At 39.5% G+C, this 123,355-nt stretch overlaps 1 protein-coding gene across 3 annotated transcripts; it reads right to left on the bottom strand.

Annotated features, from left to right (window-relative positions):
- Positions 1-941: 941 nt before the first annotated feature.
- On the bottom strand, positions 942-117,202 carry VCAN (versican). 3 transcript variants are annotated; one of them, XM_074856023.1, is made up of 15 exons: positions 117,098-117,202; positions 108,165-108,240; positions 98,974-99,345; positions 87,309-87,483; positions 87,067-87,194; positions 73,738-74,031; positions 58,405-61,641; positions 32,590-38,106; positions 30,332-30,445; positions 27,826-27,939; positions 20,727-20,885; positions 19,883-19,965; positions 4,934-5,078; positions 3,599-3,781; positions 942-3,131 (listed from the first exon to the last, which is right to left on the bottom strand). In XM_074856023.1, exons 2-15 carry the CDS (start codon positions 108,232-108,234, stop codon positions 3,001-3,003), a joined length of 10,722 nt encoding a protein of 3,573 aa, XP_074712124.1. In that variant the 5' UTR covers positions 108,235-108,240; positions 117,098-117,202; the 3' UTR covers positions 942-3,000. The 3 variants fall into 3 exon arrangements, with proteins under 3 accessions (XP_074712124.1, XP_074712123.1, XP_074712122.1); XM_074856022.1 differs by lacking the exon at positions 117,098-117,202 and adding an exon at positions 116,156-116,328; XM_074856021.1 differs by lacking the exon at positions 117,098-117,202 and adding an exon at positions 115,164-116,328.
- Between the last annotated feature and the right edge of the window lie 6,153 nt (positions 117,203-123,355).

A 123,355-nucleotide genomic window follows, 5' to 3' on the forward strand; every position in this document is an offset into this window, starting at 1 on the left:
CAGCAGATACAGGGTAACTTTGAAAAATAAGTTAAAAAAAATTCTGATTTAGCTTAGAAGGCAAGAAAGCAGAGATAAGAAATGCTCACTATAAAAATCCGTATTTAAATCTGTAGTTTTGTCTTCTATCCCTCTACTCCAACCCCAACACTCTTCCACATACTGGAGTTAGAGATGCTTTGTGTAAAGAAATCATGGCACTCATTGTGGTAACGCCCTGGCTTCACAGCAGACCTGATTTTGTGATGTGGGTGCATTTTGCAGGGGGGTGTTATGGAACATATTGGAACATATTAGGAAAAGTCTCCAGAGCTGAATAAAATTCCATTCTCTGTCTAAATAAACAAGCATGGGTAACAGGTTTGGTTTTTTTGTTTTTTTTTTTTTTTTTTTTTTTTTTAATAAGGAATGTTGTCAGTCCTATTTTATTATGCGTAATAGAAGGAGGTGAAAAAAATCAATATAAGCACTGTATCTAACCTATTTAAAACTACAATCACAATGTTATCTGAATGCCTTACAACATTGTTTAAATCCAACAAGTAGACAAGAAAACAACAAATCTATGCAGGGTTTTTTATACATATGGTGAGAAAGTTTGCAAAGTGTTAAAATATTTTGTCCATCCTGTATGTTTCTGGTACAAGGAAGTGATGTGTAGAATACTGTATATTTATGAACAGAGCCTTGACTTATACAAGCAATAATCTACTTCAAAACATACAATGTATATCTCAAAATATCCCCTAAAGCTGCTCATATAAAGTCAAATCCAGCACCTACTAAAGTTCAGCCAGCTGATTCTCTTTGACTCCATTGGGCACTTGACTAAGCCCGTGATAACTGTGAAGTACCTGACAGTCTAGTTGTATTCATATGAAAAAAATCACATTGCATAGATTTAAACAGGAAGACATGCAATAACAAGACAAGTCACAGTATAGCAAAACCTTGTTTCTTTGGTGAAACAGAAGCAGATATAAAAGTTACAAAGATTTTAGACTTTCATTCACAAAAAAACAGACATTCACATTATACACTATACAAGATAATAATATAAATAGAGAAAAGTATTATGTGCATTGTTTGGGGGCGAGGGGTGGGGATTGAACCAGCCAACACAGTGACGCACTGCCACGTTGAACGCAGGAAGAATGGGTACTCTTGATGGAGCAGTCACTGCAAATTTCTTAAGAGAAGTTGTCTGGAACTCTAATTACTGTTCCGGAGGAGCTATGGCAAGGTAACTTCATGGGCAGCTCTGCCTAGTACAAACTCTTACATGTTGACTGGGTTTCAATTCTTTTCCTTTCCCTTTCAACTTTTAGCATCATATCCCCACACTAACACAAAGGCGTAAACCTCCCATCTGTGTTTTTATTTGTAATGTTGTTTTAAAAGGTATATCATAGGGAACTTAATGTACTTTATTTTCACTGGGGTTTTTTGTGGTGGGTTTTTTTGTTGTGGTTATTTTTTTTTTTTCCTCTGTGCCCAAAGGTGTGCAAGGCACTTTGCAGAAATAACAGTCCTTTCTGTGGAGAGGTCATTTCAAACATTACCTTCTACACTTACTATACACATCCAGGTCAGTCACCGAGCTGACCAGGGTAAGAAATCATAATAGAAAACTCCTACGTACACACTGCACCAACTACAACCTATAATCTCTTTGTGCACACACTTCTTTCTAGAAAGCCAAGATTCTGATTCTTCTGTAAGTTACACAGTTCTCACCCATCTAACTGCAAACAAATGATCCTGTTTAGCAGGAATTTTGTTCTCCAGGGAAATAGCAGTTGAACTGAAAGATGGTTCCAAAAGTGGAGCTCAGGGGCTAATACTGCACTGGCGAGCTCTTTTAATCTTCTTTGCATGGGTAAAATAACATCCAATAAATTAAATCAGTATGGCTTACTTCATTTATTTATGTACGCTTCACAGCTGCAGCATTCATACACAAACATTCATTACTTTATAAAAAGATTAAAAAATGGTTATATATACAAAATTATTTACTTTTTTGATTTTTGTTTGTTTTTTACAAAAAAAATCCCCCAAACACCAGGTCTATCTCCATTTTAGAATGCAGAGACCTGTAATATAGACCTTGTGGTTAATGTTGTGAAAGTAATTTTTTTTTCTTTTTTTTTCTTCTTTTTGTTTGCTTTTCAAAAAAGTGGCCCTGGTTGATAAAGTTAATGTATTAGCACTTGGATTTTTACAGGCCCTCCTCGTCATACTCAACTCCTCCATGCAGTCCTTTCTCATGAATGGTGAAGCTGGAATGGAGAGCAGAAAAAAAGTTCCACATTGCAGTCCCTAGTTCATGTTTCATGCCACTTTTATGTGCTCTGTCTAAACTTTGCATCACATGGACACAAACTGTACCTTGGATGGGAATTGGCCAGAGTTCCCATTAAAAAAAAAAAAAAAAAAAAAAAAGTCATGTAACTTGTGTGTTTATCTTCACCTGATAATAGCAAATTTCAGTCAGTGAAGTTATTTCAACCATTTCCAGCCTAGGTAAACAACATAAAAACAACGTCATAAATGACTGAAGACCTCTGAGGCCGTTCTAACCATAAATATGCCTGAAATTAGTGTGACTTTTCATTTTATATACAGGATTTTAAAAACAACACACAATTAAACAACATTAAAATCATCTTATTTACATTTTCATTGGTGCTAAAATTGAGCTGTTTAAATATTGCAGAAGGCTGGTATATATCATAAAATGGTCCACACCGATGGCATATAGAAAACTAATAATCTTTATAGGCTGGAAATGGTTTCCTTTTATCCCCATAAGCACTTCTTTTTTTTTTTTTTTTTTTTAAATTTTCTGATAAACACCATATTTTTGCAAAATGCATTGTGAATACCGCAGTCCATAGTTTCAAAACAATTTGATAATACTCCTATAAGTGATAGAAAAGGCACAGAAAGTTATGACTTTGGCTGAAATGGTGGAAATCCCCATTCACCATTTAGCTCTCAGCGCCTTGAGTCCTGCCATGTTCTGATCCAGCGATGATAGTGTTTTGATGAATTTAATGACGTTCCCTTTCCTGATGAAGAATGTTTATAGTAGTATTTCTTAGAGTAAGTCCTTTGGTATGTGGACGCTGTAATAAGAAGGAAGAAAAAAAGGAAATTAATTTAAAATTATTTAACTATGAATGAGCTGGCTACACTTCACATTACAGTTCCCTTTATTCTTGATTAATCAGAGAGTTAACAAATGATTAACTGCTACTATTACCGTGTTATAGACAGAAGCATCTCTTACACACAGATAAACCACTGCTGCAGAAAGAATTGTTAGTGTTATTAAGAACCTGTTGATTTCAGGGGCTTTGTAAGAGTGTTGTTTACTTTAAAAGAATCTTAGTGGCTTCTGTACAAAACAGAAGAGGAACATTTTCATTAGTTTTGGAGGCCTGCCTTTTTTCCTACAGATGGAGTAAGAAGTATTGCTGTTATAAATTGTCATACCAGATTTTCACTTCTCAACATATATGCTGATTCCTTATTAATTTTAAACTAGTTTATTGTTTCTGATCCAACACTGTTTTGCTTTCAAAGAACTCACGATTCATGCAAGTAATTTTAGGCATATCCCATCTTCCATTCCCTTGACACCGGATGGTTGGAATATGACGCTGGATGAAACCATCTTTGCAGTGATATCTAATAAGGGAGTTGATCTCATAACGAGGTTTCATCTTCCCAAAGGTCTTTGCATTTTCCACAACAGGAGGCTGACCACAAGCAACTGAAAGGAAGAGAGAACATAACCCAAAACATCAGTTTGTAAATGCACTTCTGAATATGGTACTGTCATCTCGACCCTGGCTAAGGGATGATGTCAAGGGACCTCAGTTAGACTCCCAAGAGGCACATCCAAATAAGGACAGGGAGATCAATCTTTTCTGTAGTTCTCCTGTCTTGTAGACCAAATACAATAATGATTAAAATTGGAAAACAGCAGGTAGTATTGTTAGTGTCACCTTTTTGGTTTAAATTTCTGATGTAAATTTGAGCCAAAAAGGTTGTCATACTCACAGAAAGAAGTGATTTTTACTGGAAAGCTGCAAAACCTGAAAACCAGTGAAGTTATTACAAGCATTTAAGAAAAAAGTCTCATTTTCAATACTTTTCAGGTCTTCCTCAACAATAGACTATTTAAAAGCACTTAAAACTGATAGATTCATCACGGCCCAGAGAACATGTTAACGAAAAGTTGTAAATGGTAATTGGGAACGATGGAGCACACACGAGATTTTGTCTGCTTCTTTACTTTCCCAGTCTGAAGAGGCAGAGGCAATACCTAAAAATATTGCTATACAGCTCCTGGTAACAGGTTTCCTGTAAGTATCAGCTCCAACAGTGTATAAACCAAATGTGCTTTCCAGATTCCAGTGGTGCCATTAAACTAGGTGGTTTTGGAAAAGAGTAAGACAAAGGTCAGCATTACTTGGTGGATGAAAAGTATGCTCAGCTGAAGCTGAAAAGCTAACCACATACCAGTGGTTAGGCTGCCTGCTCCGACTGCCTACTACTAATATTGTGCTGCCCACATACTTCAAGGTGATGCCATCCCAGGAAAAAAGAGCTGGTAATATTTGCATGGTATGCAAGTGAAGCAGGCCTGCCAGGTAACTGAATGCCTCTTTTGCTGAGATCTGTACCTAAGAAATTTGCCTGGTTTTAACCAAGAGTTTCAACTGCGTAAACGTTTGTGCCTGACTCAAGAACAGATTAAGTAGAGGTGTAATATGTGGATACAGACAAAGGATGATTTTGTGAGGCTAACTCAGTTGAAGGCTCACTGTACTGGTCACCAAAAATCAGCTAGAATTTGTCATTTTAACTTTATAAATCTGGGGCTTAGAGAATTATGCTGTTGTTACTGGAAAGTTTGTACCTGTTCCTTTCTTGCAGGTATAAGTAAGGTGATAATTGCATGGCACATCATTCCACTGCCCATTCTCATGCCATATTATAACAACACAGTCTTCTCCAGCAGAAAAGAAGCTGTCTGGCTGGTTTGGTCGCCAGTTCTCATATTGCTGCAGAAAAGAGGAGCAAAACCATTATTTCCAGTGCCAGAGTATGTTTACATTCCATTTTACAGAAGAACACATAATATTACCTTTGCTGAAGAGCAATCGCAATTGTTTGATTCAGGCTGTTAAGCATGAACTAAACAAAGCTAGATTTATAATATCCTCCCACTCTATTAACAGATTATCTCAGTGGGAAAAAAATATTCTGATCTAACTTCTCACGTACTGTAAACTGATGTCAGAAGAACGAAACAAAGTGACACAATTCAGTGCAAGCAAAATCTGATCCTAACTGTGTTGAAACACACTCTTTCCTACATAGACAGACATGAAGTGGAATGGCGGGAAATGCAGTAAATGGCCCATAACCCTTGTTAGTCCACATCTACTAAATGGCAAATTACAGGCTAGCTTCTCAGACTCAAATTATTTATTCTCTGACCTCATTTAATAAAGTCATTCAATGGGATGATGTGCAGAATTAGGTGCAAAATAAGTAAAGTTGTCAGAATGTGCCCCCAGATCATTGCAGATTGATATTTCCATTAATGAGGCCTAGGTGGCAGACTGAGCATATACAGCAGCCTTTCAGCTTTAGAAATGATGATCCAAATTCTGCCCTCTGTAGAAAAACTAACTCTAGATATCTATGAATACATATGAATAAATCCAGAAACTGGCATGCTAGGTTTAGAAGTAGAAATCTTATTGTCGATATGTGACCAAAAAAAAAAAAAAAAAAAAAATTGAACCTTCAATTAACTGAATACAAATCTTTACTGGGACACACATCTGGCATATTGATTTGGGCAGGCTCTGTTCTTTGGGGTCCAAGCTGGCTACATGCATGTCTGCACTTATTTAGCTACACAGCTCTGCAGCTTTCAGCTCTGTATCTGCCTAAAGATACGTGCCTACCAAGAGCTGCGGATGCTGGCTGCTGCCAGGTTGTGCACAGCTCCGTGCATGGGCTACACCTGCATTTATTCCTCTGTAGAATGTGCTCTTTCAAGCAGGGGTAAGCTCATCATTGCACAATGTAATTTTTGGATGAAAATTAGGGAGGATTGAGCCTGTTTTTTCAATCAATAAGCTGGAAAAATAGAAACAAAGGGACCATCGCACCAATTAAAAATCTACGCACTAGTCCTTGATAAGGGACATATAGCCTACTGTCCTTGCAGTTAGCAGAGGTGGGATAACCTTTATCCCATGTCTTGTTTCATCTTGATCCCAAATGAAGCACCGTAATTTGGGATTTGCATAATGTTATATCAAAGAAAGTGAGAGAAGATTTGGGAAACTATACTTAGTCATTTTCTTTGGGATTTCTGGTGTGTCACTCCAAGAAGAATTTAATGAAGGATAAAAATAGATATCTGAAAGAACTGGAATTCACATAAATGCCAGACATTAACCAGGCAGCTAGCCCCTTGTATGGTCAAAATGACAGAGTTTCTACAGTGCTTATATTTTCCTCAGTGATTACATCTTTCTGTCTAGAGCTGGCCCATATAAATGTCATAAGAGTTTAGCTTTCTATTTTCTTAACTTTATGAAATTACCACTATTTACTGCCTGGGCGAACACATTTTAGAAGTAAAGTTAACATACCCCACACAAGTAATATTTACCTTACAATGAATCAAACTATGAAAAAACTGAGTTAAATACTTAACCTTTTCCTACAATGTGTCATCTTAACCATCACAGGTTTTAATTATCCAAGCAATTTAACAATCATGGTCTAAATAAATTTGTTCTGCACTGAATTTATTACCTCCAATAAAACATCCCCCTTTTTATGTGAAACTAATTTAATTCCATCTCTACATTTCAGTGTTTAATAGTCCTAAACTACAATATACACTAACTCATTTTCTTAAGTCCAGAATTCAGCATTTCACATTAGCTTATAAATCAGAGTATGAGTTTTGCAAGCACAGTAGCCAAATATCACACATATGAGTCAAATGGGATCTGTGGTGTGGGGGCTTCCTGCAACACCCTGTGCAAAAAAGAAAAGCAAGCTCTCTGCATATCTCCTGAGCCAGCAGGTAGGAAAACTGGAGGAAGGAATATGCCCAGGCATGGTGTGTATTAATGTAACTTAAAAGTGGTCCAAGACCCTTTTTCCAAAAGGGTATTTTGGAACAGCCACTGCGCCAAAGACCTTTTTACAGCAGAGCGGGTTAAGGATGCAGGAATCTGATCAGAAAAGGTCAAGCTACCACAACACAGAAGGCTACTGCCTGCTAAACCAGAAATAGCTGAGCGCACAGACACATTGAAGGGTTAGGCTTGCCAATGGTGTTGCCCCAAACACCTGCTCCATCTCCTCTACATGGGCGGCTGTGATGCACCTTCAGGAGCACCACAAAGTCGAAGGCATTGAAGGAAAATTGGTGCACGTTTCACTCATGCTGCAGGGAAGCCTGCCTGAGTGTTGTGGAGGAGGGGTAAACAGAAGGAAGTGATCACCTCTCATTTTCTCCTCTAAATGTCTTACTACATAACCCAAATGAAAAGTAAGATTTGCTAACGGAAGTCTGCATAAGTGTGTGCATGGTTGGTTACACTGCTCAGGTGATGGGCAGCAACTTCTTAAACTGAGGCAGTCCAGTCGCTTTCAAGAATATGCCCAGACATATGGACACAGAAAAATTAAAGGAAACAGACAGGTTAGTGGTAGAAAAGTTTGATCGATAGCATCCTGATGGCAAAGGAAAGACTTCAACAAGCTTTGCAGCTGTTTCTTGTGGAAATGATACTAGAGAGTTGTTTGCTTCCATAGGGATCAGAGTGTGGGAATGAACGATATTTAATGGCTATTGGGGGCGTGTGAGCTGAAGGTGCTCAGCAGCTTGCCAGCTCCCACCCTAAGCACATAGACTACATATGTTCTTACTTGCCTTACCATAATGACTCCAAAATTTGTGTTTGCTTTGCTGGCAGGGCTGCAGCATAATGGCAAAGGATTATATCTGGGCCCTGTGGTTTATTCAAGAATGTTTGATATCCTCCAGCGTGACTTGCTGTTACCTCACATCTGATATCATCATTGCACGGATTTATTTTGGCTGAATAACTCTGATTTTGCATGAGTTTAGTGCCAGAATTGCTTAGCAGAGGAAGTTCCAGACTGCTGAATTGCTTTCTTAGGTCTCCACCCAGCTCTTCTGTAGTTTTTCAATTCCTTATTTAGCCACTGATAATGGGATAATGATACAAAAAGATTCTCACAGTTTGAGTGGAATAAGCTGCTAGACAAATAAACTAATATTTTGCTTTCCTCTTATGGATTACATTTTTGCATGACCATGAGCGTGATTCTGGTTTTCAGTTACAGTAGTGTAAATCAGGGGTGACTGCACTATCCCCAGTAAACTTACATCAGCAAAAAATTAATGGGAAAAACCAAAGCCTGTAAGTCACATACTGATTTGTACTGCTTATTTCCAAAGGTATCCCTTACAGTCTCTCATACCAAGCATGCTAAGCCTCCCCTACCCTTGCAAGAAGTGCAGTAAGCATCTAAGATACTCAGGTCATTATTATTCTGTTGGGAAACAGTGTTCAAAATATTCCGAACATGATGCCCTTTTTGAAGTGGCTATGTCATTTAAGATCCTTGTATTTCAATGCATCACTGTCTTTTAGATAAAGATACTGTACAAAAAGAAAAAAAAAAAAAAAAAGGTTAACCTCATTCCTTGGCAACATGTATCATTCAGGTTTGTTTGTTTTTTAAGATCACATCCAAAAAAGATCAGCCATATTCACAGACGAGCCAAAAACTCCTGGCGTCATTCCAGCCACCCTGCTGCTAGGTTATGTCTTCATGTAAACTGTTATTGTCTCAGCAGACCAATGAAACCTCACTAAGGAACACTGTGTTTGAATTGATAAAGCTCAAAGATATCCTTTTGCCAACAACCAAGCTTTGGTCAACACCTTCAGCAATACTCTTAGCTGCATCATTCGTAAGAGATGACTTATGTTTCTGAAAACCTAAATAGGTTCAAATGCTAAGTTAATACAGGGAAGAAAAGCTGCTACAACCCTTTTAGTCCCCATCAGAAATGCTTACACTGGGTGATGGCACAGAGGGACCTAAAAATTATTACTACCCTGGTTTTTAAGCAACATTACCATAACACGTGTGAAGTTTTCCCCTGGATTAAAATGTAAAACACTTCCAGACTATAAATTTTAGGACATATAATCTTAATTATGTACATGACTCGAAATGTACTTCAGAGGAGGTTTGGCCCACTACACTTTTATCCCCCAGCCGTAAAGCATGCTTTGCTGAGGTGGCTGTGGAGACTGAAGCTGGGGATGCAGGGGAGTGAAGGCTGGCAGCACACACCTCAGGCTCAGGCAGCAGCCTCTCTGCAAAGCTCTTAACATGCATGAAGGCAAGACACTTGGGTTTTTTTAATCAAAAAAATGGGGTTTCTATTTAATCAGATAACTGCAGGACCTAGCCTTTGGGATAGGATTTTGGTTCCTGTACATCCATTTGGTCCTTCGGGAGCCTCACGACTCATCTGTCTTGATTTCATTTCAGGCTGAAAACTGGAGCTGCTATTATGCTCTTTATGCCTGTAATTATACCATAATAATTAATTAATCTTTCTTGTACAGGTTTTTCTGTTGAAACCAAAGCCTGCACTGACACGTTGGATTTACTTGTTCTAGCTTTCTCTGCTAAAGAGCACTGAAAATCTTCCTGCAGAAAGAGGGTGGATGGTCCATGGGTTAGAGCTGCATCTGAGACAGGGTTCAGTTCTTCAGGCTTCCTACGTGGCATTAGACAATGCACTTGGCTGGCTGATTCCCAGTCTGTCAAACAGTGACTGTATTCTCTTGCCTCACAGGAGGAGCTTGGTTACAAAAGCCCATGAAAAGATTTTATTAAGTTCCACATTTTTGGGGATGATTTCCTTATATGGCTTAGAATTAACTCCCAGCCATAATCTGCCAGTTGGGTGACAGGCTGACTTTTCACATAAATTAAATCTAAGAAAGCCAGGATTATAGCAAGAGCTGTAAAGAATCTAACTTTATTAGCTAGTGACTACTTTTTCTCATTCAGAAGGCTGCTAATTAAACTGAATGAGCATAGCTTTCCCGTCATGAACAAGATTCTACCATGTGGGAGATTTGTTATTTAAATTTTCAGATAAACAGCCTTATTTGAGGTACTCGCTTCCTTATTAATGAGTAACCCATTCAGCTCTTCAGTTTGCACTGCCAAGGTGAATCCACAAGTAAGCAGTATCTCAGCTTTGTGACACTCGTTTGGAAATTTCAGCCATTCCGTTATCTCCAAAAGGCACACCAAGTGGCTGAGATCAATCTCTTGGATTTTGCAGTCCAAAATAGCCAACAAGGAGTGTGCTTAATGAAGCACAAGAAAATAAAATGCTCATGCAAACAAAACTGTACTGCTTGATCTCATTGTGTAAAGGCCAATAATCTTTTGTACATAACTAAAGCTAGGAAATAATTTACTTGAAATACATCTATTTAGATTCACAGGGTTAATGCTTTTCCTTCTGGGAAAAGGAAATATGTTTTCAGCATGTTTAAATAAGCTTAAAGTACAAATCTGTCTTGGCACTTTTTGGCACTTGTAATTTCCAATGTGATTTTTATTTTCTTTCATTCTGGCTGCTTCCCTATCTGATTGCTTCTTAATGAAAGACTAACGAGGCAAATAAAAACAATGAAAGAAACAGGGACTGGCTGACTGATATTCTCTGTGCCATTTCATCTTAAAGTGAAGCAACATGTTCTGCCTGGTATTTATCACTAAAAAAGCTGAAACCATCACTGCAAAGCTTACTGGTCGTTATCCTTTTTTCCCCCCCATAACTGTTAAGAACAGGAATGCACTTTTTCCACACTAGCAGATTCTTAGAAATCTTTATCAGGAAAGCCCCTGAACAAGTCCCTTGCTGTGGAGGTTCTGTTATAATTGGATAGCTTAACTAAAAATTACACCTCACTTTCAGTAAGTCCTGGCAATTACCCAGTTTTATAGGTTGGTTGAACTACAAGATCAGCCCAAGGTTACAATGAGTATATGGATCAGTTCAGAAAACCCTCATTTGTGACTCATGTTGTTATACAGCACTGATTCTGTTATATGAGACACTCATGGGAAGTTTGAAAGGGATCACATTTCCTTTTGATAGAAAAAAAATCAACAGATTACTGTGAAGATTTGGCAATGTCTGAAATACTTCCATTAAGTTCACCTAATATTAAAATGCATTTATACATTGGGAAAGACAAGAAACGACCATATAGCATAGGCTCAGTTTCACTTAATTTCACCCCAGTCCTGCAAAGGATTTTTCTGTTTAATTTTGTGAATGGGAGCAGTCTGACCGAACTCACCAAAAGCATTCATGAGCTTAAAAACTCCATTCAGTGAGTGCTTAAGCATATACCTTTCTTTAAAGACATAGGTGGTGCCCCAAACTCTGTCAGGTAGATCACATCCACAATTCAGACACACGCTAAAATAACACGCTTAAGGAGGGACCAAGATAAGTGTGTTGGTAAATCTTTGCTGGGAGAAACTCTAGTCAATTTGAAGACAACTGCTGTATTTAAACTTATCTACAAGTACACACATAAATCACATGTCATGATCCTGATATTTTTTAGATCATAGTTGAATGGCTTCCCTCAAGCCCTTAATCTAAGCTTTATTTGCATGGGATTTAGGAAACTGGCAGGATTTGCATCAGGCAGGCACCCAACACTCCCCATTGCAGACTCACACTGTGAGCAAGACAAACTCCCAGAAGGAGCTTTGCTAAGAACCTTTGCAAAAGATTTCACTTGAAAGGGTTTTTTGGTAACAGAGCAGTGGAATGTATTGAAAAACTCTTTGATTTCCTATGCAACAGCTTGCAAAAAAAAAGGACTCTGCATAACATACACTCATGTATATCCATGAATATCCACAAGCACTGATTGCAGATTGAATAAGCAGTAAGATCTATGCAAAAATAAATAATTTGGGGAAGAAATCCAAGGAATATAAATGAAACAAGTAAAAAAGGCTAGCTGATGAAGCTGAAACATCAAAGAACTATCAATCCTATCTTTAGGAGAGAGCTAATCGTGTGGTGGAGCAGATGACTAGCTCTTTGACTTTTTTTTGAAACGATACCATAGCACGACAATTTTTCCATGAAAGCAGAAACTGCTAAGTATGGCAAAAAACTCCCACTAGATGGCAATGTCTACTCACGACTGAGTCCAGATACTGCCTCTGAGTCCTTTCAAAATAATAATTATTCAGAAAAGATATCTCTTTTATTAACTCTTTAAAAGCAAATTGAAGCCAGTGGATAGAACTCTATTGACTTTTATCTGCTCTGTACCAACTCTTCTTAGAGTAGTAACTTTCATCATGGTTCACACACTGTATAGTTCAATTTTGTGGGTATATTGTGTGTGCTGGGCTTTCAGAAGTCACCTTAGTACAGAGACTGAAAACTGAGTAGCAAAGAGCTGGTGAAATTCTCTTGCTAATGGGCAGATGTTTTACTGTGGAAGAAAAGTATGGTAGGGTGCTAAATGTTGGTTGGTATAATACATGTTCTTTGGGAGTCACGCTAACATAATTATATATTATCAACATGATGCATGTTGATTGCGTGGGGTGTAACTTACTCTTTTTGTGCGCAACTGCCAGGAGAGCCACTGAAAAAAGGAAAATCCTGCACTTTGTCATTTATATCAACAATTACTGCAGGTTTGAAGCTGTCCAAGAGTTTTAGCCCAGAGCCAACCATAACGAGGCTCTGAAGTAACTGCTGACCCCCCTGCTAAAAATGAGACAAAAACCCACTTTGTCCAAGAGGCCCTCCTTACTGCCTACGACATACTGAACTAAAAATATACCTGTCATTAATAACATTATATAGTTCTCCTCCATTTAAATGCAGGTCAAATGAGCATCTTAAAAAGAGGCTGTAATGACTGACTGCAGCACAAAACCAAAACATTTGGTAGATTTAAAATCTCCTTCTCCAAGGATCCTGTGGGACATGGGCACAATGAGCTTTTTGTTTGCAGCTGACTACAGTACTTTTTAGTTTGTTTGCTTTATTTAACCCTGAGAGGCAGGCTCCTTCCCTACAATAGTCCATGCCTTTTGAAGGTTTTTGTGTTCAATAAAGTTACTCTTTCTGAGAGGGGTGCAGTTACAGATTCGCTCAAGTTAAACCATTCTGATTCACTGACCAATAAAGGAAGGAAAAGAGAGGGCTTTCTTTGTGCCAGAATTAAACTTCTGTTTTGTTTTGTGTTTTTTTTTTTTTTTTTAAATGTAGCTACCTAACACTGACAACCTGAGGTTCAGCACTGCAAAACACAAAGCGTAAATGCTCCTATGCCGAAGGGAAGAAAAAGTAACGTAGAGTCTCTGGATAGTTTTAAAAGTGGCAATATGCCCCATTACTTTCCTAGCTGGCAGCATTCTTCAAGTGACAGACAATCTGGCCACAGACACTAGCCAGCTCCTTATTACAGCACTAATCTTATGTAATGGGAGTGAGCTCACCGCCCTACAAAGCACTAATTATCAACAGCATTTTCCAAAGGATATGAATAACTCCCCTTGTGAGATGGAGGCCCAAGGCACAACCCCAAGTAGCTATATGCGCTTAATCCATAACATGAATAGCTCCAAAGGACTCCTTTACCGCTGTGCCTGCTCACAAGGGTCCTTAGCAGTGAAACGCCAGTAATCCAAATACAATGGAGAAGCTGCCAAAAGCAACACCAGATTTTTTCTATTTGGATGGGTGTGCTTTACAGCTGTAAAAGTTACTATTCACAGAACTAAGTGAATTATTTAAATTCAATTTCCCTAAGATATTTTCAAATGTCACATTGTGTTCACTCTTCCTTTGATCAAGCCACTTATTAAATGTCTGCACTGATAATTTAAGTTTTGCTATTTTGTAGTTGTATTACATCAAATTTAAAGTACACAAAGATCCAAGTAGACATGGATCAAGGACAAATTCCTCTTTTCACATAGTTGTGTGAGTATTTAGGCCTTGCTGTCTTCTGTATCACTGTGATTTTCCCAAATGTATCCGTTGTTGTTACGTATAATTGTGGGATGAAGATTGCCCATGATTCATCCTTAAAGAGTTGTTCACTATCACAGAAATGCTGGGAGAAAAGTCTACAGAAAAGTGCAAGAATAGTTTTGATTCTGTAACTTTTTAAAACCAAAGTCTTATGTATAGACATTTTCATTCCTGTGTAGAATGTAGATCAGAGGAAAACTAATGCTTTCCCACACCAAATGCCAACAGAACAGCCCTATAACTACACTGCAGTAGAAGAAATACAGAGCTGACAAAACATGCTCTTTAAAATACTATATTATTTTCTTCTGCCTCTTGCATCTGTCAATGTAATCATACCTGAAATGTCTTGAGCAGAAATTGGCTTGATTTTCAGGACGTAATGAAGTTCTAAAAATGTTGGGGTGCTGTGAGTTCTCTGAATACACTTCAGTACCTGCTTTCACTACCTTCACCTCTGAGACAAATTATCTGAAGTTAGGGACTGGGCAGATAAACCAAAGTTTGCAGTTTACAAATTCCCTTCCTTACAGGCCTACATGATCTCAGATGTTGCTGGTATTTCCAGCCCATGCTCATGGCAGTGCCCCCTAAGCTCCAACTCTCACTGGACTTGTACCACAAGTGAGGATCTAGGTTTCCTGAAAAAGCATTCACTTTTTAAGTTGTACTAACACAGCTGCAATCAACTCTTTTCCCTTGATATAAAAAGGGAATTGTTGCTGCTGCCAAAGTGTTTTTCATGTGGCCCTCCAGCTCCAGAACATGAATCCACCTCTCCCAACCACCGGAAACAATGAAAAGTTACTTCTTTCAAACACAGAAAAAAAAAAAAAAAAAAGGAAAAAAAGAGAGAGCAGGAACACATTGTAGATGACAAAAGATTGCTTCCTGCCATACGGATACAGTACAGCAAATCAGAACAAATTAGATTCATACGGGTGGCCAGCAATGGATTCCACAGTTTAGTATAATTATAGCTTATTTTGTTCTGCATATTGGACAAGGTAGTCTAAGCTTAGCCAAGGAGCTCCTTTGAAGATGTGCTCTGACCTTAGCCAAGAAGCTCTCAATTTGTTTTTACAAGAAATCGCAAAAAAGACAAATACAAGCACATTGGCCTGGTTAATAAAATCTAGTATAATGAAATATCAGTTACCTGGAAAGTAATTTGTTTATGGAAAAGTAATACCTGGACTGACAATTAAACTTTAGGGCATGAGAGGTACAACCCAACTACTTTATTCATGTCATTTTTCACTTTTCAAGTCCAGTTTGTGTTTGGGATGTAGTGGGTACAACATTCTGAAAATGCATCTTTTACCAGAAGATGGTGAGGATCTATCCATATAACCTAATCCATTGCATAAGATTATGCCATTTTGCCTGAAAGGCAGGAAACCGCTGAGCAGTTTTAAAATAAAAAACACTTTATAATTAAGAAATAAACCTGCTAAAATCCCCTAAAAGCACACAGATAACTATGCATCAAACACTTCAGTGAGGTAGATCAAAAAGCCTCCTCAAGTCCTCTTTGCAAGAACAGAGCCTACCGTACTATGATTTAAGAGTATGCCCATTTCTATTTTGTTAAGATAATTTTCCTTGTCTTAAAAGATCTTGTTATAGAAAACACATAGACTCAATACAGATATTGCCAAATGTCATGTGGACCAAAAGTTTTTAAATACTATTCCTTGCTTTCTCATTAAATCTGATTGTACTTGGTTTGTTACTCAAGACACCAATATTTTCCCCGAAGAACTCTGAGAATCAGAACGTGTATTTACAAGATCACTCCTCACTTAATCCAAGACTTGCAAGTTACATAAATTCTGGTTGATACATAAAAAAACCATGCACAGGAATAAAGGGGCTTTTTTGACTGCTGCTGGTTTTGATGAATTGCTAACAGCCAGTATTTTCTATAGGGGTTAACAAATAGAATGCCAAGATATGAAAAGTGGCTGACTATCGTTAGTCCGCTACTAGACACCTAAATAAGTGCCCCTATTTTCAGTGGGCCCTGAGCCTGTCAAAAGTACTCTAGGTTCAGTATAGTTTTCCCAGAAAGACCCTTAATTCTATATGCTCATTTGTTAAAAATCTTGGTTACGTTGTCCCACAAGCCTTAAAAACCAGACAAACCTCCCATGCCACTGAAGGGGCATGAACTGATCTCATCTGGACACTGCACAGAAATCTGATTGGCCCTTGCTTATTTGATTGGCAAAACGCTCATCCACTGATTCATGACGTAAGGGAAATTTCCGCAATCTGATCTGAGACTTTAAGCTTTCTGACATTACTAGGCCAACGACACAGATGAGTTTATCATCCTCATCTCACATGAATTGAAACAAAATGTGATCAAAAAAACCTCCCCCTCTATTCTGGGAGTCAGTGGAAAAGAGAGAGGACAAGATTTATATGCCAGTGCTGCATCTGACTATGAAGTCCATAAAAGATAGCTAAGGTGGGCATACATATTCAGTAGCTCCCTGTAATTAGAAATAATGTGCAGTGCACTTGGAACTATGTTTGTTCGTTTTCACTAAGGAGCTCATGTATGTGCTTTGTCCAACTATCATATTTAATAGTGGCTGGCACTTAGCTTCAGTTTTAAAAATCTGGAAAAAAACAACTTGGCATGAGCTGAAAATGTTAAAAAATGACTGATTTCCTTCCATTGAACTCATTGGTTGAAATACATTTTGGGTGCAATGAAAAAAAAAAAAAAAAAAGGTATTTGATCCCTTTTCCAGAAATTGTTAATAAAATACATGCCAACACCTGGCAAAAGAGTTCCTTTCAACATACTGAATATTTAAGTTGTGGATTTCCTTATGTCCATGGAAAATCAGTACCAAAGTAATCCAAACCTTGTTCCATAATCTCCAATGGTAGTGCCTGTGCTTCAGTGATTCCCAATTCCAGGGTTGTTCTCTTTTTTGTTTAGAAAGAAAACTCAGGTAAAAGAGAAATCACTAAAATGTATGACAGTTATCTCATCTGGGCAGTATTGGGTCAACTGCAGCACTGGGCCAACAATTCCATCCACAACACGTCTTGTTGTTGCTGTTGTTGTTCTTTTGATCTTTCTTTTAAGTCTACCAAGCATCAGGACTCTTTTTTTAAAAAAAATCCAAAACCTAATAAAATCATGTAATTTTCAGATTAAGTCAAGCTTCTATTGTCAGAAAATTCAAGCAAATATCAAGATAAAGATGAATGTACATCCCTTAACAGATGCACAGTCTATCTAAGAGCTGGAGTGACTTTTTTGATAGCATCTCTATGAAAACTCTTATATCAGGGCAATCCTCAGCACAAATTTTCTTCTGTATCAGAAGTGTTGAATAGAATTGCAGATAGATAATACTCTCTTGGAGAAGCATGGGGCTGGGCAGCAAATGTAGAAAGAGCTGAACTACAGACTCACCCTGATATGCAAAGCACAAGAAGGCTATTTAGATTTTAGCTATATGCAAGAGCTACCTCTAATCTCAGAAATTCAAGTTAGAACCTGAGTGTTGATGTAATAATGCTGATTTTTATGATCACAAATTATATTAATTCATTTAATTTTATCATGACTACTGTTCACCTGCAAATACATAAATGATGTAATTTGTTGACCTACACAGTATTCAAATTCATTGGAATTTTAAGACATCATCAGGGAAATACATTTGAGGTATATATTTAATTATGCTATTGTTCCTATAGAAGTTCCTAGAGAAGTAGTAAATCACTGTAACCAGAAGAGTAGTTAGAAAGTATGAAAAATAAGTTAAAAACTAGGAAAAAGGAGCAAATGAGGAAGCTGCTCAGAACCATGCTATCCAGAAACCATATGGAATAAGTTATGAGGGAAAGCTATTGAAGCAATGAACATAAATGATTTCAAGAGACACCTAAATTGTTTCTGAAGGAGGAGACAGAGGGAAGTTGTTAAAAAGAAAAGAAAAATACAGTGGAAAAAAGATCAATCAAATGAAAAATATGGTGGACAGATGGTCTTATGCTGTTCCTGGAATATCTTAATTTCTTAAAACTAAAAATTAAAGCAAAAATGTAATAACAAATTTGCCCAGTAGCCTGACTTAAAAAATAGAATCTTGGCCCTAATTTTAATTTTCTTGAATTTATCATTCAATGACATATAAAATTTGTCTTTGGAATATATGAGCGTGTATCCTGTTTTACACTTCCCAGTGTAGGGATGGCTGCCCCTTCAGGCACTAGGTTTATGCTCAAATATATCTCACCTACTTTAGATCCCTTAGTGAAGTGTAGGCTCCTTGACCAACCACTGTAGACAGCCCAGACCACTCCTGAGCTCCAACTAAACCCAAACCACCCTTAGAGGGTACCGTCAACGAGGTGTAAAAAGCCCCATCAAGAGACAGAGAATGAACTCATCAAGAATGAGTAGAGTTCAAGGTTGTGGTCCGTCTTGTGCTCCCAAACTTACATGAGGAGAGGCAAGAGAAAATGATGAAATGAAACTATTCTGCTTACATCCTGCAAGACTTCATGGCTCCAAGCACAAATGGGTGCATTGTTACCACCACAAGATGGACTGAGCAATCAGTCAGGCAACAAAAAGTTTCATCATCTTTTTCTTGCCCCCTGTGCTGCCACCTGCCACACACGGTAGTTTTCACAAGAAATTGCTTATTTACAAGTCATTTTAGAGGACTTTAAACCTCTGGTAATTTACACGAAATGGTAATAAACGAAGCCTGCTTTGCCCCAGGTGTCTTCTACATAAGTTGTAGCCACATGGTATGCAGCAATGATCATTGCGTGCATGTGTGAGTGCGTGCATATGTGTGTCCAGATGCTTTGTGTTTGAAGATGAATTCACAACTGGAGAGGAGAACAATAAGCATAACCAGTTTGGGGATTTTTTTATGTAATGTTCTTCAATGGGTGTTAAACAGTAATAAATCACCTATCCCTTCTACAAAAGAAACTGTTTTGAATTGGGAAGAGCTCAATCATTTCCTGTATCCATCAGCTCTTTGATTTAGGTTAGTTAAAGGTGGGTAGAGAGTGTTCTCCCTCTCCTTCTGCTGATTTTCTTTCTTGTTTTAAGGCAATAAGAGGTATCAACAACATCTTAAAATTTTATGGACAGATTATTGGTTACAGACCTCCTGAAATACCTAAGGATGGCTGCTTTTCCTTCCTAGCTGTAGAGCTGCCACATAGACTAAAACAACCTCCAACGATACTGGTGAGGCTCCTTTATGTACTCTCACAGGCCCACAGAACTCAAGAGCTTGAATGCCATATCCTCGTCTGAAAAATGCCTTCTGCTCCTTATACAGAAGGGAGAGGAGAATTGACATATGTGTCCTAATATAAGACCAGAAAAGCACAAACCAGCTCTAGCAGAGACTCTTAAACTACAGTCCCAGACTTTTTGTTTTCCTGTTTGGAAGCTTTGAGAGCTCCCCACATATACACTAATAAGAACTAAGAATAAGATTTTAGAACTATACCACAAAATAGTAGTTAACCGGAAACAAGAGTTTGCTGGCTGTGTCCTTGTGTGCATATTTAGCAACTGCATTTTTTCATGCAGTTTACCTCACTGTTGGTGGGAATTTGATAAGCCACCACAAAAAGAAATGAATGAGTGATTTAATTTCAAAGGCATCTTACCAGTGGGCTACCATCAGTCCAGCGGAAATCACGCTCAAACATCTTGTCATTGAGGCCAATCCACTGGTAGTCATGCCCAATACCTAAGGAACCAGAAGGATATTTTTATTAACTTTCCCATAAATGGAAGAGATTTCACCAAAGAAAATAAAAAGAATTTGCACAAAATGAATCAGACATCCTGTTCTTAAGATTCTTCTACTCATTATGCAAACAACTATTTACAGGCTGTTTTTCAGCTTTTCAATTTTAATTTGGAATGTCTGTAAAAATGCAGATTCTCATCTAAGTTTTAAACGATCCTGTCTCTTCCCTCCTGATGACGTTTCCCAAAGAAAAGTTTCCTACCTGAGTGTATCTGAGGGGCAGGAAAAAAAAAAAAAAAAAAAAAAAAATAATAAAAGCATGTATTTTAATCCACATTTTTCAAGTTTTGGTTAGGCCGTGACCAGTGTTGTCTAGATTTTGCGGCACAGCATACAGTAACTATTTCTTTATGCCTACCTAATACAATATATGGTGGTATGGTCATTGATGTCTGGTGCACAAAAAATCTAAAGCCTGCAGAAAGGAATGTTTCATCAATTTCCAATGCCAAAACAATACTTCCTCTTCTCTTCCTCAGAAATAAAGTATTTTCTATGTAACAAATAATAACTTAATAGTGATAGGGAACTTACACTGACTGCAAATGTAAACATGAAGAACACAAAGTGTGCCTTTTAAACATTCTAAAACTGTATCTTAAGATGGAGATGTAAAAGCTGAGTGATCAGGAGAATATTTCACTCACTCTGAACCCTCAGTGCCTGCTTTTCTTTAGAGGAAACCTAGCAGTACATACGGTTCACAAAGATCTGCTCCTCATGAGACAAGATGCTTGTCAAGTGTGCTCCCTGGAGACGGCATTCCCGTTCAGCCGTGTCCCATGTACGCCGATGGGCAAAGTACTTGTAGCACTGTCCTTGAAACTTGTGCCAGCCATAATCACAGGTCTCTGTGTCTGTGACAAACAAATAAATCACATCTCTGTCAAAGGACGTGAAACACAGGCACGTTTCACGCAAGTGGATGGATTTTCTGCAGAGCAAAGGTTCAAGAAGATACCCACTCATCAAGCAGTACAAACACAAACAATCAACACATCATCCTTGAGATCTCATTACATTCTCAGGTAGTTCTGTTTACCCACTTTCAGTACCAAGCTGCAAGAATATTACTTATGTAAGGAGTATAATTGCAACTAGCAACTTTGTGAGCTTCCACTGGTCAAATTTTGTTGTATCTGGGCAATCTCAGGAGGACATCTTCAGTCCATAACTATGGACTAATAAAATGCCTGGATGTTGGACTTCAGTTAGTCTACCTTTCATCTGAGTTTTCTGAGTCTGAATATGGGAATGGGAATTTTTACTTGCAAGGGCAAATAGTTCTTTGAGTGACTGTACTAAATTACCTTGGTTTGGAAGAAACTGATAACTAAAAATAATAGGAAGGAAAGTGTTTGTGTTTGTTCAGTCCACAGATGCAAAGCTGTGGTATTATCTTTCTGAACTTACCCCTCCAAACCCTCCTCCAAAACCCATCTTCCTTGACAAAGTCTAACTTAATAAGCTTTAAGCATCAGTTTCTAAGGAAGGCTGTAAAGCTGAAATACAAAGTAATGAAATTCACATTGTCTATGCTTGTATGAGGGATGGTACTGATAAGAATGCATAATAGACAGAAGTTCACATCAGCCAGTATATCCTGTCATCTAAAAATAAACATGAGCCTTGGAACAGTAACAATCCATGGATTTGACGTTAATTATTTTGTCAAGGTTAGGCAGCTGTAAACAGAAGAGATGGCAAGAAACAACAAAGTTCCAGTTCCAAGTTTGCTTCTGCACCAACACTGCAAAAATCAGTATTAATGAGATGGGCATAACAAATATGATGCCTGAATGTGTTGTGCTTGATGATGAGAAGAACTTGTCACTGAGAAGAGAGAGTTTTAGGGAGGAATGAGAGAAACAATAGGGAAAACTCAGACTGGTTTGAGTTATGGCAGGTGAAATAGCATCTTAGAGGACACTTCAGCACAAGATTACAGCTTGTTTCAACTACAGCCAGTTCAAGCTATCTAAGTACATGATGACTCACCTTGAAGGGCCTCAGCTACAGGATGTTGAAGAACGGAAATACAAAGCTTGGCCTTCCCTACTCCACCCACCAAAGAGGAATTCGCTGCTTCCCACCAAGTTTTATCCATCCCCAAACAAAACTGTGTCTGAAAGCAACTGTCTGGCCTTTCCAGAGATACAGATATCTTCTGGGTATGAAATTGGATTCCTTATTTTCACTAAGTCAATATAGTCAATAGTCAATAACATGCTTTGGCCAAAGGGACTCTTTTTGCATTAGTACAGAAAATGACAAATATTACAGAATATGTCAATGACATATGACTGCAAATTCTTTAACTATAATATTTCTTAGGTTTGAGCAGCTACCAACTGAAAGACAATTGTAGAATAATTTTTTCACAACGCAAGACTAGTTCTTAATTCATAGCAGGAAGAGGTCATTCACATTCTGAAGCACCAAAGTGTCTATTTTTAAAAAAAAAATTTATGTCTCCCAAGATAAAAACTAGATTTTACATGTACATAAATAGATTTAGAAGTGCAATATATCACTTTAGAGGCTTACCAGAATTTCTCTTACAATTCCTGGCAACACTAATAACATAGCAGTCATTGTCTTAGGAGTTTGGTATCAAAATTGTTTTCTAAAAGTCATCAGTGCAGACATAAATGTACCAAATACAAAGGCATAACAGAGCTTAAACTGATTATCTCTCTTCTATTTTCAACAAGTTAAGCTGTAGAAAACTGCTTGTGCCTTGAGTAAACCCAGATATGAAAAAGGAATGTAATCTATACTACCAACTTGTTAGCTTTTTATCTTTTCCCTCTTTGTATTCTGTATGAGGTGCAAGCTGCCGATAGAGCTTTAATCTCTGGCATCTAGGCCATTTTAAAGTTTAGTCTGCCTTTGACTTTCTAGCACATATGTTTAACCACACTATGCTGACTAACAGTGCTATGTCCTTTGTGAAGGCACTTAAGATTTTATTATTCATCTTGTTCAGGGACTCCCTTGTCCCACAGGAAAGAAGTCAGATAATAACAAGCAGCATTGCATGCTGAGAAAATCATGGCCAGAGAGCATTTCTAACTATTAATAAGCATTTCTAACTAATATTCTAGCCTATTCTAACCAAGCTTTCCCTGGCTTCTACTAGGGAAGAAGTGCACGATTTGAGAGAAGATCTGCTGAAAGGCACATGGGGGAGGCAAAGAGGTTTGAAAACACAAAATCTAGAAGAATGGGTTCACAGAATGAGGTATGATGGCCTAAGCATGAATTGTAAATAACAAATTTTTCATCTTAAGATATGCCAAACGGTGACATAGGTACTCTTAGTTGAAATGTATGCACTGCAGTGCACATACAACTCCTCCCTCCTATCCAAAATAGCATGCTGTTTTCCAAAAGAGAAAAGTCAAATTTCTTCTGCACCTGTCTGTAGCCCAAATCTACAAAGACAGAAAAAGACAGAGCTGATGGCTATAAAATACATAGGACTTTTAGAAGGGGAAGAGAGGACTGAGAGGATTTTTTTTTTTTTTTTGAGAGGAGAGGTGGATGAGAAGAAGGGAAAAAGGAATGGGGGAAAGGTGAGTCAAGAGGCTAGCGGATGAAAAATGCAAACCAGGCAATAAAAATGTGGAAACTGTTTCATCTCCACAGTGCTTTGTCCCAAGTGTGTGTATCTTGCTACATTAACAAAGCTGAAAGGGTGACATAAAGGTAAGGGCTCCATATGGTTATAACTTTTTAATGCCTTTACTGAACCAGTAAAGTCTAATTGCAGGTGGCTGTAAATTTTCTGACCCGATCACATGTAAGCAAAATAGGTGCAAGCACTTACTGAATACAATACTCCATGTTCATTGTATACTTATCCAAGAAGGTAATGACAGCTTTTCTCAACCTTATTCCAGAACCTGATGGAAAGACTGAAACCCTACTTGATATATTTATGATGTTTTAAAAGTTGTCTCACTAGTCTTAAGATTTATGACAATTTACAGGCTTTTTCAGTGATGTGTGCAAGGAGTTACTTACACAGCTTCTGTTCTCTGTAACAGCAATTGTATATATATAATAACATCTCTAAACACTGCATTAAAAAAAAAAAAAGGTTCTCTGTAGGTTTAATACTTAGATAGGTACTGTTTTTTCAACAGCTGCATTAAGCTGCTGACAATAGGTCCCTTGTCTTTAAAGACATTCCATAAGAGGCTTAAAGAACATAAAGACTGAAACACAGATACTAGAACATAATGAGAGTCTTACTCAGCTGTGAATTTTATCTGTGACTGTCTGCCTTCAGCTAATGAACAAATGCCTGAGACCCATTAGCCCACACATCTTGAGGAGAAACCATTTCTCTGGTAAATATTCAAAATAATCTGTTCTCAGCTGAAAGACATCAGCTAGAGACCATCTGTTTTCAGAAAGTATCTTTGCACTGAGCCCTTCTCAAATACTTCCATCCCCAGCTACCAAGCCCTCGGAACAAAGTGGATTAAATGAGACCAGCATAATCACAGACATTTGAACAATGAACTTGGGTTATAAAAAAACATTGTTCCTGATATGATGATTAAGAAAACCCAGTTGTTTTGTTTTCAGAACCTGGACGACAGCAGCTGGTTGTATTATCCCAAGGAAGCATGTCCTGTAACAAACACATATGTGCCATTTTGGCACACAGGTCCATGCATGCAGCTGCGTTTGGTAAACAGGCTAGCCTAGGTGTGCCTGCAGAGATCCCGCAGAGGAGGAAGCCAAACTTAAGTTTAAAACACAAACACCGTTCCTTGAAAGCAGGTAGTCACCAGGTGGAAAAGCAAAAGGACAAAAAGAAAAGGAAACTCTAGTCAGCCAAGGAAGGAAGACGAAAATCTAAACAAGTGCACGTCCAATTCTCATAAAAAACATTCTTGAGATTGGGGTTCAAATTTCAAGTCTCTACCATTTGTTGTTTCCCATGTAACTATCCATGAAGTAAGGTGCTCCCCACCACAAATACAGATGGCCAGATAATGCAACAACAGCCGCAGGCTTTCATACACCCCAGTGGTCCCTCGGCACTATTATCTACAGTTGGTTCCACAAGCCTGGTGTGAGACAGGGTATCAACCAAACCTCTTCTCCTCTTTCCCCAAACATGGAGCCTGCAAAGCAACGCTTCAGGAAGCAAAACTGGGAGGATCTGATCTCTGGGCTCATTTATCTGGACACTGAGATCTTTCATAAGGGCTTTTCACAGAGGGATGGCAATGGAAAGACTGATGGCTCCCCCAGAGTAAGACTCACATCAAGATCCACTGTAGCCTGCACTCCTCCTTTGAAAAAGTTTTTGGGATATTTCTGCATATTAAGAAGTGATACTCAAATGTCACCAAGTAGCATGCAAAATACGCATCCGTACTTTGAAAAGATACATGTGCTGGGCAAAAGAGGGTATTATCTAACAGAGGTACTCCACTCACTTTTAATCTAGTTTGAACCAGAAGTGATGCTGGCTTACTGAACTACCAATCTAGTTTAAAAAGGAAACACCCTCAGCTGCTCTATTTCTAACATCAGACAACTTTAGCTCTCTTCAGGAAGAAGTTCCTGGGCTCAGATTGTCTGCTGAACTGTTTCCACCTGGCAAGAAAAATGGCTGTCAGGCAGCCAGTTACAGCTCACTGAGTCTCAGGATTGATTTCCCTCACCCTAGGTTAGATCACCCTGAAGGCTCCTCAAACTTCTACCACCAGCTGGAGCTCCCTGACGTGCAGCTGCACTGTCCTCTGGTCACATCCCCTCCTAACGCTGACATAGGCGTAATACATCAGTCAAAGATCCCTTAGTCTAGAAAAGTCTTATGGGGGCATTTGGGTGAAACTCTGAGCTCTACGTTTTTTTCTGCACCAGTATTGTGGGACTGGGACACAGTGCAGTTGTCTCCTACTTTGAGCTTCATTTCCAGAGGCAATGCAAACTCACTGCTTCCATTCCCTTCCATGGCATTTTGAATACTCAGCACCTAAGAAAGCCCTTCAGTTTGACTTTTTTCGAAGCTTTCTAAAATGAACAGTATATATTGGAAACAAAAAAAAAAAAAAAAAAAAAAAAAGAGTAATGAAATATAATCTCAGTGTGCTCAACTCCACCTTTCCTGTGGCACCGAGGTACGCATTCTGTCGTTCTGGCTGGTCTTTAAATCTAGTGAGGTCAGGACTGGTGCCTTGAAATAAAGCCTGCTTGCCAGACAACCGTGTCTGAATCGCCAACACAGTTTTATTTTGTCTGGTGGAGTGGAAATTTGGCACTAAATGCTTTTCCCAAGTCCCAAACCACTGCAGGACTTTAAGTGGAGGAAATTTAAATTCCAAAACTCAGTGAGTAGGGCTCTGGTTCTGATTGACAAACTAGGAAATGTTCCCATTAACCACCTAAAATGCGTTCTCAGGTTGGTCATAAAAAGCAGCTTAAAGCTACCAATGGTACTCAGAGCCACTCGCTACTATGGATTTGCTGGAATGAAGGGGAGGAGGAAGTGAGTGAGAACATTTCTTTTGTTGTGAAAAAACTGTCAACTTATAATTTTGGAGAACAGATTCAGAAAATCCTTTCAAATTATAAGGTTAGTCAGACTACTGAAAAAATTAAACGGTGAAAAGTGCTGGAGCTGGTCAGCTTTCAGGGTTTTCAGCTCTAAAAGACAAATCTCTATACATTGAGCTGCAAGAAAGGCAGTTTGCAAACTGCCTTTCACTGAAGATGAGAAACAAACATGAAAATACACAATATTAATTAAACAAATCCAAAGGTTTAGTTCATTCACCTGTGACCAAAACCATTCAGCTGAAAAAAAAAAAAAAAAAAAAGTATTTTCATAAGCTTTAGAAAGTACACTTTAAAACACCATTTCTTTTCCCCATGGAAATGCCTTCATTAATTTTACTGACAGAACAGATTTTACTACCCTATTCCTCCTCCCACATGCACATATTGAGTAAGCATCTTGCACTGTAAATATTTCTTGTAAATACAGTGGGATTTCTTGAAGGCAATATTCTAACAATTACAGAGACTTGGATGTTTAATTTGATTTCAGTTGTCCAGTTCAGAAAGCCTTTTACGACTTCATTGTGATTGTCATCCTGCACCTACTTTTCCTAAAATAATCAGTTTGAAAATTCTGGGATGAAGTTTTCAAGCCTATGGTCCCCAGAGGATGGATATATAATCTGGCATATTCAGTAGACTATTCCTACTTTCCAGTGATGCTTGTTGGAAGTGATGGGTTCTGATATGTATTTTACACCATATATAATTTTTTAAGACAGAAGCTTGGTCAGAGAGTAACTCTGCTCCCACTCATTATCCCAGAAACATCACTACAGTAATGAGAGAACCTTGTTATGTGTCTTCCCAGTAAGTTGCCAATATGAGCAGGCTGTTCTTGCCTTGGAGACACCTGAAAGCCATGCAGCTGTTGTTATTTTGACACAGAAACTGCCCAATATATCAGTTTATATTTGGTGCAGCAATAATGTGACTTCCAGTCAGGTTAGCATGTGGATAGACTTTGCTCTCATCTGTCTGCAAAAGATGGTGCAGATGTAACCTTGAACAAAAAGTCCCAAGCCATAAATCATGGGAGTCTAACATACGCAAAAATTATAATCTTTCCTTATCAGTGATGACTTCCCACAGATTTTGACAGTTTCTTCCATCCTCTTGTTTTTAGAAGGCTTTGCCTAGTTACTCCAGAAGGGTGTTGAAATGGAAACGGATGACCTCGATCACCATAGATTAAAGAATACACCTTACCTTGTTCACAGAGAGCACCTATATAGCTTGGCAAACACAAGCAAGTAAAGGTGTTGAGGCCATCTATACACGTGGCTCCATTCCGGCATGGGTTAGACTGGCATTCATCGATATCTACAACATAAAGATAAAAGTGTTTTTATAATCCACCCACCTCCCAGAAGGGAAATGTTCTTCAGCATTAGTCATACTTATTACTAGGATCAGTTCAATTCAGAAGAATGAAGTATTGCAAAAGATCCAAGCGACTGGTTTATTTGCATAATAACTGATTTCACCATGCACAACCTTTCTTTCTCTTCATCCACAAGCCAAGAAGCAGTTTTCTCAGGAAATGTGACTTTACTGATCCACAATTTTATATCTAGCACTCTGACTCTTGAGTCAATTTCTGAAATCTAGACCTTCAATTCCTCATTGTGTAGATGAGAAAGAAGTGATACTGTGTCATATGTAGTATTTTTCCCATACTGGTGGAAAATTTGACTTGTGTGTGTGACCATGGCACATAAAACAATCATCAAGTACTGGAGACCTCAAATACCTTCACCAATCTCAAAACTGGAAATTTTGTCATATACCATCAAACAGGCTGATAATTTCAGTCTGCAAAGCAGCACGCTCTGGCATCTTACTGGTTTACATTTCTCATTTCTTCCTTGTCTAATCTTATCAAGATAAGGACAAAGCATCATAAAGACAATCTCACTAAATCACCAGTCAGATAGTAACATTCACAGTCATGCACAGGTCTACTGCTGAACCTATGGCTCCAGAGTAAATAGGTAACATTTCTCTCCCCCACTCCTCTGTCTGCTAAAATACCTTGTCTTTGTCTTTTAAATTGGAGCACCAGTTCATGTAATATAATTACTTTGTGCATGTGTCTGCACAGGTTATAAGCTAGTATGTCTCTTTATAAAGATCATATGGTGTTTTCTAATGAGCGCTGTTCCCCTGAAACAATCACAGCTTAAACTTCAATGCAGATTTTTCAGACATCTTAGTCGCAAGTGAAGGTAGTGATTGACTATTAAAATATAAAAGACGTTAAACATATGTACAAATCAACAAAGAGTTGTGCAATCCTAGGAATAATTGCTGCATCATATGAAAGGTTTTTTACAAAATATTTTTATTTAAAAAAAACACTGTTCAAATTTTATGCATGGTCTTATTTGTTCCAGTCATTTAGAAAAATTTTAAGTCAACATTTTATGCCTTGTATACAGAGTATCCCTGAATCTCAAGTCAATGTTTTATGCTTATATTCAGAATATCCCTGAATCCAGGGCTAGAAATGCTGTGGTTTACTTTCTTAAGCACCACAGAACATATTTCGATATAGCAACTGGCCATGGAGAGTCCCACTCCAATTCATTAATAAGCCACTATGAGTTCTAGGGGGCAAGAAGTGGCCAGATTATTCTTTTGAAATCCTGAAAAAAAAGAGAAAATTATTATCTCTGACCCCTGGTTTGCAGCCAGGGGATGCCGTATTCCTTGACAAAGAAGAAGATTTAAGATACAACATCTATAACTCGATATCTAGCAGTAACAACTCACTAGGGAACTAGCCAACTCATCAATATGAGCTGGGAAAACAGAAAAACACTGGCTAATTGTTTTTTTAATCACATACTGTCTTGCAGAACACAGATAAAAGCATAGTAATCCTGACAATTATGCTGCACTGATATCAACCTTTGGGCTAGGTTTTTTTCTCCCAAGCTATATATGATGAGCTGAACTCATTTTAGCAACACCACATGGGTTTTTTTCTTTCAAATTTGGCAGGCAACTGTGTAACAGGCAAATCCATGGGAATCAGGGAATGAAACTTACATTTCTAAAGTCTAAACCAGCTCTACACTACACAGCCAAACTACCACTTTTATCACAGTTTGGCTTTCTGGTTGGAAGGAAAAGCTGTTTTTTCTGAACTGTACTGGTGAGTGTCCTGAAACCCATAGTCATAACAGGTAAACACAGATGTCACTGGCAGCCTGAAGAGGCCCTCAACTACAAGAGTTATGAAAAAAATAATTTGTGCCAAAGATGTATATGACTATGATCATATTTACAATTTCCTTGAATTGTAAATCATGCTGGCATTCAGTGCTCTTTCCCAGTCACATTTGGGATTAGCTTATTTTATCACCCTTTCAAATAATTACACAAAGCTCTTAAGAACTATCCCAATTATTAATGTTTATTTGGTTTTATTTGATGTATTTATGAACTTAATATTATGAATTCTAGGTCATGTAGTTCATTTACAATTCTCTTACACCTGTACAAGTACAAATCTGTGCACTTTAAGGGGAGAGAGAAAAGGCGTAAGTGGACCTCCTTAATTTTGTTGTTCTCTCCCTAAGTAAGTTCTCACTGTAGAGTTTTTCAAATGTCTATGCATTCTTCAACTTCAAAACACATCACTTCTGCAGATCTCATGTATGAAAACTTTATACTCAACTTAATCAGTATCTAGATGGCATCAGCTTACCTAATTCACACTGCTCGCCGTTGAAACCTGGCAAACATGTACAGATGTAAAATGAACCACGCGGATAGCAGGTACCACCATTAAGGCAGGGATTGCTTTTGCATGGATCTTGGCCTGTTAACAAGCAGAAAAAGAAAATTTGCTCTGTAGTTTCAAGGAACTGGTGTCTTTTTGACTTTTTTGGAAGAAGAAATCTATCTTCATTTCTGTATTGATGTTGAAGGCTTTACTGTAGTTACAGAAACCCTGTTAACGTAATAGACCACTGAAAATAAGATAGTTTTGTAAAATAATAAAGCTTATTTTCAGGCATCACTATTTTCAACTTTAACAACAACATGGAATTTACTATGAACCACTATAAATAATTTTCAGAATTACATCTTTTCGTAGCAATTTGTACTATATTTGGCAGTCATGATATTCAATTGAGGATTTAGTTTGCATGACATGACAATTAATTATAGCTGAAAACAGTTAAACATATGCAAAATGAATGGAAAATGTTTTTTTTTTAAAAAACAGGGTTAGTTTATGTAGAATGATTGGGTACACAGAACATACTGGCTGGCTGCTGTTGTTTCACTTCGTTATATTTAATCAATCAATGTCCGTAAAGTCTTATTTCTTTGAAATGATGTTTTCACACATGCATATTTCCCACCTGTCTTTCTTAAAAACACATTTCAAGAATACAAATAAGGGTACTGAACACATTCATAACTGAACTAAACATTAAGATAAAAGCTTACCTGCTATGAAATCCTCAGCTGTGATGGGACTTGTTATTTAAACAACTTTTCCTTGCAGAGCTTTATGCCTTCTAGTGATGTTTATTTCAACTGAGTTTAGATATTTGCATTTGATTTAATGCCTAGGAGCAATCACTCACACAAACAAGTATGCACTAGATAACCATTTCTAAGTATTAACTTCTCAGAGTTAGAGGGAAATCATGAAGACAGTCTTTCTGGGATACAGGTAGAAAGCTCTGGCTTTGAAAACTTATAAAAAGGGTAAGAGAGTTCTGTAACCTAAGTTAATTCAGAGATATTAAAAAAGTTTAGATATTTGGTTACGTGTTTCCAGAAGAACCTGACAATGGTTTATGAAATAAAAGATAACTAACATCTATTTTATTCTTGCAAATTAGACATTCAAAGAAGTCTTCTTAACATACCAACTTCCCTATCTAGTCACTGGAAAGCAGAATTTTCAGTTGAAAGCCTCCAGAAGAAAATCTGTCCACAAAAGTTTGGGATTGTAATTAAATGGGCAGGATCTTACTTTGGAGGTTTTGAAAAGAGTCTGATCACATCCATAAAATAGGGTGCTTGTTTTAGCACTGCTTCACTGAAAGTCGTAAAGGTAGGGCTATGTTAAGCACCTAATGATGTTTATTGTGTGTTTACTGTCTGTTTGTCCTCCTACTGACTGGATATTTTCCCAGTAAACATTTTCAAATTGACAGTTACTTGAATTATTTGAGGAAAAATAATAGAAAACCCTATAAAATTAAGCCAGTTCAGTTCTTTCCTCAGCTATATCTAGATAAAATATGAAGTGATGTTACCCATACTGACCCTACCTGCATCATCTGTGTATTTGGTGAAATGGTGCCTAATCACCATTACGTAAAACAAAATACTGTGGTAAATGACATCTACCAAAAAGTTCTGCAATTTATAAGAGACATACACTGTATCAACCAGTTAAATCTACAGACAGACTGAAAACATGAAGTCTCGGTTTTCTTTTGTCTGGAGAGTTATCTTGTAGGTTAAGAGAAGTTAATTTTTATACAAAATTCTCACCTTAAATTGCGCACTAGTTCTGCTCCCTCAGTCAACAGCAAGATGTTATAAAACAACCCTACCTATAAACCAATTGTATAAATGCCAACACAGAAAAGCTATCAGACAAAGTTACCTGTTGGAAATTGAAAAATTAAATAATTACAGCTGAATTCTCTACCACAATCAATTACCTTCCTGTCTTTTAGAACTGGCTGGTCACCTCAAGTCTGATCCAGAGCTCCACGATGCAAACACTCAGGAAAAGTCACTGAGCTTGAGTTTTGGTACCCCATCCTCCTTCATTTTGTAGGGGTTACCATCATGCTGATTTCAAGGCTTGAGGCTCACGAATTCTGTTATTTCACATGGTGCTCTGATTATCATACCTCTTATCAGAGTTAAGACACACATTTACAAATATCACAACAAACATATACAACAGTGATCATATTTGGAAGTTACCTGGAATTTGCACTGCTGTGCCTTCAACTGAACCCACACTGGTGCCAATCAGGAAATCTGATCCATTAGTGACTTCCGGAAGGGAAAATGATGAAGTTACAAGTTCAATAGTATTTGGCTCCTCAGAGCTTATCGTTGATGGCTGATTTTGATACGGACTGTTTCCAGGGTCAGTGCTGTTTGTTGCAATGTTAGAAGAAATTGTTGTGATTTCCTCCTGACCAAACAAAGTTGATTGTGTTTCTGTGCTTCTATCCAAAGGTTGTGAAGATGAAGCTAGCATTGTAACTGCTTCCTGGTCAGGTTTCAATACTTCACTTTCAATACTATTAGGTGAATCTGAAACAGGGGTGGAAAAAAGCCATGGGATCTCTCTTGTAGTACTCCTGTCATCTTCTTGATGGGGGTTGTTGACTCTCCCAGAGGAAGCTTCAACTTCCACTGTGCTAACTTTTGGAGCATCTGTGCTCACTCTTTCTCCAAAATTCAGAAAATCAGTAGGCAAGACATGTATTGATGGAGAATCTCCAGAAACAGTAGCTTCTTCCTCAACAGCCAAATCAGTTACAGAGGTTTCTGTCTCCTCTATCCTGTCTGTTACAAGTCTATTAAAGTGAGGAGTACTTTCAGTAGTTGTGCTTTCTGAAATAGGCTTGAGAGAAAACTCCAGCAGAGAAGACTCTGTTCTGTCGAGAAGTTCTGTAGTGGGTGGTTTATATGTTGCCGCAATATCAGAACTAACCTCTTTGAAGGTTCCTTCTGATGAATGATTGGACTGATCTAAATCCTTTGATGATGATGTACTTGGAACGACTACCTCGGGATACTCAGATACTCCATTAACCAACTGAACAGTTACTGAGGATTTAGGAGTTTGAGGTACAGAATAAAAGCTCACTGAATCTGTTTCTTCATACTCTGCTGATGCTGATTTTGTGTTTGTGTATACTGTAGGATGATTTTCTTCATTCTTGCTAGATGATACCGTTGTCAGCTGGGATGTACGCTGTGTGGTGACGATACTTACATCAAGCATGTCAGTTGTCAAAGCCTCTTCTGTCTCGGTAGTTAAAACTGGTGTAAGAGAAGGAAGCACAGACTGCTTATCATCCAGTTCATCTTGGCCCATTCCAGAAAAACCAGAGACAGAGAATGTTTCACTTTGATCTGCTATTACTCGATTGTTTGCTGAAGTATTCAGTTCGTAGGTATCTTCTGTTGTACTTGTTACAACATGTTTAGACTCATGAGGCACACGAGGGCTTGCCAGTGATGGTACCGTAGGAAGGAAAATGCCCAGTTCAGAGAGTTTAGTAGTGATGAGAGTTTCTGTTGCAAACGTCATGGCATTCCCTGAAGGCAAATCCTTGTCATCTGATTTTGGTCTGTGCTCAGCTGTTACTGATTCACTACTTGGCTGACTGGAAGTAGTCAAAGACAGACTATCACCAGATCCAAGTGTCTTCTCTTTGGTGATGGAAAATTTAGGTGTTGAATCATATTTCTCCCCTTCAGCTGTCATACTATCATCACCGCCATATGTTGATTGTATGACAGAATTTGGCATTGTCTGCACACTTATTATATCTTCAGGCATTGATTTTGAGTGATCCATGTCTATAATAGTTGTTTCTTCTGAAGGGATTTGAAGTCGTTCTTCAATTAGTGTAATATCACCATAAACAGAAACATTCAATATAACACTTCTTTTATCATCAATCATGGGAATAATTTTCTCATATATCCCAGTATCACTTGTTAGTTCTTCTGATGTAGCTGTCTTTGACTGAACTGCAGATGGATGTGCCATGATCTCTTTTTCTTCTGTAAAAAGGGATGCTAGTTCTGTGACCACAGTCTGTGATCCATCTATTGGTGCCTCTGTTGTCATAACTTCAGAATAAACTTCCCCAGGAACACTAGATGAAGCATTTAGTTCCACTTTTGACACAGGGGGTACTGACAAATGAGTAAACATATCAGGAGAAGAGGAATCCAAAACACCAACCCAGCCAGATCCTTCTCCAGAACTTTCAGTTAATACTCTGCCTGGCATTTTTGTTGTTGATGCTACAAGTGATTCTTCTGTTTCAGGATTAGGAGTTCCACTTAGTATGACAGAAACAGGAGTTACACCATCTTTAATCAGCAAATGTGAAGTTTCCTCCTGAGAAACAACTTTAGAAGTAGCTGTTGTCCTATCTGTTTCATTTTCTCCTCTTCTATAGTTAGTTTCCTTATTGTGAGGTTCTTCAGTCACAAGAAAATAATGTGTCATCTCTTTAATCTCTTTAGAGATGAAGCTTCTGGAACTCTCTTCTGCTAAAGCTGGGGAACTGGTGATCACTGAGCTGGGGAACTGATCTGTTTCTGACAGCAGCTCAGTTACAGCACTTGTGACTTCTTCATTAACTTCAGCATTTGATTCAGTGCTTTCTCTTTCAAAGTCTTGTGTCTTGTCAGTTGAAATGTTGGGTCTCATACTTGCAGGATGAGAAGTTTGAGGACTTGAAGTACTCATGATTTCTTTGACAGACAATGTCACTACAGAAGGAATAACAGCAAGGTCGTCTCCCGATCCTTGTCCTGAAAATAATGGATCACCAATGAGCTCATTCTTTGTTAGCTTTTCTTCTTTAGGTGTCAGGAGTGACCTGGGAATATCTTTCGTAGGGAAAATATTTTGCACCAACTCCTCCTCTTGCTCTATGTCTGTAACTGGAGAGCTTATGTATGTCCTTTCAATATTTACAGGCTCAGTTACTCTGTCATCATTAAATGACAAAAGTATTTTTTTAACAGATTCAGTTTCTAATTCCTTTTCTTCTGAATAAGGACTGACAGTTGGAATATTTAAAAATCCCAAATGTTCATGGTTAGCCTGTGTACTTTTAAAGAATGAGTCTGTTGTTGTTTCTTCAGAAGATTCTATAGCTTTTGGTGAAATTTCCCTTGGCCTGTCTTCCCCAGAATGTGTATCATTCACCAAAGGAATCTTTGTAGAAAAAGCTCTCACTGTTAGTTCATCAATTGTTTTCCCTTCCATTCCTATGTCAGTTACAGTTTCCAGTGTGGTTATTTCATGTTCAGTACTTGTGACTAACTCATCAGGTTCAGTAGTGAAGGCATGATCCTTAGATGGTGTGCTCACAACTTTTTTGTCATACTTCTCTTGTGTTTCTGGTCTCCCAGTGGGTGAAACTGCTGGTTTTGCAAAAGATTCAATGAATGTGTCTGCTTCTCCAGATCCTTGGTCAATAAATGAGAAATGACTTCCAAGTATTTCTTCAGTAGGTCCATTAGACATTAGTTTTGTGGTACTGCTGTCACCTTTGAATTCTTCTCCAGAGCCATGCTCAATCAGGAGAATCTTGCCTACTGAGACAGTTGAAGAACTAACTTTTGCATTTTTGCTTTCTGCAGATTCAGCTACTGCTTTTATACTGCCAGTACCATGTGTCACCATGATGTCATGAGGACTGTTACTAACCACTGATTCTGGAGATGATGTGACCTCACTTGTTTCTAAATCTTCAGTTTTAACTCCTGGTGCAACATGAAATATTATCTCTTTTCTGGAATCAGGACTAGATCTTACTTCAGAAGGAACTATGTGAGTTGGTTCCGTTTCCTGGTTTTGTTCTCCGGGTTTTCCTGTACTAAACACATCCTGGGACGTCTGAGTTGCTACTCCAGACTCCTTAGCCAAGCCATCTGACCCAGTACTTGAAACTGATATTGCTGATTCATCTGTTCTTGCATGTTCTTCATACTCTGTTGTTGCGTTCATCAGTGAAGCATCATCTATGCTGTAAACTTTTCCTTCATGCTTTTCTGTTTGTGTTTCAGTGACAGGCCTTAATGGAACTGAAGTCAAAGTAGCAGACTCAATGATAACATCTATGTCTCCAGACCCTGAATCAATAAACGGGGAGTCAGTACTTACCACTTTTCTTGTGGGACCCCCTGAAAATATGTCTACTGGTTCTTCTGCTGATCCTTCATTTATAAAAAGCTTCTTCTCTCTCAAGAAAGGAATGGTGGTGACTTTTTTCATTTCAGAACTTACGGTACCTGTTACCGGTACTGTTTTTCTGAGCAGGGTGGGCTCTTGACTTACAGTTCTGACTTCATTAGTAGTGCTCCCAAATTCATTCAAGTCCGAATTTCCCTCTGCAGCAGTAGCTGAATTTTCCTGACTTGAATAAACAGTGGTCTGTATTTCTTTTTCAACTTCAACACTCTTTTCAGTTACAAAAGAGCTGGTAACTACTTTTTGCATAATAAACTCAGACACAGAATTGGTGGCAACAGTTACTTCAGAACTTTGATCAAAAGCAGAATAAAGAGTACTTATTCCACTGGGTAAAGCAGAGGTGATTCCTGAAATGGTTACAGAAATTTCTGTTGGCAGTACTGTGCCAGAGCCCAAAGAACCATCTTGCATTGAAAGTGTTTCTGTTACTGCTGTTTCTGTTGTCGTGGCTGAAGTTACAGTGATGTCCTCTTCTACATCTCCAGAGCCTTCTAGAACTGTAAAAGAAGCAGCACTCATCTCAGGCTTTGCTGTATGATTACTTGTTTCCAGAAGATTTTCAAGAGGGGAATTTGCATTAAGTTTAACAGTTGATTTATAATGATCTCCTGGAGCAGGGGTTGCCTCTTCTGGAATAAGATCTTTCACACTTATGCCTACTGTAGCAGTATTAAAAACTGCATCCAGAGAAGCAGTTACAGCAGAACTTTCCACAGTAAATGCATCAGGAGCAGAAGTTACACCAGAATTTTTTTCATCATCTTCCTTTCTTGACATTGTCACAATTTCAGAGAAGACAGAACTGGATAAATCAGATTCAGTGGACCCATCTCCAGAAGATTCATTAGTAATCAAAAGCAAGTGGTTTGTATCTTTAGTAGAATTCTCCTCAGTTCCATGCCATGTTATGGTCCCTTTATTTTTTTGCAGAGACTGCTCATATGAAGAAGTAATGGCTATTGATTTATCTGTTGTGGCAACTTCTGACTCACCACTGTAAACAGGTTCTAACATTGCAACATCTGCTGTTGGCTGTGTAACTTCAAACACCCCTATTACTTCTCCAGCTTTGCTTGGTTGCATAGTACCAGAAGCTTCAGTTTCAGGTATTATAAATGTGTTTGTTTCATTAATTTGAGAAAAGGTTACATTTTTGGAATGTGCAACGCTTTCAATTTGGTCACTTCTCGCTTCCTCAGCTTTTGTGCTCTTAGTTGCACTAGTAACTTGTTGCTTTCCATTGATGAACTGCAAAGCTGGAGGCGTTGTAACATCAGTAGTATTTTCACAGTCATCTTCTTCTTCAAACTCTATAAAGTCTGGAAAGAAAGGATCCAATATTATATATTCAGACGAATCCTGCACAGAGTCTGAAGTACAGGGTTCAGTCTGAGTTGATTCTGCATCAATGTGGGGTTCATCTATTGCATGAGGAAGCATGTGGCGATTGAACAGATCCAAAAATTCATTCACCGGATGATCTGCAAAAAAAAGAGAGCTTTTCATAATCCCTAAGTGACAGTAATGGTTGTGCATTATAGTAGACATATGAAGTACAAGTAATCCATCAGAGAAAAAAAAACAACAAAAAAATTCAAAATGAAACAGTAAATTCAGTGTATTCTTCTATTGACACAAAGTTAAATGCTGCCACAGTGTTTGAATTTCTAGTTGAAGCCTTTGTGAATATTGAACAAATTTATTATGTAGTACAGCCGATTGCCATGTGTGCTTAGTCCCAAACCCAAAACTGAGCTTACTTATCCTACGCTATTCAGCAGAGATAAGAAATGGACAAGATGAAAACCATTTTTAGACCAAAAGGTCCTCGTCCCAACTTGCAGCAACTGGTTCCATGGATTTGAGACACTAGCAAACCTTTACCAGAAATTGAACTTAGACAAAGCTAAGCAAGGCAAAGTCTAAAATAAAACAGGACATGTAGAATATGCCTCTGCATCGCCATTTATTCTCAGTATAGAGTAATTCAGATTACTAGGAGCACCATAAAAACTACACCAATTGCTCTATTCTTTACACTTGGACCGTAGGTCAATAAAGTCTCATTTTACAAAGCTGTTGCTATTTGGCATTATAAAGCATTATGAAGCAAATAAGAAAAAAGTCCCAGATTCAAAAATCGATCACCATTCAGACAATAACATAAAGTCCAGTTATTTTCTTCAGTTTATCACTCTTTTTGAATTATTTACACACTCCCACAGATCGCAAACCTCTCAAATTTTTGTCTAGGTGGCCAAGCAGATAAAGAGGAGGAAGAAAGTTCTAAGTAGACAAGGCTTTAACTGCAGAAACCCTTGTGAATTCCTCAAAGATTTAGAATCCCAAGTTCCATAGACACTTTTTAAATGTGACCTCTCAGCACAAACATTACTTCAAACCTTCTGTTCCAGACAATAGATGCTACTCTCATTAAAAAAAAAAAAAAAAAGGATACAACAGACTCAGAAAAAGGCAGAATTTCAGGCATGGCCAGCTGATCTGAAGCTGAATACTTTGTGCTGAAATCTTATTCCATGAATTTATTCTGAGTCTGTGTTTATAACCGTTTTGTCCAAAGCAAAATTACTGTTTGCTGGTATAAACTTGTGTACCCAATGGAACTCTGTCTACATCTGCCAGTAAAGGATATGAACCAACATACAGGATTCCTGTCTCACAGTGATGTCAGCAATGATTGCTCCCCAAAGAATATTTGCAGGTATTCTGGCATACTCAGTATATGATAGAGCGCAATTTTTAAGTAAATCTTCCTCATTAAAACTAAAAAGTGAGAACCTGACAGGTAAAGTATTTCATTAGTTTGAAGTAATTCCCCTGCATATGAACATCATTTAACCTCTATGACTACTGAGCCCTCAGAGACAATCAGGTGGTCCTTCTGGAAGAGAATATATTAAATCACATTAAACTGACACAGAGCACTGTTAAAAGCTTGTGATTCATTTTTCTAAACCTCCAGCTGAAAAGTAAATGGCAATTTCAAATCTCTTTTATAAAGAACATGTAATAAGGTACCCTGAATCCGAGGTTTTGATCTAATTGTTAAACAACTTGGGAAAAATTAAGATTCATGCCAGCCATACAGAGAATAAATCAGCCTCATCATTGTGTATTTCCACTAAAATATTCAGTTTGTACAGCACTAATCTCACTGTTCCCAATGCAACAAAAAAAGAGGTTGTTTTTAACGTCATTTCTGCCTGGCTGTTCCATACTGCCCCAATAAAGCCCAGTGTTTACTCTGTCCTATGACAACACTATTAGATGACTGTAGAACTGAAACTCCTTCTCTCTCCCTCACACATGCTTGTGGGGAGTTGTTTTATGCAATGCTTGTAAAGGGAGAATTTCTACCTGTTCCTTCCCCCAGCAGGTTAGAAATATTTTCAGAGGCTGCCCGATGCCACAGAAAAACATATGTTCTGCAGCTATTTAGAGTCTTCCCAGATCTCCCTTTCAAATTTTGTTCAAGCAGAAGAGCAAGAATTTAGTTATTATTTGTCCAAGATTTGCAATATGGTGTGGAGAAGCATGTCTACTAATATCACTTTCAGAACGCAGAAATTTTAGCAAACAGCGACGCTAGTCATACTGAGGAATCACATTTTCATAAAAGTAGAAACTCTGATCAACACAGAATTGTACACATTCTTTTCAAAACTGTGAATGCAAGATTACATGGGAATTCAATAACTGAAAGGGGAATGTTAAGTCAAAGCTGCTAGGGAGCTTTGAGAGTTTTGGATTCTCAATAAATTCACTATAAAATAACCACACCAACATACAGAACCGGAGAACTACATATAGAAAGGTCCATGGGCAAGAAAGATGGTTTGTACTGTGTGTACGGCGTAAGAAGGAATATGTATAAATAACCTGGTATATAGACTAATGTGGCATAAGGATTAAATATGATTTTGTACACAGCTGCTAAGATTGTGTGCACAAAGCTTGTAGCATGCTTTTGCACAGAACTACACATTAAAAAAAATTATAAAACCTGGATGGGACTGGATAGGCTGTAATTTGTAGGAGGGTACCATGACTAACAAGTTCTGACCAGTGTATTATTTTTGTAGCAGTGCACACCTGGGAGTCCCTCAGATTACTAGCTCACGCTAAATCATTTATGGTAGGTAATAAATTTAATGAACAACATCTGTTCCAAATTCACCTAGAAGATATATACAAAATCTTACATATGCAAAGATCTCTATCAGACCTTACTTTTACTTTGTTAGCTTTTTCAAGATCTCACATGCCACAAAGATCCACATAAAAGAACCTTAGTTAAAGGTATGATATTCCAATAATAAACTGTCAGGAGGCTCTTTCATTAAATACTAAAAGTTTTTGTGTGTTTTTTTCCCAAGAAAAAAATAACCAACTTTTAGGAAAATAGTAAAGAATCCAATTGATATTTTTTTTTTAATTAGAATTTCTTCTCTTTCTAGAGCTTTGATTATTCAGTGCCAGCAATCAAGTTGCCAATGCTTACGGTTAAGATCTATGGAAAATCCTCTCAAACCCCAGAGATGGCAAATAATCTGCATTACAATATAACTCATATAACGTATAACCTTGTCCTCTAAGAGTAAGTAAGACACCAGGGTAAAAACCTAAGTGCTGCCATATACGAATATAGGAGGAAAAATACAAATATAGGAGGAAAAAGTCTTATCTGTTGAACTGGTTTGTTAGACCCTTAAGGCAGACACGAACACTTGCAATAGTTTTAAACTGGCTAGACGTAGCTGACATATGTTGCCCCTATTTATGTTCATGTCCATTCCAGCTGCAGGCAAAGACATACAAACCTGAGACTATTAATAAGAGACAAAACGAGGACTTTAAAGGAAAGGAGTTTGGGTCCTAATTATGTTTATCAGTGCTCGTACATTATCATGACAAACAAGCCAAAAGGAGCACTCATTCAAAGAAGTGTTTTTTTTACTATGACTCCAAGAAAAAGAAAGTAAAAACGGGTAGCTAAAAGTGGTAAAAAGCAAGGGTTGTCAGTTTAGACTGCCAATCTGAACAAGTCCTAAAGGAGATTTATCAGCAAAGGCTCTTATAGAGGAAAGTGATGAGGTATGCACTGAAATAGAGATGGAATAGATAGGTGGATGAGTGTATATGCAGCCTAGAGTGCTTCTTAATCCATTTAATATGTCTGGATGGTTTAAATTACCTGTATGGAATACGCATCTATCTCAGTAACAGTCAACTATGTGCAAGAAATGGAAATCCTTCTGGCTTTTTAGCCACAAGAGGACTTGACTGCTACTACCTATAATCACAGAACGACTGACTGAGGTGGCATTAATTTCTATTACAACCCTTTTAATGACAATTGGTTCTAAACTTACATTAATTTTTCACTGGATCAAATATAAAAGTTGCCTCTATGCTACTGATGGACAAGCTAACTTCTGCACATCCAAAAAATGTGTAACACATAGTAACATTTCTTCTTGAGAAGATTTTTAATAATCTGCAAAGAACCCTAAAGGGCTTTTCCAAGATAGTTTCTGAGGGAGCAGGCAGTAAAAAGCATTTTCTCTCTCAGAAACCTTCAGCTAAGCAGCTGAAGAAGAATTAATAGAGAATTAAATAGAATACAGATTCTGATGCTTTCCAAACTTCCAAAAAACCAAAATATTTCATTCAGAAAACTTATGGATTTAGCATGGTTTTGTGAAGTCTCATTCAAAGTAGGACTGTTAACATCTAATCTGGTATCCTGCAGATAACAGAATTTCACCTATAAATTCCTGCAATTTGTCCATTTATTGCTTTAGAGCAACATGCTGAGTTGTTTGTGAGAAGGAATAGAGTGGAGTCTTTTCTTGAAAGACTAGAGGTCTGATAATCCCATGAAATTCACACAAAGATAATAAAATGTCCTGTGAACTTTGAATCAGTCCCTATATTTTGATTAGAATAGACCTAAAAAGAAAAAAACAATTTAAAAAGAAGACCAAAACCATGTCGGACTCTTTGTTTCAAAAGCATGCGTTTCGTTGCATAATGTGACAGTATCACAAACACCATAATGTTCACTACCAAGAACCCATATCCACAAGCCAGGTTAGCATGAAAAAATAAAATAGTTTGCATTAGTCAAATTTCTTCCTGCATTTGGTAACCAGAAAATTTCGGGTTTGGCTTCAATAGAATTATATCAGGGTGAATTTAGACCATAGTATGACTAAAATGTCCTTAAAATATTGTATATATGTGCTTTTGTATCAAATTTCTGCAAATGTAACTGTCAGCAAACTGTCAGTGAAAAATGCAATGGGGTAACTTGGAATGAAAATAAAAAATGTTTGGCTAGGGCAGAAAAGCAATAAACAATTTAATTTAAGATAAAAATTGAGAAAATCTAGGTTTTTTCCCTCCTATGTATACTTGTTAAACACTCCATTTTCCATGTTAAGTCACCTTGCTTCTTAATCACAGATATGTACTCTACATTTATTTTTATATGCCTCCTCTTCTTTACTACAGTTGGTCTGCACAGTACCATCGTCACCACCTCCTGCAGAACACTCCCATCACACACATGATGATAAAGTTGCATTCCCTGGCAAGAGTCTTAAGCATCACGTCCAACTGATTGGATGCTCTGCGATCAATTTCAGGGGTGTATGGGACTAGAACCAGGGGACAAGCAAAATACTGAATACCTAGCAGTTAGCACAACGGTTCTTCTCGTCACGGAAGAACAGACCATCAGCTTAGGCAGGCTGTTAAATGACAACTCAAGTCAGATGTCTCAAGCTTCATAACAGCTATTGATCAGAACCTTACTCGTTCAAAAAACAGTAAGTCACTGAAGGAACAGATTGTAAAAATATGCTATGAAAAGCACACTGACGGCAATGAGGACTGAAGGCAGACGCATGAATATTTATCTTCTCATTTTTGTACATTCATAGAATTTGCTGCCGATTGACACTGCTGTGAAAAGCAGATCCAAACAGAAAATCCACAGAATAATTCAGTAAACACGCACATTGTGTTTGATTAAGAGTCTTTGAATAACCTAAAAGAATGGCTTTAATGTGTTATCTCAAAATCCCTGCATGCTTGTGGGACGCTCCTGACAGATTTGCAAAGGTGGCCAAGAGTGAACCCACAGCCAGCAGACTTAAATTCAGCCAACAGGTGTCTCCACTTCATCTGGAAAATATTTAGGAGTCCTCAAAGTAGAAGATGTTCAAAATGGTTTGTTTAAACCCTCTGGAAGTCCAGTAAAGCCTCATATCTGGGCTTGGGAGAGGATCTAACATGAGGAAAGACTTAAACAGCTTTATGTCATTTATTGACTCCCCTGAACCTCAGCTCTGCCAGGGACCAGATTTGCAGTCTGGGTGTATTCGAGCAGTTTTATGACTATGGCTTGCTGAATCTCTTCCAGTGAAACAAAACTCAACCAATTCCACAGGAACGTGTCAGTCTCATTGAATATATTTTGTTTTAAATGCATATTGTAGAAATAAAGAAGTGATCTGATAAGGTGTCCCCCATACAAAAAACCTATATTTTTTTGTTTGTTTTAAAACCTTTGTATTTAGGGGTTTTTTTCCCCTTTAAAATATTACATTTAAATTGAAACAAAAAGCTGCAATTTTACAGAAATAAAACATTCTGATAACATCTTTTGGGCCATTTTGTTTCATAGAAAAGGGATTTTTTTAATTGTTCTTTTCATCTCATTTCAAAAGAAATAAGATTTTGAAATACAGACATTTCCTGCTGAAGGAAAATTCCAAGTGTCAGACTTCGGTACATGCAATTCCTCTAACTTGTGCCATCTTGTAATATCATTAACCTACCTAAGCACGGTCAAAGTGCAACAGTGCTTGAGGCATACCCCATCTCCCCTGTCAGGAAAAGGTGGGAATACTGCCAAGGTGCTGGTCTAAGGTGTTAAAGAAACATGGCTACTATTATACACACCTAAGTAAAAGACAACAAAGGTCCAGAAATAATTAAATTTTTGATTATTTTAATCCTTCTACCTCACATTAACATGACTAGTATGTATGATGAGGTCTAGTAAAATCCAGTTCTTGATTACTGTTCAGTCTAAATAAACAAAAGGTTTTATTTAGTTCACTTAAAAATGTTCCCCAGCTGGATATACATTTCTAAAAGTTTTGTTAGCTTTGGCTCCCTTTAGAAATGCTTAAGGATATAGGGCATGTTTCAATAGGTTCATTTTTTTTTTAACCTTTTAAATTTTATCAAAATTTATGTTTTGTTGTCCCTCTGACAGTCAAAAGAGAAGTTTGCATTTTTTAAATCTCAGCAGCAGTAAAAAAAAAATGAAGAAACTGTATATAAATTGACGTCGAATAAAAATCTCAATTACTCAAGTAAATTTCTGGAAGAAAGTATTTGAAAATAATAATTTTTGCACAGCTGGCTGGGTAGGAGTTGAAAGTAATTCAAGGTGGGTGGTCAGTCTTGCCTACTCAAATTCACTTATCCAGTCTGCTTTACCATATTTGTGTGTCTCTGTTTCTATGCAAGATACAGCCCTGTTGAAAACCTGAGTATCAATTGCTGGCATGTTACTAAACTGCAGCCTTTGTACAGCTATACCATTCCCCTAAGCTCCATCTTGACAGAGTTGTTGGCTATGACCAGAAACACCTGTGGAAAGTGGATGTCGCTTATGTGGACATCTGTTTTGCACAGGGCTCTGGCCTGCGTGGCTGTGCTTAGACACCCCTGCCAAATTTTAAAGTAATAGACATGATGATGCAAAAACCATGTCAGAAATAAAGGAACCATTTTATTATAAAAGCATATCATGAAGCCTTCTGGCAATCACTGGCGTTTCCTTCAGCCTCATTGCTTCCTGTGTTCCCCTCCTGACACAGTGGTAAACTTGTTAAGAAAAAACAGATTGAGTAAAATGTCAAGTTGTTAAAAATGGCAACCTTGCAGTGTCAAGTCTAAGCCCCAGCAAGTTCAGGATATCGTTCCCTGGATAATGACTGAATATTTGTCATACAATATTCTAAGGACAACTATTCCCACTGCCTTTCTACTCCAATATGTCATTAACAATATGACACTCCAGTCAGTGGTGTCTCCTCCTGAGCAGTCCCTGACATGAGCAACCTTCCAATGACAACATTTTACTTACTGCCTACGGAGAAGACAATACTAAAACTCTACAGGGCTAAACAACCCAAAACCAAAAACCTGGCAAGTAATAAATCATTTTCTCCAGCTGAAATCCTAAACAAAGAAAAAAGTCAGACTGTGCAGTCACATGGTATCTGGATTAGCTGGTCTGTCTGGAGAGGATTAGATAGATAGATAGATAGATAGATAGATAGATAGATAGATAGATAGATAGATGCATGTATAAAAGTCCAACTCCACAGGACAGTTCATCAGGTCAGGAACTAAACAGAAGAGCTGGCTGGGAAGGAAAGCAACTGCTCACCAAAACAACTTCAGCATTGATCTCATGTCTGGTATTCCATGGTGAGATATGAACAGGTCTTGCCCTTTCCTAGCCCACTTCATTGCCATCCCTTTGTTACACTTACACCAGGACAACCTCAAACGCTTCCGCCATTACACAGAAAGAACAAGAAGGAATGAGTTCTGGCCCTACTAACATGGTAAGAGAATGTCCCCTCCCAGAATAACCAAAAATGACTTATCACAACAAAAGTTTGGGGCAAGAGTCAAAGTTACAATGCTGAAGCAAATGTCCACCATTTGACTGCTCCTGTGGCTGCTCAGATGTGAATAGGCCTGTAATAAATATTCCTTCCCCTGTCCTTTTCTCCAGTAATGTCAACAATATTTGGCTTTAGGAACAAACTTACAGTATACTCCTTAATGTGGCAGTTCTGGAGAAAGATAGGTTGATAACATATTAGTGTAGAAGTAATAAAGGTTGGTTTACATAATGAGCATGTGCTAAATTTTACTTTCTTAATCAAAGCAATTTGTCTCAAAGGAGGAATTTTATGTGGTCAAAATAAAACCAGAAAATATTCTGATGTTCAAGCTCTAAGACAGACAGAAGTGTTTATATATGTGGCTGTATATTTATGAGAAAAGGAAGGAAAGAAAGGAAAGAAAGGAAAGAAAGGAAAGAAAGGAAAGAAAGGAAAGAAAGGAAAGAAGGGAAGAAGGGAAGAAAGGATGAAAGGAAGGGAGAAAGAAAGGAAGAAAGGAAGAAAGGAAGAGAGGAAGAGAGGAAGAGAGGAAGAGAGGAAGAAAGAAAGAAAGAAAGAAAGAAAGAAAGAAAGAAAGAAAGAAAGAAAGAAAGAAAGAAAGAAAGAAAGAAAGAAAGAAAGAAAGAAAGAAAGAAAGAAAGAAAGAAAGAAAGAGAAAGAGAGAAAGAGAGAGAAAGAGAGAGAAAGAGAAAAAGAAAGAAAGAAAGAAAGAAAGAAAGAAAGAAAGAAAGAAAGAAAGAAAGAAAGAAAGAAAGAAAGAAAGAAAGAAAGAAAGAAAGAAAGAAAGAAAGAAAGAAAGAAAGAAAGAAAGAAAGAAAGAAAGAAAGAAAGAAAGAAAGAAAGAAAGAAAGAAAGAAAGAAAGAAAGAAAGAAAGAAAGAAAGAAAGAAAGAAAGAAAGAAAGAAAGAAAGAAAGAAAGAAAGAAAGAAAGAAAGAAAGAAAGAAAAGAAAGAGATTTTCAGGAAGATCCTCCCTATGCAAAATGGTTTTTGTTCTGAATAACTGTTCAAAGAACTAAAGTTATGATGATGATCACAGCACCTGATCTACGCCACAACACTCGTTTTACAGATATCTGGAGAAGTTTATATATCTGTACTGCTACTTACCAGGATGCTTTTCTGACATTTTATTCCCTACAATTTTCCAAGCACCTCTCAAGTACCTCATGAGCACACTTTTAACTGAATGTCTGCACAAGCCCACTGGTCATGCTGCCAGCACTTAGAATCACAGCTGATTAGATACACTGTTTGGCTGCAGTTCCTGCTCCTTTTGGGGAGATATTTAGAGCTATTAATCATGTGGCAACATACACTCATTCTGTCATGGCAAATCTTTCTTTAAGCTTCAGTTTTCTTCATTGAAATACAACCAAAGCTTTGCTGGAATAGCCCACTGTGGGGTAGGTCACCCTTGTCCTAGACCCATCTGCTTGTGCAAAATGACTTGAGTTACTACAGCAGTAGCAGTAGTAGTAACTCAAGTGTACAGCAGTAGCAGTAGTAACTCAAGTTACTACAGTATCTTCATAATATCTTAAATGCAAATATCTGTTTTAGAATATACAGTTAGATTATGCATATAAATATTGACATACATGGCACATGGATTTTTGCACACAGATCTGAGTCTTATGCTTTGCAAATATTATTCCAAAGATGCAGAGTGGATTCTGCACTTCCAATTTTAATGGAGTATTCTTAGCATCATCCCTTGACTTGTGGGAAAAAAAGTTGAAAAAATTTTAAATTTAGCCATAAGATTTAATAAACATGATTGCTTTGGGTATTAAACATCCAAAGCAGCCTAAGGATAAACCAGATTCTCAGTTAAACCCACACAAGCTGTAAAAGCCCCACTGCTGCAGACAGAATGACACAGTGTGACTCTCAGACACAATTTTAGGAAAAGGAGTACAGAGACATATGCTTGAAAACCTTTCAAAAAATACTAAACAGTATCTTGATACATGCTTTCTACCTGGATTGACTTTTGGGGTGCCTTTGATCCTCACATTTTCCTGAACTCTGCAGAGACATGTGAACAGCAGATGAAATAGAAGAGCAGAGCAGAAAAGGAAGCCTGATGCAGCAAATACTCTAAAATAAGCTTATAACTGGAAAAGACTTATCTGAGAGCAAGCTGCAGCATACCTGTAAGTATTTAACCATTTCATTGCTCAGAGCTGGGAAAAGAACATATAATGCATACAGAGAATGAGCTTCTTTTTAATCATATAATCACATATATATATAAAAACGGTTTCATTTTTCTTTTAAGAGAAGGACATTTTCCATTTAATTTTTTTTTTTTCTTGGCAAAAAATGGAACATTTGTTTTGGAAAAATATTCATTTGGTTTTAGAAACACTTGTTTTTTGAAAAAGATATTTTTGTTGGACAATACTTGAGAACAAAAGTTTTCAACCAACTACAGCTAAAAATAGATGCCTAGTTGTGGTAAACTTGCTGCAGCACTAAAACAATGGCAGAGGTGAAGAGACTTTTGACTATAAACCTATTAGCAGAAATTCCATCCTATACTAGCATGGTTATATGACTACAGAATCACACCTGACAGGTTCTAAATGTGGGCAGAATAAACTCAAAAAAAGCTTATAGCCCAAGGAGCCAAATAATTCAATTAAGGTAAGAACAAGTAAATGATTGAGTAACGTTTTGGAGACATAGAAATACTTCAGTTTCTTTGATTTTCATAGTGTTTCTACTTCACGTAGTGTGGAGTATACCACTAGTTTACACCCTCTTAAGTCATCTGGTAATGTTGATAACACAATACCATGCTAAACTGCTATCCACTGAGTGCACTGCAATGCTCAGCAGTGTTTCTCACTTGGCAATGTTGGACTCCTACATACAGCACCCACAAACAGCAAAGACAAACATCAGTGTCGTCGTTACCTATTGCAATTTAGTAATTTCCAAACTGTGATGATTTTGACATTAGTGCCCTTCTCCCTCATGGTATTAAATCAGTCAAATTTAGCTGTTGTTCAGATGATTAGTCCAAGAAATTATGTGGGAACTTTGGTTTCTTCAGGCACGAATAGGAGTGCCTGCACTAAGGCAAAAGACACTGTGACCTCCGAAAACCTTTTTCTAGATCCACTCACCATTACAACCCCATTATCGCTATCTGGTTTCACCAGAGGATATATCATGTGGTCTTTAGCCTTGCCTATCAGTTGGACTGAATGTACACAGCATTTCTAAAGGACTCAAGCATTTTGCTTGTAATATTTAATATTTAACTAAACATGTCACTGGAAACTCACTACGAGCCTGAGTAGTAAATACGTGAGTAACCCAAGAATCATTTCACTCACCACTCCTAAGAAAGAAAAAAATAGTGTAGACAAAATCCACAATAAAATCTTATAAAAAATCCCAGTGTTACTCTATATACATGCAGACATATTCTTTGCTGTTCTTTTGGCAAAAAAATTACATCAAATACATGGAAATTCTTCTTCCAATGCCAAAAACCTCCCACTGAAATTATGGAACTCTCACTTGATGAGGTACTACATGAAAAATCAAAGATTATGGTTAAGAAAGTTAAAAATTAATGTTTCATATGCACTCTTCAAGCTAATGCTAGGTAACAAACAAGTAATGAAGTACAGCAGAGGTAATACCAAAGCAGGCACAGACTGCTGGTAGATAAGACTGCTCCTGATCAGGAACAAAACCACAACTGCATTTTCCCTCCTCAGGGATTTAAGGTCTAGTCACTAATGAAGAGAAATTTCTATACAATTTTTTATACTGAGTTCTCCTCACTTAGGCTATATAGTAATATGGGACAGGTCAGAGAAGTCCTAATACAATTCGTTGAAGAGTTTTTCAAAGAATATGAATTACTCCATAGAAAAAGATAGATAATTTCAACTTCATGTTCCCAAAGGTGACACAAAATATACAGCAGACACTGAATATATCCTGATTTGTGCCAGGAAATAATTCACAAGTATATTGAAAGACACCAGAGGGCATTATGTATATTATTGATCAAATTTATCATCTATACACTTCCAAAAAGAAGCGATAGAAAAAGACTAGGTGGATTAGCAGGTATTAATTCAATCATTATATCTAAAATGTGCAAAGGACATCTGCAAAAAACCACTGAAAACTACATACTCAGAAAGAAAGAATAGCCAACAAATATTTTTAAAGTGCTATTATCAGACTGATTATCAATTGATCCATCTTAAGGGAATGACTCTCTATTAAGATCTTTAGCCTTTGAGCCACTTATAAGAATATCTTTATTTACGTTTCCAGGATCACATCCTGTATTCACTCAGAGATTCACTGTATCCAGTGAATCATTTCATGTAAAGTAACAGCGTATAGATAGTATTTTCTGAAAGAGGCAAGAAAGATGATATCCTCATCATAAATACTAAGATTTGTTACAATCTGGATACATTCAGAAAACTTTTGTACAGAAAACCACTTTCCTCAAAAAAATTAATTCATATTGTGTTTCCATGTAAAAGACAGCTCATCTTTTCTGCAATAGGATTTCTTAAGACTTTCTCCACATGTAAACAATGCTTCTAAAAGGATTCCTCTCCTTCACAGCAGAAGTATGAAAAACTACATTGTACCTATGAATAAAATTCCTTCATTTCCCTCATGAATAAACAAAGAGCTATAAGAAAGCTAGAAATGTGTAATCCCTATGTCTAGATCTGAGACGTTTCCTTGGAAACAATGCAAAAACAGCAGGGAATGTGTAGGCATCCTCTGAACAGTATTTAATGTGAGGGCACTGTTCCTTGTATCTATGGTGGTCCATAAAGGAATGTGAAAAAAGAAATTGTTCTATAATAAGTCTTCAGGAAGAGCCAGCAATAGTGGCCTAAAGACTACTTATTAATCCACAGTCTTAGCTTCTTGTGAAACTTTCTAAGTATCAAGTTTCAGCTCTGTTGGACAAGGGGTTGGTTTTTTTCTTTTTCTTTGTTTTGGAAAAAGGAGCAGTGTACAAAAATCTTGAATTTATTACAATTACTCATTTATTAGGGCTTGCTTTCATACAGGGCATCATTGCCGATGCATTTTAAATATGATTTATATGTAATGGTGTCCAACCTATTTTAAAAAGCCCTTCACAGCACCAGTACAACATGAGTATTCTACTATAGAAAAATTCCAACTGGTTTAATTAAGAAACATGTCTATTAGTTTGGGTTAAATATGTGTCACAGATTTGTTCTGAAGAAAAAAATTGCCTTATTATAGAATGAATAAGAAGTTTTAAGTGTTATGAAGACATTCCGATAACAATCATCCCCACATCCCAATAACAATTCTGCTCTCAATCACCTCATTGGAATTACTATTGTGTAGCTACACTGGGGAAGATGATATCAGAATCTGTCCATGTTACTTTGCCTTTAACACTTCAGTTACTCTAGACAAAACAAGAACTTGGCCATCTCTGTGCCAGGTTTTATGAATAACACAGAGATTTCAGTCATTCAGGGCATGAAAATGACTTGAGTAGCTACTGGACATTGACAAACATGTTTCATTTGGAAATGTGTTTCAAAACCACTAGGTGGTTTTCTTTCTTAGCTGAACACGCAAGCCCATGACTCAAACAAAAACACTACCAGGAAGGACCTCATTACTAATTCAAACACTGAAATAAGACCATGTCCACTGGCTGCAGCGCACTCAGGGCAGCAGGGAATGTGGTCTTTCTCCAAGGCTGATGAGGAGTAGCAGTTGCCACAGTAATATCAGCTGGAACATTACAGTTAATAATGAGACAAGCCCAGCCCTCCACTAAATAAATAGGAGATTTTGCTTTTATTAAGATGGGAAGTTGGTTCAGCCCACATGAGGCCACTTCTACTATTGTTTCAACATCCCACCAGAAATTAATTCAAGTATCTAGTTCATAATATCAAAAAGCCTTGGCCACGGAACACCACGTCCAAATGCATACAAGTTGAAATGTACTTGCAATTTAAATGGTTCTTTTCTCACTGCAATGTTTAGGTAAATTTGGAACTCTTCACTTAAATGCATGATGGTGAACTCAAGAATTAAGCATTTGTTAAGAAAGTTGAATGGTTTCCACTGGCAGGGAAGTCCTATTCATACATATCCACTTGGGCGTGTTATCAGTCATTGCGTAAAGCAGCAGAATGCAGGGAATGTAAGACAGCGTCTTTCCTTTACAATAAAGTTTGATTTGAAATAGGTCCTATGAATAAACAATAGGTTTTGGTAGCATATACTTTCCATTTGAGGAAAAACAAATGGTGCTTTCAGCACATAAAAGACAAAGTCTCCTCACCTTCAGAAGAATTCTAACACAATAATTAATACACAATTTTTTAAAGGTACGCCAAAAATAGCACGTACCACGTGTGTGTATACTACAAAGAACAGTGTCCACATAGATATTTGCCAGTGGGCATAAATAAAATAACTTAAAAGAGAACAATGTGGGTACAGGTGCAGGCAGATACAAGCCTATAAGCTGCATGTTTTTAAGCTGGCTCTATTGCAAGTGAGGTGCTGTCTGGAAATGGTGTTGAGAGGCATTCTGCTCCTGTCCCTTCACGCCATCATCTGGTCTGGCCATAGCACCATCCTGACACCCACAGCCTCCAGAACAGAGCCAGCGTCTTTCCTCCCAGCATGTTTCCAGAGCATTTCCACTCTCCCACGCATACATTCCCCTCAGAAGTTAGCAAAATGAAGGCTGAAAGGGGACATGGTTATTCTCTATAACTGAACAGAGAAATAAAAGTATCAAGGGATAAGTGTCAGGAAGAAAAAAGACCTATTCAAGCTAAAGACAATGCTGGCAAGAATAAACATGGGTATGAACTGGCCAAGAAGCAATTCAGGCTAGATATTAGAATCAGACTTAAAGAGGGCCATGATGATCTGGGACAGCCCCCCAGAAGGAACTGTGAAGACAACAGGATTAAATTAATTTTAAGACAAGGCCTAAAATGGACCTGAAAAGACTCTATTCTGCCTTTTTTGTTAAGGTTTATGACTATGACTCATTACCATTCAGCATTTCATTCAAATTTCACATGCCCTCTTACACTGCTAAGACAGAAATATGCATGTCAGGGAATTACATGTTGAAACACAAAGGTTTGTAACCTCTTTCCATAAAATTCCACATCTACAAAGCGCAAGTTCCTGCAATTTCATTCCGTTTGAAGCTGGAGGGGACAAGAAACCAGACAGAGCTGGTGTGAGTCCCAGGGTCCAATAAGCACTTTGAAACATATTCACTAAATAAAGACTTTTAAATGTCTCCAAAAAATGCAGGTGTGCAAATTACTCCTGATACAGACAGGAGTTATGTTTCCAGCATCCCCTCAACCACTGTTAAACAACACCCCCACAAGCATTTTTCAGCTCATAAAAGCTTTATGAGCTGAAAAGTTTCTTCAGGTTTGGTTTTCTTTTTCAGCTGCTAATCCATTACCTTCTAGCAACAGCATCAGACCTCACCACTACAATACATAGGAGCTATGAGAACATAAAGGGGCGCGAGGTGGCAAGTTTTGCATCTTTGCAGTAAAAGACAAACTCCTCTGTCCTATCTGGTTAGAAAGCTGCTAATGTGATAACACATCACAGTGCAGGGCTATTTTGCTTTCTCACTTTCACAACACAGTCAGGATCCCAAGGGAATGGGAATAAACTGTTGTTCCACTCAAGCGAAAGAAGTCCCAAGCTCCTTCCATTATGAAACATGTGCATGGTCCTTTTTGTAGCATAAAAAGGGATGTTGCCCTATGCACAAATATATTTTCCACATTAATTGGAACACCTGCCCTAGATCTGCCCATGTGCCATAGGCCGTCAGAAAAACCGTGCCTTATATCCCTCATTAATTTGTCCACCTGCCTCACACTTGCTCACATGGAAGTATATGGATTGTTTGTACAATACATTTTCTCAGTGAAAACTGGCGTATTATACAAAATAAGCAGCTTAATCCATTCAGCGGTGTGTTCTTTCTTATCAGCACTAGAGTGCATTTTCCAGAATTTAAGTTAATGAGCTTGACCTTCCACCAGGCCCCCAAATTAATTCTGTTTCCATGGGTAAATTCTTTTGTCTAAAAGTAACTGAAACTTCCTTTAGGAAAGTTTTAATTGATTGCAAGCATACATTTTAAAAGCTAGGAGTATAACTATTTACCTTTTGGATGGCATAAGAAAAGAAGTCCTCTAGGAGAAATGTTTTATGGTCTAATAAATTTAAGGGCTTTTTGTATAAAAAATTGAAAATATTTAATAACATCTTTCAGTTATGTATTGTACTACTGCATATTAAGGGAGGCGTGTATACCTAAGACAGCCTAAGATCTTTGCCCCCACATTTAATTGAGTTCAACCCAGTCAACATTCAACATCTTTCAAGTGCAGCTCGAGTCTACACTAATAATGAAGAATAATATGCCCCACATTCCATACATCCATAACACATTCCATACATCAACAGCAGATTCCAGCCAAAGACTTCAAAGTGCTTCAGCAAGGTTGGTGCCAGTTTAACAAGGGTTTGAGACTGAGAAGAAAGGCGCGAAAAATCCTTCCCTCTTCTCCCTCTACCAGCGCATGACCACAGGTGAACTCACCAGAGCCAGAGCAGCGATGGACTGCTCTCGCTACACTTCACCGGGAGGCAGGACACACACCAATCGCAAAGGGACTCCTGTGTTGCAAGCGATATGCTCCGTCCTACTTGCTGGGAACTGCTGAAAATGTTTTCATCTCTCAAAACTCCATTCGTTTGGCATGACCCTTCTCTTCCACATGGAGTATAAAATATTGTTCATAACTAACAAAGCCTAATAGCACCTCCATGGAGCACTTAAAGATTATTATGCCTGCACTACAGATGGTAAATGGAGCTGCAGAGAGTAATATTCAGCTGTGTCAGTAAAATAGCAATTTCTACTGTAATTAAGTGATACGGCTGATAGGAAACAAAACATGGTACCATGTTTCCATTGAGCCCTGCTTCACTATTAAACTGTTGCTTCTGGCAAAAGCTGAATAACAAGGAGGTGAAGAAAGATGGAAAAAAAAAAAGTAATCTCATAAATATTTCCAACACTTGTACATACACTAAAAGGAAAACATTATATTCATTTATACACAATACTGTTTATACAGCAAACCTCGCATTATTATTCCTATTTGAAACAGCTATTATTTGAAGTGCTTTGGTAAGCAAGCTATCATTTCTTATGAGGCAATTCTGGACTCTTGACTTGAAAATCATGAAGGCCTTTGCTTATAACCCTCACTGATTATTTTATTTAAGAATGTTAAGCTATATGACCTTGAAAATATGCCAAAATGAAGCAGGAAAAACTTTTGTTTTATCAGAGAGATGTGATGATGAAAGCTGTATTTCGTGTTCCCATTTATCTGAGAACAAAAAGCCAAAGGTACAGTTTATGCAGTTCCTGTATGACTGCAGATCAATTCTCAAACAGTGATAGAACAAGAAGTTGAACTATGTCCTAGTGAAAGGCATATGTTGGTAATATCTGCCAAATTAATTCCTCTTCAGCACCTCCTATACACATTCTCTTCATCACAAAGAAAATTTTATGGACTGAGGAACAATGAAGAGAAACTGATCTTGACAGGATTTTTCAGATGCAGTCTTTCATTTCTGGAGAAAGACAAGAAAACACTAATCCGAATCCTCAGACAGAACAAATCTTTAGCAGCTCTAACTTAACTTGTGGTAAGTAGGTATAGGATGCTTTTCTCTGCAGATAGCTAAATGGGGGAATTCCCACTGTCAGATTCTGAAAACAGAAAAATAAAGAAAACTCCTTTTTGACCTCGCGCTAGATACACGATAAATCCCTTTATGTTTAAAGAGAATACAGATACTGCCACATGGAGAATTTCATAATATTTCAAGAAAACTAATATTTTTCTATGCTGCCAGACTAAATAATTCCTAAAAGCAGAATTATAAGGATGTATAGCATTAAGTCTGCTTATAAACACACACACACACATGCACATAATATACCTGGAAAATGCACACACAGCTTTAGAAAGTTTGTGAAGCTGCAGAAGACAAATTCTGAAGAAAGTCTGTCCTAAGGACCTGATCACCCAAGTGAATGCAGGAGTAGCTAAGAAGAGTAGCTGTGCATTGATCCACTGTCCTTTAGATAATCTACCTTGAACTAATTCCTGATTTAATGTATCACAGCACCCACACCATTCTGAAAAAAGTATAACATAAGATTCTCCTTGATGTATATTCAGACAAATCCTGAATTATATATCTTGTGCACTATCTGAAGAAAACACCAAGTTTCCACACCCTTCCAAGCCATCCTACTTCTCTGTCCTCCCTGAACACACACCTCACCTTGGACAACCCACTCTTCCTTCTGCAATAAACTGTGGTATAACTCAACAAAAAACAGGGAAAACTAGTTCACTGCAACACAATCCAGCTATTGATTATTAAGCTGAATTAACCAAATGTCCACAGGTATGAAAGTATTTAATATATTGCTTAACTCTAGTCTTCAGAAATTATCCTGTTCTGACTTACCAGACTTGTCTCATTTAATTGAGGCTTCCAAGACACTGACAACTAAAGCTTCAGATAATATACTACAGAAATAAAAGTAGTGTTTAAGTTTTAAAATAACAGAACGTTTTCTGAAATAGAAGGTTAAGGTACCACTAATACAACTTGTGCAGTTTTACGTCTTACAAATATAAAGTAGTATAATGAGCATAAAGTGAATAAACATGCAAAATCCACTGTATGAGAAGTCCAATAACGGTATGGCACATCTCAAGGAAATTACTTCTGCCCTTTGATTTTTGAATAAAAGTCTACCAAGCACAAACCTGACAAAACCAACCAAAAAACTTCCATAAATTATGAATTCTGTTGGATAAGTTCTTCAAAGATATGGATATTATGGCTGAGAACCAATGAGAAAACAGTTTGTTATTTAACCATTCAAAAGCATTGCATATAGTTAAGGTATATAAGTCACAAAATTAATTTTTACTGTGTTCCTTCAAAAAATAAAATAATTATAAAATAACTGTAAAATAATTAAACAAAATGCAACATTGAACCTAATAGATATTCTGAGCTTTATCCTTTTTGCCAGTTGTTTTACACTTCATTTTAAAAAATAAGGGTTCACCAAGACATCTTAAATAATAGGCAGTTGACAGGCTGCTTTAATGTAAAATTGCATAGCCTTCAGCTATTGCATTATGGAGACATATTCATCATAAAACTCAACAGTTCATTGTTACTTCAGGACTTTCTGTTCTGGATACCCATGGAATTGAAGCTACATACACATGACAGTGCCATCAGCTAAAAAATGCAACAAAACTAAAAACTATGTCAATTTACATCACAGATTCTGTAAAACAGATTAAAAAAATATTATGATATGCTACAAAAACTTGCAAAAACCCTTCCCCCAAATCACAGGAAGTCCACTTGTGGACGCAGTAGAGTGCCTTACCCTTTTTTAGCTGACTACACTGTACGTGACATTGTTAATTGCTGCAGACTAATGGAATGTTAAAATAATCTAGTGCTTTGTTTAGGACTAGTAACGCATGGAATGGAAGCTGTGAAATTAAAATGCTTGTTTCACAGATAGCTGAAGTTAAATCAGTGACTTGACAACATTAAATAAGAAAACTGGACTATAGCCATTATGACTTTTAAGAGCAAATACAACAGTTTTATATTCATTCTTACATAGAAAATAATCTTACCCCAAACTATATATATAACACATTTCTGAGGTTTTTTTAATGGATAGAAAAATAGACCTACCAATATTCAGTAACTTGCTGTCTAGATAAAACTTGTACTTTGTATCCTTCAGTGATCCAAGAAACATCTCCAGTATATGCTAAAGTACACTAGTTTGTTATGATAAACTGTCCATTCTGATGGACTGCAAATCTAAAAGGCAAAATCTTACCTGTGTCATTGCCTGTGATTTGAATAACATACAATCTTATGTCATTTCCACTATCAGGGTGTGAAGTAGAAGGAGACACCTCTTGAGGTTGTAAAGCCTCTGTGGCCTCCTTCACTTTGGGTGGTGTAGTAGGTCGTGCAACTGCAGTAGCAGTTGATGCTGTGAAATATTCCTTATCGATTTCTGGTTCTAACATCTTTCCTGTCAGATCGTCATCAGCAGTGGCTTTACTGGGAGAAATAGATTCATCAATTATGATGATGTCATTGCTTGTTACCTCTTCTTCTTCCTCAGGAATGATGCGTGGTGACTTTTGAGTAACAAAAGGTTTGGATGCTGAAGTAGTCTGAATTTTGTCTACAGCACTACTGGAAGGTGTTGTTACACCACTGAGAATTGTTGCTTTATCTGTTGCATTAGCTGAAAATATAGCCGTTTTGATTTCTTCAGGTTCTTCTGATATTCCTGAACCTTCCAGAGTTTGGCCTGGAGAAGCTCCCAAAGTCAGACGAGTAATACTTTCCACAGTAGAACGACCTGTCGGCATTGTGAGGGGGGGCAATACAGATTCCCAGCTCACTACATCACTGTCTTCTTCCCTGGTGGGGGTTCCTCTGCTATCATATGTTTTTGCTTGAGTACCTGCTGTTATAGGCATCACTTCAGTGACGTTCTCTTCTTCATCAGTAGCTGTTTCAGCTTTCGGAGTCACTGTGAGACGCAAGGTCCTGGTGCTAGTTTCATCACGTCCCAGAATTCTTCCATAATCTGTGAGCTCCACTGCAGGCACTGATACTTTGGTTGCTGGATATGTCTCATCATAAGCTGAACCTGTCTCATCCTGTTTTTCCTGAAAAGCCATTTGAGATGATTGAGATCCTGGCGCTGTCTTTTGTTCCTGTATTTGGACAGATGTCACAGATAAGGTAGACTCTGTGGCAATGTCCTTATCTCGATCTTTCAAGGAGAATTCCTCTGGGAACACCTCACTATCTTTTGCAGTTGTTTCTGTATGAAAGACACCATCTAAAGGAGTCTGATCAGTAACTGGCATATCTCTAGTGACCTCACTCTCTACAGTAACTGGAACTAGGGAAGCATCATGTTCTTTCTGTGGAACTGTAGTATCTACCTTTGTTACATCTGTAAATATAATAGATCCTTTTGTCCCTCCAAAACCAGCTGATGGAGTTCCTTTTCTGTCTTGAAGTGTTGCCACTGACTCCTCAGTTGATGTCTCAATGCTTGTCTGGCTTTCCTCTGTCACTGTGTGTTTTGAGACTTCCATCTCAGTAGGGATTGAGATTTCCATTTCAGTAGGGATTGAGACTTCCATTTCAGTAGATACTTCTTCAGCAGGCATTGCTACCGTTGCTACCAATGTCTCAGTAGCCTCTCTTTGTTCAACTTCTGCGGTAGGAATGGACGTTTTCAGAACATACCCTGATGTTTCATCTCCTTCATGTTCAGTTACCTCCATGACTGCGTGCATACCAGTTGGTAATACAGTAACACTTGAGGAGCTAAAAGACTTTATTGTTGCACTACTTTTATTCACTGATATTTTGGATACTGTGATCATTTCCAAATCCAAAGAGCTGCTTGTGTGGGAGACACCTGTTGTATCTTTATTCTGATCAAAATCAGCTGATACAGCTTCTTCATCACTTTTCGTTTCTGCTGGCTCCATGCTTGTCTCAGTTTCATCTGTAACTGCTGAAATCGGAGCTCCTGGATGCTTTGTATATTCTGTAATTTGCCCTGGAGATGATGTAGGCTCCATTCCAGAGATACCATCTTCTGTATCTAACTCATGTATTCTCTTAGTATGAGATGATTCTTCTGTCATATACCCCTGATCTTTATCTGTTGGCAGCCACATGCCAGAAGCTGGAGGAGAATGTGTGAACTTCTCACTTGCAGAACGTCCCTCAGATTCTGCTGTAACATAAGTAGGAATGACAGTTGTAGCATGAGAGATCTTAACATCCATTGTTCTTGTTTCTGGCTCCTTTGCTTTTTCCTGCTCCTCTAAAATGGCTGATCCTTCTGTTTGCTGAGATGAGTGGCTAGCAGATGTGGTGTGTTCTCCAAAGTTTTGCAGGGAAACAGTACTTCCTGAGAGAACGATGGCCTCAGATCCTGTTTGGTTAACAGCTGATACAGAAAAGGATACAGGTATTCCAGACGACGTGGTAGGCTGCACATCTCTCAGGTCCTCTCTGCTTCCTTCAGCTGACGCTTCATTATCAAACACCGCCGCAGAACTAAATTTAATGAATGGACTTGACTCATCTGCTGTAGAATATTGTCCAGTGGTTACCGCATGCTCCTCTACAGGTGACTCTGATGCAGCAGGCACATCTGACTCTGGGACGCTACCAGTAGCCACGCCAGAAATTCTATCAGGCATAACGGTGTACATGCTCTCTCTGCCCTCCCCCTCTGTAGTGAGATCATACTGATCAGTGAACAAAGATTTAGGGATTACAACAGTTGTAAGTTTCTTGTCAGATTTTGCCTCCATTGACTTTTTTGTGGGTTCTTTTGTTGAGTGGGCACCAAGGTACATATTCTCTTTTGTTAGTGAAACTGAAGTCCCTGTCCTGGGAAACTCTCTCCGAGAAGGTGGTAACAAGCTATCTGTAGCTGTCATCATAGGACCCACTTCTATTTGTTCAGTCTGATTATCAGCATCATGTTTGTGTGTATCTCCTGTTTCAGTATCTTCCCACAAACCAGTGGAACTCTTAGCTACAGCTGTGCTATCCTGAAAAATTATAGAGGTCAAGAAAGCGTCCTCAATGCTTTCAGACCTACCTTGTTCCTCGGGTAATTCTGCTTCAGAGTAAGTGTGCTCCAGTTCCAAAGCTGCAGATGTGCTCTCTGTTAACCTAGGTGAAACATCATATTCAGTCCTTCCCAGTGTTTCGTAAGTGCTTATTTCGCCATCTGTGACAGTCTGAGGTAGAAGGGTGGTTAACTTAATGTTCTCCATAAGCACCTCCATTTCCCTTTTTTCCTCAGCCACATCAGTAGTCATTTTTGTATCTTCTGCAGTCTCTAGGGTGGTTTCCTCCAAAGCAGGGGCCTCTGTTTTGGTGACAGCCACTTCAGTAATCGAAGTCTCAAAAACAGGAGGTTTAAGAGTAACTTTAGCAGATGACGATTTCACACTGTCAGTTTTCAGAGATGTAATCAGCTTAACAGTTGTGGGCTCTGTTATGACTTTTTTACCTTAAAAAAAGAAAAAAATAAATTAAGGAATCATTTAGTCAGAACACAAACAAATGTTTCTTTAATTCAACTTGAAAGTTCCCAACAAAAAATAAATGTTACACTGAGAAAAAAGTATAAAGGTCAAAGGCTTTAGATAGTTGATTAGCATAAAATAGAGCTTTGAATGCCATAAAATAATACATTATAAATCTGCACAACATCTAACTTTAAGTCAGATGTAATGAGAAGTGTAGCAGTATTCTTCATATTCATTGTTTATATAATTACCGCTAGAAGTCCTCGTATCACACAAGTGCCCTTCAGACAGCTAAGTACCGATCAGGGAATATAGAAGTTTATTTCATGAAGTCGTGAATGAGTGGTACTGCAAACCTGCGGGTTTTCTTCAAAGCTTAATGTAGCATAGAACACAGATGTATAAAGGGAGTGAAATACCACTTTAGTTTATTTTCAGCATATAATTATAAATTGCAGAAAGGAAACTTCACTAGAGGAGAGGATGCTTGAGCAACAGGAACAAACACGCCATTGGAAAGTACTGTTTTACAATGCCTCAAGAGCTGCTGCCCTGCATTTAAATTACACCAAGAGAAATATATTATGGGGAAAGGTGAGAACAGTAAACCATAAGATCATAAACTTAATACTATAATGATGTTGATCTTTGGAAAACACTTCAAAGATATATCTGAAACTCCTTCACACACAGAAGTCCTTCTGTGGGAGTGTGGAACATGAAAAGGCACAGTGTTGAACCCTCTGAATGATGGGAAGAGTAAGGAGGTAGCTATCCTAGATTCACAAGAGACACAAAGAAAGGTCTTTCCAGTGACCCAAACTGTGATGTTTTAAAGATTTTTGCTGACTTATGCCTTGCCCACTCCTTCTGCCCTAGATTTCCATCCTATCTGAGGAGGAAATGTGTGCCAACAACCATGACACTGCAAAGTCTGGTATCTGATTTTAAACTCCTGAAGAAGGTGAGTTTGTGCTCAGGAAACAGGATTGACTCAGGAAACACCCAGGGTACAGACATCTTCATTTCTGTCGGTTCTTCCAAGTCAGTAATCTTCAGAACGGCAATGGGAGCAGACAGGTGGTAGATATGAATGTCTTAAATCAGCGCTGTTCATTCTTAAGTGACTGAGAGTCAAAAGTCTTATATGGACACAAGTAAAGAACAAAATAAGGTCCTTTAAATTACACTAAGCATATGAAGAATGCATTAAACTGGGTGTGTATATGAGGACTAACTGCTCACCAGACACAACTAAACATATAGCTACTTGCAAAAGAAAATATTGCTCAATTTCTAACAGAGCAAAGAAGTCTATTTCCCTAACATTCAGAAATCAAACCAGTTACGGTATTTTAGAATAAAATATTGAAGCCAAAGGCTCATAATTGTAGATGTGAGTTAATAAAAGATATCAGGAAACTTTACTCAATATAAGGCATGAATACCAGTTATCATGGGAAAAAGTGAGTTCTGAGATTGAGTTTTTACTGCCTGGCATATTGAGATGAAGGTGGTGCAGCCTCTAACTGACTCAAGACTTGCAGAAGTTGATAGTATGAGCAAAGAAGAGTAAGAAAATAAGTGAAATATTTCGAAAGGCTCAACTTATTTGTGCAGTGACAGTTTATACTCAAGTATACGCAGTATGTGTGCACAAATCAGTTTTTTCACACACCCATGCCTAATTAGGTACCCCTTTGATATTTGTAGATATGAATTCTGCATGGGTAAGTTAGGGTCACACAAATATTTGTTTAGTTTCACACACCAAGCTTTGAAAATGTCACCTTTCCAAGAGATCTATTTTATTAACCCTGAACTAGACAGGTTTGCCAGATGATGGCTGCTTAGGATTTCTAAAAGAACAGGTAGATTTACAGAGTAGGGAAATGAAGAAAAAGAGCTGATATTTCAGCTTTCTTGAATGAGAAGTGAAAGTGAAAAGGAAATTGTGAGGGTAAGAAAATATGACGTCGCTATGTTTAGAAGTGGTGGTGTTCTTTGCCAGCAGAAAAGGAGTGGATTCTTTTCCCTACCATATGTTAAATGTTTTTGTGGTTTTACTAAGGAGACTTAGAGCTACTTATATACTCTTTTTTTGTAGGTTAAAACATTGAGTTGAGCAAGAAGGAAAAAAGTTCTTGAAATCCCACTAAGCAAAGCAGAGCCTTAAAACAAGTGATTTTTGTGTTTTCGGTTTCTACGACCTAAAGTGGATTTTAGTGTTCTTTTCAATGACTATGAAAATGTAATATTCAATGTGATATGGTGTTCACACAATCAAGAATCAACAAATTCTTACAATTCTTTTCCCTCTCTACCTGCATGAGGATGATTTACACCACAGTTTTACTTCTCAACTAGGGAGTGAAGAATGCATACAAGTAGGTTAGCACTGTCACCCTGAGTGGTAGTTGGTAATTCTTAAATTTCTAAATTTGCCTTACCAGCTCTTTTTTATGGCAAAATGGAAAAGAGAGACAATAGTCTCATATTTTCCATTCTAACCATAGGATGAGTTTCCTTAATGCAGATTGAATTTGGTTTGCATCCAAGATCAACTACTCATTTAGACCCCAGTTACTGTATTTTAAGTGACTATCAAGATCACTGAAAGGCTATGAAAAAGTAATGCTCTCTAACAAAGCTAGACAAACTGAGAACATGAGAATAGAGTTTAAAATCTGTGGGGAAAAAAGGTAACTTTATTTCATCACTGCTGGGAAATTGTGTACACACTCACAAACATTTATGTACCCTACCAATTTCCAAGAAATGTTTGGAAGTCCCAAAAGTTCACATATTTATGCCAGAAATGCAGTTATTTGTTGTTCATGAGTCATTATCTGCTAATTACTTGATAATGTAGGTACACAATTATGAAGTAAACCTGAAAAAACACCAAGCGTATTTGATTCACTTACATTAGCAGGTGAATGAACGAATATTAAATTCATATACTGCTGTAAGAAAAGCACATATTTTTAGAGTTTATCAATAAAGAGACCCATTTTCTCCTGTGGAAACTGACACAGGGTTACCAGTGTGCAAAGAGCAGTTCTGGTTAAAATCAACTACAGTACCTCTAAAACTAATTTGTCATAAATACGATATATAAGATTTTTCATACAGATCATTCAGGTTTGCAAACTTATTTGAGTGGACCAAAATAAAAGGTGCTTCTTCAAGGAGAAATGTATCATTTTTTTTTTTTTCTGCAGGAAAAGAAAAAAACAAAGAGAAATTTGCTTTTTTAATAGACTGAACATCAGTTTGAACCTTCGTCCACTCCACCCAGATGTTTTGCATTACTGTACTCCTTGCATCATGTGTGCAATATGCTATCTCTTTTGTCCTTCTTCTGATTCAAGACATGAGGCAGATTTTCCTAATCAAATTCACGAACATATTAGCAGCAAGAAAGCAAATTATCTCACCAACAGCTGCTCATATCAAAGGCTATCTTGTCATACTTAACCGATTCCTTTTATAGGAACAACCTGCATGAAGTTGATTTTGGATGGAGTATATGACTTTGCAGAGATACTATATTTCTTCACTCTCTGTTTATTTATTTTATGCTTTCGCTGTACAGCATTTTCTTCCTTTTATCTCCCACCATTGTTTAAATAAGGATTCAAAATAATGGAGCAATATTAAAAGTTAATATTTTTTCAAGGATATCCCACTACACAACTTTAGGCATGGTTTAACTTTGTGATTACCAAATAAGTATTTTAATATGACTGTGCTGTTTAATAATAATTTCAGGATATCTGGATGTACTTTCTGGAGGAGAAAATGCTTATTTGAAAGATATTGTATATCTTTTATATAATATGATATGAATATCATTTTCAGCATAACCAGTTCCACAAAACTTTTAGCCATGTGTCTAACTTAAATCACTTCAGCAGTTTCTCTGCACTCAGAAATACTGTTTGTGTATTTATATTTAGGTATATACTTAAGAACCTGGAAGAACATAGACTCTACAGATAGAAAAAGAAACTGTTCTGAGACATTGCCAAAAACCAAATCAATAAAAAAACCCTGTTTTAAGTCAGAATAAAACCTGGAAATAATGAATACTTTCTGTGAATAACAGCCAAAAAAAATTATTGCAAAATATCAGTAACATTGAGACAGTCAAAATTAATGGTTTGACATCTTCCAGCCCATTTAGAGCATGATGACTATGCAGAGAGGTTGCTTTGTTTAATTTTTACATATTTTTGTGTGTTGATTTGTTTGCTGCTTTGTTAAGTTTGTTCCGTGTCTCTGTCTCTTCACAGCTACCAACCCTGGCAGAAAGGACAGTCTTGAACGCTCCCCTGACTCCAAGAGTTATGCCAGCTGGAGTTTAAATTACTGGCAGAACCTTCCAAACTGGACAAGAGTAGAAGTAAGAACAGATCAAAAAAATAAAAATTGGTGCTCTGAGTTACAGACTGAGCCAGAAACCTCTCATTATTACACTGAATCAGTACTTGCTCATTCACTCATTTTAGGAAGCCGAAGGGTGGACAGGGGATGTGAAGTTTTGTTCACTGCTAATGAGATTTGTGGTGGCATAAGGAGGATTCAAAATCTGATACTTCAGTTATAAGAGCTTCTCTATAACTCCAGGTGTATACTCCCACTTACTCACCCTGTGTTTTGACATCAAAACACAAGCCAAATGTAACGAGAAAAATAATATTAAAATCCATTCCCAACTACAAAATATGTGCAATATCAGAGAAAATGAATGGGATTCTTTAAAAAAAAAGAAATATTTAAAAGCTATTATTAGTCTATATTATTTGTAAGGGAAAACTTAAAAATATAACGGAAGGTCATGCATCTTCTTCACACCATTGCCCAAGGTTCTTTCTTCCAGCTAACAAAACAGCAGAGGCAGCAGCTATATTAGCTCTGTGAACACAAACACTCTTAAGTAAAACCACTTGTTATTTCATAACTTCTGAAGTCAGATGGTTAAAGGGGAAAGGATATGTTATCTCCTGGTCTCCCCACATGCAAGTGTAGAACAAATTATAGCCTGTCAATCTATCCACAAAAGAACAATAACAAAGAGCATTTATCTTTCCACATTATTTATAATAAAACTGCCAAAGAGGACAAAAAATCAACGAGTCTCTTTAGTCAGCTCTTCCTAATGAAATCTGTATCCCAGCACCAAATAAAAGCAACAATCTTTTCTTCCTGACCGCAGAAACCAATTGAAGAACAAAGAGAGACAATATTGTCACTCAGGTCAGGAATTGACAGCAAAATTCTTGCTGTTTTGCTCTCCCCACATAATGTGAAAGGACACAAATTACCTGTATGTCCCATGAGTTGTACCCAGTTCCCACAGCAGTGAGCAAAGGTCATAAAGAGCAAAACCAATTTATTTTTCATCTACCTGAACATCTAAAGGGATGGATCTTTTACTTCTTCATCTTGTTGTTCCTAATCCCGTCCTTGTTACCTGACCCATTTAGTGATCTGAGCGAATGAAAGGAAAATGCCTCCAATGTGTCTTCTTTCTCTTTCCCTCTGTTCACAATGGTTGCATTTAGGGACTATTCTTAAGGAACCCAGTTTTGAATCACTCAGATAAATGCAAGTTCACTTGCTCTGGCAAAAGAAGCATCTCCTCCTGAAGCTCCACCTCCTGAGCTCCAAACAGTTGCTCCACATACACCAGTTAGATTGATAAATCAGGTTGTCTCTGTTCATATTTAACACAGCATTTAAAAGGTCATGCTGCACCCAACCACCACCTTCTCCTCCTTCTGAGGGTGAGGTACTAGTGAGGTCTACAGCACAGGATTGTCTGAAGTGGATTGAGACCTTGTTATTTTCAGCACGGTCTGACTGACATCTCAAAATTCCTTCTCCTGAAATGCAATTGAAGCAGAGCGGGGTAAGAAACATGCTGCAAGCTGTTAGTGTGCACAGCCTCGGTGATGTTTGCCTGTTGCTATAAACCCAGCAAAGAGCCTCAGGGATTTATTCTTCCTATGCCTGGTCCAAGATATTACTGGAGATCTCTGCAGCTATGTAGGTCTTGCTAAACTGCATATCTGAGAGAAGCACAGAGATCTACCTTCTTAGCAAAATAATAAAAACTAGAGAACAGTTATCTGATGGTAGCTGCCTCGGTAAGGCAGCATAAGCCCTTTACATAGCTTCACCTTCACAGAGGGGAGCCAGTGACCTTGTGTACACTGTGGTCAGTGCCATGACCTTGAGATGCTTGCTTGCTCAAAGGCATTCCACCCACTGGACTGGTGGAGGACACTGGCTTTATTACCTTCAGCACTCTATTGTGTTTCATCTAAGATAAACTTTTTTTTGTTCTTTTTCTTCAGATGGACAATTTTGTTCCCTGGGTCACCACGCCCTATGTCTTCAGTATTCTGTAGTCATTTCCAAACCGATCAAAAATCCACAGATCTCCTGCAATACAGTCCTGACATCAGGCTGGAAATAATTCCCTCATACAGCAAATAGCTGGGACATGTAGATACTGATGGTTGCTGTGGAGAAGGACAGAACTGCCTAGTTATTCAAAGTTTTCCAAACTAAGTCACATTCAGGAAAAGGGAAGACAGCATTTCTTCTGCCAGCTTTTGAGCTATGCCTAAAAATCTTATCCTGCTTGCTGCTGGACAAGTGGAAAAAAGTTGATGTTTTCTGAGCCTTAGCCTGCAATCATGGTGTCTCATGCTGTAGAACCTCCCACAGAAGGGGCTTTTTTCTCTTTCCCTGCTCTGAAGTCCTCCACGGAATAACACTGTTTGCAAGTCTCCTTGCATTAGCAGACACCCCTGTCCTAGCGAAACACTCGTACTTGAACTGACAGGATTTGGTTGGAGAGGTTTTGGAGTGGGCAGGGGAGAGGTTTGCAGAGTGACAATTATTCTCCACTTTCATCTTACAAAGGTCTGTCCTGCTACATACTATGAAGGTTGCTGTTTCCTAATTTTCTTCTATAAAAGTGCACTCTGATTTTGAGCTTTAGAGGGATGAAGCATCAAAGACAGAGGTGTCTGTCACAAGCAGCAGTTGACTTGGATACACTCTTGATGCGTCTGTATTGAAACAATCAAAACGATGTGGACTCCATTCATGAAGAACACATACGGCAACGGTGTCTCAGAACTGGAATTTTCCAATCTCCAACTAAAATGAAATCATAACGCCAAACCAAAGCGAAACAACAAAAGTGCATGAAACAAAGTCAAAATGAAAGAACAAATCTGAAACAAAACGGTCAAATCCAGAGCAAAACTGTCAACACGTGTTTTGAGTCAAGCTAAAAATGTTTTCCGGAAAGATTTGCCAAAATCAATACAGGTCTATGAAAGAATTCAGCTTTAATCAGTGTTTCTCAGCAAAACACAGATTTATGTTTCAAAGATTCAACCATCTCTGTATATGAAGTTCATCAAGTTCAGGCTTTTTGAAGGTATGTAAGATGAAAACTGTATACATTTTGAATAGTGCATTTCTGTATTGCAATTTATTCTACAGATGCTGTAGTATAAAATGTCCCATCCAAAGTCAGTTGAAGTCTGTGGCAAGATTCCCACAAACTTCAGTGAATTAGATCTGGTGACACTGGGGGCTGAAGGATGGAATTAAATAAATACCCTATAGCTCTATGCAAGAACTAACTATTAGGTACCCATTAAAAAATTTCTTTTTTTTCTGATTCAATGTTCTACTCTCTTACAAATAAACATAAATATTCAGCAAATGTTGTTCTATCTTTTTTTAAAAAAATGTAAATATGTTAATACGTTATAAGTCCTATATGTTAACACCTGAAAAACTTTTCCTCTGATGACGGCCCCCAAGGAGATTCAAGTACTTAATCATGTGTCTAACCTGAAACTTTTTCAAGCCCCATCAGATACATGATTAAGTACCTCTCAGAAAAAAAGAACTAAAAAGTCTGGTGAAAGTCTTGGAGGGATAAGATGAAACACGCGGATAATGTTTCAGAAACTCAGAGCCATGTGGTTTCTGTAGAGTGAAAAACACTTGTGATCAAAGTAAAGAAGGTTTTTTATTTTTTTAACAAGATTTTTAGATTTTAAATCATGTATTATTAGTCTGGGCCACGTTTATTTTCATAAAGTCAAGACACTTTGTACAATATAATATTGTAACCAGAACACTGTTGAAGTTAAAATCCTGAACTTAACTGTGCTGTTAAATGTTGTCCAGGTTGACTGTTTTATTGAAAATAGTCCATACCATTTTTAAGGTGAATTTACTGCTTGGGTTACTGTTTTTTCATGTATTTTAATAAATATGATTCCTTTTTCAAAGTAAGTAAAATGTTCAAAATATGGATGGAGGTTTCTTTTAAATGAAATTTAAAATTTATATTTTGAAATGTTCCACCAAAGAGACTTTTAATTACAAGATAACAGTGAAGACTCTAAGCAGGGCTGAAGAGAGAGATATCCCCTTTCTTAAATACATGATTTGTCTTTGTAATGACTAAAACAGATGCCTGCTTTGCCACAAATCTATTGCTTCAGAGTATGTGTAAATTCAAGCATTGGACTTATCCTGTCTGTGGCTGGGACGCATTTGTTTTGGTGGAGTATATTATTATTCAGCATGAGCAAAAGTGGCAGATGAAGGTCCTTCGTCATTGCCATTTCACTTCAGATTAAATGTGCACCATGTGGCCATTACCCTCAGAGCTGAGTCAATGGCAACTTCACTAGCTTTCACACAGGAGGCAGAGGAAACTTTAGAGGGATGCTGTATAAAAACTGAGATCACCACATGAACATCTGTGCTGCAGACCTTCAGCCCTGGTGCTACCTGGATAACTGGCTTGATCCTGCCCTGTTCACAGAGGGACTCTGCATTTTTCCTTTTAGCTGACCAAGATCTCATAAATGTGTGTAATGACATCCCTTTTTTCTTCTTTTTCAGCAAGAGAAATTTTTGCTGGTGTGACTGGGTATTCAGGCGAGGGGGGGAAACAAAACAATGTAATGTGAGACACATAATGAGCACAGTTAGGAGCTGTAACACTGGACTGGAGTTACATGGAAAGAGTCAAGGTCTTGGGGAGAACAGTTTTGCTGTCTGGCATGGTGGGAATAGTTGCATAAAAGTTTCATATCAAGCTAAAATCAGTCTGAGCTTGCAGATAGTAGACTTTATGTGATGGACTACTGCACTGGAACCTTGAAATAGAGATAATGGAAGTTTCTTCCAAAACTTCCCAAGCAAAAAATTATTTGAAACAAGGACTTAAATTCAAGCCTCCTGTTACACTGTAGAGCCATTTTTTCCTTTCTCTCCCTTTTTTTGCCCCAAAAAAGGGACTGTCTCCAAGTCTCCAACAAGAGAGCATGACTCACTCTACAGCCACTGCTTCAGGCAGCTGATTGAGATGTGAAAGACCAAGATGCTAGGCAGCAAGTCTCATTACTCACCATTTGCATAAATCTTTTAGCAAAAGCAATGAAGTGTTACAGCTGGTTCCTGTGAGATCCCTAGCACCTTCTGAGAGAGAGCGAGCTTTCAGTAACTTCTGAAATATGTGGCAGACAGGCACCCTGAAGGAGGGTACTCAGTTCAGCATTACACTCTTGCATTTCCCTACACAAAACCAGATGTATCTGGCAAAACCTGAGTCATCTAGCTAGCAGCGTTTAATTAATTCTGATGTAATGTTGATTGCAATTAAAATTGCTAGAGAGCAGCCCACTGTCTACCAAATTGTGTTGGTTCTGTTTAGTCTTTTTTTTCTTGTAAAAGAGCTGATAGTCACAGACTGTCTGCCTCCTGGGCTGCTAACTGATGAAATATTTATTCTCTGTCTATCAAGGGCAAGAGTTTGCAGAAAAAGCAGTTATATAAAAGGGAACAACCCAATACTTATCATGGATGTTTTTAGAAGAAATGGTATGTCACTAGAATTTGTTAACTAAAACTTCCAGAAAGAACATTGAAAAGGCATTGAAAAGGGGTGAAATTCACACAAACAAACAGAAAGTTGGTATTTGTCCTAACTAAAGACTAGATTACAGGCAGAATGTCTAGTCCCTGCTTTGGTCTTTTAGAAGAGCTGATGAATTTCATCCCCATTAAAGTCAATTTTACCTGTCACACTTAAAACAGATCATAAACAGTTTGGGGGAGGAAACTGAAGGAGTGATAGCACAGAACTCTGCTCTGTGGATTAGAGTACTCCTGAATTTAACTAGTCCTTATTCCTGTGTGCAGTTCCCTTGAAGCCCATTAGGACTACTTCAACATGCAAGGTTTTGGAACATCTTACCAACAAGCAGTAAAGGAAAAAACCAAAAATCCTATTTTAAAATATTGCAGAGAAGAGTGTCTGAGAACAGCCAGACTGTAATGTTATACTAGATGTTGGGATTTGTTCTCAAACAGTGAGGCTTGCTCATAAATGACCCTTCAATGACTGAGTTGGAAAGATCTGCAGCTGCAGTTGGTTCATCATCCACAAAAATGGGGACAGTACAGGATGCACATTTCAAGCAGTTCTGACTTAGAGTCAGAGGACTGAGTCCAAAAAACCTAGATACTCATAATCAAAGACCAAGTTCTGAACTTTTAACTGAACACAAGTAGCCTTTACACGTTAACATCAATTGTACTATTTGCAACCACAGGAACTTCCTTGAACAGAGAGGCCTGCAGGAAAACTTCTGAGCAGTCCAACCTCCCTAATGCTGAGGAGACTGCAAGTCTTTGGGAGGCAGGATATTCCACTGGGAAGAAGCACTCTGATCTCGTAGATGTGATGCCCTTTCCAACAGTATCCGTGTCTTCTCGCACAAAGAACACTCCTGTCATGGAGGGGATCTTAAAGGATAGAAGTAAGGTGATAGGATAGGATCCTCTCTTAACAGACACAGATAACTGGTCTGTGATATTTGAAAGGGCTACACAGAAACTTAAATGTTGCACATCACAAGATGCATGAATGAGTTTCTGGAGGTATAGGGAAAGAGTAAGTAATCATCATTATTGACAGAGAGAAATGTAGGAAGGATGTTCTAGAGGAGATGAGGCAGGTGAGACCAGGACCTCCATGGTGGTGGTCTATGAAGCACTGTCAGTTCCAGGAAGGCCTGGGACACAGGCAGGGATCTGGAACTTATGTACAGGTGAGATGATAGAGGGAAGAGAAACTCTGGTACACTAGAAGCTGTTGAACCTTTTGGGACAAAAAGAACCTATGCAAGGATAGGCTGCACCATAATAATAGCAGAGCCAGGCTGCTGGGCACTGAAGATGGAATAGGTTACAGAGGAATTTTTAACCCGAAAGCCAAAGAAAAGCTGACAAGTGTAGAGGAGATCTGGTTTAGATCGATGCAGTCTACCAGGTGAAAGAGGCAAATGCTTGATGCACCTCTGAAAATAGCAGGAGGGAAAAAAGCAGCAGTAAGAAAGGCAATTTAGACCATCCACAGTACCAGCTGACTGGTACAGAAAACACTGAGCAAGTGAGAGGAAAACTTACAACTGCTTTAGAAGCCAAAAAAATATGATGGGACAAAACTCCTGGGATCCAGATATAGCCCCCAAATCACCGGTATCTTAAAGACCTGAAAATGGCCAGGCTTGTATGCAGTCTGTAAACAGCCTCTCTTATTGCCATCATTGGAGACAGAATATCAAGTTACATGACAGTCATTCCCCTGGTCAAGTAGGACATTTCTTCTCTTCTTATGTTCATTGACATAACGCAAACATAGCAGTATGTGCTCAGGCACCAGAATATGTAGCATCCGCAGACTCAGGGTGACTGTGGGTACAGTGTATGACTCTGTAAAAGCACTGCTTAGGCTGAAATCTTACCTGAAAGCTTTGCCTATCTTTACCTGCCAATGTTACTTCAAGACAATTTTTTTTAGTTAGGCTTTTCTCTCTTTTTGTAAACCAATAGTGATAAAACAATTTTTGAAAACTCATGCATGGCACAAGAACTGAAACAAAACACATATTAAAGAAAACACTTTTCAGGGTTAGCATGGTGAGCGTACTGAAAATTATAAGTAAAAAAAAGCTTACGTTCATAGCAGTAGGCATCAAACTTGCTATCTGGGTAAGGAAAGCCTGTTTGGTTCTCATAGCGATACAGGGTTCTCACCCCAAGTAAACCTCCACCACACTGGGGCCTTGCCACTGAGGCTGGGTAACGAACGCTGCCGTCTGCCAGCCAGCCATAGTCACACTGGTCAAAGCCATTCCTCCAGGCGACGTACATGTTCCCAACAGAAGCAAGAACGCCATCTCTTTTCTGACACAGCTCTTTAGCTTCCTCAAAGGTGAGCTTCTCAGGGACTGAGACATGAACCACTTCATCTAGAGGAAGAAAACAAAGATAACAAAGACTGAGTCACCATCAAGTCAGCTTAGTTCTTCCAGTCAGTGTCCTGTAAGTTTGGGGGATTTTTCCAAAATTTGTTTGAATAGCTTTTTGCTTAAAAAAAATCAGATAGTTGGAAAATCAAACATCCCAGATTTGAATATGAAAATAAACCTGCCACAAATCATGAGCATTTATATGCAAACTTTATGCCACGAGGTACACTGTGGTTGGAGATTGACTCCTTCCCTCAGTCTCCAGGCAGAGGTAACAGCAGCCTTGAAGCTCTTCTGTGACCTCTGTTGGCGTAGACATTGCAACTCAACTGTGCTAGTTAAGTCCAGTCCAACAGAACTTATTTTCTCACTAAAACAAATCTTTTAAATCTGCAAGCCTCTTACCTGACCTTTTTAGTCATGACTAGAATCTCACTTGACACACACAAAAAAGAAAATGCTCTTCACTGGCTGCTTTACAGCAACTTCTAATGTCATATTTCCATCAGTCTTCATCTTGTCCCATAAGGAAACAAAGGTGAGGGAATGCACTAGACATGTTGCATGCACAAAGCTCTTTTTGTGTAAAAAAGCTGAATTAGTCAAGAATGTTGGTAGTATAGTTTAGCTTCCACAGAACTTATAATTTTTAAATTATTTACAATTTGTAAATAATAGCCACCCAGTTGGAAACTGAAACAAAACAAACAGCACATCTCATATTTTACTTCCAAGCTAAATCACCGTCGCACAGTTGGCTTGATTCCCTCATTCACCCCAACACTATAAACAAAATCAAAGCTCCAATGTTCATATTCTGGGAATGAAACAGTAAACTGTCTCCTTTCTAATTCTCATATGCAACTGATGAGACCTAAAATCAACATGTTCAGCTGTAAAAAACAGTGCAGATTCAAAATATTTGTTACAAGACAGTAATTCTCTTCCTCAGCTACAGTAGATCAGAACACAACAGTCACTGTTGCAGGAAAGCACTGCTTATTCATATTGGACACGCAGTCTGTCTTACCTCTGCAGTTGTCTCAAGGCAATCTAGCTAAAGGCAGACGGAAACTACATCACCCCAAGCAGTTTCATTCACATCAATATTACGCTTTTTTCAGTCTTGAAAGGAATGCAAGTGTGAAAGGAGGCAATGTGCCAATTTTCTTTTTCCTCCTAGGTAGAAGCTCTGATCTGTTATTATAGCTGTACTATCAATTCGACAGTGTAAGTTTCTTTATAGATGTTGTAGGGAGTTTCTAACTTAGAGGTAAAGGAACAGAGCATGTCTATTGGGGAGGGACAGATAAGGAAAGCAAAGAATCATTCATCCTCAGAAGTACACGAATGCTTCATTAATATAATGGATATTCATGGATAATGAATTTTTTATTAAACACTTCTGCAGAAGACAGTTTTTTCTGCATCAAGGGACAGATCTGGCATCATGGCCAATACAAAATGATAGATGCAGTTATCTCACCATACTGTCCCAACAGCAGTATCATACAACAATGGGGCAAAGAAAGGTCTCTCCAGAGCAGCCCCCTCTCTTCTGAGGACTAATCACTTGTCATCTCACACAGCAGGTATGAAGTATATGAAAATTAGTAGTTAAAATTATTGCAATTAAATAGCAAATATCAGTCTGGTTAGACAAGAAAATGGGACAAGTAAGAAAAACAATGCATTTTAATGGTTTCTAGAAACAAATATGATGGATCAAAAACCAAATAATGTCAAACAGTCCCACAACATTCCTCTGGGAGAAACTTATTGAATACATACAAAATGGGTAAACATTGCAAGATTAATAGCAAAGCAATTTTTCCATCGACTGCTCTGGAACACTGTTTCCAAATGGAGCTTATGCAAAACATCATTAAAGTTAGGGGTATTTATTCCTCCGAGCTGTCATCTGCACTCTGTTAAAGGAAAGAAACTCACTGGATGGTTATGTCTTTGCTATAAGACTTCAAAATGCAATGTTCAATCAGTGCTTGCATAAGAAAGGTCACTTTGCAGAGAATTTACTTATCCAAGTTGCACAAGAGCATTTCTATATGGAAATCTGCCTTGGAGTATACCCATGTATGAAATACTGATAATACTGCACATTTAAAAGATGTGTGGCATGTCTTTCTTTGTATTGAATCTATTGTACTGACCCCACATCTATTTATTTGGTTCATGTCTTAAAGTCAGCTGCTGTCACACAGATACTATCTTTGTCAAAGGGTATCTTACCAGAAAAACTACGTGATAAGAAAACCCATGCTCTTAAGGAAAAATGCATCCTAACTAGAACAGTCCAATAAGTGAAGACTAAAGTCACATTCTTTGCTACCTATTTGGTATATTAAAGAATTTGAGATGAAAAATTCATGAAGAAGGGAAAAAAGGTGCCAGAGCACCCAGCAAAATGGCCTTATTGTCATTCCATCATATACCAAGTAAATACTAATTTATTTCAAGAATGCTAGTCATAAGATAAAGGATACAAAAATGTTAAAACATGGTAGCTTGCAATTGTTCTAGTTAAAGAATGTTTTTCTATGATTTCAGGATATTTATTTTTAAAAATTCAGTAAAGTGCAAAAGTCAGATTCCAAATAGAAGCCATTTACTCTAGGAGATATGACTCTGCAATTTGTCTGTTCTGTTTGAAAATGAATAAGAATTCTGTATGATTGAGCATGCACTTAAAGTGCATAATTGTTGGAATGAAATGTGGAAAACAAAGAAAGATTGTAATAAAGGCCTTGCTTGGTGTCTAAATCTATAAACACTTAAAAGTTGTCCTGCAATCTTCAAAAACCACCTTATAAAAAAAAAAAAAAAAAAAAGAGAAATATTTATATTCTGTGTTAAGTGCTTGGGAAGAAAACAGTGCTCAAAACACTCTTCAGCTGAACAGCATTGGTTTGATTTGCAGCAGCTCTAAATTATATGATAAGAAAGTTTGCACAATCTTTCCTGTACTTCTCACCTGGAGCAGACTGTGGGCATGTACGCTTCATGCACAGCAGACTTTGCACTTCAGGGATACAGTGACCCATACAGCACAGAGACAACTAATCAGGACCTACTGTTTGTGTGCAGTAAGTGCAATCACTTGGAAGGTACAGGGAAGACATTTTGCCATCCATGTCACTTCTCTGACATGATTAGGGCTGAGGCACTTGCTCATTACCGGTCTCTTTGGTCAGAAAGAGACGGCTACCAAATTACTGATGTCTTGGGTACATGTTCTGAAAGCACTGTTTAATAATCCCCCACTTCTTTATCCTCACAGCAATGTGGAGATTCAGTTTGTCATACATGGAAAGGGCGCTTGTCCCCTACTTTTTTGTCAATATGGCTTTTTCTCTCACAGTTAAAACCTGGGTTGGAAACCATGTTGTTCCTCAGTCAGCCTACACAAAAGCTGGTCAATAGAGCAGGAAACACAGAAAGCAGAATGTGAAGAAAGGTGCTGAAGGAAGAACAGCAAGAAGCTCTAGTAATTCCTCTGGCACTGCCAAGCATTTGGGGAAAAATAGAGCTCAGGTTCTGCTGCACTCTTTCGTGGACTCAACCTCAAAACTGACAGCAGCTTTCCAGGCCATGGAAAAAGGGTTTGTGCTCCAATCCTGACTTTCAGCATGTCAGTCAATGTAGCTGAAATATCCTGACTCCTTCAAAGCGCCCAAGAGAAAAGAATTTGACCATTGCACTGAAACTTCCTCTTAAAAGCAAAAAAATTAATAGTGAAGCTAATAAAACGTATTTAATCCTTGCAGTCTCTACAATTAACTGATATTTTTGGAAGCACAACGGATTCCATGTTTAGCAGAAGGATTCATCCTGTCACGCTCTTACAGCGTCTTTATTATGATGTCTGAAAGCACCTCAATTTCCCACTGGAAACAAGGAAATTAAGAGAGAAAACTTATCTGGTCAATAAACAAATGACATAGCTACCACCACCAAAGCAGGGCATATTCAGTCTTGTGTGTGTTAGAAGCCATGTGCAATGTTTTTATAGCTGGAGTACACTCCAAATAACTTAGCAATATTATGCAGGCAAACCCCAGGGCCTAGACCAGCAGATGAAGAGAAACTAGTTCTGCAGTACCAGGGGGTGAAATGGAGACCGTGACAATGTTTAGACTGCAGACAATAATGCAATGTATATTATTGCTGGCTCCTGTTTAAAACCAAGCTTCAGGGTGATCGTCCAGCCTCAACAGTCAGAGCACTTGAAGAATCCCCAGGATTTTAGTGTTATATGTGCTTGTCTTGTTTGGTTAAAACATACACCTGATGAAAGTCCTGCTTTTTCCCTCTCGTTCAACTATATCAAGCCAGATGAAGAAACCAGATTTTTGTCTTGAAGACAAAAGCTGATTCACTACAACGCCCAAGGAAAAAGCTTAAGATCTACAGACTTATCAGTTGGTTTTATAGCAAGCTTTATTCCTTTGAAGGTTAATTCACTTATTCTCTCCCATCAGGAGATGTCTCACTGAGCTGGGCATGTTTGTAGATGTGAATTTCATGAATCACACATCTTAAAAGAGCACAGAAATAAGGGCAGGCTAGAACCATAGCCGGGGGTCAATACATAACATGTATTGACTAGGGTAGAAGTAATGAACCTAGATGTAAGCCCTCCAGCACAGACCTCACCAGTAATTTCTTTTTCCATAGATGAAGCCACAGTTAAGGGATTGGTGGGCTGTTACTTCCTAGAGGAGATCTTTGAGCCTGACTATGTGGCACTCTCCTCCCAGAGCAGAGCATCATCTCCTCAGCTTCACATACCATCACCCACTGTGCCAGGCACAACAAAATGAGTTACAAGTCACTTGTACCTGGCAGATGAAGGCATCACATGCAAGACCATGTCAAACGTTTTACAGATGTCTGAAGGATTCTCCCAAACTGCAGAGAAGCTTAAGAGGTAACCTGTGAGTCTCCTACTGAATGCTTTGACACATCTGGTAACACACCAACTGCAGGGGATGATGGCTGGTCAACCACCTATGAAATGTCCTTGCTATAATCCAATCCATGTGAGGAAAGGACAAATACTAAGGAGAAACTTATATTTATTTGGTTGTAATATTTTTAGCCTTTTCCCCCATATTGCTCCCCCAGAGCAACAGGAGCCTTCATTATTACTGTCCCATGTGGAATTTGGTGCTCACAAGCTTTACCTTGTGGTTGGGCGCTCAGATTTTATGACCTCCGCTACCTTCAGTGTCAACGAAAGAAAGACATAAGAATATCAAAAGGTATATTAAATACACAAAAAGCTAATTATTCCCACAGATGGAAATGCTTAAATCTAACAATTTCAAATAAAAACAACACAAAAAAGTGCTGGTACCTTTCCATCTTAGCTTCTTGGTAGTATTCTTGTTTGAGGAGAAGAAACATTATCCCCCACTAAGAATTTGGCAACTCTCTTTTTTCTGACCATAATGAGTCTGTGGTGAACTCCAGACCTGTTCATTAGCTGTTTCTGAGAGATGGCAGAACCCACCAAGCTCATCAAGCAAAGATGACCTCATGGGGATCTTAGAGCTCCCGGGTTCTGTGATTACAGTGGCAGATCAGGGAGTCCTGGGTCAGGTGTGAAAGATGGCTGAAAGTGGCAAAATATCATCTTTTCTGATGTTATACGGAACATTCTAAGGACATTTCTCCACCTGCAGCTGTACCCTGATGTTACAGCTCCTCATAAACATTTGGTCACAGCCACATGGTTCACACTTCAAAGCTCAAGCAGTCATGAGACACTGCCGTCATGACTTTCTCTCAGAAACACAGAATCTGCCCAAACCTTCATTTCTAGAACACACACAAGTGTGCAAAGAAGCAGGAGTAGCGTGGCCACTTTGGGGACTAAAGCATTTACTCTTGAAGTTTGAGGACCACATGTCCCCAGAATTTCCAATTTCCCCCTACTCTCTCTCTCTCTTTGACCAAAAGGCCCCCACAAAAAGGCAGCAGCAGCCACCAACAGGACTACTAGACTGCTTGTACACCAAGGAGGGAAGAGATACTGCCCACATCTACCCCTCCTCTCCACACACGCCTGAAGGTAATGGAGACCACTACCCTTGTCTTGAACACTCGGGAAAAAACATAGATATCTTTGGGCCAAGACAGACCTGAAAAGTTTCACATGTCTTCACTACAGGCAGGGGCCTTGGAGTCTACAAATAGCCTGTTTATTAACCCAATTCATGCTCCAGCCTTCCACCTCTTTCCCAAACTGTACAGACAAAATGCCTTGTCTCAGCTGCAGTTCTCTTTCTCCATCCTGCCGCTGCTAAGGACTGGTTCTCTGACACACCAGACTAATAAAGAGGTATCCTTAACAAAGTCACAAATTACTGCAAAACATTCTTTAGGACTGGAAAACCACAAAGACCTAAGCTGCTATGTTCAGCTTTAAAGCAAAAGGCTAGACAAGCTGAAGAAGACTTTTTCTCTTACACGTTAGAACAAGTTAGTTGATTCCTTTTGATACACATCAGTAATGATTTAATTAAACTCTCCTGAACGTCTTGGGTCTATTCTATGCAAAACCATAGGCTGAACAGGAATCCACTGCATTTGACAAGACTGGGAGAGTACACTTTTCCTACAGGCTTGCCCTCAAGCATGAAGAGTAGCATGGAAACTGCTATACCCTTAGAGAGCTCTGCTGTAGCTGCAAAGTGTCACTGGCATTTACTTATACAGAGGGAAAAAATGATCTTTGGATTCTATATGATTTTTTTTTTTGGTGCCTTACTTTGACAAGAATCATTTAGACGTCAGGATTTTTGATCTCCCCAAAGATGAGCTTTATCACATTATGAGCTTGAATACAATGTCATGCATAGAAACCACCATGGTGTTATTCCATTTTGTTTTACTCTTTTTGGGCTCTGTACCTTTCTTGAGAATTCTTGGATCCATGACCCTGCATTAGGTCACACGATACAAAGCTGGAGATGTGTCCAGTATAAGCCAATGTAAAGGCCGTGACTCTACTACAGGCCCTGAACTAAGAAGAAAAGACTCTTTACTCATGTCCTGGTTTAAAAATCTAATCTAATTGTTGCTCCAGAATCAGAATGGACTCTGGAGAAGATCTTTAGCTGCCCAAAACACAGAAGAAACTTCTCATCTGAAGCCTTATTTAGACTATGACTTCTTTAAATATTATTCTCACAGAAATTTCCATGACAATAGGAAAAGTGCATAAGACTAGGTGGAAAGTATTTCAAGGACATCTGGTTTTGTTTTTTCTTTTTCTTCCTTGCACTCACTGTTGGGGGGGTAATGGTGCATGGAAGGGACACTGTATAATCTGCCCAACAGCCACCCCAAAATAACTTTCTTAACATGAGTCCCCATCTGCATATTACATACGCTTGTTAGACATATATGGCTTCTAACTGGTTTTGGCCAGAAGACAATGCTGCATGGAGTGGTTTAATTTGTGCTTTGGCTCCACACCACACACTCAGAGCCCCTCACTTCATCAGTGGGCTTTGGCGAGCAGCTCTTACTTTGTCTCCATTTCTGACACCAGAGCACTGTCAAATCAATCACATACACTTATCTGAAGAGAGAATGGAAACCTCTCCTTCCTCATCACCCATTTCCATTCAAAGAATTATTGCATAGAAGATGTTGGTGCAGCCACTGCTTCAGCTGGAGGTGTTAAACACGAGAACCTCAGAGTTATATCCAAACCTTTTCTGCTCAATCATTTTAGATTAAACTCTTTATTAGTAAAAATCTCCCACACTTAAAGGTATCCTAAATGTTTTTGTTAATGCTTGCTACACTGAAATATGTGGTGAAATATGAGGAATGTAATTCAGTTTGTAATAAGAGACCATGCCCAGTACCTATTCAATGATATTTTTACTCCAGATTCTTATTTTTATCACTAGGAGCTCAGAAATTTTAAATCCTTTCCATAATTATTCTTCTGTGTGTTTTAGAAAAACTCAAAATATTTAACTTATAATTGTGCAGTCTTTAATCTCTCTGCCTTTCCTCAGAACAAGGAAACAGTAAGAGTTAGCCTAGACAACTGGTTTTAATTTAAGCTAATAGTTTGTGTTTCAAGGAGAAATCCAAGTCTCTGGCTAACTTTGTAATTTCATATGACCAGAAAGGAAGAATACTGAAATGGTGTTGCTCCCACAAATCCTCAGTGCAAGTACCCAAATTAGTACTGTAAATTCAATACACATTTATTTTAAAATATACTGCAAGAATTTCTACCACCATTTATGGCCTTCTGGGGTAACATGTTAATAGCGGCCAACAGACCAATAACTGTTCAATGACTTCCATGATGACATTCTCATTATGGCCCAGATTTTGATATCATTAATCAGGCAACATCTTATTCCATGAATAGTCATCGCACTGACACAGGCTCTCCAAATAAGGACCTCTTTAGTGCAAGTCTAATAGATTTGGCATTGAATCAGAATAGGCTATGCAGATATGAACTTTCAAATTAACATGGAAAAAATCATGTTTAAACAGAATTCTACAGTATACTAATACAGTTCTACACTATACCATGAATGTCTTTTGTTACTAAGGGCGTGTTGAGAGCACCCATTACAAGAGAAAGGTCATACCTTGCAGAATCAGCCTTTGGTGGTCAGGGCAATCAGAAATTTGGCATAACCTTAAATCTTGAACAGTAAGTCTTTTACCAATATATGAATGTGTTACAGTACAGCAAACAAAACACAGGATCTAGTTTACTGCAATGTTCACCTTCCAATAACTTCTGTTGATACATGGATGTGTGGTTCCGAAGTGTAATCTCATTGATGCTGTGTTACTTCAAACAAGCTCTGCATTTACTTAACCTTTGTTCTTACAGAAACTGCTTCTGTTTTATAGACAAAGCCATGTTGGCTCCTTAGCCCCATCTTAAAAAGGAAGTCTGGCTCAGAGGTTCAGGTTTCTGTAAAGGCACTGAAGAATAATTTATCCTGCACTATACCATGATGTGGTACTGTCTTTTCCTTAACATGCATCTGTTTCTTTTCATCAAAATGGAATAAATTAACTCCTCTGCATGTCAGTATAACATGCCTATACCGTGCCCATACCCTATATCCATAAAACCATCACTCCTTCTGACTCCTAGAAGTTATTTTCAGATGCCAGTTCATTTGAAAACTTCTGAGAAAATAGGCGGAAAAAACACCTAGAGAAAAGGATAGGGGAAAGTATTTTAGCTTAACTATCATAATAATCTGGCATTAAAATCAATCAACATAATCAGAAAAAAAAATAATCCCTATGCAGTGGGTTGAGGCCATACAGCTAATTGGTAATTATCTCGTTCACAGCAGTCACTGCCTCACAGCACATACAGGACCTTCCTGCTACGTAAATAGCTTAAAGATGAGGTTTCCTACATGCTCAGTGTTGGCCTGACTCTGCTTTGTTGAAATCAATGGTAAAACTCTGAAGGGAATTCTTCTCTCTTCTCAAATTCAGCTTGCTACCAAAGTGCTTCTAGTAGCAATGCCATTGTCTATTAACACAAGAAAACATGAAGCTGTCATTTATCACAATGTTTTATCTCACACCCTCTTCAGTGAAAAAAAGAGTACAATATGTACCAACCCAAGATGGAGTTATCTTTCCCTAACTTAGAAAAAAAGATTCTGGAACATTTCTATAAATGCATATTCTGAGAATCATTTAGATAAAGGTGAGGTCAAACACACTTTGCCTTTGAGAAGGATGATAATGAAACTCACAAGGCATCTTTAAGATAAAGGTTGAAACCGTGCATTTGCTTTAATCAGTTTTCCATAGGAAAATGCTGTGTAAGGAAGAAGGTGAAATGTACATGCTTATTGTTACCTGCGTTGATAGACTAAATCTCCCCAATATTCTGTGCTAGTTTATATTTTTTAAATGCTGAAGATTTCAGAGCCAAGCAGATCACATTACCGCAGTCTAGCTGAAAGACCACAAAGACATGAATACCTTTAAACAGATCATCACCCACAGCAATAGGACAGAAATGTAGAGCTACCCAGAGAGGAAAGCCAGCTTATAAATCCTGGTAAATGAAATTTTGTAACAAAGAAGAGTCAATTAATGTTCATGAACAACTGAAAGTCTATGCATGTGCATCTTCACCAAAGACTGCACAGTCACTGAAACCTCTTTGAACCTCACGGCTTCCTTCCAGATTGTTCTAAGCACAGAACATTAGCTTCAGTGAGATAGGCTTCAGTTTTGACTTTTTTTAATTTTTATTTTTAAAAGCTCAGTGAGAATATGTGACCCTGAGAAAGTGCTGGCTCACATGCATCAGGATAAGCTTCTCCATTACACTTCTCTGTTCTTAAGAGGGAAAGGAACAAGGCATTGCTCTTCATCCAGGAATGATAAGGATTAGTTAAAACTTATTTTTGTAACCTAAGACAGTCCCAAATTGAATTCAAAAGCCTTGATTCAGAGATGATTCAGAATTCAATCCCATCAAGGATTGATGGAGGATCAATACTATGAACTCTGAGTCTTCATATGTGCTGCTCATTGACAGATATAGATGGAACATAAATAAAATTAAGACAATGCTGAGCACTAACAAAATTCCATCACTTAATTTTCAGAGTTCCTAAGCGTCTATTTGTTTGAGTCTTTGCAAGACTTGTATTGCTTGACTTTTATAATTCTCCAAGGTAAACGTAGTCTGTGGCAGATCCTCGGCTACTAAGAGAAAAACACTTACTGATTTCAGTAACTAAAGTTTCTATAAGTCATCAGGAGCAGAAAACTTTCCATGAGCTAATTTATTTCTGCTCTAAGATAGAATACAAACAAACACAGAGCACCTTAATTTTGTTATTGCTTGTTACAAATATATGTACACAAACAAAGGCAGGCTTGCTCAGAGCCATGGTTCATTTATTGTTCTGCTGACTTCAGGAGCACTAAACTAAATGCATATAAGTCAAAAATCAACCCAAAATATATTTAATTAGGAACTATAAGTATTTTTTGAGAAAGGAACAGTGAAACTGGTATGGAATAAAACCCTGTCAAGACAGAAGCAGTGTGATACACTCAGACCACTGCAGTAAATGGAAAATGTACTTTGGTCTTGGTTGCAAAGTATTTCTGTACCAGAATGAAGTTCCCATGTGCATAACCAGCACAAAGCCAAAAAAAATAGGCGACAGGAAAGGCTATTTCTGCATTTATATTTTAAGTATATGTATTTAACTAGTCACAGTAATGTCTAAGCATAAGGATAACTGGTGTCTGGAACATATCTATAGGCCCACTGAAAGGATATAGTTAAATTCACTTCCAGAAGAGAGATTACAAGAAACAGTTACAACATCACACATGTAATACAGAGATTTCTGTATGCTAGAACTGTCCAACTGCAGAAAAATTTACTATATTTTTCTTTTTACTGTCAAACTCTTTGTTGAATAAAGACCAATCACAGAGCCTAACCATGGATCACAGGGTACCATGGGGTTCACAATATGAACCATGGTTCGTAGACACCATGTGGCAGAATCATCATCACTCTGCTACATTAGACCATTTAATCAGCAGCTTTTGCAAATACTATATTCCTACTATGGAACTGCAAAGAATTTTACTAAAGAAGATCCAGATTCCTCAACAGAAAGCTTTTCCTTGTTTGTTTCTTTCTGATGCTGAGACGACCTTTTTTTAAAAAGATATTATTAAACTTGGAGTTCAATTAAATATCTGTCTAATTTTATGCCATGGGCATATAAAAAACTTAATTACATACTTTATGAACTATAATACAGTTAGCACATACTATATCCATCTTTTTATATATATATACAGTATATATAGTTTCGCAAACATGCGTTTCTTTGAAAATCCTTTTATAACATTCAAAAAATAAGATGCTTCAACAGCAACTTTTGTGAGATCTGCTGCACTAACTATAGCAGCTTTAAACCTGACTGTCCCTTTGTAGACTCCACATTTGCCTTTAATTAAGGCCTGTTAGACCACAAACTATAGGTTCACTTCATTCAGCAATTCTCTTCAGATTCAAAACGGCCAAAACTTGTTTTACACAGAATTTCTTATTTCTTTGCCTTTCCACATTAGAATCTCCAGTCATTTTTAAATTTTGCAGTGCAGAGTAAATATGGACCTATCTAACTGTGGCAGTGTGCTTGCCTCACCCCTCCCACACCCCCCTGACCTGACCTATATTTCCCGTAACCCTGCTCAAGTGGTAACCACCAGTGGTGTTCGTAATGGATGTGTCTGCCCGTGATGACTGCATCAGGCTCAGAGTGGATGCAGGGGAGACAGATAACAACACAATAGCCAAAGGCTAATTTGAACAATGCGCCCACCTAACCACAGTGCTGGTCAGTGTCTGACTCAAGCCAAACTTGGAAGAAACTAACTTCTGTAGTCAGTATGTAAATACGACTATAGGTCAATTATCTTACTGCATAAATAGTGGACAGCCCAGGGCCTGTTGAGCTCTCCCACACAGCAGCGGGCTGTGTGCCAGGATCTCCCCTCGAGCAGGGACGCCTCTCAAGGTTAATCCTCAAGGCTGAGAGAGTCCTTGCCACAATAGATTCTTGGTAAGTGATTAATATCATGCTAAACTTTGAAATCTTAACTAAGTGATATAAAGGATTGACTGTGCATATATAATCCTTCAGACATAAACCGTTGACCAAGTCTGGGGCTAGGGGTGGATCCAGCTGCACCTAGACTCTTCTCTAAGAAGGGATTTAGAACACAAGGGGGTCCTTTTTGAACCCCATGACTCAATGGCAGGGTTTCCCTGACAGTTTGTCTGACCTCGTCCTCTACACAGTAAGTATCAAGTGAACCTTGACATTGAATCTTGTTAAACCACTGTCACATTTACTATCAAACTTCGTAAATCACTGTTTTATATCAGTAAACATATTGAAGTTCTCTCTTACGACTGAAATGTGTCACTCCATCCGCGACACTTACCTTCCATGTGTTCCACATAGCAATACACATCATAAGTTTCATTAGGAAAACGGCGCCCATATGTTCTGACTCCTTTCTTTCCCATTTTATCTCCAAAGCAGCCAATTCTTGGATGTCTAATTGGATATCTGAAATGCAGCATGCTTGTGTTTATTATCACAACAAGTCAGCATTTTAAATCTGTACAGGCTAAGCATATGAATTTTGGGAAACTCTGTCAAGGGGTGTTTTAAATGTCTCACCTAACCGTCTGGTCAGACAACCAGCCAGCATCACATTGCTCAAATCCATCTTCATAGGCTGCTTTCAGTTGTTCTGGGCTTGCTATGACAGCACCGTTTTCCAGACAAGTCTGCTGAGCTTGTGTAAAATTCAGAGTATACCTGCTGGTTGCTGCACGATAGTGAAACACAACACCTGAAAAGACAAAAGCTTACATTAGTGACACATTTTGCATCATTTCTGCCACCATCATCATACAGGAATTTTACCTTTGTTACAATGGTGAAATCAGATAGGTACAATAAAAATAGTAAAAGGCTAAGAGATATGCTATCGTACAAATGATGTCCCCCCTCTAGTGGCTGCTCACAGGAACTATATAACACCTTATGTTATTAATAGTTGGTGAAATTATATTCACTGTACACACAGAAAAAAGTAATTAAACTATAAATGCACTTTCACTGCTGTTACAGAAAACTGTCATCAAAAGGGAGAATGAATGTTAGAATGTGTCAATGATATTACATAGTTACCCGTACTCTTCCAGTTCCAAATGCTGGTTGGCTAATTGCACTGCAGGAAAGGTTGCTCATGTTAACAGTGCTACCTGATACGTTGGCTTATTGATCTAGTTGGCACGTCCAATTGTAAGGCAAACTGTGTGACCAGACAAGACTAAGCACGTCTAGTCCTCAGAAAAAATGGGCTTAAAAATAGACTTTCTGAAGCAGGCAGCTGCAGTATGTGCATGCCAGAGTGTCAACAGTGAATAGGGGATCCCTTGAGTGTTTGAGGTCTGCTAGCTGCAGTGAGACATGTGACCAATGGGGACACCAAAAAAATTGTGCTTTTGATGCAGATTTGCTAATCAGTGATGGCCCTGATGTCTGTTCTTATGCATCAAACCTACAAATATAATGTTTATGAATATATGGTTGTTGGTCAACTTTTCATAACCCTATTTTCCTGCACACACTACAGATGATACAGACAAAACAAGGATTGCTTTTATTTGGGGCCTTTCTGGTTCTGGAAAGAATCTCAACAATTTCTAAGTTACTTGAGTACATCAGACGTTTGGAAAGGGAGATGGTTTTGGTTAAGACAGGATCTGTCTAGCAGCCACATTCTGTTTTCTATATACACATAATTCCCACTGAATTCAGCAACAGCTGCACATGCACACCTAAAACAAACCATAAAGAGCACCAACACCGAAGCAGCAGAAGACAGATATTCCACTTTGCAAAATCACTTCCCCCCTATTGCCAGTGTCTTTTACAGTTTAACATCAAAGATGTCCCCTGATGATCCCTGAAAAATAACATTTAACCTCACTTATTGCATTCTAAAATCTTCAGAAACATTGCAACACTGTAAAACATCCACTTCACAGAATGGCTACAAAGCAAGAAAAATAAACTATAAAATGTTCCTTTTCTCTGATGATTTTATTGGAGTACTTCATGATGAGTAAATAACATACTGTAATAGTTTGGGAAAATAGTGGCATTGTAGCAATAATGAATTTAACAAGGAGCCTTTGTTATTAGAGTATTGTTGAAAGATGGAAGAAACATGCTAATTTACAAGTAAATAGAAATATGAGTAACTTAGTAAAATGTTGATTCAAGAGGTTCCAACATATTTACAAATATTTTTTCTCAGGCAGACAAAATCAGTAAAATTTTGCCACTTATTAAACATCCAGACATGGCCAATAAATAGAAAATACACAACATTCTTCTAGCTGTGATTCACTAAGAAGGTTTCTGAAATTTTAATAGAATACATTATCTGAAAACTACTCATATTATCAGACACCAATTTTATCAAAGCTACTGGCAGAGAAACGGAAAATAGAAGAGGAAATGCTGGGAATCCCTATATTTCATCATTTAATATCGAGTCACACACCAGCTGCAAGCACTAACTGTAAGCTTACAGACCACTAGCATCCCCATAAAACGCCTTTTCAGAAGCACTGACGGAACCCATCACGAACAGTACTTCTTCCAAGCAACGATGTAATTTCAGCTTCAAATGGACCCAAGCGTTGTTTGGCAACAGTGACAAGAATACACCCTGAAAAATTATGGCTATGTTTATATTACTAAATTAATTATTCCAGGTGCCTGCAATTCAGTCACCAAGACTGTTAAATTATTAGATTAGTTCACCGCATTATTTGGCCCAGGCCCCATAACACCCTTCCAAACAATTTCTGGGCAAACTTCAGGAGCTAGCAAAGACCAGGGACAACTTCATCCTGTGCTGGGAGCCAAAGGAGCATAGCAGCACGGATGGGGGACACACTGCTCCAGAGACCCTCAACACTAAAGCACAGCCGCAAGCACATTTTCTTATTAATGTGAACTGTCTGTACCAGGAGAGATTGAAAAGGAATGTCAGAGAGATAGCTTTACTAGCTCCTGTATCCCTGCACTTTCCCTGTTATAGGGCATCCTCCATCACCTGGTTAGGGCAAATTTACACTGTCTTAACATGTGCAAAACTTTATTTATAATGTACACACATACACACACACATGCGTGCGCATATTTTGGCTTTGTGTACCCTAAACAACAAAGTCCTTTACCACATGTCCAACACAGAACACTACCTCACAACATAAAGAGTTAGGCAAGAGCAACTAATCATGTTTGGAATTTAAAAGGTTATAATAACAAAAATATGATTTGGAAATTTTTTTAAAGTTGTGGTATGCATTAAAATACATATTTTAATATATTCAGAATTTTGTAACATTGGTTGACACTGTGGCAAGTTACCTGTTGGTATAAATGAGCATTACTATATTCAGTGGTATAGTAGTAAATAAAAACATGAGTTCAAGTGACCTGCTTGGTGTTCTGGATCTAGAAATAAGAAATGGGCACGTTTTACAGAGCTCACAACAGAAGCAGATAAAACATTTACCCTGCATCATAAGCATAAACCCATAATAATATTCACAAGCTGGGCATCTGGCTTTACTGCACGTTATCGTTAAATATATACAAACATTTTAAATATTTATTTTTGGTGGCATTGGTGTTTCTGCAGTACACAATATTTGACACTGACTCCCTAACTCAGGGTCAAACCAGAAATGCCTAAGTATGTGAAGCAATTTGTTTACTCAATTTGTTGCTATAATTGTAATTAAAATGTATTTGATATGCATTTAGATTAATTACCTCTTTTTTGTTTTGTTTTGTTTTTTTCTCAAGATTGCTGAACTGATGCTGTATTACTTCAGCTGGGCACAAGAGCACTGCTTCTCAGTACAACCACAAAAAGGTTCATTAACTTAGCAGGAGATGGCAAGATATTTCTCTGAACTTGTATTTTTTTAAAGCTTCCTACCGCTTAAATATATGTGAATGCATTCTCCACAACCAGCTATCTCACTTCTCATTCATTCCATGTTGGAAGCAACCACTGCCCTTCCTAGCTGGTGTATGTTTGGGATCCCTGTGACACCCGAATAAGGCAGGACTAAAGAGTTAATATCAGTGCCAATTTAAAGTAGCTTTTGCAGTGCTGAGAAGAGCCTTTGGTCATTTGTAAATCCTGGAAAGGAACTTGGAGAATGCTTTGTTCTCCTCACCCTGATCCAAAAGGTAAACTTCACCTATTCTTAGAGTTGAAGGCTCTTCCATTTCCAGTGAGGAGCTAATGGACATAAAAGAGCCTCCAAGATGAATGGGAAGGAGGATGTCAGTATGTATAAGCCTGTGCAACAGCTGCAATAATTAGAAGACCCCCTGGGGCTAAGAAGATTAAAGTGCAGGACTTTCATTGTTTCAGTTAGACAGAGAGAGAGGGGCAAAATCCATTGTCCGAGCTTTTGCACTTTAAAACATTTGTAAAGGATTTTTTTCCCTTTGTCTATTTCCTCTCTGAAAGAAAAGGCAAGAAAGGAGTTGTCCTAGGAACAAATAAAGCAACTGGAAAACAGACTACAGCAGTATAATGTTGTCACTGAACATCTGGCAAACAAAGTCAGTCTAATTACAGGAAGGAGTAGCAGCCTCTGCAAGAAAGAGCACTCACAGGAAAGTAATTTGTAGCATCCAAAATTCACTTCTGTCTGAGCAAGAGAGAATGTCTTTTAATCATTTATCTCTGTCTTAGACCAGAAAACAAAAATGTAAAGTATTTCACTTTTAACAAATTAGGGATTCCATGGATAAGTGCCTGGTACTGTAGTTCTACACCTTTTGTTGAACTTTGCTTTATTACTTGCCAGGATATCGTGCAGCAAAACCTCATGGAACTGCAGAGGAAGGGCTCCTGGTATGGCTAATAAATTACAGTTCACTTTCACTAGTGAGCTCACACTGCTGCAACATGCATTCTTGGGAGTCATATAAAGCCTGAATTTCAGAAGTTGTCTCACACAGCGAAGAATATCTTTGAGAAAGGATTATGATGGTAGTAGTTGTTATTCTGTTAATTTTTATGTTCAAACCTTAGCCACTGTGGTGCAGACCCCTGAAAATAACCCCCAACCCACTACCAAAGCTATCACAGTTTGGTGATCCTCCTTGCCTTTAATGCAGAAGAAAATTTACATTACAAATACATGCCAAAATAGAGGTTACAGGACTGGGCACTGTATGAAAGGAAGGAATAGGGCAGCATTTTCAGCTTCCTGCATGAATAATTCATTTGTGTTCCTCATTTGAGGTTTTGCACCCATCTTCTGACCCCTGTCTTAGGCTTTGGCAACCTGAGAAGAACAGGCTCGCTTTGCATCAGCAGGAGCTCCCTTACCAGACGCCTCAAGGAACTTCTCCTCCTGGGGAGAGAAAGTGCATATCAACCCCCCTGCTCCGTCAGCCCCACTGCCTCCTGCTCTCCAGGGACAAAGGATTCCTGCACTAACTTGCACGTTGCTCCTCCATGCAAAAACTGCACATCCATCCTCACAGAGCCATGCAGTTGCATGCAGGTGTACATGAGCTCCTCTAACCAAATCAGTCCAGATAAAGAAAGCAAGTAATGCTGAGCTTTACCTGCATTTTTCTCAAGGGAAGGACTTTACTACATCTGTATTAAACTCTGAATACACAATAGGATCACCTGCCCAATGCTGTTATCTCTGCGCAGGTCAGAAAAATGTTCACCGAGGCCAAGGCACTGCTACTTAAATTAAAATTATTTTTTAAAAGAATAATAGACAGCCTTTCCAAACTGTCCTTGTACTGGGGGATGACCAATATCTGAAAACGGTTTAGCCACTGGTACTGGCCTCTGCTCTACCATCCAGCATGTGAAGGCGTACTGTGCCCTGCCTGGCCTGCGAGCTGTCCCACCAAAGGACCCCCATCCAGCCTGATGCAGAAACCCCCACAGCCTGCCCATCCGCTGCCACGTTCCCAGCCCTTGTGTGAAGGACTCAGCAGCTTGATCAGAACACTTGCTTCCCTGTTCCTGAAGTGCACTGCACATAGACCCTGGGTCTTTCTCACCCAGAAATAATTTTCCCTCTCCCGTCCTTTGATGGACGCTACCCATTGTGCTCTTTCCTTCCCAGCTACAGAAGTCGGAGATTCCTTGGGATCCATGGTGCAGGAGAGTAAAACACAAGCTTAAAAATGCAGCAGCCCGTGTTAATTTAGTTAGCAAGGAAGCACCAAAGTTCAACATCAAGAGGCGGTAAGGTTTCAAGACAGATAAGTCTAAAAGATTAAATAAAAGCATCTCTTCAAATGCCATACTTAAGAGATAATGAAGGAGAGTTCTGGCTGTAGAGAGAATAAATCAATTAGGTTGTCAACACACAGTCTCTCAGGGCTAACAGCACAATTGAGTGGCAGGTTCCCACATTGGAAACAACTCCCATTTATTATCATTATAATGCCTGCAAGAAAGAAGAGTTTGCATAAAAATGAAAATGTGAATTACCATTTACTCTGCCTCCCTAATTGCTGCTTCTTTCCATTAACAGGGTCAGTATTTTAAGTTTAGGATTTTCTTTACTGTTTTTTTAAACAAACAAACAAACAAACAAACAACCTAGGAAAAAACCAAACACACTAAAAAAGTCTCCCATACTTGCAGCAGAATTAAACAGAAACTTCCAAAATGAGGCTCATGAAAAGAGTGGTCTCCCAAAACATCAGTAAGAAAAGGATAAAGTGCTCTCAGTATTAGAAAAGAATATTCACCAACAAGATATGAAAAAGAAGCAACAAACTGGAAGGATCCCATTTGCTACTTTTATTCTTTTAAATCCAATCATGTCCAAGGAGGATAACAAAAAAATCAGCTCAAATGAGTGGTTCAGATTTTTGGTTTTGATTATACTTGGTCATACATGTTACTTTTAATTTCCCAATATCATAGCACCAAACAAGAATTTCATTAAATATTCAATTATGTTCCAGAACAAAGAGTACTGTTGCATTGCATTTCTAGGTCAGCTTTTTACAAGGTATTTCAAAACTATTTTATGCAAGTGGGCTTTGTTATAACTGGAGAGAGGGAATAAACGTGGACAGAGAGAGGTACAACAATAGTTTTATAAAATCCATTCTAGGATTCAACTTACTTGCTTTGCCTAAAGGTTAGAAGTCTAGACTAAACTAGTCACATCTGAAGCTCTCTAATTGGTGACCAGGAGTAAGGACTTCCAGAGAGCTCATCTCACCAAAGACTTTCATCAGAAAGGAGCTGAGGGTGGCACAAGCCTACATGATTAGCTTAGACGAGGCATGCGACCTTAAATTGTCGAAGGTGAAATAAATCCCACCCTGACTTCAGGTTTCCTGATTTCAGACTTGGCATCCAAGCCAAGGTTGTAAAATTGCATTTGGTAAACTATTAGCAAGCAAGAAAACACTTGGGGATGATCTTCAGAAGGCATTACCTGCTGGTCATCAACCTCCACTTGTTCCCAAATGTCTCTACTAGGACGCAGTGAAAATCCCCCTGTTGCCCAAAACCAGCTTAAAGTGGGAAGGAAGCAGCAGCTCAGTGTTAGCTACTGAGAAGGTAAAACCATCTCCTGAGACCTGACATTTTCAGACAACAGTGGCAAGGAAATGACTAAGAATGAAAACAAAATAACATTAAGCATTCAAAAACTGTGAGGCCAAGGACTCCTAATGTGAGACAGTTTGACTTGTGGGTTTCATAACATCATGAAGGGTTAGAAGAAAAGCTCAAAACACTGTAGAAAGATGAAATTACAAGAGCTGACAAAGGAAGAGCTGCTCCTGAGAAAAGGGGAAAATTTCAGAGGCATGCGAAGAGAAGTCAAAGACAACATGTGGAAGGAAAAATAACCATGAATTATTTGTTCTGCATATTTCTTTTCTTGTGAGAAGTTGAAGCATATAAGCATATATATAACACTGTAATACTGTTAGATCAGTTTTGAACATAAAATATCCTTGTCTGAAATGTCGAGCTAATTATAGCAGCAACCAGCATGTAAGGAAAGCATTTCCCACAATTAGTAACAGGAAAGGAGGTATCTAGTGTGATGAAACTGCCCCTCTGCACAACCTGTTGGCACTGCTGCTGTCCCCTGACTTCAAGGACAGTTATGCAGTTGCCATCAATGAGCAGGGCAGGTATCTGGCTGCCCTGAAACTTCCTGTGTGGACTAAAATTGTTTCACTCTGCTCTCTTACACTTTCACCAGCTGTAAAATGAAAATAGCAACATATAGCGTACAGTTCAATCTAACCCCAGTGATCTTAGAGATGAAATATGACAAGCACCTTATAACCCCTGTGAATGGGTGCTCTAGCTTGATTTCGGGATTAATAAAGGCATGTAGCACAGCACATAACAGGGTTATTTGCAATACCAAAAGAACTAGATTAAGTGACCCAGCATGTCCCTCTAGTTCTATATGGCTATGACTTTCCCAGATCAAACCTCCAGGACTGAATTACCCCAGTTAGCAATGTGAACACAGCCAGTCTTAAACTCCTAGTAAAAACAAGGCAGTTCAGACTTAGCTTTAAGCTGAGCAGTTTAAACTGAGAGTCCAAATTGAATTATTTCACCTCTATCACAAGGTAATAATGCACATACAGGTAAGTACTGCTTAGCTGATACAAGATACCATGTTAAGCCACAATGTCTTGGTGATGTCTCTGAGCTCCTAGTGAACAGAATATAAGCAGCTATTGATAGCCAAGTGGTTGGCATAGGTTGTACCTATAACCAAAGCAAAGAAAAAGCACAGAATTATGGCAGTTTTCAAGATCCTGCCATTCTTTAGAAAGATTTTACCTGTCAAAAAGAGATGTAGTAGAATATGCAATGTAGAGACAAAGGCAACATGGTTGTGTTTAAGTTGGTTATTATTCACATATATTCACATGTATTTACATCCCATCTCTTTGGTAATGCTAGTATTTATACTGCTGTTAACAACATGTAAATCTGACTCTCCTCAACTTCAGAAGTTCATTTGGCATCTAAATATAGCAAATTAACTGGATAATTACAAACAAATTATCAAACTTGTCTGTTGTGATAATCACACAGAAAAAAAACAGATGAACAATTACACACATCTTTTGTAGACAGTCTTGGTCTTGAGACTCAACTAAGAAAAAATTTAGCATTAGAAGTTTTACTTTTCAGTTTTGATGACTATTACCAACTGTTCGACTTGTACAGCTTATCCTGGGAAAATTTATATGATACAGAGACAATTATTCTTTCTTACAAGTCATGTTTTTCATTCACAATACATTCCATCACTGGTAAAATAATTCATTTGATACAGAATAGATTCAGTAGCAGTTTGATATTTCTACCATACCTAAATGAAAGGATAGAAATAGCAATTGCAATTTTTTTTTTCTTATTCAAGTTAGTACTCCCAGTTATATTATCTTACTTGCAAAGGTTCATTTGAAAAACAAACAGCACAGCTGTCTAAGCTTATCTACCTGGCTGAATTGATGTTGGAACGTGCTTTTTGTTGGAAAGTTTCAAATGGGGGTATGTCCGTAAAACAAATGGAAATCCTGTAAATATCTAGAACTCAAGTCCTGCACTGGTTTAAAAAGGCTCAAACAAACAAGCATACAAACCGCATAAAGTTATCATAATAACAAACAAGCAATTTCATCTAGTTCAGCAGAATGATGCAGATAAGCTTTGGCCTATTTCATTTGGCTGTTTCTGAAAAATGTATTAAATTAGACTTAACACACGTAACAGTGTTGGCACTTAAAGAAACAGATGAATGTTACTTTTTGAAACATTTCTTCCCACAACAGGAATTTTGCAGAAGCTTTCTATCTTTAATAAAATGATTCTGCTTCACTTTAGGGTTAAGCTATATGATCGAGCAAGTACTACCTGAGCCAGAGTTACCACTTTTTCCACATACTTTTAATCCACTGAAAAGCTAAAGCAATGCATGCCTGCTCAGTCCTCAGAGAAAGACTGCTTCACAAATGCATGTTGTGTTTCACTTGTGATGAGCATAAAATGTGCAGGGTAGCAAAACTGGCGGTAATTTTACCAGGACTTCTTGGGTGGCCCTGCAAGCACCAGCCCCAGCTCCACCCGGGAGAGCTGACCAGAGCACAGTGCTGAACCATGCTAGACGCCAGCTCTGAAGTTACCCAAATTCACGTGGAAATATCTCCCCACACCACGCTAACGACAGGCAGCGAAGAATGCACAGAGAAAGTGTACAGAAGATCATGGCTCCCCAATTGTTATCACTTTGCGGAGCAGATTCAAAAAGAAAACATAATGGATATAAATTACATTTGGGAGTCATGTTTTGTTTTGGGTTTTGGGGGGTTTTTTAATAAAAAAAGCATAAAGCCTTACTGAGATGAGGTCAGATTGAAGCGGCAACATTCACAGGAAATCCTTATGAGTCTGATAAATGGCATTTGTTTACTTAATGTGGAGAATGGAGTGCACAAATGAAAATCTAACAATGTTATTTTCCATTTGGGTCAAGATCTGTCTTTTTCCTTTCCTGAAGTGTTGACATTAAAGCAATCATGGAAAAGAACAGTTGCAGAAAGACAACGGAGTGTGTGAAATTTTCTTTCAAATAAAAAACAATCTAATCAGTTCATCTCATTGCAGTGTTTTGAAGGAGCACTAACTAGAGAAGCTAAAGTATTGCCATAAATAATCAGATATTGTAGTAAACATCTGCTGCTCCTGGATATAGATATGTAGTCAAGGGAGCAATTGATAAGGAATAAAGAATGTCAGGTACACTAGTTACTGAAAAGTAATGTTCAAACCAGGATTTCTTTTGGTTTTGCCATTAGGACTAAACAGTTTATGAAGTTATTCAGACATTAATGGTTACACTGATTTATTGTATTTCCAAATTAAAACCACACCTTCAAAACCTTTAATTGAATCAATGCCAAAAGACTGTTCCAGTTAGGTTAAGTGTACAGGAGGAACAATGCAGTATTAAGTTCACCAAAAAAATCTTAGCCAAAGTCATAATGTCCAGCAGCAGATATTCATGTTTGCTTTGGGATTCAGTCATTTGAGTAAATACTGAACTTTCAAAAAACACCTAAGCGCAAAGGAGTGCAAAGCAGAGTCCAAACTAAGGCTCATGTGAGTTGGTACATCCACACAGCACAGTGTTGTTCTAAGCACGCAGAGTAATTTGGGTCCAGAATTTGCATTTACATGGCACAGAGCCTGAGCTAATATGTCCTGCCTTTCAGCACAGATTGTTAGCTCAGGCTCAGTGCCAGACTGACAGGGCTATACAGCACCAGGCTCTGGAGCAGTCTCTACGCCGTACTTATCCAGCTGTATGAGCAGGCTTTTAGGAGGAAAACACCTATGCTCCTTTTGCTGCTTACATGCTTTTGAAAGTCCTGTTTCTTCTATCTCTTTATGTGTACACTTCTCTCCCTCCAAGTTTTGGAGGCTATTTCCTTATAGTGATGGCAAGCAAACTCTTAGCCCTGGATGGTCTACATGGAAGAACATTAGCAGCCACCTCCCTACTTGTTTTCCTGCAGCTTCTGCCAGATGGGTTTCCTTCTACCTACCCAACCTTTATTACTGGGACAAAGGAAATTCTTCCTTTGTGCTTGACATTCCTGTCACAGAAAGAGTGGCTCCCAGTTTTGTTGGCATCATGATTCTGTACATCAAGTAGCAAGGTAGGCCAACCACAGCTCCAGTAGCAAGGCAACTGCTTTTTTTCATCCTACACAAACAATTAAAAAGAAACTGCTTCTGCCTGTAAAATTTGTCTTGTAAGGACACTGACATTTTCATGCAGATGTATTAGTACAATATGTATCATGTTTCAAAATGGCTGGTTTGAGAAAACTGTAGAGGTATTTCCTATTTAAAAAAAAAAAAAAAAAAAAAAAAAGTAAAAGGAGGAGCTTCTCTTGCAAAGGATATAAACCCAAACTACTATCAAACTACTTTGGGAATAAACAAACAGCATTTGTTCCAGGAATCAAGAGTAGCCTCCCCAAAGGTGCAAGTGGGAAATGAGAGAGCTATGGATTGGAAGAGATTCATAAGAATAAATAAAAGACAGAAAGAGAATGGGAAGAGCAGTTAAGGAAGGGTAAATTGCTAAAGACGCTCCTTTAAATGCTCTCTGGTTATCCATTAATTACTGACTTTTACTGTTTTAACTGGAATCACTGTTGACTACAAATGAAACAGATAAATATTTACCTTCAACAGCCAACGAGACAATGCCTTGTGTGTCTTCCACTCCGTACATAACGTCACAGCGATACACCCCTGCATCACTTGCACGCAGCTTGGAGAAAGTCAGCGAAGCGTCACCAGTCTCCTCTGAATGGGTCGGAACAGACACTCTGTCTTTGTAGCTTTGACCTATTTTGATGTTGCCATTTTGGGCCACCAGGACAGTGGTTTCTTTTGCATCTTTTCCACTTTTATCCAGTTCAACCTTTGACCATTTGATTCGAAGATACTCAGCTGCATAGCTGGAGGCTATAGTGGGTGTGGTTGAAAAGAAGCATGGCAGCACTGAAGTTCCAGAGAGAGATCCCTTTACCAGGGTTTTTTTTTCTGCTTTAACTAGAAAAAGGGGAGAGAGGGGGAGAGAAAGGACAAATCATATTAGTGGAACAGTGAAATCCAAAACAGATACATTTCATTGTTATTTAATGATTCACAGACGTGCAAGAGCTGAAATCCATGAACCTTAGCTGATTTGAAACAGAACTGATTAGTATAAGTTAAAAAAGAGTTTGCACCAATATCCTAGGCTGCTGATGGAGTTCTTTTCTGTTTGGGCAAATTTATTTCACTGTTCTCTGATTTATTTTCTCCATTTGTTACAGTCACCAAGTTACTGACCATCTTCAGAAACCTCATCTGTCATTTAAAATTTCAAAATACTGTAAGAGCTGTTTTTTTACTTCATAGGAGGAAGACCACTCTGAGTGTGAGAGTTACCTCACATCTGTTGCTGGCCAAAAGCATGCATACAGGGGAGCTCCTGATGTTTATACCTTGCCTTACCTCACAGCACCTTCTTCATTTGCTCCTGTCCTAAAGTAAAACACAGTCCATGACTTCACATACATGACATCCCTTACTGTTATTCTTTCAAGGGTTAACTCTTTTTATTGCATACATGCTGAAACAAAAGCCTTTCCAGTGAGATTCTCCCAAATAGTCATTCTTTTAAAATTATTTCTTTCTAGCCTCAGGGACTTTAACACATTGCAGAAATAAAGTATTTCAGGATGTTAAAGCAAAGAAGGAAGTAAAGCACACAGAAAGCCCCTACTTGGCTCAGACTTGACATGATAGGATCTTTATCATTTTTTATGACATCTCCAGCTGCAAACACTTTACAGTGAAATGCTTCCATCTGACAATATCCTGAGGGGAAAGTTGACTACTGTTCATCCAACCTGCACACAGCAACTGTCTGAAGAGAGGATTTCTGTTAGATTTATTTTTTTATGGGATGTTATTTCACCATACATATGGCTTAATGAAGATTAAAAGCTGATGCACAACAGTATCTGTCTTACATCTTCCACTGTCCTGCACTCTAACATTTTTTTGAAAGGTGGAACATGGCGATCATTAATTTGAAGTGAGATAGGATTCATAAAGTTTAGAAATACAATAGCTTCAAATATTATCCACCAACATGATACATAAAATAGGAGACATCAGCAAATGAAAATTATCTAGCTATTTATCTACCATAAAAAATATCATCTCTCCATAAAGAGTAAAAGAATTTGGGGGGGGGGAAAAGAATTTTTAAAAAGGAAAAAAACTAAAAAAGGAAAAAAAAAAAAGGAAAACTTTCTCCTTAAGTTGATTAGCAGAGACAGATGACTTTATACAGGATACAGTACTAACAGTATTATCTAAAAAGGTTCAGTACAAGAATCATTAGCTTGATGGCCAAGCATTTTAATAATAAAGTACTAACTAGAAAAACAAAATGAAAAAAATGAATTGACCAAGGAGGACCCAGAAATTTGAACCAAAGTTCTCAGATCCTTTCTATCCTTGCCTAACTAGAAATTCTTGGGAACACAGTGCAGATACACTCACGATAACTGTATCAAAACTGATTAGATCAGAGTGTAACAATAGGGTAGTGCTGTGCTAAAACAGCTGTGTTGCACCCAAAACTCAGCTGAAAATTTCACATGGAACCACACTGTCTGAGCACATTTACCAGCAAGATGCTCACTCTGTGATTCAGGCATGCGGTGAGATTTTCATTCTTTCATTAACTTGTAAACAGAGACCAGTGATGGTACAACTCACATTTAATGGTCAAACAAACTAATCACTTCATACATTCTGTGCCCAGACTTACCAAGAATCTATTTGTAAAAGAGAGAAAGACAAAACACAGGTCCAATATAAAACTGAAGACTGGAGAATTCACAAGGCTTGAAGACAAGCCTGTAGAGCTTTCTGAAGACTAAAGACTAGATCAAAAGCTTTGATTGCATACACATTTCTTTAGGAAAAAAAAAAAAAAAAACAAAACAAAACAAAAACCACAAAAAACCAACACAACTTTTTCTCTTTAATTTTATTTCCATAAGGAAATAAAACCTCAACTCTACCTAGAGTCAATTGATTGCTAAAAACTAGAAGGAACTGATTTTATCCTGAAGATGTACAGTATGGAAACATCACTGCCTTTTATATCACCTTTAATTTCTTGAAACTTCACTGAGTTACAGTGGGGTAGACATAAAGAAACAGAATGAATGCTCAGTCCTATCAGTTGTGATGGAATTTTTGCCAAATTGCACAGGTGGAAGATTAAAATCAGTCTCAAAATATTTAGTATTTATTATAATCTCTTGTCATCTGTATACATTACAGGAATTTACTAAATGAAAAATGACCTAGTTATAATTACCCTGACTGACAGAATTTTAATAAACTTTTGAGAACATTGTTTCTGGTTATGACTGATCTGGAATATCGGCACTGAACCCTGAAGAAATTTTCTCTCTTTAAAATTTGTGTCTTCACATCAGCAGACTGAAACCCTTGGAAAACACCACATATCATCATGATATGGAAACTAGATCTATCCTAAATTGGGCAGAATCTGAGAATAGGAGACCATGTAGCTACAAACATGCCCATCTAACTGTAGAAAGCATTATAAAACACTATATAAAAGCAGTCTTTGGTTTGGGGTGAAGGGGGAAGAAGAGGGGCGAAGGGAAGGGAGAAGAGGGGCAAAGGGGAGGGAGAAAGGAGTTTTCCTTACTGAAAAAAAATAATATTTGGCACTGAAACATAAGATTAAGTGAAGTTCCTGAACAGTTCCAGAAAGCTGGATTTCTTGCAGCAGTCCTAGATAGTCAAATAACATTTACTGGTCAATGCAGAAAGCATCAATATCTTCTATTTCTCCATACAGCTCTTTTGTTCCTTTAGCATTTTCCCTATGCTTGTAGTCCATATTACGTCTCCTTCTCAGCCACTATCAATGGTATGTGACAGACCATTCCTTAGAAGGGACACAGCGGGCAAATATGAAGAAAACATTTTGTAACTGTTTGTAAATTGGAACACAAGCTGCAAAAAGAAGGTGTTTGCCAGCATTGTTTTATACTGTATCTCCACCTCGCCATGTAGGACCAAGAACACTTGTAACATCATGTACTCTTAAACAAGTGGATGGTTTTGAAATGACTAAGATCACTGGCGATTAATATAAGCATTTTTTTCTGTTGCTAACTAATATGTATCACTCATGCATAATTAATTTATTAGGGAAAATACACAGACAATAAAGGAACAAAATGCACAGCTAAACCCAAATCACCTGGCCACAAAGACATGGCTTGGCAGAACTCCCAGCAAAGTCAGTGGGAGATTTGTACAAGATGATGGGACTACAGAGTTGGGCCAAGAGCAGCATGATGCAGCCAGATTACAGGCAGATCAGTAGGCAGTGTGCCTTAGCAGTTGGGTATTTTTGTTGTCTTCCCCTGTTTAAATACTAAATATCTCCACCATCAGAATAAGTAGCAGGAACAGAATGCAGAATGAAAACTTCTCCCATGCGATGTCCTGACAGATGACAGTCCTGTCAGGTCTAACTTACTGGGTAGGATTTTGCCACAATTTATTGTCTTATTTTCTCCAAAACTAAAGCTATGTCTATGCATTTGTATCAGTTTATCATGAGGATGATGGCATGTGGCACACTCTTTAACAAAATAAGAATTCCAGCTTGCCTTTTCATGCTTCCTCCCCCCAGCAAAACTGCCTGAGGTCCTCCCAGTCCACCATTTCAGCTGCAAAGGCAGTTTGTCCTACCAATGACACATAGCTTGACGTGGTTTTTTTTGAAGTGGGAGGCAATCAACAAAATTTCTTGCTTGAGAACAGATTCCCTAGAATCTGCACATTTTTTATGTTGTAAACGTTACAAAATTCTTAAAATGGAAATCTAAAGAGAAAAAAAAAAAAAAAAAAACTTAAAATGGAAATCTAAAGAGAAAAAAAAAAAAAAAGACAGAATTCTGCCCTTTTGTATTAACCATAACGACCAGACCAGTGGGTCTGTAATGACAGGAAGTCTGAAGAAAAGAATGCCTTAGAGGAAGTGACACTGCTTAGAGGAGTAATTTTGCTATGTAAGGAAGCTTAACTGAACAAAATGTTGCTACTGAGAATGCAGACAAAAACCACATGCTTAAGGAATAAAAGATTCTATTTATTTTAAGCCAAATTTATGAGACAAATAAATTGAATCTCATTTTTTAATTCATCAACAACCTGCCTAGACATATGGTATACTGTCCTGCCTACCTGCAACAACAGAAAGGATCAGTGAAATCATGTGTTCTGTTAACCTGACTACTAACACTGAGCCTAAGAGAAGTCTTTTCATTAACCATAAATCTTTCAACGAAGATACTGATAAATTAAAATTAATGCACTGCTTACACAAATTTGTACGAAACTCTGACAGCAGAGGTAACAGACTGAGACCCAACAAAAAACCCTCACTGAGTACTTTACCAGGTGATTTATCGTCTGAACAACTAGAATAAGAGAAGAAGGCATAGAGCGATGAAGAACCAGCTACTTTCATATTCTGCAAGAAACTCACAGGAAGCCAGGGAAACATAAATCTCAGCTGCAGAACTCAATATAACATATGCAGACATCATAGGCACGCACACATGTATTTTATAGCCCATATAGAACACAAACATGAACAGATAAACTGATGTTTAAATGGGTATATTATTTATATACCTTTGAAAGGACACATCACACACTGCAATCTAGGGGATTCCTACTGTTTTATGGATTACAGGGCTTTCTACTCACTCATGGCAAGACAAATAGTCACTTAAAACAGGTAAGATAAACTCCAACATTGATCATAATCACAAGGCCCAGCTTGTAAAGTACAATATCCTAACACCAGCTAGCTCAAAGTGAGTAAATGCCACACTAACAGTAGGCGTAAACCTTGCTCGTGAACTTCTGTCATTAATCCTTCACACGTACCAGAGCAAACAGCAAAGGTCTCTCAGAGGGGCACTCCCGTGACCCCAGAAGCTTACACCGTATTTCCTGCTGCCTTCCTGACACACATCTTCTGAGAATTTAAAGCCTTAAAGAAGCCACGCTAGACCATTCTCAATTTGCCCTCAGAGGGAAAATACTTTTGTTGCTACATAAAATCTAACGAGCACGCCGTACTAACATGCTAGGTATTTATGAATGTGACCATTCACAAAGATGAGAGTGGAAGAGAAAACAAAGATGGGAATAATGATTAGCGGTGAATGCTTAAAACTTTGCATGCTTACAACTTGCTGCATTCTAAATTAAGCTTCAGTTTTATTATGACTTAATATTAAGATTCACAGATTCCAGGATTTACACTTTAAAAATAACTGCTGATTTTGATAAATTTCCCATGTGACTCTCAAAAGAAAAATTTTTAACTTTCAGAACAATTTTGCCTGAAAGCTTTTTAAAGGAAATATGGCAATGCATTATATTGCAGTAACTAGGTAATTAAATTTAATCAAATCCTATGGAGTGATCCAATCCATTGTGCAAATAGAAGCATGAGAATTTGTGTTTCATAAAAGATTTCAAGGCTTCAATTTTATATTCAAATTCAGTATTTAAAAGAAAAAAAATTGAAACTGAAGATAGTTCAGAGTGCAGAGATCTATTTTATTTTAGAGTAGTTTTTTAAGCAAAATCTGTACTTGTAAAAATTCATCCTCAAAAATGTTGTTACATACACTGACTGACATTTCTACAAAACAGAAGGATATTAGTCGATCCCACAGACCCTATTAGATCAATTCATGAAAATGTTTTTCAACTTTGTCTTCTTCACCATGGCCATACTTTGAACATGTTTAAGACATTCTATGGCAAAAGTATTGTCCCTAACTTCAAAAATAAAACCCACAAAATTCACAGTGTGTTCTAGGAACATAAGGGTCTTTCTGAATTCCTTCCAAAAGATTCAGGCAAAGAAGGACCAGTCAGAACCTGGCCTATACTCCTGAGAAGTTCTTTCTTGGATGTTCATATGGAACTTGCTTAAGTACTAAAAATTCTACTCTGGAGATATTTAAGAGGTGATAAAATGTGGAGTAAGTCAGGGGACATGTAAAGGTGCCATCCCATTTTCTACCACTCTAAGGATCCATCCCACTCCTCCCCACTTCCAGTGATGCACTCCCAACCCTGAATTCTGCCAGCACTGGCATTTTCACAAGGCAGAGAGTCAGATCAAAGGTCTGATCCAGTGGAAAAATAATCTGCAAGAAATGTCATATGCTCTTTCAAACAAGTCATTTATCTCATTCAGCTGGTGATATATCCACATAAATACTAGTGTCAGCACAAAGAAAAGTACAAAAACTAGCACCAGGGGATGGAAAAGGGGCAGGACTATCCCATCTAGTGCTAAAATGTATGTGCGATTAGACTGACCATGGAACTAAGTCCTAAGTAAATATGAAGAGACTTTCGATAGGTCATAACAGAAATGTTAGGTTTAAACTTCTTGTCAGATTCCTTTGCCTTACTTATTCAATCTCTATACATGTTCTCCATCCCAAGGTAGATTTTCAGGTAAAATCTTATCTTTAGACCTCTCCTTGTGTGAGTGATATACTACCATTTACTCCATTTTGAAGCTCACTGTTGCTAGCAGCTCTTCCTTTTCCTCTATCTTAAAACAGACATATCTGCTTTAAAGAAAACTTACAATCACATAATGTTTTGGTTTGGAAGTGACCTTCAAAGATTATTTAGTCCAACTCCCCTGCCATGGGCAGGGACATCTTCCACCATATCAGGTTGCTGAAACCCTCATCCAACCTGACTCTGAACAATTCCAGGGAGGGGCATCCACAACTTCTCTGGGCAACCTGTTCTACTATCTCACCACCCTTACAGTAAAAAATTTTGTCCTTATGTCAAATCTAAACCTACTCTCTTTCAGTTTAAAACTGTTGCCCCTTGTCCTGCTCTGATAAAAAGTCTCTCTCCATTTTTCTTATAAGCCCCCTTTAATATAAGTAGCTTATCAAATAAAAACTTCCAACTTCACCATGTAGATTTACATTACAAATCTGTGACCTGTTCTGACACTTATTTTGCCTCTCCTTCATATGAACAAATTATTAAATGTCAGCTGTGAATCCAAGATCCATACAGCAGTCTACACTTAGAGACATTTTACTAAGTAAAAAACTTAGGGGGTGGGGGAGTGGGGAGAAGCTTTGCATTTTATAACCAAATCAGTCTTTGCCCTCCACAAATAAGAAAATGTAAGCTCAGTTTTAGTGACTTGCCCCCTGCCTGAAGATTTGAGTCTATTGTCCCTGAGGACAAGCCTAATCATCCTGGCCTGTTGTCTGTTTAATGAAGAATGGAAAAAAACAGCTTTAAGGAGGAAATGATGGTAAGAAATAGTAAAGAATGGTGTTCCCAACCTGCTGGAGGATAAAAATCCACTTTTTTTTTTTTTTTTAGTTGGCTGCACTAAGCACGATGGTCTTTTCCTTTATCTTACAAAACTACCTAAAGAATTTGCTAGCAACAGTGTTCAAGCTTGGAAAAAAAAAAATTAGTACATTTGATTTTCCCAAAGGCTAAAAACAGTTTGAGGAGTTCCTGGAAAGAAAAGATGAAAAAAAAAAAAAAAAAAGGAAAAAATCTTGCTTTGAGGCTTGGGAAAGCTATTAACCCAATTTTGTGAGTCTGCAACAGCTATAGGGACCTTTTTCTTACTAAAGGCTTGACTCAAACTTTCAAATAACCATGGCAACCACACATGAATACATACTTTAGTGTTAGCATGTAATCACCAAGAGAAGTATTAAAGGCTCCTCCTTTCCACCCAAACTGAAGTCCTGCAGCTGCCCTAACACCTGCAGCTTGCTCCAGACCTCAGCAGCCACGGGACCTGCCGCCAGGTTAGCTCATGGCAGCCCCCCACAACAAGGGGCTGGCAGCCAGACTGCCCACTCCAGAGGCACGTCCCCAGCTGCTCCTTGACTGATCACAGAGCAAATCAGAAATGGAGGCTACTAGTTTTCCCTGCATCCCACTTGCACATGGCACCTTTCACCCTGAATACAGAGAGGGCGTGAGCTGCGACCTATAGACCCAAAAGGCTGCCATGGTACAATGTACATGAACACATGCACTGGGATCCGACTGGGAGGTATGACAAACCAGTATTCCTGTAGCCCCAAACTCCCCTATTTCATTCGTCACTGCTAGATCTGCACCAGGAACCTGCTCCTGCGCCGCCGGCACTGCTCGCTCCTCCCTCCATGGTACCAGGCTGAAGCTCCCATGGAAGGTATCTGCCCTCCATTAAAATTAGCACCACCAGCCCCCCACCCCCCATCAGCCCTCACCTCATCTACTGCCAGGAGCTCCTGAGTGGATCATGGAAAATGAAGGTGCGAGACATACCTGGCCAACAGGTCCAACATTTCAGAAGCACAGGTTAAAGGATTAAAATGCATTCTTGAGTATTTAGAGAAAATAATCTATTTGCTTTACACAATGTAATCCTATGGCACTTTCTTTGTTATTACTTGAATGATAGTAATGGCACTTACAAACCTCAGGAGACGTCAGACAGGCATGTAAAAACCTTGTCAAAAACATGTCCACCCACCAGCAGTTTTCTATACAAATCAGTAAGGCACTGAGAACGTGGAAACAAAGTTAGTTACATGGTGAAGCAAAAAGAGTGGCAGAGACTAGACCAGAAACTGAATCTCCTGAGTCTGGGTTGTTTCCTGAATCCTGGGAAATACCCTACTCATTGGATTAAATGAATTTTAATAAATGGTTTTGTGTATAAGCAGACTTACCTTTAGGTAGCATATAGGTTATAACTAACGTAGAGTACATCCATAAGATACTTTTTATACTTAGCAACATCTTGACCTACAAATAAAGAACAATGGAGTAAGTGGTTAGTGTCGCATCGTGTCTTCATCAAGTGTTGTAACTCAGTACATCAATATTTGCCATTGGTATTAGAAGCGGTCATATACTTAAAAAAGATGTTCAGCAGGACAGTGAATAACTCTTATGTATTGATCTTCTGCCATTTTATTCACTGTTTTAAATATATTCCTATACAGTGGTAGCAGTACATGAGTATAATCTGAGAACTTTTTCCTGGTGTGGTGTCGCCTGTTCAGACCCAACTTCTGGGTAGTTTTACGTCCGTAACACAAACTACCTGTCATTCAGCAACAGCTAAAAACATGGTTCATGTCAGAAGGGGCTCCCATGACAAGCTGCTCATGAATTTCAATGGTGAGTCAACATCCACGTATGATCCTTCCCATCTGCAAGTAGGTTGCCAGGTGACTTCCTGCTTTCAAGATTTCTCTGTATATTTTATGGTGGAAATTTGTTATAACGACAATGAGTCCCTATCGAATACAGATTAATGAGTTTCAGATTATTGAGTTCAGAGTGATACTGAGACATGTCAGCTCCCTTTGGGTTTGCTTCTCACTTCCTTTACAGACTCCACATCCTAACAGCTGAAAAGTTTTCCACAGATATTGTATGTGCATAACAATATATTGCACGTTTATAATCATATACCTTCATTTTTGTTTCAGTTCTTGTAACTAAGAATCGTAACACGTTGAATCTGTAAATATGAAAATTTCAGAAGTACTCTAACAAAAGCATTATAAGTCCCATAGATGTCAACTACCACAAAGGGTTCATAAGCAGTCCCTCTTCCATGTAGTTACACATATGTATTATCTAGCCAACATAAGAAATAACTTTCAGCAATAGTTTGTCAAACACTGCCGTTGAAAAGTTTTTATCGCAAAATCCTGAGTTTCCTGATACTGCTGTCAAAATATGGTTCTTTACTGGGGTGAGTAACCTGAACTGATTGTTTTTTCCTGTCCAAGAGAGATTACAGTTGAACTGCTTTAAGGAACAGTGAAACAGAGATTTAATAGACATGCATCTGTGTTATAATTACAGAACTTGTGTTGCACATACGTATTTTAGCATTTTTTACATTAGCATTTTAGTTCTTTAGTACTTACATATAATGCTTTAGGGATAAAATATTAACTAGTACATTTAAAAACCTCCACAAGCTATACTGAACATGATAGCAAGTCACACAGAGAAACGTCTTCAGAAAGCTACTGGTGACGTGTTCAACCTCAGGAAAGTTTTCTCCACAGCTTACAGCTGCAGCCCAAACTTCACATGAGTCTGTGTGAATTGGCATCTATCCTGTAATGGCTGAGCAGTTCAGAAAGGATGCAAAACATCTCAAACCAAGCTTTTCCAATTAAGCAATCTCTAACATAACAGCATCATGTTAAAAATTCCCACCCAAAAGGGCTGAAAACCCAAGAGCTTTTCATTCCCTATACGTGGATGGCCAGAGCTGGCCGGTTGCACTGGGAAACATATGCTGCAACCTATTCCCAGGGCGTGGAGGAAAGAATACAGCTGCTTTCCGTAGAACAGGCTGCACGCTGCCAAAGACGCCCCATCTCTGCTTTAGCCGTTCAGTAGAGCTCAGTGTATAATGTGATATCACTTATTTTGCAATATTAACTTCATGGAATTTGCACTTTTTATGACTGAGTCCCAAATAAGGGCTGGCACTTTTTTGATTTAATTCAGTTTGAGCCCTATCTGCCATAAAACTTTTTCTGAAGGCTCTAACACATATCCCCAACACCATCCAGCCAGAGTTTTATCTCTCTTACGCTTACACAAGAAAGCTCTACATGGAGAAAACAAAAGTGGCTATTTAATGACTAACTTTAAAAATCTATACTGGTACACTAGGTAAGCCCTAGTAATTCCCTGTAGAAGTCTGTTATGAGTGAAGAGGTTGCACAAGACAAGAGCTGCAGACATGGAAGTCCTTTTAATGCAATGGACCAGCTCGGAAATACAGTCACATGTTTGCTTAGTTAAACACTTATATGATCCTCATTATTACACAACATTTAAAAAAAATGAGAGGTCTCACCGAGCCTACAGATGTGCACAGACTAGAAGGCCCTTCAAGCAACCCTTGTATCCTGAAACCACTGGAAACCTCAAGCACCAAAACCACTGCAGGCTAGTTCTTCAGTAACACAAGCACTCTGAAGAAAGCACAAAAAGACCACCAACAGACTTCTCCACCTTCAAAGGTGGTGAATGCCGGACAAGACTGCAAGATAGTGCGAGAGCTCTGGCCCCCGTGAAAGCAGAGTGTGTCCAGACCTTCTTTAGAGATGTTCTGTCCTCATGTGTTCCCCATGCATCACACGCTGGCTATGTCAACAGCTAAACAAAAATCTAGAACAAACTGTTCACAAGTTTATCTTTCCATGTTTACCCCTACACTTTATCTCCCTTCCCCCCCAGAAGACAACCTTGGTTTTCAGGACCAGAAACAAGGGAATCAAAGAAATTTGCTGAGAAAAAGAACAAAGGATTTTTTTTCTTATTTTTTTTTTTTTTGCTGGAAGATGGGCATGCTGCACCTAAACAGGGCTGGTTGCATGTTGCAGCCACCACCTGCTCCACTGCACTGACCCTGACAACAAGTACCTGCATTCTTGGCACATGCCAACGGGTGGCCCATTGCCCTCAGAAGCTCACTGCTCTACTGTCATGACAAGAGGCGGTGTAACCGCTTCCACATTTGCTAAGAGGAGGAAGCCGGTTGAGAGCTCTGAACGTGAGATTCTGCCCTACACTACAAGTCCAGAGTACAGGGAGGACCTCATCTTCCCCTTCCTTTCCACTTTGCACACAAGCACAGAGAACTGCTCCTCCGACTTCATGTTGGTCACTGCGTTACAAATGCAATCTGAGAAATCTTGTTGAAAAAAACCTCACATCTTCAGCTTCCAGTCACTAAACACAATACACACACCCACAATGAAATATGAAAACAGAAAGACAACTGTGTAAGGATAATTTTCAAGATATCCTGTGACTGATGAACTCCACCATCAGTACACAAGGGAGCATTCGTGGCTGTGATGTCTACTTAGCTTTTTACTGAGTAGGGCAGGAATTACACCTGCTGCAACAAGAGCTTGGATAGCTCAGAAAAATTGCACTGTTTGAGCATGGAGCTTAATATGAGACACCTGCCAAAAATCCCCACCCGACTCTCGGAAAATCCTCTCTCAACCTTTTGTTTTTCTCAATCTCCTCTACCCTGAGGTGCTTACTCAAGCAATGAAAAATGTTGGGGAAGAGTCTGATTTTCAGCCCTCAGGCTCACCAGCATGATTCCCATGCCACCCTCCATGCACAAGGATTTTAACACTCTGGTCTTTGGTGGGGTCCCATAACACTGCTGGGTTACCCAGTGCTGCTGCACTACAGCTGCCAGAATTAAATGTGTAATTACCCCTCCCACCCTCTTCAAATGACAGCGTGCAGATCATAACTGCAGTACCTTGCTCAGCTCCCCAGGGCAGCCTAGCTTAGGGGAAAGCCCAGCTCTGCAAAGCCAGTACCAGCAATCCTCCTCAAGAGCCACAGGCAAGGCGGAGACTGCTGCCTATACCTAGCACTCCAATTCCCCGTCAGCGCTGCCCACATTTCCAGGCCACCGCCATCAGATGTGACTGCTCCTGCCTCCTCGCTTTTTGCTGGCAGCTGACCATGCTCCTTTGTAGCCTCCTGAGCAAAATCCCGTCTCTAAAACTGGTTTGTATTTCCTATTCCCACACTCTTCAGTTTATAAAGGCCTCTGCTGGCTGGTTGTCGTACTGCCCCTATGTCCACTGTAATTTGCCAGAATCCTTCTAACCATACCTTTTTTCACAAGCCTTTTTTTCTTTCTCACCCTTGGTGTCACTACACCTAGAGTAAGAGAAAGCCATAATACTATGGACACAGTAAGAAAATCCTGCCAACTCGAGACTGCAAGACTTGAGTAAGTGTTTAATTTCCACCTTCTGTTAAAAACGTATCTCACTTAATGTGACCAAACTTGGGTTGCCTGCTGGCTAGCTTCCAAGTGGACAGATCCATTTTATTAGGAGCTACTACAGGCAGACTGATCTACAGTGGTAATTTGCCCTACATTTTTAAACTGGATGCAATCCTGAGCGCAGCGTTTTTTAACTAAAAGATGCCAAGTCCTTGACAAACTCCACATCTTTAAAATCTAGCAGCAGAGGTTCTCTGTGGGGAGCAAGCAGGGCTCCTATTTTTGCAGGCACTGCTACCTTCCCTTACCACAGCAGAAACTCGTAGGAGCAGTAAGTTCTGATCAAATTCCAGCTTGTGTTTACAGTGTAAGCTTGATCTCACACCAATGCTATTTTAATTTAACCAGATGGGAGAACATCATGTCTCTCTTTCTGTTTTAAACTCCAGGTTGAGAAAGACGGTGAATGTCCTGGTGTGGAACAGACTGAAATCTACCATCCAAAAGCTATTCCAAATCTCTCTGAAGTGGGGACAATGAGAAATTAGCTACTTTCATAGAGGTGACACAGTCTTTAAAGGGCTGTAGCTTGTCAGGTAACACTGAGATTGATTCAGCACATGCTCTACAGCTGTACTGTGAAAGCTCTACACGTTCTTTAAGCATGTAAAAAGCAGCTTCTGCCCATTGACCCTTCCTGCCTCCACAGTGAAAGTCAGGTTCAGATAAAAAAAAAAAAAAAAAAAAAGGAGGGGAACCCTAATGGAACCTGGCGCTAGACAAGTGAATTGAGGCTGCTGCTCCTACTAATGGGTAAAACAGTAAATTGCACAGCTTTCCAGTGAAACCCCAGCAAGCTAGAAATGACCAATCCCAGACGGAGCACACCTCTTGCTACCTTCTAAGCTCTGCCCGAAGCCTTCACAGCTGCTATCCTTTCTCAAATGCGCACACTCTGTACTTTCTTTTGCTTTTGCAGTCCTTTGATCCTTTTATGCCATCTGACTATTAATTGCTGACATGTATCGACCTCACCGTAAGCGCTGCCTAACTGACTTTGCCAGTTTCACCACGTCTCTGCCAGGGGATTAACTAGCCCACTGTGCTGCCACTCGGCAGACCTGGCCTGCATCTGGTTTATCACTGGTGTCCACTTAGCCCATTAGCACTTGCAAGAGTCCTCCTAAGGCTTCCGAGAAGGTCCTAGGGACATCTGCATCATCCCTTCCTCACCACCTCCAGCACCAGCGGCTGCTAGGGAAACTCTTCCCGCGCCAGAGCCTCAACAGGCAAGCGGCGCTGCCTCCAGCCCTGAGCACAGGCAGGGGCGCAGACGGGAAAAGTGACCAGAGAGAGCACAGCGTGTTCTGGCGCCCCTCGCTCTGGCAGCTGCCGCGAAGCTACTGACGGAGGACATCCCTCCCAGGCCTGCGCTAATTTATGCCAGAAGTGGCTCTGGGCTCTCAGGCGGCCCCAGAGACACAGTGGAAAATCGTCAGAAGCAGTGCATGGAGTGAGGTCCCAGTGCTCTGTGGAGCCACACGCACCCCCGTGTCGCTTCCAGCATCACCCCAAACGCAGGCTCTGCCTTCTCCCCTGCCAGCCTGCTTTCCGGGGGAGCTGCGGACCTGCCCCACCGCTCCCCAGCACCCACACCACCGGCTCGGTGAAGGGAGCGGGAGACACGTGCGACGAGCAGCAGTGGGAAAAAGGTGTAAAGGTGCAGCTCATGGCGCCCGCGGGCGCGACGCCGCACCACCATCGCGGGGCTCAGCGCGTCTTACGGGCTCGTCCAGCGTCGGCATTAGCCCTGGGCGCTCAGCAGGCGGCGGGAGCTCGTGTCCCCCTTCAGCCGGTGGGTGCCGCAGCCGGGACCGGTGCCCCCGGTCCCGCCTCATGCCGTGAGGGCCCGGCCGGAGGCGGGAAACCCGCCGGTCCCGCCCCGCTGTCAAACACCCCCCGACGGGCGGCCACGGACGCGCGTCGGTCCAGGGAGCGCGAGGAACAGCCCGAAACGCCGCGGCGACAATTTTAAAAAATCATTTTATTATGATGATGAATTTCCCCCCCCCCCCCCCCCCCGCCCCTTTCTGTTCCCCCTCCTCTTGAAGGTGTGGGAAACCAGAGCCCTCTGGCGGGCAACGAACCACCACAGAAACGACGAGCCCGGCCGCTCGCCGCCAGGGGGCGCCGCGGTGCCGCCGCCGCGCCCGGCCCGGCCCGTTCCTCGAGAGCGGCCGGACCCCCCCGGCCCCAGCCCGCCGCCCCCCGCTCGCCTCTCCCGCCTCTGCCCGCCTGGGGACCCCTCCCCGGAGGATCCAGGATGCCTCTGAGCCGCGGCCGCCGGACACCCCCCCAGCAGAACCCCGGCAGAGCCTCTCCCCCCGCCCCGCCCGGCAGCGCGTCCCGGGGGCGGCCGGGCCCGCCCCGCCATCGCGCATCGTCGCCACAAGCCAGGGCTCCCCGCCGGGCGCTGCGCCCCTCTCCCTCCGCCAAGTCTTACTCACTCCTTTTGGGAAGGAAACTTCCCCTTTCGCTCAGCCTTTTTAAGAAAAAAAAAAAAAATCCACGGGGGGGGGGGGAAACAAAAAACAAAAAACCCACAACAAACCACACCAAACCCACCCAACATTTACACTTTTCCATCCTGGGATAGGCTTCTGCAACACGTTTCAACACTCATTCCTTTAAAGAAAAAAGAAAAGCCATCGGGGCTTAATCCCGAAAGCCGGTGCCCGGAGGGAGAGGGGGTGGCCGGGGAGGACGTGACAAGGGGGACAATGAGGGCTGGCCCCGGCCCTCGCCCGCTCCCCGTCGCCCCTTTGTGTGGGGACGGTGCCCGGGGGCCGGATGGAGGCTGCCCCATCCCCTGCCGCGGGGATCCCGACCCTCTGCCGATGCCGCCCCCCCCACACACACCCACCCGCTTTTTCCCGCCGTCGAAACTCCCTCAATTCCTGCCACGATGCTCTCACTTTTTCTGTGTAAAACAAAGGCGAAATCCCGAGGAGCGGAGGGGGAAGGCAGTGCCCGTGCCCCGAGAAGCTGTCCGTGGGTGTAAAAGGGGCGTTTTGCTCCACTGACCTTGTGATCCTCCTCCTCACCCACCGCCCCCCTTCCAGCAATGAAAATGTGGCTCAGAGGACGCCTGCTCTCCGTCTCCTCTGGAGAGATGCTGTCTGAGCACCTCAGCCCTGCTCTGCCCTGTGAGAGGCTTTCCAGGAACATCAAGCGAAGGAGGGGGAAAAAAAAAAAAAAAAAAAAAAAAAAAAAAAAAAGGGAGAAAAAAAGAGGGGATGGGAGAACACACAAGAGCGGAGGAGACTGAGCGCACGTTTTTCCCAGCGCATGAAAACCTGGTGGCCGGAGGAAAGGTCCATTCTTGTCGCTCCTGCCACACGGGCGCTTTGTGTATTTAACACCCGTACGAAATAGCTTCCTCCTTTCTCCCTCCTGAGCCCCATCGCACACCAAGGTGCGGCTCTACCTTCCCGGCCATTCAAGAAACCAGTACCAAAGACTTCTGTCAGGGCTCCCACCCCAAAGTCTTTTATTTCCTAGTTTTCTTTGTTCTCCTCTTTGCACAGTGGGATATTTGTGGGTCCCCGAGCATCCCTTCTCTTCCCCCGCGTGTCGTTGAACTTACCCCAGGTTGTTTAAATTCACCAATCATCGCTATTCTCTCCCGCTTAAGTTTTGCAGTTCAACTCTTTGTCCTTACAGGTACCAGCAGTAAAACAATCGGTTTAAATCTTACACTAGGTGTTTGCTGGCAATCATATGTAAAGAAAAAAAAAAAAAAAAAAAAGAAACCAAACCAAAACAAACAACAAAAACCAAAACCAAAAAAAACCCCAACCCAAACCCAACAAAAAACCCCACAAAAACCCAACCGGCGTTAAAAGTTATAGTTACCTTAAAAGGTAGCGTATTGCAGAGATTGCAAAAAATCACAACGTGGTGGCTAGGCTAGTCCAGAGATCCCAGTGGCCGCATGAAAGAGTAAATCCCCTCGTTAGTGCTGGAAGGAGCCGGTGGTTCCGGGGTCTCCCCTTCTCCCAGAGCTCGGTCTCCCCTCCCTCCCTCCCTCCCTCCCCGCCGGCGAGCACCTGACTCCCAGCTGCGGAGCCTGAGCAGAGCTGTGGGCAAAGGGAGCTCGCCTGCAAGTTCAAATGCGAGCCTCAGCCACCCATCATTATTATATCGTTGTACCGTCAGCGCTGCAGAGGAGGGGCGCTGGCTCGGGGAGAGGAGGGTTCACAAGCTCTGCAAGAGCCTCCTTGCAATTTGCAAAGCTCCCGCAGCTGCTGGGCGCAGGAGAGCCCCCAGCGCCTGCTTCCGCCGAGCGGCGACCCCCGATCCCCCCCCTCCCGCCGCCCTCTCCTCGGGGACCCCTCCTCGGGGACCCCCAGACCCGGCCTGGGAGCGGCCCCGACAGTAACGGGCGAGCCGCAGCCCGTGCGACGGGACGGGCCCCTCCGCTCGCCCGGCATCGGCGGGTGCGAAAGGCGCATTGTTCCCCAATTAAACAATTAACTGGGAAGAGAATGGAGAGACCTCCTCCACACTGGCTCCCGAAGACGGTTGAAATGGGGAAAGTGACTGGGACCGAAATCCCTTTTTCCCTTTTGCCTCCCCAATCTCAGCCGAGGTTGCAATGAAAGAATATACTGGTGCTTGTTCCAAACTTCCCCGGCCGGTGCCAATTCACAGGCAGTCTTGCATCGGCAGCCTCCCGAGCCAAGCTTCTCCACCCAAGTTTTACGCATCTCCAGCCACTTTTCTCTATTTTTCTTCTCCCCCCCCCCCCTTTTTTTTTTTTTTTATAAGATTAGACTCTGCATTTGCTGTCCAAACCTCTCAGAGATGAAGTCATAAGCAGGACTCTAAACCACCCTTTTACAAGAGGCTTTCACCAGGGTCTGCTGTGCTCCTCGGGCAGCTCCTTTCCCAAAATGTACCTATCTCCGTATGTGGCAGACAGTGAAGGCACCCTTCAGTGGGCACAAAATGCTGGCAAGAGTAGTGCCTCTGGCAGGCTCCTTCTCAGAGGAGACTGTGTGCCACAATCCCCCCTCCTCCAGGAAGGTGTAAATCCGGAGCCACAGAAGAAAAACCTAGAGAAATAGGCGTGTCTGATGACACCTCTCTGGGCACTCTTTTGGCAGCCCCAGGTACGACTGCTCGGAAGCGGCAAGAGGAGTTTTCCTTCAGTGCCTCTCACTGTTATTGTTCCAGCTACTCTGTCCCCAGAGTTATGCTGACAGCGGGTTTGAGAGAAGCCCAAAGCCCTCACTTCCAAAGGCAGCCCTTGGTGCCAAGTCGGAGGAGTGGGAAGTGGAAGAGATGACAGCCAAGCAGGGGAAATGGAGACCTGGAGGCTTAAACCAGATCAGGTTTGCGTGAGCTGTGGCCTGGGTGTGAACGGAGCCAGACCGCTGGGTGAAAGCCTTATCTCACCTTTTGCAGAGCTTGTTGGTCTTTTCTCCTTAGAGAGGGTAAATCCACAATTGCTTACTTGCTAGCAAGGGCGTTGAAGACAGGCTGATCCCCTTCTCCCATGTGAACATAGACAGTGTGCAGCAGCCTCCCTACCACTGCCACACCCCTGGCACCAGTCCCTCCAGTTCCTCTTGCATGGGTCGGTCCCTACCCGGCACGTGTACCTCCTGGGCAATGCCCTGTCTCAACAGACTGGACCTGCTCCACCTTGGGTTGTGGATCCTTAAACCTTGTGCAGTGGAACAATTGACAGAAAGGCAACTCTGTGCTTTCAAGCAGGCACTATAAAGAGTTGCAGGCATGTTTCTAAGGGTTTTTGATGCAAATTCATACACTGCAGTTCATATTAAGTCATGGGAAGGGGTTTGTTAGAATTAACTCCGCTCCTTGATAGCCTGGCCTTGCCTGCCTCGCCATGTGTAGATGGCAATGGTCACTGCTGAGGCTGTGTACACTTCATCTGCACAATGTTGTGGTAAAAGGAGAAAACTAACCTTGAATTTCTCCAACACTGGTTCAGACAAGCCTCGTCAGCCCTCCCGGACATAAGGGAGGTTGTGTGAGATGAACACTTAGGGCACTGTTCCCTCTCCCTGTACAATCTCAGCCTCCTCTCAGGCTGCAGACGAAACCCTTTGAGGACACATGCATAAGGTGGGAATTTCTCTGGACAAATGCCTTCCTTTACACCAGTCCCAGTGGCTCGTTCCCTTTTCTGGACGAAGTGGTGGGACTCCTGCCACCATCCCAGGCCTCAGGAAAGCAGAGCAGGACATACCCCATGGCATCGGGTATCTCTCCTTCTCCAGAGCACCCTCCAGGACAAACGGGGAACTCATGGTTAGGTATCATGGTCAAACTGAAGGTAGCTCAACTGTTCCCTCTAGCATCCACCACCCACCCCATCCTTCCAGCTTCATTTGCTCTTGCTCCATTCCCTGCCTTGGTGTCAGGCAGGAGGGGTGATCGTTAACGGAGCAGAAGGTCTTGCTTCTCCATTGCCTCTTGTCTCTCGGCTGCTGGAGACTGAAGAACTTGCTCCTGGCCAAGGAAGGGAAGGGGAGTCGGTGACTCTGCCATCCCTGCCGTGTGGTGGTCTCTGCTCTCCTGCGGAGCCGGACCATGAGCATCTTCTCGCAGCTGTGGCTGCCCCGGGAGCAAGTGGGGCAGCCCCAAGAGGTGACGTTGCAGCTGCCTGTGCCCACTGGGGCATTTGCTGTGCCGGGGGTACAGTGGAAGAGCTGGCCAACCCTCCTGGGGACATGGAGACGCTGGGTATGACCAGAAATTTCGGGGGTTGGGGACGCTGCTCTCTTTCCCTAGAGGCACCGCCAAGAAGCAACGAGGAGTTAAACCCCGGGGGCTAACCCAGCCTCAGGTCTGCTTGCTTGCATCCCTTTTTTCACGACGGGAAAGAAAAGAGTTTATTTTTAAAGGAATGACCTTCCCCCCCTCCCCTTTCTTCTCCCACCCCCCGAACGCCGGAGCCCTGATGGAACCGGACGACCAAGCCGCTCATTCACTGAGCCGGGAAGAAAGAGGAGGATGAAGAAACCACCCCCTTCTTTACACCCCCCCCCCCTCCTTCCTCCTCCTCCTCCTCCCGAGGCCCGGCCCCGCTCGCCCCCGGCGCGGAGCTCCCGGCGCCCCCGCGGAGCCTCGCGGCCCCGGGGATGGAGTCGCGGAGCCCCGCGGCGGGGGGAGCGGAGCCGCCCCCCGCCTCCCCTCACCTTTCCGGCGGGGGAAACCGAGCGAGGCGACAAAGAGAGGACGCAGACCAGAAGCCGTGTGTTCTCCCCCTTCCCTCCCGCCCCTCCATCCCTCCTTCCCCTCCCCTTAAGCGTTAGGGGGGTCGTTTGCATCCGCGGTGGGATGGAGATTTCTGGACGGGGGGAGACTTTCGGGCTGGTGAGACAAAGGCACAGGCGGAGATAGCGAAGGTGGTCGCAGAGGCCCCCCACATCCCCCCTTCCCTGTGCGGGGTGTGCTCCTGCCGCCCGCCAGAAATGTGGGGCCGGGGTGGGAGGGAAGAGGAGCTCATCCCGGGCATCCCCTGCCCGGGAGGGAAAGAAAACCCTGGAGGAAGGAGGGTTGGTTTACACGGGAGACCCTCAGGGCTTTTAAGAATGGAGAGAAGGGTTGGGGAAAGTGAGGACCTGATCAAGCTAGGAAAACAGACCTCTGCAACCCCTAGGTATTTTCACCCTACTTAACTCTCCCCTTCTTCCTCCAGAGCTAAGGTTTCTGCACTGAACCAAAAAACGTCCAGAAACGGGATCTCCTTTTCTCCTCTCAGAGACACCACGCAGACTTCCTCCATGAGTTATGTCAGAGGCCTGAAACATTGTCTAATTTACTGTGAATGTCAGATATTTTTCTTTGTAAATATTTTAGGCAGAGTAGAAACAGTAAACCTTTGCTCGGGCTGCCAAATGTCTCCCATGACAAATCATTGTTTTCAGATGTTCAGATTTGTGTGAGAAAACCCAACAAAGGCAAAATGTTTAGGCTTTGTCTCAATCCTAAAGCAGTATCAGTGGAGAAAAAAAAATCCTGCTAGCTACATCATAGTCCTGAGATGATGAAAAATACTATTTTCATTACACACTTTTTAAGCACAGGTTTTATGTTACTGACTCAACAATGATTATCATTTTAAATGTGAAACACAGACCCTAAATGGTTCTTTACAAGAAGCCATTGTTTTGAAATATCTGAAATTAATTAGACCGTGGCTACAGCCAATGTGCAAATATCAAACTGAACATCTGTGGAAAAAAAACCTTCCCATCTCTTGAAAGAATATTGTGCATCTGAAATACAGTCTATCAAGGAAAAACTAATTTGTCTGGCATAGGTTCTCTCAAGCCATCTTTTGTGACTTTACAGTCATCTTTTCTTCATCTTTTCCTATGCTTTTTTCTCCTTTTTTTTTTTTTTTTTTTTTTCCTTCTGAGCTGCTGTGTGTGAAAAGCATTACATAAAAGTCAAGGAAATAATTCATGTAATTTAGATGCCAGCAGAACTAAGGTCAGTTCAGGCAAATCAAAGATCCTTGCAAAGTTATTCCACTTGGCCACTAGCTCTGAAGGTCTAACTTCCCATTCCCATCTACTTGCAAAGGGCTGTTCCATGCCAGCTGTGCTGAAAGTGAGTCCATCAGTCCAGTTTTCCTCTTAAAGGTACAGAAATGTAGGCTGCTTCCTGATTCTTCTGTGATTCAGTTATCTAAACCCCAATGTGTTTTCAGAAACCACAAAATCTTTTGAAACAATAGACTTTTTCAAGTTCTCAGATTCTGTGTTTAAGAAAAGCTTTTCCTAGTCCTTGTCTTTCCTATGCTTTAAGTCGAATATGTTTTTAGAGCCAAATTAAAATTCTTCAAAGGAGTCAACCTTAGCAGCAGCGGTAACTGTAGTGTATACAACCACTTTCTCAAATGAAACTCTTGATGGCTTATGTCAATGTTTCTTTTGTGGCAAAACCCTTCTCCGCCTACTTTTACTCCATATTTCTGCAGTGGAGAAGAGAGCACTCAGCTACGAAAAACTATGAATAGAGTGTTTCATTTGGTAACAGAACAAACCACAATTGATGGTTAGGTATTATTTCTACATTAAATGTAATGATACAGACATGGCATTATCTACACTAAGATAGTCAGCTTGCAGGACAGAGTTTATCAGGAGAAGGTCCAGGACATGGAGACCTTCAGCAGGACTGGACGATAGTAAAAATAACAGAATGTTTTTCTCCAGTGTTTTGACACTGACTTCTGTTCCACCACAGTGTTTCTACCCCGACTCCAAGGACAAGGGGCCAGGGTGGGATGTTTTTACTTATTCTTCCACGGCACCAAAACCTGTGTCAGAAAACTGGTGGCGTTTGGTTCTGGCTGTCTTCAAGTCAGGCTCAAAAACCAGTCTGCTTTACACAGCCAGATCTGACTCTTTAAAGAATAGTTGCTTTGTAATTTTGGGGAGGAGTTGTTAGGGTGGGCAGGTCACTGCCGAGGTCCTTCTCAGCGCTGATCCCTATGAGGACCAAGCGCAGGACAAGGCAAGCAAGGGGGAAAGAAACTAAGAAACTTATCAGCACAGGGTGGCCTGAGCCATAGTCAAGTGTTGTGCTAATCCATACTGTCCTGGGCTTCCTCCGATAAACTGCATCCTGGACATGCACTATTTTTGTTTCGATAACTCTGTGGCTGCATCATAAGCTTTAGTGCAGAAATAATCCTGAGTAATCAAATGTGGTTTTGTTCACTTACTGTTACCAAATGAAATGAAATGAGCCTTTCATAACTTCTCTTTTTTTTTTTTTTTTTTTTTCTTTTTTCTTTTTATGATATGAAGGTGCTACCATTGTGCAAAGAATAAACTCGCTGGGTCTGGTTCCACACTGATAGGGCAAGCTCTTGAAACGGATTAAGAGAGATTTTCTTAACTAATCTCTTTTTCCTGGGCCTTCTCATCCTTTGCTAAAGCAATAACAAACATTCGCAATGTGACTAATCCAAAACCCACTGAAATCACTAGAAAGATCCCGCTGACTCCACAAGTGTCAGTCAATAGTTTCTTCTCCTTTGCTGTGTGTGAAGGGGAGAAAAGAAATGAAATAGAGCAGGAAGACCCTAGAAAGAGGAAGAAAGGGAGACTGTGAGTTTTTTCCTTGTCCTCCATTCTCTGGGAACTCCTTTTTGCAGATCAGAACAAAAAGGTGGAAAATTTGGTAGCTGTTAGCAGGCAAGAAAAGGTGAGAAGATCTGTGTTTACAAGAAGAGTCATAACCCACCTTGAGAAAAAGAGAGTGTAAGCAGTTTGAAAGAGCTGAGCCAGGCCTATTCCTGGCATCCCACATCTTCTGGCTGGCTCTCAGACATGGTCAGGATAATATCTGTGACACCTTAATGTAAAATAAAATTTAAAAAATGGCAAAGGGGTCTGCAAATACATCTTGCACAATTTAAAAGATTCGTAGGGTAGTTGCAAACATTTCCCCCCAGAAAAGCTTATCACTTCCTACATAGGAAGTGATCCTTTTTTGCTCAGTGAGGAAAGGAAGGGTATAAAACCAGAGAGAAATTATCAGTCCTTGCACGTGAATCGTCTCCCTCAGGTGCTGAGGAGCAGGCAGGGCTGCCCATGGTCTTGGCTCCTGCCAGCAGCTGTGATGGTTTCTCTGCTCTGCCTGCTGCAGGTCCCACCACTGCTGACCCCTCAGCACAGCCTCTGACTCTTAGGCTGCGGGAGTATTCCCTCTCCAATGAAAACTACCCCACTTTGTTGAATGTTCTGTGATTTTTAATGGTCTTTTATTTTTTTTTTTAAAGGCCTTGAAGCAAGAAATGTAGTACTCAAGAAGCTTGTTTGCACTTAACACAGAACATGAATTGTGGTGGTACCAGAGAAAAGTTTGGAAAGAAGAAGGAACTTTGCCCTGAAGACCCAATGCACAAATAAAGATAATCAAAGACAGAAAAGAAAAAAAAGTGATTTGTAAAGCCATCTCATTGTTTGAGAGGAAGATCGGCTCAGTGTTTTGGGAAGCCTGGAACTGTCAATAAGTGAGAATCCATTTGTGGTGTACACCATGAGCACCCGCACCACGCTC

The sequence above is a fragment of the Strix uralensis genome, chromosome Z (assembly GCF_047716275.1).
Source record: "Strix uralensis isolate ZFMK-TIS-50842 chromosome Z, bStrUra1, whole genome shotgun sequence".
Lineage (NCBI taxonomy): Eukaryota > Metazoa > Chordata > Aves > Strigiformes > Strigidae > Strix > Strix uralensis.

Bases quoted from the DNA above. Each gene is read 5' to 3' on its own strand.
- VCAN (XM_074856023.1), bottom strand. From the start codon at position 108,234: ATGTTGCTAAGTATAAAAAGTATCTTATGGATGTACTCTACGTTAGTT. The intron at 61,642-73,737 runs GTAAGCTTTTTT...TCTTTTTTTAAG, and splicing joins TGATGCCTACTGCTATGAAC to GTAAAAAAGTCATAACAGAG. The intron at 30,446-32,589 runs GTAACTTCCAAA...GCTTGTTAACAG, and splicing joins CACAGCAGTGCAAATTCCAG to GCCAAGATCCATGCAAAAGC.